The sequence below is a fragment of the Manacus candei genome, unplaced genomic scaffold (genome assembly GCF_025592945.1).
Source record: "Manacus candei isolate 608988 ecotype Guabito, Panama unplaced genomic scaffold, ASM2559294v1 h1tg000057l, whole genome shotgun sequence".
In the NCBI taxonomy this organism is placed as follows: domain Eukaryota; kingdom Metazoa; phylum Chordata; class Aves; order Passeriformes; family Pipridae; genus Manacus; species Manacus candei.
In genome coordinates, this window is record NW_026138105.1 from 1,342,314 (window position 1) to 1,470,806 (window position 128,493).

At 52.3% G+C, this 128,493-nt stretch overlaps 2 protein-coding genes across 11 annotated transcripts; both read right to left on the minus strand.

Annotated features, from left to right (window-relative positions):
- Positions 1-697: 697 nt before the first annotated feature.
- On the minus strand, positions 698-23,873 carry RBL1 (RB transcriptional corepressor like 1). Of its 6 annotated transcripts, none has more exons than XM_051803245.1 (22): positions 23,697-23,871; positions 23,483-23,616; positions 22,383-22,583; positions 21,054-21,118; positions 20,833-20,961; positions 20,560-20,720; positions 19,789-19,838; positions 17,924-18,107; positions 16,317-16,483; positions 14,291-14,403; positions 13,647-13,750; positions 13,007-13,144; positions 11,395-11,559; positions 11,101-11,236; positions 9,229-9,495; positions 8,121-8,248; positions 6,145-6,321; positions 4,652-4,723; positions 4,397-4,478; positions 2,573-2,739; positions 1,985-2,149; positions 698-1,726 (listed from the first exon to the last, which is right to left on the minus strand). In XM_051803245.1, the coding sequence occupies exons 1-22, from the start codon at positions 23,826-23,828 to the stop codon at positions 1,556-1,558; spliced, it is 3,108 nt and encodes a 1,035-aa protein (XP_051659205.1). In that variant the 5' UTR covers positions 23,829-23,871; the 3' UTR covers positions 698-1,555. The 6 variants fall into 6 exon arrangements, with proteins under 6 accessions (XP_051659205.1, XP_051659204.1, XP_051659206.1 ...); XM_051803244.1 differs by having other exon boundaries at positions 8,121-8,302; XM_051803246.1 differs by lacking the exon at positions 20,833-20,961 and having other exon boundaries at positions 8,121-8,302.
- A 3,618-nt stretch (positions 23,874-27,491) lies between these two features.
- CHD6 (chromodomain helicase DNA binding protein 6) lies at positions 27,492-116,222 on the minus strand. 5 transcript variants are annotated; one of them, XM_051803212.1, is made up of 40 exons: positions 96,944-99,448; positions 96,240-96,336; positions 83,689-83,744; positions 83,032-83,126; positions 72,216-72,715; positions 68,381-68,519; positions 67,702-67,851; positions 64,847-64,912; positions 64,310-64,368; positions 63,852-63,969; positions 62,617-62,703; positions 62,253-62,402; positions 61,836-61,957; positions 60,960-61,203; positions 60,350-60,526; positions 59,362-59,505; positions 58,352-58,607; positions 57,650-57,860; positions 56,944-57,139; positions 56,235-56,399; positions 55,655-55,834; positions 54,352-54,462; positions 52,320-52,522; positions 51,716-51,915; positions 47,975-48,134; positions 47,295-47,384; positions 46,232-46,335; positions 45,481-45,610; positions 45,159-45,219; positions 44,474-44,531; positions 43,614-43,833; positions 41,379-41,587; positions 38,744-40,279; positions 38,014-38,162; positions 37,525-37,731; positions 36,427-36,873; positions 35,558-35,746; positions 33,608-33,727; positions 32,464-32,568; positions 27,492-30,458 (listed from the first exon to the last, which is right to left on the minus strand). In XM_051803212.1, exons 1-40 carry the CDS (start codon positions 96,963-96,965, stop codon positions 29,571-29,573), a joined length of 8,421 nt encoding a protein of 2,806 aa, XP_051659172.1. In that variant the 5' UTR covers positions 96,966-99,448; the 3' UTR covers positions 27,492-29,570. The 5 variants fall into 5 exon arrangements, with proteins under 5 accessions (XP_051659172.1, XP_051659174.1, XP_051659175.1 ...); XM_051803214.1 differs by lacking the exons at positions 83,032-83,126; positions 96,240-96,336; positions 96,944-99,448 and adding an exon at positions 116,133-116,214; XM_051803215.1 differs by lacking the exons at positions 83,032-83,126; positions 96,240-96,336; positions 96,944-99,448 and adding an exon at positions 109,309-109,316.
- Between the last annotated feature and the right edge of the window lie 12,271 nt (positions 116,223-128,493).

Genomic DNA, 128,493 nt, shown 5'->3' on the forward strand with positions numbered 1-128,493 from the left:
CAAAAATATTTTTTCTATCACCTAAAAAGGTGAAAAATTCTGAACTGCAGAAACACTACACTTAAAGACAACTACTAAGGATTTTGACACCATCAGTTTCCTGGTTTCAGAGAAGGCAGTGACAGTGTGGGGACCAGACACATGAGGAGATGTGCACGTCATGTCAAACTTAAACCAAATCAACTAAACTCTCGTCATACAATACTGTGAAAAGACTGATCCTGTTATGTCTGACCATACATTTCCCACCCAGAAAGGCTAGAATCCTCCACTTTTTATCTGAAGACAAACATTAAAACTTGAATAAAATTAAAGAAACTGAAGAATCGACATGGAAGTTAGTCCACTGCATGGCCATTTCCTCACACTGCAGCTCTCCATGGCCAAGCACCAAGCACCTTTTTTTGAAAGTAAAAAAAAAAAAACAAAACCAAAAAAACAAAACCAAAAAACCAAAATTCAAGTAGTTCAGAATTCAAAACCAAGTTTGTAAACTTTCTACTCCTTGCTGAGTAGTGTCCCTCACTCTTAGGAATCACTCACACTTAGGAATCAATTTCTCCTCTCTCACTCCTGGCCAGATTCATTGGCTGAGACTGCCCAAAATCATCACAGTGCTTTTACTAACACTTCCATACTAACCCAACCCAGCCAACGAAGTGAGCAGAGCTCCTCAAACAAGTCCTATGTGTAATTGTTCCTTTTTTTTTTTTCAGTTCAGTTACACAGAAACTGAAAATTACAGTGCTGAGAAGTTTCTCTATGGCTCTAATCTTGCCCCAGCTGCTGATTTTAACTGTAACCCGCTTGTAATTCTTCAGGGTGAGCTGCCATCCCTATGAAAAGCTTCCAGGGCTGGCTGCTCTGTAACTTCCAATGTGGCAGCACCCCCTGGCTCAAAAGAAAGGGAATTCACTGAACCGTATCTCAGTGCTTTACCAGAGTCCAATTTAAGTCACTGCTATTTGTATTTTTTGATTATTGCCCCATTACTGCAAAGCTGTCAGATCCATGTCACAACCTACACTTTAACTGAAGTTCTGACAGTTCAAAACTGCTCAGCTCTTCCTGAGGCTAAATGATCCATTTTTATTCTCTCCAGTTACTCCACAGAAAATAATGCATAAAATTTCACATTCTTTTAAAATAAGGCACTTTGAAAATTTTTTCTCTAAATATAAAAAGCTTGAGGAAACTTAAACTGAGTTCACTCATTTCTTTACTAATCTGATTCCAAAAATAAAACCAATGTTACTAGAAGCTGAGTTACACTCAGAACTCACAATGCTCCCAGTTAGGCCTGAGAACATCCAATATGGCTTTCTACAAAACACTCTTGCTAAAACAGCTCAAAGTTATAGCACAGCATGGCCTTTGGGAATGAAGATCACTGGCATTTCCTACTTAACTATTGCTTTTTGCATCCTGTGGAAGTCAGGTAAAAGTTCAGTGTTAAAGAAACTTGGCAGTTGTCTGTATACAAAGCCAGGAAATAAACAGCACAACAGCTGTAACCAGCTCCATAGTTTTCAGATCCCACAGGAAACAGGCAGTTTTAATGATTTGCTCTTTCACTGACAACATCCTGGAGACGTTTTAGAAGAACATCATCATTTTCCTGGCAGAGTCGCTTTGTGGGGGATTCAGTGTCACTATCAATTGTTATTGCTCGCTTCTTGCTCCTCTGTTCACCTTGTTTTATCATATTGTTGATGTCCTTCAAACTCTGTGATTAAGATAAAAAAAATCATGAGTTACTCTGTCTCCATTTCAAACTTGCTCTGGTTTTCAAATATCTGAGAGCAAAAGGTTATTCTGAACCTCTGAGAGTGATGGATTCTACATACATAATTCTACCCTTCAGTGCAAAATGAGAGACTAGATGCATTATAGCACACTAGAACTGCATGATACCACATCCTAATTAGGAGATTAATTAACTCACTCTCAAACTGATGCCTTTCAACCTTTTTTTGCTGTGTACCTTGGAAGGGCTCCCACTGAACTTGTAGAGCAGTGCAGTTCGGGGCGTCAGGCAGGCGCCGTTCTTGTGAGGCGACACGTAGACAGAGTGTTGCTGGGAGATGCGCCGGGGGGACACTGGCTGCTGCCGGATGCTGGGGAATGGGGACAAGGGAGGGGCTTCCATCTGCAAGGGAGGACACAGCTGCGTGGGAGCTCAATCACAAGGTGTTTAAGAGCAGTAACTGCACAGAAGGAAAGATTAATACACCTCCAGGTCTTCTTTAGAAGATTTTATCTTGAGAGAGGTAAACAACAGATCAAATATCAATCAAATAACAGAACTAATTGTCTAGATGTGTTACAGAGATGGTCCACAGGCATTTGAGCAAATGGGTGTTGCATCGAGGTAAAGAAGCTGAAACCAGGTTTGCAAACTGAACAGCATCCGCGTCAGTTCTCTCGAAAGGCTGTTAAAGCAAGTTTTCATACCATTACCTACAACTATCTGACTTCACCCACAGCAGGTGAGTGACAGGACAAAATTACTGGCATACGTTTAACTGTCAGGAAAAACGACTGAGTATTCATTCCAAAGTACTTTACTTACCACATGATCCTGGTTTGTGATATCGTACTTCAGTGCAAATGCCTTTACTCGTCCTACATAGACCGCATTGTAAAATTTAATCAGATCTCCTCTCTCCTCTGTTTCCGACTCACTGGAGTTCTCTGCTGCGGATCGTCCAGAGGAACTGGCAGCTTTCACAGCTGAGTCTAACAATGAGAGAGCTTCAGATGTCAAAAACTGGGCGCTTCAGAGTCAAACTTACCCTGTCCAGCTAGCAAGAACTTGTCCATAAATTGACTAGTTAATGAGAGGAATTAAAGAAACATGCCTGAGGCAGGAGCAGGGGCTGCTGCAGTTGGTTATGAACATTAGGAGAAGCTACCAATCGCTGTGAGCAGGCTAGTGGGTTATGGCTAAAAAGACCAACACCAGCCTTCATTCCAAACTTGGAAATAGCTGTAGCAAGAAACTGTAGCACGACTGAACCCTTCTCCCATGCTTATTCTGGGGAGTGGTACAAAGCCATTAGATGCTCTTAAAACTATGTTTTAAGCAGTCTGACACCTCTCAGCTTCTGGCTTCTGTTAAAGTTTCTATTGATCAGCTCAACTCACATATGCTGCACAGAAGCTATGACACCATTTGTTCGGGTGTGTTACGTTCAGTGGGAAAAGCTGCAGCCACACAGCAAGTGTATTTCTGTTAATGTTCTTTCTCCCCTAATTAAGCTGAAGTGCTACTGAATACAACCTTCTATGTCTCCTCCTCCATTCTGCTCACTGCCAAGTAAAACAGGGCAGCGCAGAATAAAGTCTCTGGCCATCACTGCACAGAGACAAACATCAAAAGCTCCAGCTGACACCTGTAACTCCATCTGTCTGCCTTCTGTCACAACACAGGCACGTGCTCCTGTAAGCTGGTGTCAAAAGAGCAGGGGTTACTAAACAAAGGAGACACAAGTCTATAAACTGAAGAAAAAGTCTGGCAGGAAAAGCCAATGAAGAACTTTGTAACCAAGTACATTTGTCTAACAAAACACTGGAGCCCAGTGTCACTTCAAGATACTCCAAGACATCCAAGAAGTGTGGATTTGTCGGACAGGATGCTGAACTACAGGAGATTAGCACTTTCCTGGACCCTGATGGAATCCTCACCAGGCCTTTAAAAAACAGCTTTAATACTCCTTCAGGCAGTTGAATCCCAGCCACAGTGGGAATGTACCACAAAGAAAAAACTCCTAAATTCCACGTGTGTCCTGGCTGCAGATCTGCTCTGCTCGTGGGTTCATACATGGGCTCAAGATCTCTCACTGTCCTGACATGTCACTCAAAATGGGCACAGCACAGTTCTCATGCTTTTCTCTAATACTGCTCTTACCCTTTTCTCCTCTAACCTAGAGCAAAGAAAATTTCATCTATTTAAAAGAAACCTGAATATAAGAAAATGGTGGTCTTAATAAGTCAGCATTTTTATTTTCTGTTAAATCTTCAGAACAGGTGATATTAAGAAAAAAAAATCATAATATTCCAGGTACTGTTCATCTTCATCTTTCTTTCTTAACCAGTGTTGCTGTCCAAGAAGAACTATAATATCATTGACAAACTAAGAAGATACTTCAACCCTGAGCAACCAAACTTATGGAAAGAAAAATCAAACATTCTTTCCAACTAGGAAGCGTAATTTCCACTTCTATCACACAGGAGGGCTACTGACAAGAGGGTTTCTTTTTCAACATTACATTTGTTCTTCTCTAACATATTTAAAACTGTAAAATTTGCTCCACTTCTTATCACTTGACAGTTCAGTTCTGTAAAAGCCCACAAGTACATTACTGAAAAGAGCAGATTCCTTTGCTGTACCCACCTTCTGTCATCTCCGTATCTGGGTCTGCATTTTTGCCCGAGACATCAGCAGAAATATTTCTCAACAAGACACTCCTATAAACCTACAAGACAACAGGGAAAAACACTCTTGTCAAGGAAAACAAGGAAGTTGAGAGACCAGATGAAATCCATTTGAATGGGAATGAATATTATACTGCACAGGACTTATGAGCACAAACACTTGAAAAGCCACCTCTGAGATCTGCAGAGAGGAAAGGCAATGCTATTGACTCACATGGCTGTTTGCTTGTGGCTGATTCCTGTAACTTTTCATTATGTCCTGAAAAGTTCTTTCCTCTTTGGTTACCTGGAACAGAAAAGGGTATTGAAGACCAAGTACAAGCATGAAGGCTGGGCTGCTCAGGTCCAGCATGCAGCTTTTTAGTGAGTATTACTATCAGTACATAATTTTAAAATTTAATCCTGGTGATGAGAATAAGAAAACACCAAGGATTTTTCTTGTTCAGGAATTCCTTGTTTCTCAGCCACCAAAGTCTTTTTATTATGATGCTTAGGCATTTTTCTTTTTTGGCTTTTCTTCTAGTGACACTTAAAATTAAAGAAGGGAAATATTATAAAGTCAAAAACGCATTTTGTAAATTTGGAAACCGGACCCCTTAACTTTTCTAAACAGAAAGTAGACAGGTATGTACACTCATGCAATTTCATCTTGCTTTTGTACTTCAAAATAGCTCACTTGCTAAAGCAGTTTTTCAGCCATACATTTGCAATTTTAACAGCAGATAAGGAACAATTTTTGTAGTAGGGGCCAGGAGAGAATGTATCACAGTCTCTGGCTAAGTTGTCAGGTCTCACACTGCACTGGAGTCAGCACTTGAAAGCCTGTATTATGAAAAAACCCCAAACAACTGGCAAATTACGTGACGCAGACCACTGATACAGAGCACTGACTATTCAGTGGTTTTGCTTTCCTGTAGCTATCAATATTGATGTCAGGTGAGCCTCAGCCACACTGCAGTTAAGAGCACAGGTAGTCACAATTTAAACATCAGTTTCCCTCCACATATGGCACTCCTCTTTATTTGTTTGTCTCAAGAAAAGGTAATTCGGCCCCAGTGGAAGGAGCCTGGGCTTAGTTTCACCTCCTGAATTTTGTGTCTGAATTAGACTTGATGGACACCATCAAGCTCAAGTTTGAGTCAAACTAATATTCCAGTTTCATAATCCTATTTAACAACACCTTAAATCAAAGCTGGCAAATGAAATAAGAAATGAAGAAGTACGAGTAGCAGATAACCACCTCAATTCCTCGGCCTGGATCTTCAAAACCTAAGAGGATTTTTGGGGAATAGAAACCTTTCCTACATACATTTGCTCCTGCAAACTTCTGCACCCACCTAATTCTGTAACTGCAATGGATTTTTTGGTTCAGATTATACAGATCGTGAAGATGACAAACAGGATAGAAAACAAACATGGGGCAATAAGATCACACAGTGCTTTGTCTGCATCAACCAGCGCTCACCTTGAATGTGCTCAGGAAGAGAAGAAAAACCCTCTCAACACACTGTCTGGTTGGTGGGAACTTTTAAGATAGGCAAAACAAGGAAAAACACGTACTAGGACTTCGTGCACTTTTTGGAAGGACTTTTTCCTTCCCTCCAGTAATATGACAAGAATGAAGCAATTAAATTGTAAACTCTGAACACACCTGACATTGTCAATTGAATGTAAAATTCCCTGAATTTCTTAAAAACTACACATTACCTTCGCCATGATATAAAAGGCACAGAGGAGGAGCTGGTCCAAATGTCTGTCCTTCATTAGATCAGCACAGTGAACCAACGTGAATTCAAAGCACGTCCATATCTTCCTGCGCAAGTCGTTGGAAACATCCAACTTCAAGCACAGGTCACGCAAGCGCACACTGGCCAGGTGATAAACCTGGAAGAGAAAGACACACAGGAAAGAGTGAAGCCAAACAACCTTATCCCACCCTGCAAAAATGAAATGGCTCAAAGCAGAGCTGTTCTAGAAGGACCATGAAGATGACTAGAGGGAGGGAACACTTCTCCTGTGAGGACAGCCTGAGAGGGTTGGGGTTGTTCAGCCTGGAGAAAGACACTGGACAAGGGCCTGGAGTGACAGGACAAGGGGGAATGGCTTCCCACTGCCAGAGGGAAGGGGTTAGATGGGATATTGGGAATAAGTTGTTCCCTGTGAGGGTGGTGAGGCCCTGGCACAAGTTGGCCAGAGAAGCTGTCGCTGCCCCATCCCTGGAAGTGTTGGTGTAGTGGAAGGTGTCCCTGGCTATGGCAGGGGGTTGGAATGAGATAATCTTTTAGGTCCCTTCCAATCCAAACCATTCTGGGATTCTATGATTCAAAGACTAAGTTGTCCACTTTTCAGCTGTTGAATCTCTAATGCTTATAGAAAATCTGCCTAAAAACATTATGCCTACGGCTTCTACACCATATCCCTCACTAATTAGGCCCATTCTTTATGCTAGAAAGCAGAAGGAGGTCATTTTATTTTCACTTGTTCTACTGAACAGGAGCAAGAAAGGAGAGGAAGGAAAAACTATCATTGTGAATAGCATGATCAATGTAAATGAAAGGTCAAAATTTAAAGACAAATTTAAGTTCAAGATTTTAGTTCTCCTTCATAACTAAGAAGAATATATTGCCTATTATTGGTCAAATACATGGCTACAGCTGAAGGTACTCCCTGGCTGAGAGTAAACGTTCCAAAGTGCAATGTTCCCACCTGGCAGCTGGCTACTCAATTCTTAATCTGTTCTCAGAGAGGCAGACTGTCACTAGCAAAATTAAAGAACCAATAGTTCAGACACAGGATGTGGCTTACAAGTGTTTCCAGAAATTACTTTCTGTATTAAAACGTACCTTAAAGATCGTTCATTGCAGAATTTTCTAGGTTGTATTTTAACACAGATACCGCCAAAGGGGACACCCTCTAAAAATAACTTCTCTAGTAAGAAAATAGCAGTAAAAAACCAATCTTCTAATATTTTTGGGACACCCTCTAAAAATAACTTCTCTAGTAAGAAAACAGCAGCAAAAAACCAATCTTCTAATATTTTTGAGAGATTAATTTAGGCATATATTCTTTGTAGTCATTTAGACCAAGTTACCCTGCCTCTTCCAAAGACCCCTCATACACTCCACACTGGAAATGAAGGTAACTAGAAGTAAGTCATCTGAAATTTCTCTGAAGCACTGTCAGTTCTTAACTTGCCCCTTAAATCCTGCATTGTTTCAAAAAGTTCCTTCTTTCTAGGAACCCCTAGCTAGTGTGCCATTCATCACTGCTTTCTGAGCTCCCAGCCCAGCACGATCAGCACTACCAGGCAGGCCTCAAAGTGGCAAATGAGAATCTCCAGGTGCTGGATCCACAGACACGGGAGAATCATCTCATCTTGGATATGTCTAATCTACAAATGTGGGAAGCAGTCAAAATAGACAAGAGAAGTAAAATCTACCAATGTGTCTTTGATAGTTATTTACAGAAGGTCTTAATTAAAAAGTAAAAAAATCTCATGAATGGGAAGGGGAAAACTGGATTCTCTGCAACACTCAACATCTTTCTCCTTCAAGGTATATAAGAACTGCAGGTACCAAAGGAAAGGTACATGAAGACTGAAAGTAATGGAAGCTGCACAAGGAGGCAGGTTCCAGCATGGCCACTAGCAGAAGTACAGCACAACTCCCAATAAGGACACTTACCTTCCTGTAGAACAGTGCCAAGGACCCCGTTCTCTTTGGTTTGCTCGCTGCTGACACCTGCACTTCCTGTGCTTGGTTCCCTGGGGGGTGGCAGGAGGGAGCCAGAGCCTCCACTTTACACGGCTGGCCTAAATTAATTGAAATGGGGATCAAGGTGATCCCACCCATTTCATTTGCAATACCTGGAGAGGATACACACACCCAGAAACAAACCAGTTGCTCTCCTCATGCTGCAGAGCTAAACTGCAAACCAAACTCATTTACAAACATTTCATACTAAAAGCATCTCATCTTCTGTACTAGATGCTAGAAAGACTCTATCCCTCTGAGTCTTTAGAAATTATTAAAAATTACATTTCTGGTAAGGTTAAAGGAAGACTATGAATGTGAATGATCATTTCTAAAATTGTCCGAAAGGACAAAGTTTAGAAGAAATCACAGTTTCTGTACTTGGTGTTCCACTCTTTTGGGGGAGGTGGGCACTCCCTTTTTTTACTATTCTGCAAACCCGACAGCATATCCGATACAGTCCACATTAGTTTCCTCAGTAGTCAAATTCTCTTGCTGAAAATCTTCCTAAACATGAAAAATGGAGATTTTTTTCTTCTTGTCTTTAACTGTAGACCAAATTTTTAAATTAAAAATGGCTATAAAACTCATTGCTCATGTATCATTTTCAGAAATATTCAAGCATCACCCAACTTTAACAAAATAAAAGTCTCCCAGTATTTTCCTATTGTTAACATGTAACCCTTATCTAGAAATTCCAGAGCCTTTTAAGATTATAACAGACTGAAGTTAAGATAAATTGCAGTAAATGATTGTTGGAACTGAGAACCAAAGCATCACTTAACCTGTGTAAGGTATAACTGGAAGAAGCACGAACTCCACAACTTTGTTCATGATTCTGAATCCTCAGGACGTTTGCCAGGGATCAGATGTCTCCAAGGAGAAGATGTCAGTATGAACTTAAGCTTTTTTTTTTTTTTGGACAAAGTCAGCATTCTTTAAAAGAGAACAAGCAATACATGCTCCAAGTGCATGATTGGTCTAAGCAGATCTTAAAAGCAAGGAAAACACCTATTAGAAAAGCAGGAAGAATTCGTACCGTGCAGTGGGATCGTGACCTTCTGTCCCACTTTCCCCGGCCCTGTAGTGGTTGTCATGGTCAGCACTGTCTGCCCAGGAGACACTGACACGTTTTCAGCACCAATGCTCGATGCTGGAGCAATTGTCAACTTAGTTCCTTTGGGTAAGATTTTTTCCATCTGTGTTTCTCGGGGGCTGTCATCTCCAAAGAGCCTTCTCTTAGCACTTCCAGCTGCAGGAGAACTGTAGCGCTCATGAACTGAGATTGGAGACAAGGGCTGCATGTCTGGTATGCCAAGGACAAAAAGATAAAATCAACAAAACCTTATGAGCAGCAGCTTAATGGGAATATTTCTCCAGAGAAGGGGAAAGGCTGCCTTCCAACTACACCAGAGTACCAGAGATCTCTTCTAGTTCAGACCTGCTCTCAGAGTTCACTGTTCCCTGGTGATGTGAACGAGATCTACAGTCTGACTCCTTTTATTTTGCAGTCATCACAGACAGCACATCAGGTACCACATGGAAGTCGAGTAACCAAACAAATTTGCAGAGACTGAGGAACACACAGGTCACAGATACTCCAGTCTGCTTAGCAATTAGTAATATTTGCAAGTGCTATTCCTGTGAACACAGTTACCTACAGGAACACTGACCATATTCCCTGGATATGCAGTCTTCTCTATGTTCTGGCTTTCAAGCTCTCTCTACACTGACCTGAGTCCGGTGCCTCCACCCTCACCCACCCCTGGTTCCTCTCAGGCTTTTCTGTTGCTTTCAAATACTTCCTCCAGCAGTAAGGCCAAAGTACACAGCACTAATGTACAGGCTTCAGTTCACAGGCTTTTTGCATTTCTGCTGCAGTCTGCGAAGATACCAGTGACAGGAGTTTCCCATTTCCCAGAAAACAGAAACTTTCTGGATAATTGGTCAGGTAAGACTGATTGGAGACCACATTCCCAACTCTGCCAAGATGGTTCTCTTGATACCAGGGGCAAATAAGCATTTCAAATCCCCACCATACTCCAACTGAAGTTAGGAGGAGCCTCTGGTACCAGATTCTCATATACAAGGTCACGTCTCACACAGCCCTACCCATATATGACACCATCTCCAACAACAAACCACAACACCTACAGCAACTGCTTGTACATCTCTTTCCTAAGGAGTATTAAAAAAAAAAAATCAGTCTTGTCCTGCAGTTTGCCAGATAAACACCAAGGGGGACATCACACAACCAGTAAGTCCATGGTGCACCTGCAAGAACATATGGAATAGTATCTGGGATACAACAAAAGCAGCAATTCCTAACTAGGGGAGTATGCAAAGGAAACAGCAGTGCTGGCACTGCCTCTGCACCCTCACTGTCAGGAGATAATTCTATGTCAGATCCAGAAATCTGCAAAGAACTGTTCTTCAGAGCAGAGAATACTGCAGGCACAGTATTGCCCTCCCTTCCTGCACCAAAACAGTTTCAAAACAGGAAGCAGGAATAAATGCACCAGTCATTAAAAAAAAAAAGTCACCTAAAATCCAATCAAACTCACTGATAACGAACAAATAAAAAGCAAAAAAAACCTAAAAAAATCAGAACATCAATGGACAATAAGCCATTACATGACAACCCACCTGAGAGTAAGGTCACTCTGGCATCAAACCAGCAGCAAAACCTGCTCCAGTTCAGCAGGGAAGCACCATCACCACTGTCTGCTGCCAGTGAGACACAGCACTGGTTTGACTGGGTGAATCCAGACCTCCCCTTGATCAAATAAGAGGCTTCACAATTCTGAATGCTTAATTCACATTCAAGATTGCTTTTTGCAATTACAAAGAAGCTTAAAACCCCTCCCCCCAAATTCACACATTCAAACCGTATCAGAAACCTTGAACATACCCCGTCTTAAACTCCCACCAAGATCTGTTCGAACCTCTTTTACTCGAGGATGAATTATGGGAGATAATGGCATCATAGGCAAATGCCCAAGCCCACTTCCTCCATTGCTGGCTTCAAAATTACTGGGAAATATTACCTGAGAAATAAGAAATGTCAGTGTGAGATAACAAATGAATTTCCCTTCTTTGTGCCAATCTATTAATAGAAGATTTTCTGCAGCAATTGTCTCATTTGAACAATTTTCTGTATAAAGCAACAGTGAATTTCCTATTTAAAGGAAAACAGATCACCTACTTCTTCACAGGTTGGGACTTTGTTGTCTGATGCCTCGAGTGCATTCCAGAGTGCCGAGTTCCGAGTCCAGGCAAGACTCTCCAGAATCTGTTCCTCAATGCTGTTGAGGTGCTTCACCATGTCTCTGGAAAGTCCTTCCTCAGACCGAATCAGCACTTCAATGACCTGATGGCAATCACACACACCCTCCAAAGTCAGGTGGCTCATGTTTAACGTTATCAGACTGTTCTTTATTTCACGACCCCGTTTGAAACTTCAACAAAGAGTGCTCCAGCCTTCTCCTTGTATCTTCATCTTCCTCAGCCCTCTTCTGATCCCCCTTTTTTTAACCCCCTTTCCCAAAGGCAACCCAGGAGTCAGAAGTGGACAGCAGATGTGCCATCAATGCAGACCAACCCACTCCAGGGGTTTTTAGGCCCTCTCTTCCCATTGCTAAGCATGCACAGAAAGAAACACTGAGCACACCCAGAGCTCACCATGCAGCACGTGCAGCAGACCTGGGGAGATGGGAACGGGTACAGCCGCTCAGCAGGGCATGTGGCAACCCCATCATTCCAGCTTTCCTGCCCTTCAAACCAGCAGCCCATTACATGAAGGGTTGAAAACCACTGCTCCAAAGTTTTAAGAAATGCTCAGACCCCTTAACGTGGACAAGTGGGGGTTGAACAGATCCCCTGCAGCATCGTACTCCACCCCCATGCTCCAACACAAAATCCACTTTATTTATTTTACTCCTGTCTGAAGAGCATTCAGATTGTTTTTCCAAAGGTCCAGAAATGGAAATGCCATAAGACTTCCCTGGAGGACTTATTGATATTTTTAGTTATTCCTGCTACAGAAATGAAGCATCTGGAGAACAAAGTTACAAATGTCACAAGTCTCCGTGGTGTGAAGCCTTTGTGATGGCAATTTTTTTCACGTAAGAGCGCTGCAATACACTGAATAGCAAAAAAAATTCAAATCAAACATAAATCTGTTCCACAAAGTTGGGTCTGCACCAGTGCATTTCATTTTGAAGGAGGCTACCAAAAGCCACAGCAATATTGACAGATTTGTTTCAGCTTCAGTACTGCCCTAAGCTGATGAGCGAAGGAAAGAGGGAGAAGAGAATATAAACAAGCTTTTCCAAAGGGTTCCATTTTTTGGTTGCTGTCACCTAAACAGAACTATTTGATTTATTCATGGTAAGCTGTGAGGTGTCCAGCAAAAACTAGAGGCATATGGATAGGTGATAAAAGGACTGAAGTAGTCAAAAAACAAATTACATTGGAGGTGGGGTGAATGTGCTAAAAAAAATGACCAGAAACAGAGTATCAACAAAATATATGCTTGAATGCTTTAGTCTACTAACAGTGTATACAGATTAAGAACTAAAAGTTGATTGACAGCATGTTACAGTTCAGTACCATTTACAAAATGGATTTTTTTGCTTTATATTTCAGCTTCAGCTCTGGCATTACATATTCCAGGTAATATTATTTCAGGACAGCCAGTGCACAATAACATCAGTCCTTCTCTTACCTGATTCCCTAGGGAGGAAGAGCATCACCCTTTCAATCCAGTAACATGCCATTTTTAATACAGATACTGTCCTGAGTCAGAGGCTATTTACCTTATAGAAATAGAAGGGCCTGAGGTCAAGCACTTCAATGATCCAGGGGAAGGTACGAGGGGAGCTGTAGGCGAAGAGCACGATCTCCAGGCAGCACGCCATGAGGGAGCGGTGGAACAGATCCTGCTCCAGGAGAGCCTGAGGACACACAAAATGGCAGTGGTCTCATGCTGGGGAAGTGGAAGTCGGAATTTTGTGAAAGAACCTGCTTTTTTCCACTGTTCACAACCTCCTCTTTTTTACAGGGGAATTTAGAAGACTAGATGTAGAGTAACGGCACCAAACCCACCCCATTTTGCATACTATGGACAAATCAACTGGCCTCCTTATTGTGCACCACAAAGCAGAGCAAATGCAGTGCTACCTAACATGAAGTATTGATCTTGTTCATTGGATCAAGAAGAGAATAAAAGTCAAAAGCTGTGATTCTAGAAGGCACCACAAATTCAGATGGCTAGTTATGCCAGTTATACTGGTTTTAACACTAGAAAAAAACACATTTAGGCACCTCCCATGTATTTCCCCTTTTAAATATTAACAATATACACAGAGTGCTTTACAGTGCTCTGTCCTGAAACTGCCTGAAGACAAACTCTGAGAAAGTTACAAAAAGTGGTCTACTCTTCAGTTCTTTACTTACAGTCAGATCCTTCCCATGCAGTCTCCGTGTTTCTTGCACCATTATAGTCTCCAGGATTTTATAGTACAAGATCTCTGCCAGTTTTAATCTGTTTACAGCAAAATCTGAAATTTAAAAGCAACAGAGATGAAGTCCAATGCCACTGGTAAAAATGGTCTTAAGACTAAGCTGAGCAACCTCTCCTGATCCAAGAAAATACCGTGTGTATGTATGTACACACTTTGCAAACCCAAAAAGTATGTTCAGAAATCCGCTAGGCCCAAGCACAGCATGAAATTTGATAAATGTTTTAAAGGATTGCTTAATATTTCTTCTGGTGTAGTTTCGCAGTGTTGCAATAACTTTTCTATTTGTATTCAGTTCCCTTTAGATTCTAAAGCCAAGAAGAATGCAAGTTTACAGTTGTTAAGAGCTGTTTTTCCATTATCTCTTGGCTATCCTAGTTCAAACTGCAGCTTTGTGTTTACTCTGTCATAAATTTTTATTTTTTACCATGTTCTGTTTGACAGCAACAGTTTTCCACTTGAGTATGTTCTGGGATAAAAACAGCTCCACTGCATTAAGTACTTAGACAAGAGTGTATGTATGCATTCTATTTGCCCTGGTTTAGTATTTTGAAACATCCCATGCCTTTCACTCCATACCTATATGAGAGCCTGGCTGCTCATCTGTTGACTGAGTGTAGCTGCAGCAGAAGGTCTCACCAATCTCCTTCACTCTGCTCATGATGCTTTCCATGGGGCTGCGGGCACAGGACCTGAAACAGAAGGCAAAGAGAAAGCCTTGTTTGTATAAATTAATACCCAGTTTAAAAAAAAAAAAAACAAACTCAAGAACAACAACAACAAAAAACCATACCACCAAAATAAAAAGGGAAGCTAATTATACTGGACATTCCTCATCTGCAATAACCTGTATTACCCAGACAGAGGAAAACATAAACCCCACAAATATTGTGTCCTTTTTTCCTTTCCTAACAAGGTTAGGGAGGCTATGGAGATCTTGGAACAAATGCAGGAGAAAGGAAGAGCTACAGCAGCACACTCAGGAGAAAAAGAATCTGGTGAGAGCAAGGCAGTAGTGAGGATGCTGCAAAAGGCAACAACCAACCAAATGCATCCACGAGACCACACAAGCCAGGCTCAGTCTGAGGGAGTACAGAAAAGCTTAGAGTGAGGAGCCAACACCTTCCCATTTACTACCAAGACAGAGAGAAACTGGTGAACTTCAGACGTCACTGTCATAAAAATGGGCCAGAGAATCTCTGGCTAGAGATAGTCTCTCTGAAAGCTTTCAGATCTTCCCTCAACTGCTTTAGAGGACAGTGGTTTGTCACTGATGTCAACTTAAGACAATAAACTATTATGAAAAGCCAGAACTGAAAGCAACTAAGGTTTCTTTGAACAAAGCCTTCTAATTAACTTCGAAGCCGTCTCCGTGGAATTTTAATTTGAAAAAGAAAATACTAAAAAGCACAGAATATTACACAGTCCAAACTACAGTTCCTCCCATTTCTCCCAGTCACACAGTACATATCCTAGTGCTTGCTGAACTCATGTCCAGTATGAGCAAAGTACTCACCACAACTCTTACAAGAGGTTTACTCAATTTTTTTCTCATTTTAATATTTACCTCTCTCCTGACAGACTAGTTTATTACTTGGAACAAACACATTTTTCATTAGAGATTGTAGACACTTTAATGTCTTAACTGTGTAATATAAATAATATCAGTCCTTAAAAAACAATCAAAGAAACATTCAAAACAAACGCATCCTGCTGAGCGGTTGTAAAATTTGAAGAACTAGTGCTACGAAAACTTTCAAAATATACATTAACTCCAAAGATGAGAACTGCAAGTAATATTTTTCACCTATTTATGATGGTTATTTTACAAAAATTACTTTCACACTTCAAATATTAAGTCCTAATACTAAATGTCCATTCTGATTAATAAAAACACATCTGGACACCTTACACCATAATACAGCAAGGCCTTAACTTGCAGATGTTAAGCCAACACCCATCTTTACAGGTATTTACTATTCAATTACTGATTTTTATGAGCTAGGCTCAGAGAGGAAGGCAGTGAGCTGAAGAGAGCTCAGGGAACAGCCACCAGAACAACCAACATGGAAAGCACAGCTGCTGCTACACAAGAGATCAGCTTTGACAGTAACCAGGGTCACTGCAAGGCTCATACAAGTGCTACAGGGTTAGATTAAGATATCCTGAAGTAGTAGGAAGGAGAAATGGGAAATCTGTACGCTGCTTTTAGTTTTATCTTCCCAAGTTGAAGGCCAACACTATAGCTTGTCGATTCTAACATTTCTGCCCTCCTCCAAAACCTCTGACAACACAGTTACCACATCTTTTATTAGAGCCATACTTGTTTAAAATCCAAATAAATAAACAAAAAAGGCATTTGGCTTTCAAGCAAACAGATAAATTAACACCATCAAAAGCTGAGTCTCCATTAACACAATGGTGGTGACAAGTCAGATGGGGTTGGTGGTGTTCAGCCATCCTTCTCCAGATGAGATCATCTAGAAAATAGATCTTTCAACAAGAAATACTACAGAAACACAGACCTAAGTACTCTGCACCGAACAAAAAAAGCCAGAAGGTCAGTTCCTGTGTGTATGAGAGCAGCTGAAGTGGACACACTCACTCAAAAATAGCTGTAAGTTGTTCACTGGGTGCATTTTTCAACCCAGTCACCATGTTCTGCAAGCGGCTCACGCTCTGCGTGGCTGAAGCCACAGGAGTGACGACACCTTCCTTTTCTCGCAGATATCGTCGGCCAGTCAGGGGAGTTGAAGGTGCAAATGATCTTTTCTGTCACACAGAGAAAGATAACAAGTAAAATCAGCCAACAAAACAGTTTCAATAACCTTTCAAATGAGCATCTCCTGCAAAATCCCTTCAAAGACTAAAATTACACCACCAGTACTCTACGTGAGGGTTCATCAAACCTGCCAGCTCAGAACTGACTGAAAATGAGCCAAAGTTTTCCCAGGACTCCATAAATACAAAATATAATAAATCTTCATGCAGATGAAAATTAACTCAAAGGGTTTTAAAAAATAAAATACAGTAAATCAAGACCTAAAATCTTAAAGCCTGTAATTTTTTAAGATCATCTGAACACTGCAAAATACAGGATAAGGAAGAGGAAGCACATGCTTCCACTCTCAGTCCCCGACTGCATTAGCTGTGTGACACAAGGAGTGGGTGGCAGAGCTGCCCAGGAGAGGTCCACAGGAAAATATTCCTTGGAAAATGCTGTCCAGGCAGACCTCGAGCCTTCCTTTATCCAAAGGATGATGCAGCACCGAGCAGATGGAGCTGTGTGGACTGCACTTACCTATCTGTATCCTACTCTCTGGAAGTGACACAGTTTTTGGATTTAATTATCAGAGCAGACAACATTCTGATGATACACAGCAAATAATGAGAAAAGGTTAAGCCTGCAGCCATTATGCATTAATAGCAATATTGTTATATTACAGAAACTGAAGCTCAGAATTGCTAAAACCCACTCCACATCCCTGTCTTTAATTTGCCTGAATACGAAATACGCTTATACTTGGCAGAAAAAGCTAAGCCACAGGATTCACTTATACCACCACCAGCATCTTGGAATAAGAATTCTTATTTTTTAATAGACAAGTAAATCAAACAGCATATGGTTCTTTCACACATCCAGCACTATTTTTCTCCTTATCCAAAAGTAATCAAGCATTTTCCTGCATGCCAACTTCATTAAATACATCGTACACTTTTAAATGCAGTGAAACATTTACTCTGTTCATTACTTTTTGTAATGAAGAGACAGTTTGGTGAGGTTTATGCTGTGAATGTTATTTTCTGCAGAAGAATAAAAAAGATGATCTTTCCTATCCTAAGAAAGGAAACACTGGGAAAACAAAATAAATGAATCCAGTGTCAAGGTTTTGTGGCATGATTATGAAGCTTGAACAAAGACCTATATATTTAGGTATTACCTACGTACAGGTTTTTCTTGGACAAAACCTGACTAACACATGAAAGTGCTCTCATCCAGTTTAAGGAATAATTATACAATAAATTCCACAGGAAAGACATCACCACCATTTCTCCTTAGCAAGACAGTACTGGAGCCTGCAAACGGCATTCACCACCTTCCTCTCAGGAAGAAGTTCAAGAAATTCCAAGTCTCCTCAGTAATTCAAAGTGTGTGTAAGGATGGGAAAACTCCGAGTCCTTCAAGTGAGACTGATGTGTTAAATGAATCACCTTTTCAAAATGCTGCTGCAGATGACACTCTGTGGGAGCTCGTGCTGCTGTTTTCTCTACTAGCACATCTGCAGGGAATTTTCGAGTGCCAATTTCTTCTTCAGCATCAGCTCCCAGGAAAACTCTCTCATCAAAATCACCCACGGTCAGAACATACTCTTCATACTCTTTATTCAGTGCTTTGCTGAAAGAGAAGCCCAGGTTTGACATCAAAGGTTTAACTGTTGAAGAAGCAAAGAAGGCGCCTCTGGAGCGCAAGTACAAACTCACACCAACACGGAGTCCAAGTGTTCCATGCTCTGGGCAGCAGTGCTGCTTCCACCTCCCCAAGCAACCTGCCTGGGGTCAGCCCTGCCTGCCTTCGGACTGAAAGTTCTCCAGGACCTGCTGCAGGGACTATTCTTCCTCCTAAGTGACCACCAACATTTGGCTCTTAGTAAGAAGAGGAAAAAAACTCCAACTCTGCTTCTACCCCAGTTGTGAATAAACCAGTGTGGAAGTGCTCAACTGATCAGAGGTTAAATCTGTGAACACACAGAGCACACCAATGGGAGCTGCATTCACCTCCACTGGATTTCTGGTTTTACCACTCCCGAGTCCATAATTTTTCTAATGGTGCAGCAGAAGGGACAGGGAGACCAAACAAATCCTCCACCCTCTTTATTCCAGCTAACCCAAATGGAAAACAGAAATGTTTAATCCCACCAAGGTTGCAAAGCTTTAAATTTACACTTAGGAAATGGAATGGAACTTTTGGATAAAAATCAGAAATGGCTCACATCAATAAATCCTGCCTGCAGCTTTTCCACGGGCCAGGAATGCAGTTCCAGCTACCACTGAAGCAGACATATTAGTGGAACATAATGTAATCATGACAAAAGCAACTCTGTGATCCCACAGGAAACCTGACTGTATCACAGGTTCACTTTCCCCATGTCTTTTAGGAAAAAAAAAGAAAGTGGAAAAGAAAAAAGAAAAAAACAACTATGGAAGGTTTGGACAAAAAAAACCCCAAACCCTAACAGGCTTCCACGCTTCTTTTAAATGTCAGGCTACTTTCAAAAGAACAGGGACTACTGTATGTAAGACTATTAATTTTTAAGTAGAAATACTAAGAAAAGTTGCATATTCAATGGATCCCAGTTTATACATGGGTTTATATCTAAATTGAAGTATTATCTACACTGTTAAAACAATCACGTCTTATCTCAAAATTCCCAAAAAACCAACAAGTTAAGAGCTAACCTAGCGAAAAAAAATTAATAGGTTTTTTTGCAAAAGGCAAAAAACCCCCCAAACCGTAAGGGATCCAGAACAAAGCAGCTGCTGTTCCTATTTTGCATTTAAATTAACCTTCAGAAGTGAATTCAAAAAGTTTCTGAAACAATTACACTCGCCTCCCACAGAAACACTACACCTCTTTTGTGGTTTTGCAATTGTTTCTTCTTTTTCTTTGAAGTCCTTCTGCTGCATCCACAGATTTATACACTCAATTAGAGACTGACAAATGAATTTAAACATTTCCCTACCTGGGCATAATACGTGTACAGAAATACATCCGTGCACGTCAGAGTCAAGGCTTTGATTTGTATTAGATTACTCAAAGGTTAGTCACCAGAAAATCAGAGCAAGCACCAAAAAACCTGACAGCAAGGAAGAACCTCTGCAGCTTGAACCCTTGACATTGGCCACATCTTGGAACGAGAAAGCATTTCAGCCAGAGAGAAGCTTTGGTGGTCAATAATCAAAAACCCATTAGATATGGTAAGATAAAGAAACAGGAAAACCTGAGATTTAGTACACAAAGGCCAGTGCTTTAGACATGAAACCGAGCCCCATGATTAAGAACAAAAGCTGCAACTTACCTATTTTCTGTAAAGTTGCAGAGATCCAACAGACAATCTCCTTTTAAGATCTAAGAATAAAAAGCAGAAATATCTTACGTAATAAAATCAAAACTGTTCCAATTGTGAGGACATGATGGTTTTAGTCAAAAAGGAAATGAGATTGAGGTGCGGAACTGGACTTTTTTGGGTTTTTTTTGCCCAGACCAAAGGGCTACAGGGCCATTATCAAGACAAAGCTCCAGATGAACTCACTCTTCAGACACAGCTCTACAGTGTAGTATCTGTTCACTGCCAGGTTAGGGACTGACCTTACAAACAACTACACAAAAACTTCCAGAGCTTGGAAAACATTTCCAGGATCAAAACTAGACGGAACAGTTCATACACCTGTGACCTCAACCTCTTCCTTCCAAAGCATTTTGCTCAACTTCAAGACAAGCAGCAGGACCCACACTACCATAACAGACATCCCATAAAACTATTTCGCAAGGAGATCACATTTTTTTGCCTGAAGAAAACACCACCTTTAATAATTCAGTTTCACAATGCCGAGAAAGGAAAGCAAAGGTTCTCCACTGACATAAAAAGCCAAAACAGAGACCTTACAGCACACAGCATTAAAAGCTGAGAGTGAATTCTGTTCCTGCTAAAATACAGACAAAGAAAACCTGAACCAGCCTGAGTTCCTTTGCTCATTTGCACTCTTCCCTGAGGAACCCACAGGACCTAAATGGTCTTGAGAGCCATCATGGGGCACCACCATGCACTCACAAAACTAGTGAGATGTACCTTCCTATCAAACAGCTTTGCAATGTATGGTTTAAAGTAGTGTTCCTTTATGCCTTTTGCTTCTACCAGGAGCCCATCGTGCAGCTCACACAGCGTGGCAATGATGCAGGGAGGGTCTTCAGAGGCTTTGATCTCCGGAGTGTGGAATTCCACTGGTAAGCCTGAGAACAAGGAGGGGGTGGGGGAAAGACAACCAACCTTCAACTTCATTTCAAATGAACCCAGAGAAAAAAAAAATCTCATTTGATTGTAAATAATCTTTCCCCACCATACCTTTAAATGATGGATTTAGCAAATCTCTTCTGTTTGGACACAGAAGGGCATTGGCAAAAATCAGGTCCAAGCAGCACAGAAGCAAATGATAGGAATTTACTAAATCATCTCCAATCATACGGAAATTACCTTGAAGAGACAGCACATCACGTCAAGCAACACAACAGAAGTTCACAGCTGGGAATGTATCCAAATCATGCAGCTAAAGCAAGCAAGCCTACCCTTAGTGTACACAAAGAGAGTCCAGCAGAAGTTGAAGAGATCTTTGACACTGCATGGTACCCGCCTGGCAACAAGGAAAAGTGGGGAGAAGTCACTCTTCAGTTCCAGAAAGCTGAACCTTGTTTTACAGTAGGAATTTCATGCCATTTCCCTTCTCAAAGTAACAGCTGGAGCTGTTGTCTTAATTTCACACTAAGGCTCAGTCAGCAGCCTCCCACCTGGCTCCACAGGGCATCCTGCACAGCATTCACAACCTCCTGACCCTGTTTCCAAGCCAGTGGCTGTCTCTGACCCCGCCACACTATTCTGCTGGTGTCACATCTCCCACAGAACCCTCCTGCAGCCACAGATGGTGAGATGATAAGGGCTATATATATGCCAGTGATGGTTTTTCCTAAATATTTTACTAAAGCATCAGTCATCCCTTCAGAACACACGATTACAGCTTGTACTACAGCTCAGCTGCTGAATCCCATTTGGGGTAGAGATTATCCAAACCCATGGAGCTGGAAGACCAGGGAAGGCATTACTCAGGACAGCCCTCAGAGGAGCCAAAGCCACGGTGATGCTGCCCAATGCTGCTCTGAGGGACACAAAGAAAGCACCCAATAAAACTTCTCCCACTACACTCTACCTGTAGTCATGGAGCTACACTAGAGCATTTTACCAGAACAATTATCCCCCCTCACATCCAGAGAACCCACATGAGCTGAAAAAACACCCTGCAGAGCCACAGCTTGGCTCCCTCATCCCCAGGGTTACACTCTCACTACAAAGATGTCACAGCAACAGCCACACACTCCACAAGGAACACAGACAATTAATTGCCTCCTTTAATTAAGGCAGAACTTCCATGTGTGTGTGGAAGATGACACCACCAAATTTGTCATAAAAATTAGCACATCAGCTGTAACTTCCTCCCTCATCTGGCAACCACAGCAAGGGCCCAGCAGGTCATGGGGGATGTATCACTGTAGCACAGAGGGGTCCTGTCACACCAGCTGCCTGCACTGTGCCGAGACAAAACACCCCTGGGCCGCTTTAGTTATTTCTACTAAACGTTTAGAGCATTGGTCTCACTGCGCCTTGAAGTTAACCCACCTCGTGGCACCTCTGCCCGACACACACAGACCTTCCCATGTGTGACAGGGAGCGGGATGCAAAGCCCTGGGGACACGAGCTGTGCCCCCCAGGGTCAGGGCTGGCTCTGCATGTGCTGGGTTTCAGGGTCAAAGAGGGCCCATCTCTTCAGAACTTCATTTTCACAAATCTGTACTGGGTATAACTCTTTCCAGGGAAAAGTCACATTAAATCTCAAAATCTCATACCTCTGTTTCCTGCTTCGCTGCGGCTTGGAAGTTTCTTCATAAGGGTTTTGAAATACATCAAAAAATATTGGTTCAAACTTCTTGAAAATCACAGTTGACACTTCGAAATTTCTCTCCAGCCGCTCCACTCGCTCTCGGAATTCCTGTGGTAGGTTTGACATGTCCATCCACTTCTTCATTTTGCTAAAAAACTGAATTAAACTTTAAAGAAAAAAGAAAGGTCTGCTTTGAGCTTTAACTATCTTCCAAAATGCAACATATTTACTCCTTAATGACTGATTAGATTACTATGTAGATTTACATTTTTTTTGACAGACTCCCAAACTGTACATATTGTAAGCTTTTTGTCTTTTATCACTCTGGGGTTTCTCCTTGACCCTCTTTAAGGCACAGGAATACTACTTTGATGCAGCGGCTGCCAGCATGGCTGTGTTGGGCAGGGGAGGAGGGGAAAATAAAAATCACATGCTGCTCTGCATGTGTGGAGGGGGAGGCAGGACAGGCAGCAAAACCACAAACAAGCAAGAGCTGTCAAAGTTACCTGCACAAAAACCTGTTAGTTCTGGGAGTAATTAATTGGCACTCCCCCTCCAGCAGCTCAGCCGGGAGCGGGTCTTTAAACCGAACGAGAAACATTCCGAGCTCTGTCGTTCCAGCTCTGTCTTTCCCGGTCAGAACCACAGGGGCAGGGGAGCTGCTGCCGGGGCCGTGCAGAGGGGGAATGCTGTGTTCCCAGATTGGGAGCCGCCAGCACTCCCTTGGGATTTGCCCGGAATCCTGAGTCAGACACGCGTGCTATCGAGATCGCTACGGCAACGCCGAGGTGTTTGCGGTCAAATTAACTACAGCGAGAAACAACTGGCGTGGGTGGAACTGCTGGTCCGACATGGGTGGTCTCCCAAAGGCTTGAAGTTGAAAATTACGTATTTACATCCAATTTCCATCTGTAACACCTGCGGATTTGTTGCTTTCCCAGCTCTGCCTCGGGCGCTGCGATTGGGAGCACCGGGAGCGGTCCCGGGCCAGCGGCTTTGGCAGCGCAGGGACTGACGGGCGCTGTGCAATCAGCCCCGGCGGTAATTAATTAGCCCGGCGCTCACCTGAGGCGCGCGGAGCGCAGGATGCGGGTCAGGGACACGCCGTTCCCCTCCATCGGGACGCTCCCCACCGTGGGCACCCGGCTCCGGCGGCAGGCGACGTACAGCGCGCAGGCCAACCAGTGCAGCGGCTCGCCCTGCGGGCACAGCGGGCGCGGCGCTCAGCCGGGGCTCGGCCGGGACCCCGGCCCGGCCCCGCCGCCCCCGCCCCGCTCACCTCCAGGCTGTAGGTGCCCCGCAGCGCCGTGAAGTCCCGCAGCGCCTCGGCCGCGCTCGCCGCGTCCAGGTTGAGGTCCCGGCAGAGCTGCTCGACGGCGGCCCCGGGCTCGGCGGGGCCAGGGCGGGCCATGGCGGGGCTGCCGCCCCAGAGCCGCGCGCCAAAACCGCCGGAAGGGCGGGGCCGCTTCCGCCGAGGGGGCGGGAAACGCGCGGAAACGAGCGGGGTCGGGACAGAGAGACACGGACACGGAGAGACACAGACAGACGGACACAGACAGACACGGGTATACAGACACACGGACAGACAGATAGATAGAGAGATAGAGACACAGGCAGACACGGCCAGACGGACACACAAACGCACACAGACAGACAGATCGCGCACAGTAACAGCACATGCAGAGCACACAGGCGCAGCAGAGAGCAAACACGGGCACAGCGCACACAAAGCAAACAGAGCGCACACGGACACGCGCGTGGGGCGGTGCTCGCTGTCGCTCGCTGTCACTCGCTGTCACGCGTGTCACTCGCTGTCGCTGTCACTCGCTGTCACTCGCTGTCACGCGTGTCACTCGCTGTCACGCCTGTCACTCGCTGTCGCTCGCTGTCACTCGCTGTCACGCGTGTCACTCGCTGTCACGCGTGTCACTCGCTGTCGCTGTCACTCGCTGTCACTCGCTGTCGCTGTCACTCGCTGTCACTCGCTGTCACGCGTGTCACAGCGGTGCTTGCGCGCGCGGCTCCGGGAGCCCGAGGCAGGAGCGGGTTTCGCCGCGGTCCCGCAGCGCCCCGTGACCCGCGTGGGGCCGTGGGGCGGGGGCAGGTGGGCTCCCCCTCGCCCCCGCAGCGCTCCCTTGTCCCGGGGCACAGCCCCGCTGCCATCCCGGCCGCGCACTGACCAGCGCCGATGGCCAGAGCCCTCCTGAGAGCACCAAGTGTCCCCGTGGGCAGCGGAGCAGCTCCCGCAGCCCTGAAGGGGCTCGGGTGACGCAGCGCTGGTTCGGGCACAGGGAACACGGCTCTGAACCCGCGTAACCTCGGAGGACACTTGAACCACCACGCTGTGGTGCTCCCCGAGCCAGCTGCTGCTGCTGGGAGGGCGTGGGACAGAGAACACACGGAGCAAGCCCGGAGCGAGCGCGGGTGCCCAGCGCGGGGCTGGACCCGCACCCTGCTCCCCGGACCTGCTGCTCAGAGGCGCGGCCCGGAGCGGCCGGAGGGACCCGGCCGCGGTGCCCCCCGCCCGCTCAGCAGCCCCTGCCGTGCCCCTGCCCCACACACACATCCCGGGGCTGGTTTTCTTGAAAATGTCCGTTTGCAAAGCACAGGGATCAATTCGTGGGATCCACAGGCCGGCGGAGGCAGTCAATCACCGAGAACCAGCTCAGCTCCGTGCTTTCCACGTTACTTTCCACGAAATGTTACTTCCCTTAATCCAACACCTAAATATATTTGCGAAAAGATTTGCTATAAGAGCACGGAAAACTGCCTGCTCTGAACAGCCAGGAAATGTGTTTAATTTGGGATAATGAGGCTCTGAGTCCCGCAGACTTATTTATTCCTTCAGGACCAGAGATTTGCCTTCCTTGGGGTGAACTGAGCTTTGCTTTTTGTGTATCCGTTCCTCTATCAGAAATTTTTGCCCTTTTCTGGGGAAAAAAGAAAAGTCACTGTGAAGTTTTCCTTTCAAATTTTCTTTCCAAATTATACAGACAATTCCTGCACAATGTCTTCCTGAACAATTGTGCTGGCAATACAGCACAGGCAGCTGAAAAACCCGACAGGAGCCCAGAGACAGGCTGGAGTATCTGCCACAGCTCCCACTCCCCTCAGCTGCTCCTGCAACAAGTCCAGGTCGCTGAAATTCCTTGAAACCCTCCAAGGGCATGTGCTTGCATTCAGCCAGGCTGGGACTGGGATTGAGTTCCAGGCTAAACCAGTAACATCCCATCCCACCCAGACTACTGGCAAGTGGAGCCAGGTAGTGGTGCTGTATGGAGTTGTTCCATGAATTAAAATCCCACTGGAGGGTGAACAAGGCAACACAGGGACTGCAAACGATTTTCTGCTGGGCTGGAGATCTTGCATTGTTTAAACCTTTTGGGGTGAAATCTGAATTCTACAGGAATTAGTTCCACCTTGGCACTGCACCTCCAGCCACCCCTGGGTGCACCATGAAACCACCAACACCCCAAAAAGCCACACGGGAGGGTGAGGAGGATGTTCCCAGGCCTGGTATACAAGTGTATAGGGCACGATGTGCCAATAGATGGGAAGGGGAATGAGAGAGAGGCCAGATTTCTCTTCCTCCAGTTCTCCAGAGCTGCTGCTCTGCAGGTGGCTGGGCTCCTTCCCTGGCAGTGCTGCCCATCTGTCCAGTGCCCATGGCCACGCACCGGCGCCGTGGGCAGCTCTGCACTGGCACACAGGTTCTGAGGCACTCGGGGACCACAAACGGTGCCTTTACCTGTGGTACAGTGCCCAATATTTCTTTGAGGTTGCAAAAATTGAGGAGAATTCATGGTCTTGTGACTCAGCCCATGCTCCAGAGCCCTGGGACCAAAGTGGCTTCCGAAGAGGCAGAAAACAGATATGCACTGAAAAGCTCAAGTTTTCTTCAATGCAAACCAAATGTCACTAGAGAAATTGCCCTCTGCTCACTGCTGGCTAAGCTTTCCAACCCCAAATCCTTTCTTGTAACTGTAAAGAGCCCAGTCTGCACTTGGGGCAGGTAAAGCTCCCCCATCCACAGGTCAGAGCTGAGGGAAATCCTTCCTCATTTTTTGTGACCATAAAGGGAATTGGAGATCCTGTCTAAATGTGTCATGAGACATCTCTGTGTCCCATCAGATAAAAACCAGACAGGAACTGCTTAGGGCAGGGGTGTGTGGGTGTGTGTGAGGACTGTGGAAGTCTCTGGGCTTCCACCTAGGCTCTGGACAGAGCAGGTCCCCTTTATATCCTCTGTGTTTAAACTGGCCCTGGAGCTCGATCTGGTCCTGGGATCTTGCAGGACAGCCAGGTAACTCCCACAGTACAGTCAGTTAACCCCCAGGGCACTGTGTGAGAGCTGGGGTGCAGCCCAGTAACCTCCTCCTGTGGCAGGAAAAGCTGATGTGCCCACTGCGAGCAGCCCTTCCCCGGAGTAACGCACAGGGCACGAAGAGCAACCCTGAAGCAGGGAGCAGGCCACTGGGTTTGACAGCTTCTCAACGGACTCATGCTGAGAAAAAGGCAAGTCACGTTTATCACTGAGTCAGGTGAATTAAACATTCACATATATTTGCTGAAAAAAATTATATACATCTGTAGCAAGGCTCTGCCAAGTCTGAAAGATAAGCATCATCTAGTCACTAAATTAAAAAAATAAAAATCTGACTTTTAAATCTTTTTCTTTTTATCCATGTTCAAGAGCACAGACAGTTTATTTTGTTAGCACATTTGGTGAAGGATGTATGTGTGTGAGTAGCCATGAAAACCGGTGAAAATTTGGCGTTCGTTTGGGATATGATGGAAAAGAAGAAGCAGCCACTTACGCCTTACAGTCTAAATAATCCACAGAGTATACCGGGTTGCAAAAGGGTCACAAAGTAGCAAAGAGAAGCCTAAACACCCAGAGACATAGCATACGTCTGCTAAGAAAGAACAAGGTATAGAGCATGCTGGCTAATTAAATAAATTTCACTTTAAACCCTGTTCCTTACGCGTGTAACCCTGGAAAAACCATCCCTTAACAAGAAATGAACTCGGAAGAGATTTCTATATCCATTCACAGTAAGGCTTTGAGGATATATGAAGTTTTATAGCATTTGTATTTTAAGGATTTAGGGCAAGTACATGTTCTTCCACTGAATAAAAACAAAGTTAGTACTTAAAAGGTTCAAAAATATATCAATCGTGACTTTTTTTTTACATAAATAAATTATATTGATTTTGGATTTAACAGCTGAAAAAACCCTTTCTGCTTCCACTGGAGGCAAAAACTGAACAAAATGTTAGTTAAATAGAGATAGCAGCATTTCTAAGAAATCTGTCAATAGTGATACAGTATCTATGCTACAAGACTGTTATTAAATAGAACACATTTAATTATCCAGAGGGGGTTGCATTATGATTGGTTACATACTTTAAAAAAAATCATCCAATCCAGTAAACTGGGAATAAATTCCATGAAAATATAAACCAACTGCTTTTTTTGACCATGGGTAACAGACTTCTTTGAGATGCTAATTTTAACATGTACATAATTTATAATCGCAAATGTATAAAAGACAATGACAAAAAGCATCATAAATAAATAATGCAAACTGAAATAGTTATGTCAAAACATTTGGACCATCTGATAAATTAGCAAAACTGCAACAGAAAAAAAAGTAAAAAATACAGTAAATTGTGACAACCAAGTGTGAAACCGATGAGTAGCACACACTCCAACTCCCTCCCAGCCTGCCCTTCGCTCACCGCTGCACCACTGCAGCTTTATTCAAGTCTCAGACCATGAGCTGCAAATAAACACAACCCCAAGTGAAAAGAAGAATTAAAGGAGGAGTGAGGGAAAGGAGAAATCAGAAGAGTTGCCTGTGGAGGAGTCTCAGTACCCAGAGCTGGGGGCGGGGGGGCTGGCGGCATTAAAACCCGTCTGTATGAAATGCAGACACTGAAATCCTTTGGGGGATTGGAAATACTGTTCAACAGCAAACGGAATGGGAAGAAGCCAAGTCATCTCTTCACAGTCCAACGCTAGAAAGGAAGAAACTCAAGCTCTAAAAGTCTCAAGGCTCCTTCTCAGAGGACTCCCCAAAGAGAGAAGCTGGCCTACAGCCTTCTCTGTGTTTGCTGAAAGGACATCACTTCTGGGGTAAGGAGTGAGGAATATAAAAACTCAAAAAGCCTCAGTGTTCATATAAGAGCATTAAAATTGGCGTGGCCTGTTCACGGCTGGAAAAAATACCTTTAGAGCACCTGTAATGCCATAGCTGAGAACTAACGCCAGAGAGGAGAACTGAAGACTAGCAGAATGACAAAGGAACTGGTAGCTACAGGTACAGTAACCCCAGAAAAGTCATGCAAGTGTGCAAAACCTTTCCAGCTCAAGCTGAAAAGTTCTTGTAACTAACAAAGAAAGGGCAACTAAACTCCACGTAACATAAAACCAAACTTTGGTTTTAAAAAATACAAAAGAATGTCTACATCGTCTTTTCACTCTCTGCGGTTTGTCTCCAAACCTTTGAGGTGGGGGTGATCAAGAAATTATATCACTACCAGTTATGCTTTTCCTTTCAAAGAAATGAATATATGCATTTTCAATCATTAGTTATATATTTCTGTCTATACTACTACTCTAGTAACCATGATAAAATAGGGAAATACTTTAAATCAAAAATACACATTAGCACTTACTATAGCTGTGCTTTTAGCCCAAATACAGGCTTTTCGTTCAGTGTTGCTGTAGACAGAAATACCCTTGTCTGCATGTAGACCAAGAGGTAAAGACTTTTCTTTTGCTCTTGTTTTTTTTGCTGCTTTTTCTTCTCAAAGGAGTGAGCAGTTTGGGGGGGGTGACGGAGTACTGGATTTGCTATCGTCGGCTGGGATGAACAACTGGAAAAACAGAACGAGAATTCGGTGCCTCCCATACTAGCTAGACAACACTGTTTATCTAATAAAGTGGCAAGACCCTGCAACTATTAACATGTAGTATGTCACCAGAGTTTTTTCTGACAGGAAATTAGGTAGATAATATTACTCATGGAAACACAGGTTTATGAAGGTGGAGCAGGGTGGGAGGGGAAGTAACAAAGAGTTTATGGGATAAGAAACTCACAAGCCACAATCTTTTTGTGTTTTTTTTTTTTCCAATGAAACAAAAGTTCTAATCAGTATGGTGAGCCGCCTGGCGCTCCTCCTCTGCTGGTCCATCCTGCTCCTTCTCTGCCGCCGGCGGGCTCTGCTCCACACAGTTTTGACTGTTTGCAGCTTCTTTTTCCGGCAGTGAGACAGTTTCTGGCTCTGGATTTGCCGATTCCCCTTTTGCTTTCTTCCTCTTTCGCTTCTGGCTCTCCAGGTTCGCCGCCTCCGAGTGCCTGGTTTGCTGGATGCCAGGCAGCGCCATGCCGATGCCGGGGGAGAGGAACATGGAGGGATAGATCAGTCCAGGAGACATCCCTGGGATAAGAAATGGGTTAAAAGCTACAGGACTACTGGTAGTTATTGCGGATTCTGTCTGATTAGAAAATGAACTAGGACCAGGCTTGTCTTCGGCGAGAGGTTCTTTTTTCCCATCCTGGCTGCCCTGTTTCTCCTCATTGGCTTTCTCGGCGCTGGCTGTGCCACCTTTCGTTGTGCTTGTTAACGAAGTCGGAGCAGTCGCAGTACAAGTCGTTGTCATGGGGGAATTGAGAAGTCCTCCAACGCCAAACATCTGGGGTACAGTAGCCATGCCCGGCAGCATCATGGGCAACATACTCAGGGTGCTCTTCACATCCTCCCCAGCGGGCACTGCTGCAAAGCCAGCAGGAAACCCGACCAGCCCGGTCAGAGGGATCCCCTGCATGTTTCTCATGTTCTGAAGTCCCACTAGATCCATCCCAGCAATGAGTCCGTTCATGAACAATGGTCCCATTCCAGAAGAAGAATCTGCTACAACACCGGGGCCTTTAAGGAGTTCGCTTCGGGGCCTCCTCCCTCTCCGGCGCGGCCCCGTGTCCCGGAGCACGGGCTCGGTGAGGACGCGATTGAATTTGTTTTCGGGTAAGTAGCCCTGGAAATGAAAGACACATAACAGAGAACACCCGACAGTTACTACTGCAGCAAAGGGGATCTGCCTTGTCTGTGCTTGCATCTGCGTCCCAGATGGTGTCGGCACAGAAATATTTGCCTACATGATATGGAATTTGAGAGGTACACACGACTTTTCCCCAATGGATGCTGCCAAATGCAAAACACCCTAGCAGGATCCTGCAGTGTCAAAATGCTCAGGGAGGGGAGGAGGAAGCATGTTTCTACCCCGTATTTCACCCCAGCCCTCAGCACCAGCTGTTCACAGCACGAGAAGCACCAGGGCAGTGTGGTGTCAGCTGCCTACTCAGCTCCCTGCCCAGCTCCAATTGTGCCTTCAGCAACAGGTGAAAAAGTCACATCTTTGAGAGGTGAAGGGCCAAATTTTCAATGCTCTGCAGAACAGCAAAGCTCATGGGATGACACACAGAGAGTGGACATGCTGTCTGAAGAGCTCCTGGTCAGAGCTTTACTGAGATGCTAGGAAGCATTCAGAAAGCTCTGAGCGTTCAGACATGGGACCAAAACCCAGCAGCCAGAACTGGGCAAGAGCGTGTAATTACACAGAGCAGTGGGGGGGGATCCACAGTCCAGCTCAGAACTCCCTTCTTCAGCATCCTCAACATAGACATTTAAACAGTTCCCTTCGTGGCTCCCTTGAGTTTCGATATCACCACTCTGAACCATTTCCAGTAATAGATTTAAGCAGGAAAAATATTTCCTGGTGACACCTGCAGTGCAGAAACATGAATCAGATGCCCCTGGCAATCTGCTCAGCACAGCTCCTGCCCAAGGAGGGAGAACCTTCTGGGATTATCTCCCACTGCCATGTGGGAGAGCCCGCATAGGGCCATGACTGCCCTGGGCTCTGCGGGGCAGCACCGCTGGCCGGAGCGCCTGGAGCAGCCGCCGTCCCTGCCCCGCTCCAGGACAGAGGTGCACTCGCCAAGAGCTCCGTGTGGATGGGGCTCAGGGTGGGAATGCTCTTGGGATGCAGCTGCCAGAGCAGGGCACATGAGAGGTGCCTGGGCAGTGCCAGGCACACGGCGGCTCCTGCAGCAAAGAGACTGTCCCCTCAAACCAAGGGAAGGAAGAGCTGTCAGCTCTCCCAGGACTGGCCACCCGGATGGGGCCCTGATGCCAGCCTGGATGTGGAGCCGTTTCCTGGGCGGTGGGACACACCATGCCAAATCTCCAGCACTAATTAAAAACCAATTTGAGAGCAGTAAAAACCTCTAAGCCAATTGATTCCCCCTCCAGCCCCCTGCAAGGGTGTCACACAAACCACTGCAGCCCCAAAAACAGGCAGCAGACAAGAGGGACTCCAGGGAGAAGTCTGGATCAGGTCATGGCAAGGTGATCTGACAGTGCCCGTGTGCCAGAGGGGAGAGCACTCCTGCACAGGCTCTGCCACGCTCCAGGGCAGGGACTGGTGTGATGAACAGGGAGGATGAATGTGGCATGGCGAGGCTCCGTCCTGCCCCTCTCCCTGCCTGTGCCTGACCCTCCAGGCCTGGTGACCTGCAGGGCCTTTGGCGGGCCCACAGCTGCGCAGGCAGAGTTTGCAGGAGCTGACAAAAAGCATCATCTAAAGGTACTTCTGAAAATTTGACCCATGAGAATGTGTTTTGTCCACACCCTGCGCCCAGCACCTGTGGTGGATTGCTGCTCCTAGGGCGTTCCTCTTGCCCCTGCTATTCCTAAGCATCCCGAGGCTTTCCAGACAGCCACCCTGAGCAGCCACCCTGGGCTGCTGAGCCCCTCTCCCAGGACACTGGCCCCCCTCTCTCCTTGCCCTGGCCACACACCCAACCTCCCTCTGTGCCCCGGTGCCCCCAGCCCTGCCGACCCTGCCGCTGTCCCCTCCCACACGCCCAGCCGAGGGCCTGCCTCGCAGCTCCCGGATCCTCACTGGAGAAAGGTTGTGGGGATGGGGAGGGGAAAGAAAAGATGACATGATACAGATTTCTCCAAAAGCTCTAACTTACTGAAAGCTTAACAATGTCAGCCCAGTCAGCTGCAACAGCATACTCCAAGTTTGCATCAAGCCACCTTGGCAATTCCTTCAATGCTGGTGCTGTGGCTCCCCCTAACTATAAAACACAGCAGAAGGATGACCTCTATTGCAGAGAGAGTTATGTAAAATAATACAAAAAATACGATTACACTTCCCCTAGCTCCTTGCTTTGGGCTGCGATTCAGCTGGGGCAGAGACTATTTCGTTGCTGCACATCTTTGTAGGGCTTGGTGTGTGCCTGCTGCCTCCAGACACACAGCCCAGGGAGAAAAGGCAGGTTCAGCCTCTGTGGCCTGGCCCATTGGCCTCTGATGGGGACAGAGCTGTAAAAGCCATGCTCAGAACTGACAAACCCCCCCAGCTCACTCAGGTCTCCAGTGGCCAGTGTGGAGGCCCAGAGGGGAACACGGATGTGGCTGAAACAGCCTCTTTCTGCCTCACTCTTTAGTTTTGGTTTTAGATGGGATTAATGCCAAGTCACCTTCTGACCTGTTGCAGTCCTGTATGTGTTTAAGAACTGAATTTGGGGGGAAAGTACTCCTGGACATACCTTCTCATTCAGAGAAGTGAACATCAGTGCCCCGGAGATTAAACTGCAGACAAATAAATCCAAGCTCCTTGCTCGAAGCAAGAAAAAGCCCTTCCAACCCTCCATTTCCCACATGTGCAGCAGTGGGATGGGTATTGGTGTGCTCTGGCCTGCACCTCGTAAGGAGGAACAAACCAAAGATATTTGCATGGCAGTATTACAGCTTGTGGCATATTGCAGTGAACTCAAGGAACAATCAAATCCAGGATGGGAAGCACCAGCCAGGGCTGTGTTAAGGGTGGCTTTAAAGCCAAAGGCTGTATCCCTTTGCCATTGAGGGGTCTGTGCCCCCTGGCAAGGGTCAACACTCCCACATTCCTTACTTCATCCAGTCACTTATGTCACAGGTCTGCATCCCCTTGGGCACAGGTGTCACAGGACAGTGTAGATCAGAGAAGTATTCCAGACCTTTGTCCCATCCATAAGCTTCCCTAGATTAAATCTCCACCACGCCCCTGGGTGAGCTCAGGGTCTGCCAAGCATTTGGGGACACTGAGGGCAGAGTGCAGAACAGGCCGTGGCTTACCCGCCGTCCGGTACCCTTATGTACCACCGGCACCCGCTCCTCTCCCGTCAGTGAGCTAATGTCCAATTTGCTGGGGTCCTTGCAGCGCTGCCTCCTCTGCTTGGGCTTGTCTGAAAAATTCTGGAGTGCAAACAAGACAACGTTAATGAGACTAGATGGCTTAATGAGCCTGGCTGGTTACAAGCCCTGCAGGAGAGAGGCATGGATGAACTCATGAGGGACAGAGGGGCCCTGCAGACTGGGGCAACAGCAGCGCCAGCAGCACAAACTGGTCCCTGCCACAGCACCAGCTCTCAAGTGAGCACAACTGATTTTTGTAGGTATAAAGGGGTCTCCAGTGCACCCCATTCAGACTGCTCCAGCCCTTTCTAGCTCCCCTCCACTCCTGAAGTTGCAGTCTGTTGCAGGTTCCTCTATGTGCTTCTGTAAATGGGACACTGCCTACAGCCAGGAAAGAGGGAACAGGTCTGTTTGTGCCATTCGTGTCGCTCTGATACAGTCACCTGCTTTTGCCAGCTCAGCTGTGCTGTGTTTCATTCCTGATTCAGCTGTTCCCACTACAGAGTTGCTGCACTGTGTTTCTTTGGGATCAGAGCCCTTTGTAACTGCAACCTACTGAGTTACAGCCGAGTCACTGGACACCCACTGCATGCACCGAGCCCTGCTGGCCATGTGCCTGCAGGGATGGAGCATTACAAGGAACTACTGCTGGCTCAGATTCCTGAGAGTCAGAGGAAAGACTCTGAGTGTGGTTTGTCCTTCAAGCTGAGCTGCTGCAGTACCCCAAAGCCTCTTTCAATCCATCCTACCTGGAGAGAGGACACCCACCCCGACAGGGTGATTCTGCACGGCTGGCCCGGGGCATGGGGGGCTTGCTGGGAGCAACAGCTTCACCAGCAGCACAGTCAGACTGGCCAAGCTCCAGTACCCCCCTGGAAGGCAAGGGTGTTGGGAAGGAGTGGGAAGGCACCCCGGCACTTGCTCCACCATCTGACTGCTCCTGAGGGTCTGCCCTGGGCACACAGCCAGATGTGTCTCTGGACTTTGAAACGCAAGGGCCATCCTGCCAAGAAAACGCTGGGCTCCTCACCTCTCATCTCTAACTCTCCAAAATGCTAATGTCTTGCCTGTAGTCCAAGCTCCAGGGAATCCTCGCCTCAGGCACACGATACTCCAGGACCAAGACGAAGAGTCTTTTCTGTATTACCACCACATTTCTTTCTACTCTGTTTCACAGCCTGTGCTCTGCCTGTCACATGGTCTAACAGGCTAAATAAGCTGAAACCTGGAGCAAACCAACCAAGAGGTGGAGGTTTATGAGACAGCAGGAAGAATGATAGAGACTGTATACCCTACTCTGTGCCACTCTGCTTTCTGACAGCACCCATGGCCACACAGCTGCAGCCTTTCAGCCTCCAACACAGCCACTTAGGTCTGGCTTTTCAAGCCAGGAGGTTTTCTCTTGCCTGAGAACCTTATTTAATACAACAGCACTGCCTAAAATAAGCCCTGGTGAAAAAGAGCAACACAGACAAGCCTTGAGCATCCCAAATCCCTTTTCTTATTTCTGTCCCCAACCCTGGCACTTCTGGAAGACATTGTGCATTGGGCACTGCAGCTGGAGAACCGACTGACCTTGGGCATCGGGATGCAGGTCTTGGAGGATGCCAGATAAGTCCAAGCCCAGGGAGCCCTGGAGGGCATTCACAGTCCCCAGTTTGTGTGTCCAGGGGGAAAGGAGTTCCCCAGCAGCAAGTGCCTTTTGCTGCTGTACAGGGAACTGTGCCCACCTCCCAAATGTGTGATGAACCTCCCAAACAGCTCTGATGAACACCACACGCCGTGTTACAGGAAAAGCCCTAACACAAAGGGCAACACACAAGGCAGACACACACACACGCACACACACACACACACACACGCACACGTGCCACTGGAGGCCACCCTTACTGTGCCAAAGCCAGGAACATCGAGTGTGTAGTCAGACTGCTGCCGGAGCCAGTCGAGGAGACTCTTATTGGGGACAGCCTTCTCTTGGCCGCCTGCAGCTGGGACTGGCTGTGGAGTCGAGGTAGCAGCAACTGGCCCATCAGGAAGAGGACTGTTCTGAGGGGGCTGCGGCTGGTCTTCCTGAACATCCTGCCGTGGAGGGAGGAGCAGGGAGAGCCATCAGCAGCATGTGGTGATGCATGCACACCCCAAGAAGCAGAGCTCCCAAATCAGGTCATCTGCTCCCATCACACAGATTAATCCACATGTTCCGAGTGACTGTTCCTTAAAATACCACACACGACCACATTACATTTCCAGTCCATCCCCAGCAGTGGTGGCAGGGAGGGCAGAGAGAGCTGGGAGATGCTTCTGAACTCACCTGGAAACACCCTAATCACCAGAAAGATCAACTTCCCCCCACATCACTCCTAAAACTGGTCTAGAGGGACTGACCTTGCTCTCAAAACTTCATTTTTCTTTGAGTGGATCCCAGGGTAGAAGAAGAAGAATAGGTGCAGTAGACTCTTGGCCACAGCTCTAACAAAGTCAAGGATCTTTCCTCATGTTCTCTAACCCTAAACACCCCCTGAGGTGGGACAGCAGCTTTTGATAATGCTTAGTAGGACTCAAACACTCCAGAGTGCTGCAAACCAGAGGGAAAACTTCCCTTGCTCCCTGGAGTAGTATCTGTGCCTGCACAAGCCAAGCTGTCCTGGAGGAGGTCCTGCAGTGTCACGGGCAGCAGAGCATGGAGAGGAGAGCTGGGTCATGAGACAAACCGTGCTGACCCCACTGGGTCCATGTGAAAGGGGGGAGCATCAACCCACCTGCAGCCTGTTTGGAAGAGGCCTCTCCTTCAAGAAGATGAGGTCCATCCCTTCGACATTTTTCCTCCTGCCCCGTCTCCTCCTCATGGCAGCATCATCTCTTCGCAGGCTGCCATTTACAATCTGTCCCGTGACAGGATGGATTAACCCTGCCTGTAGGATGCCAGACAAGTCCATGCCCAGGGAGCCCTGGAGGGCATTCACAGTCCCCAATTTGGGCATGTTTGTGTTCAGGGGGAAAGGAGAAGAGTTCCCTGGGGACCCGTCAGAGGTTCTGGACAAGTCCACCGCTGCCTCACGCCAGCCGTTCAGCACAATGGGTGAATGGACGTGGGCTGCTGCCAGCTGCTCCAGGCTCCTCTGTTTCGCATCTCTCTCCATCTCAAATTCATATGGTCTCCTGTGTTTCCGCTCATCTTTTGTGAAGGCAGGGCTCAGGAAACCTTCCTGTGTGTACCAAAGCCACAGAGAGGGTTATGGCTGCTCCCACCCCGCCCAGGGACCACAGCTCTTCACACCAGCACTGAGCTAATGGTCACGCTCTTCTGCCTCTCCACGGGAACATGACACCTCTTTCCCTGCGTGGGGATGGTGCAGGAGCACCCTGACATGCACTCTGATCTCCCAAGGTGCTACAACCCTGGCTCCTCCGCCAGCTGTGGGGTGGCCAGGCTGGTGGCCCAGACAGAGCTTCTGTCTCTGTCCAGTGTGACCACTGGGGACTGGGACAGTGGGACTTGGGAGCTGGGGACCTGATGGGGCAGTGCCTTCTCCTGCACCCTTTCCTTTGGGATACCAGGGCAGCGTCTGCTTTTCCCTCTGACCGTGTCGGGAGCTCCAGCGTTGACTCGGGAAGCTCTACGGCCGCAGAGGCTGCAGAACTGGCGAGAACAGCTGCCTTCCCAGGAGAGGAGCAGGGGGGCTGAAAGCACAGGGAGCTCACCAGGAGCACCCAGGAGAGGGGAGCAAGTGGCTTAAGCCACGTGTTATACACCGCAAGTGGCACCAAGAGGCCCCACTTGGGAAACTCCTGAGCAGTTCTGGGCAATGGCTCACACCAGAGTCCTGAGCCTGTCACTGCCCGAGGGGCCCCCTCACCTTTTGTACCTGTGAGAGTAACACCCCGTTATTGAAGCTGGGATCAGGGGCTTCTGACTCAGCAAAGCTGCTCCTGCTGCCAGCGTTGCTGGCCACGGCTGGGGCTGTCAGCAGGCTCTGTGCCTCAAACTGCTGGCTGGAGGAAGGCCACTTGCCCTTTAGGATGGCGTGGCAGATGTTGTCAATGCGGTTGATGATCACACGGTCCTGGAAACAGAATTGGACAGTGGCAAGCTGAGACTGGAATGACTGACCAATGTATGTCAGCTCAGGATTAAAGCCAAGTCCAGCCCAGGTGATCACAGCTCAGCAGGAAACTGCTTTGGTGGCAAGCATCTCCATGGCACCCGTGCTTGGGAAGAGCACCTCAGTCAGAGCATCCGTGGGGAGCCGTGTGCGGAGGAGCAGGAGGCAGAGCTGGGGCTGTGTGAGCCACCCCCGGTCAGGATTACACAGGACACTTTGATACAGTGTTCATTTTAACCTCACCTTAGGCCACTCAGAGAAGGAGTAAAGTGTCTTCTCCTGCAGCAGCTGGGCAATGGTCGGTGCTCGGGCATCCTGAAGGTCATCGATCTCCCCAGGCAGGACAGAAGCAGAACTCTTGTTCTCTTCCTCTAAGTACTTCTCTGGACCATCTAAGAAAACGAAGGAGAACAGAGCCCCTCACCATCCTGTCTTTCTCTCCTTCTTGAGGTGGGAGCATCTCCTCACGCCTTCCCACCCCAATACCCAGCTGGCTCCACTAAGGTTCCACTCCCCAAACAGTCACCAAGAGAAGCAGCGGGGTCAGGGCAGATGGCCCAAGCTGCTCAGGAAGGGACACGACTCTTCTGGGCTGAGTCTGGTGGGCTTGTACTGCAGTAGCCCCCATCCCTGACCATCCTCATACCCCAGTGGGCGAAGGGGAGGGCACATGCCCTCCCAAAAGGAGCTGCTCACCCTGGGGCAGGAAGGGAAAGGAGTCCTGCATTCCATGGCATGCTCATGGCAGAAGGGCTGCTGGGTGGAGAGTTCTGGCCAGCCCTGCTGGCAAATGCAACCCCCAACCCTTTTTTCCCCCCAGTTACAGCAGCTACAGGGACCCCAGCTCCTGCAGATGGGAGGCCACTCCAGGGGCTGGGCAGCCCCAAGGTTTGGCTCTGCAGAGAGGACAGCAGGTCCTTCCCACCCCAGCCAGATGTGACTTATCAACCTGAGGGAGCTCTCAGGACCGTACCTCGGCTCTGGCTGCTGCTGGCTTTCTCCCCTTCATCTCTGTTCTCACACTCTTCTTGCTTCACACGCTGGGGCTCGGTGTGTGGGACCTCTGTGCAGCCTGCCCCTCGGCCCCAGGCGTCCCCCCCGGCATGGGGGGGCTCTGTACCCGAGGTCCCCAGCAGAGGTGTGGGCAGGCTGAAGGGCTGGCTCTGAGCCTGGCCTGGTGAGTGCTGCCCAGTGCTCTCCTCATCCAAGCCACGGTCCTCCCTGCCTTCTGGCTCAGGCTCCCCCAGTCCCAGAGGCTCCTTCTCGCCACTCACATCTTCTGGGCAAGTGTCGTCGGGTGTGGGGAGGCCAGAGCTCTGCTCCTCACCCCCCAGTTCATTAGCCTCAGGGTCACAGTTGGCCCTGGTCCTGGGACCACTCAAGCCATCCACAGCATCTGCTGCTGCCTCAGAGTTATCATCATCCTCTTCTTCCTCCTCATCTTCCTCACTGTGGCTCTGACTTGGCCCCGACTTCGCCTCCATTCCTTTTTCCTGCAGCAGACTGATGAACCTCTGCTCAGGAGGAACCTTTAGTTCATAGTTATGGAGACTGGGACCGTAGAGCCCCATGCTCAGGACCCTTTCCACGGTGCCATGCTCAGGCAGCCCTGTCACCGGGCTGGTGAGGGCTCCCTTCTGCTCCAAGGCTTTGCCGAGCTCGGCCGGGACGCTCTGCGAACGGTTGCTCTCAGGGGTGGAAGGTGAAGGCTCAGCTTCCTCGTTCTGACTGTCCATTCGGTCAGAGCCCACCTGCAAACCCTTGAGGAAGGGAACCTCTCTCATGGTGTCTGCATCGCAGCTGGATGGATCCTCATCCCCCTCCAGCTTGCCCTCGGAGAGTTTGGCAACGCTGCTTCCGACCTCTGTGCAGCTTGGGCTGTCTCTGGCGAGGGAGCTCTGCTCGCTGTGACAGCCCTTCTCGTCGTACATCATGCACACCAACGACTCCGGCAGCGAGCTCTCATCGTAGTTACTGGAAATGATGTCCCGGACTTCAGACATGAACGTTTCACAGTTTGCATCTGGTGTGCTGCCTCCGGCCTGGGACATGGTGCTGTCCACAGCTTCCAGCTTGATCTGACTCTCAGCTTCATTCTCCAGGGTTTCGCAGGTCCGGTCCACCTGGCTGTACAGAGGGGAACTGTAGAGTTTGGAATTAGTCTGGTAAAGGCAGCACAGGGTTTCTGGGCCTGGGAGCCCTGTTCTTTTATGCTGGGCATAGTTCCTGTATGCATCTAAAAAAGACAGCTGGGGGTCATTCATGATGTAGTAGTCGGTGCGGTTCAGGCCGTGCTTGGCGGTGCCGATCAGCAGGTCCCGGTCGTGTTTGCCACACTCCCACCACACCGGCAGGTAGAGGCTCGGCCGGCACAGCTTGAGCCGCTCGTGGAGCTGGGGGCACTTGAGCACCTGCTCACGCACCTTCCGCAGCAGCTCGATGCGGTAGAGGGTCCTGGCAGCACGTTCCTCTGTGATGGGCTCCACGTAGATGTCGGGGTCCGGAGGACCTACAGCAGGGACACCAAAGCCAAGGCCACATTACACTGGTTGATGAGAGCTCCTCAGGGGCAGTGATGAGCAAGGTGAGTTTTAACTCTTGCTCAGACTGCAGGTGAGGTGCGGCCAGTGCTTGTAGCCACTGTCTTTTTCTAGTCTCACCACCTTCCTACTCACACATGGGAGTAAAACCCCATGACTTCAGCAGCTGGATCAAGAGTGATACCAGCTGCAGAGGATTTCAGAGTCTTGTCTGAGCTCTGCTCCATCAGCATCAGCAGTGCTGGAGCTGCCTGGACCTGCTGGTGGAGCAGCACCCAGGGGTCTGAGCCTCTGGCAGCCCTTTAGCCTGTTCTCAGGGAAGGGCAGCTCGTGCAGCTCTTCTGATGAGGAACACCTACCCAAGGCACTAACAGACACATGCAAGGAACTGCACCTGAGACCAGACCCCTTTACAGGTCTGAGGCAAAACGTTTTCTGCTGCTGCTGGAAGCAAATCACTTTGTATTTAAATAGCCCTGAAGCAGCTTTTCATCTGCCATGTCCTGCTCAGTGACAATGCAGGGTCTCTGCAGAGCACTCGAGGAAAATGGATGTGTGTTGGCCAGGCTGCAGTGGGTTCAGGCTCCCTTTACCCTGCAGCAGAGCTCCACAGGCAGCATGGGCATGGAGTGGACTTTGTCCAGTGCCAGTGGAGAGAGATGCTCAGAGGTAAAGCAGTAATGCAGCTCACCCAAATAACCCCCAGCTCTAGCATGGAGATGTGCTGCTGTGTGCGCTGCTTCTCTACTTGTCTCTCACATGCAGAGGTTGCTGTCTTGGATAGAATTGGTTGTGATTTTATTCAAGAGCTCCAAGAGATCTGTGAGAGCAGGGGCTGGAGCCCACAGGGCTGTTCTACCCTCCCACTGTGCTGGGGAGGCGGTATCTGGCAGGGACAAGGCAGCCAGAAATGCATGACTTGATGCAAGCCCATGGCCTGGCTGGCATCTCAGTGCTTCCAACTGTCCCTGAAACTCCTCTCTTGCTCTACTGCTCCACGAGAGCAGTGGGATCAGTTCTACATGGACCTACCATTAGCACTCCATAGGCTGTGCAATTTCCACTCACCATCCTCTTTCCACAGAGGGAGACCACAGACATTCTTGCACATGGCCACAAAGCTGTAGAAGTACTTCTCCAGGCTCTCATCCGTCTTCTTCTCCAGTCGAGAGATGGCTCGGAACTGGGACCAGTCAAAGATCTTTTTCTCCTGGTCATAGATAACCCCAAAGGAGGAGACAGTGCGGTAGAAATCTGCCTGCTCCCTCCTGGTCCACCTGTGGGGCAGGGAGGAGACAGGAACACCACTGAGACACGTTCTGGGCCCAGCACAGGCAAGGCACCAGGCAGAGGCTCAAAGGCACTATCTAGTTACCGACCACCAGTTTTGGGGGGAGCTGTCAGGGAGACCACCACAACCTGAGATCCTCTGCCCAATGGTGCACAGGGAAGAGGAGCAGAGGCCATGGGCCCTCTGGCTCTCGATTCACAGATGAAAAAAATCCTCTTGGTTGTTTCAATAAACCCGAGTGCAGCCCTGGGCTGTGCTGCCAACAGGGCACAGGCTCCAGCAGCTTCAGTGGAGGCACAAACCTATCCCACCTACTCGCTTCCTGCCACGTCAAGCTGTTTCATCACCTCCATGGAAAGGCCAATTCTCTGTTGCAGCCATTAGGAAGGATCTGCAGGCAGCTCTCATCCAGCCTCCTCCAGAGGCAAACTGGGACTGGGGCTTGCTGCTGTTAAGAGTTCCAGTAACAAACACCATCTGCCCTGCTGACTCCTGTGGACTCCTGGGTGCCAGGGGTGGGTCTCACCCCCTCCACACTGAAGGAAAGCAGCTGTAGTGATAGAGAGGGCTCAGTTACAGCACTGTTAGAGCACAACTGGTTTGGACCCTCTGAGCTTTCACCTTGTGGGGATCACTCTAAGGAACAATCCAGGACAGATAGTGAAGACTGTCCTGGGCAAATAAAGCCCTGGGCAAACAGAGCACAAAGAAAGAGCCACGGAGAACAGACCTGGGTGCACATGGCAGGGCAAGGGCAGAGAAAAGGGAGAGCTGAGGGCTGAAGAAAGCTTCAAGTCCAATCTCAGCTTCTCTGAATTGCAGCTCTGAGCCAGCGCCAGCGAGCAGGTAGGACATGTCAAGGGAGAGCAGACAGGGTGACAGCACTCACAGCTGCCCAAAATGTACCTGAACCAGGATTTCCACCCCTGTTCCCAGAGGCTGGGAGCCCTCTGCAGTCATGTTTCATTTCAAAAATGAGAATAACATGATTAAAGTTAATAAATACATTAATGATCCAAATCAAGGAGCCCAATGGTGAGTTTGTCGAAAGGCTTCAAATTAAAGACTGGTGGGAAACTCCTGTAAGAAGACCTCTCTTCTTGCAGGGAGGTCTTTACAAGAAGCCCAGAGAATTAAAGAGCAGGAGGTACCAGGCTGCTGTGGTGTCCACAGCACAACCATTGATGCCCCCACATCGAAATGGGGATGGTACGACTGGAAGAAGTCCAGAGACAGAGGAATGGGAACAGCTTCCATACAAGGAGGCCATGAACAGAGCACAGGGCAGCACGGATACCATGCAGTTATGTGGGGTCCTGCTGTGGGGACAGGTTCACAGGAGACAAAGCTATCGAGGGCTGGCGACCACAGAGAGCCCCAGTCCCAGGGCTACACTGCAGACCAGCAGCGATGGCAGCAGCACCACCCTGCGCACGCCCTGCAGTTTCTGCAGATCGGTCCCACCACAGTCCCACCACCCTTCCACTTACTGGGACACAAATGAAGTGGGAGCACAGCACAACCAGGACATGTCACCACAGGGCTCCTGAGGCCACGAGCAGGAGGCAAAGGCAGCGGCATGAGAGCCACAAGGGTCAGAAAGGCATCGCTCACAGGCTGTGACAGCGCTCATCTGTCACCCTCACCCTTGCTGTGTCCCAAGGGCACAACTCTGCTCAGCAGCACCTGCTCTGCTGGGGCTGACCCTGTCCCAGCAGACACTGGATTTGAACCTGAAGAGCTGTCCCCTCACTTCCTTTCAGTCTCACCATCTGCTACCTGCAAACTCTAGTTTGCACTGGAGGCTGCTCCAGGGCTGGGCTGGCTGCTGGAGCAGCAAGGCTCCTGCAGCTGGAAGCAGCATTCCCTGCCCAGCAAGGACCCAAGTGACTCCATTCCCTGGGCAGCCAGCTGCACAGACAGCTGTGACGACATTTACCTGGGTCAGTTCAGGGGGGCAAGGAATTCAAGAGGGATAAATCAGCTTTGGAAAGGCCTCTCTGTTGCATTACCTTTTCTGCATTTCTTTGTTCACCGAGTCCACCTCAGAGGCTCTCCGGAACATCTCGTCCTGCAGCCAGTAGCCATGGTTACCGGGCACCAGCATCTCGGCGCGGGGAGGCAGCTCCTTGCGGTTGCAGCGCTGGTAGACGGTGACGAGTCGCCGCAGTCTGGCCGTGAGAGCAGAGGAGACAGGCCAGCAGGATCTGTCTGAGTCAGAGCCATCCTGGGCTTCAAACATCAGCAAAGACATTAGTATTTAGTGCACATGCAAAGCCACGGGTTCCCACGTCCCTGCGACAAGCTCCAAGAGCTTCCTCCCACCTTCTCCCTCCCGTGGGGTGCATCAGGGATCACAGTCAGGAGTGGGGGACTATGGTGACTGTCCCCAGGCCTGCTGGCTCACAGCCTCACCATGTCTTAGCTTCCTTCACAGAGAGCTCAGAGGCAGAGACCAGGGTAGGAATGATGGCTCTGGGCCAGGCCATGCATGGGAGAGGACTGCAGCTCCCTGCTCAGCAGTGGGACCGGCCAGCTCGTGGCATGTGCCAGCACTGCCTACTGCAGAGACCTTGTACACTCATCTCATGCAGGCAACTGCATGGACAAGGGCAGGCTAATGGCTTCTAGTCACCTTGGGCAGCTTTGGCTGGAAACACTCGGCACCCCAGCTGCACTGCCACAGGGCCCACCTCGGGTCAGCTGTGACTCTGCACGAGAGGTAGCTCCAGGCTGAGCTAACACAGAGCAGTGCATCCCCTTCCCCCCAGCAGTGTGTCCTGCCCACCACCCAGTGCCTGGCGCAGTGCTCCAGCTCTGCCATGCCAAGCCCTGGGGAGCTGCGTGCTGCACTGCAGAGACATGGCCTCACCTGCCGCTGGCTCGTCCCGCTTCTCACCGGCTTCACCCACCCCAGCAGCCACGATGTCCTGCAGAAGGAAACCATCAGAGAGGGCTCAGTCCCACACAGAACGCCACACACCCACAGCCCACCCATCCTTAGCAGGGTACAGGTGGTGGAACAGGCAGGGTCGTGTGCCGTGTGCCCTGTGCCCTCGGGCTGCAGTCACTGGCTAGTTCAGTGCACGGGATCAGAGCAGCAGGGACAGGGGAGGTGACAGCTCAGAGGGGCAGTGCTGCCCATTTGGGTCCTGGTGAGGCGGTCCACCACAGTGACACCCTGCACCCTCTTTTGCTGCCTCATTCCCTGCTCTTCCTCTACCCAGGGCTATTTTAGGATGCCCCTGACTCCTCTGACAGGGCCCCACAGGGCTGCTGAAGCCGAGTGCGAGAGCCAGCACCCCTGGGCATCCCCAGCCCTCAATCACCCTCAGTTCCCCACGAGGTGGATGCTGCCCAGGTCCACAGGTAACACACAGAGGCACAGGGAGCAGAGGCAATGCAGACGGGATGGGGCACCGGCAGCGCAGAGCAGGGGCACGAGCCGTGCTGGCCTCCCAGTGCCCCGCAGTAGAGTCGATGGAGCCAAGCCTGTAGCACAGCAGGACACGCCTGGCAGCAGCAGATGTGTTTTCAACAATGGGAATCCCACTCACCTCCTGTTTTGGCAGCCCCTCCAGCTTTTCTCCATTGCTCTCTTCCTTTTCCATGCTGCCCCTGGGTGAGAGAGTGAATCAGTCCCTGGTAGCGGCAGCACAGCCCCCGTAGCTGTGCCAGTCCTCAGCAGCAGGAAGTGGAGAATTGGTGCTCATGCCATCCTTCCACCTGGTACTGGGGACCAGCTCCCCACTGGCCTCCCCTCTGTGCTCAGAGGCACAGCCTGCTCCTTCCCTCCTCCCTGCGCACAGCTCGTCCCGTTGCACTGCCCCCAGGAGTGAGCCAGACAGCCACAAGAGCTGGGCTCCATCCCCTGCCCACCTTTCAGCAGCATCCTGTGCCCCGTCGCTGACGCCCTGCTCGGCAGAGAGCAGCTTCTCGTCCGGCATGCCCACCTTCTCCAGGAAGCACAGCGCCGGGTCCGCCCGCATGGCGTTGTACCGCTCGTACCCTGCGACCGCCGCACGTCACAACATGGACAGACAGCACAGAGCAAGGCCTGAGCCTGGTTTGGGAAAACCTCTTCCAGGGACACAGCTCCCCACCTGGCTTTAACTCCCTCTATGCTGCTGTGAGAGCAATTCTCACCCCAGAAATTCTGAACACCTCCCCCAAAAGCTGCTAATGGCTCTTCTCTGGGCAGCAGAAAAGGGAAAGGTCAGCCTTCCCATCCCACCCGCTGCAGCAGCACAGCGCCCACAGAGCTGTGCACAGCACCCGTGTGGGGTGCAACTGGGGCAGACAGCCCTGTGGCTCCTCAAAGTGCAGGGGGACTCCATGACAAGGCCAGGAAAAGCTCTGTGCCTTCCTCCTCACCCTGAGGTGGCAACTGCATGCTGCTCATGGCAAACCAGAGTCTGCCATGAGGCCCGGCATGGCCACCCTGGGCAGCGTGGAGTGCCTGTCCATCCCCCCTGCCCAAAACATGCTGCTGGCACCTGGGGAGAGCTGTCTTGGCCCTGTGTGGCTGCAGCGCATGGCTCTGCCCCCTCGCACTGACATGATGTCCCCTCCAGGTACCGGAGGTACTCGTTCCCTCACACACCAACCCACCAGTCAGCTGGCTACACACCGTGTTTGAAGACACCGATGAGCAGGGATTTATCAGCTTCGGCGTTCCACCAGTCCACTGGGATCTCCACGTAGTCAATGTCTGGCAGCAGCACGTCCAGCTCCCTGTGGCAGACAAGATATGAACACCCCTCTCCCAGTCTCACCAGACACTGAGGGGCACTGGGCGCCACTCAGAAGGGACAGGGGGAAGCAGAAGCCATCGCTTGCTGGTTTGGGACAGCTAACGAATATTGGCCTGGGGCCCCAGCATGATGTGGGCACACATCTCCCTGGGGCCAGAGAGCTGGAGCCTTGGTCCCACCACAACCCATCGCCCTCCTGCTCCTCTCTCTCCAGTGACGGGGAGGCTGCCCAGCCCCTCTCCCATCCCACCCAAGTAACATCAGAGGACTGGAGATCCCATCTGACCTGAACAGCACCTCTGGGGGGAAATCTCTTCACACCTAACAGCCCCAAAAGAACAGTGTCTCACCGCATAAACTTGTGCTGATGGAGCTGTGCTGAGGAAGGCAGCAGCCCCCGCTCGCAGAAATTAGGATATAAGCTCAGCATATCACACTTCTCCGTGAAACACAGAGCGCTGAGTCTTTGCAGAAAAGTCAGGAGCTGGCAGGCTCCAGGCTCAGTGGTATTACAGAGCCTGTGGGTCCCACTGTCCCCAGTGCTGGGAAGGGACTGTAGTCACAGTGATGAGGCATGCCCTGCTCTGAGGCCTGGCCCTGAGACTGGGAGCAGTCTTTGTGGACTCCCACTTTGGATTAAGGGCCCATTTGTCAAGCAGCACACAGAGCCATTTTCCTGCAGGGTGTCCCTGAAAGTCCCCACCACCCCCGGGCTAGTGTTGCAGCCTCAAAGCTGCCTCAGTGGGGCTGCCATGGCCGCAGTCCCTGAGCAGGTAGAGTGGCTGTCTAAAGGTGAAGTTTTGCCAGAGCAAGACCTGGGTGGGGACTTGACCCCCAGGTCTAACTCGCCTGGAGCTGCAGTGAGCCCAGACGTGGCTGGGCTGGATGGCAGTGCTCGAGCCCGAGAAGCCTCGCGGGGGTTCACCGTGAGGTCCCTACCTGGCAGGGGTCCCCTCAAAGGCTTTATCCGCAGCCTCCCCCAGCACTTCAGCCTTCAGGTAGTAGAGCATTCGCACCCGCAGCAGAACCCTGTCCCGGGTGGCAGAGAGGTCAGCAAGGCCAGGGAAACCTGCTTGACACCATGTTTCCCCACGTGGAAGGACCCACTTCCTTAAAGCAGGATGGGCACCAGCCGTGCAGTGTCACACAGCAGTGCCCAGCCCCGTGACCTGGTGGGGCCCATTGGCCAGAGGGTCACTGCTCAGGACATGGCTCCCATGAGCTGGAGGAGAATCCAAGAGAGGTCCAGTAGTGGGAACATGGGGATCCTGTGTGGACTGTGAGCCCTTCCCAGCTCCCTCCCACCCTCCCAATGCTAAAGGCCCTCAGCCCACTGTCTCCATGAGCTGGTGTGGGCTCCCACAAGGGGGAATGGTTTTAAACTAAAAGAGGAGAGATTCAGACTAGATGCTAGGAAGAAATTCTTCCCTGTGAGGGTGGTGAGGCCCTGGCACAGGTTGGCCAGAGAAGCTGTGGCTGCTCCATCCCTGGAAGTGTTGGACGGGGCTTGGAGCAACCTGGGCTAGTGGAAGGTGTCCCTGCCCATGGCCAGGGGTGGGTGCAACAAGATGTTTTTTAACATCTTCCAACCCAAACTACTCTATGATTCTATGACTCACTTGTTGCAGTGCTGTTTGAGGTGCTTCTTGTAGCTGTCATCATGTAGGACCACCTCGGGGTTGCAGGTGGCGAGCCAGTCCGCGTTCTTTATCTCGGGAAGCAGCATCTGGTTCTTCGTCTTCTTCCCCTTCCTGCCTCTGGGCACTGGTGCTGACAAACCTGTAACAGCGAGTGGCAGCCAGTAAGCACCGCAGGCACCACGGGCACCGCAGGCACAGCCGGGCACTGCCACCAGGCACGGCCGGCACTGGCTGCGAGGCAGGGCGGCAGAGCCAGGAGCTGGAGGAGGCCATGCAGAGCTCTCAGCTGCAGCTTGGAAGGCCAAGGAGGTGGAAGTGCACGGGGCAAACATGGCCCCCTTGATGTATAAAAATATCCCACAGAAGCATGGAAGCGACCTTGGTCCTGGGCCCAGCTCTTGGAGCCTTCTCTAGATACTGCAGCCAGCTCTGAAGGTCACCCTACAGGGACAGTGATTTGGGACAAGAGTTCAAATAAGAAGTTCCCATATGATCAAATACCAGCAGACCTGTGGATCTGATCTGTAAGGGTTGTTTCTTATGCTGTGCATTAGGAGTAGGGCTGTGGGGGAACCAGATCAGTGCAGGGGGCTAAGGTACCAAAGGGAAAGGGAATGCGGTCCCATCTGGCTGACAATGATAAAATGAGATCCAGTGGCTGGAGCTGAAAATGAAACACATTTCAACCTTGAAATAAGATGTGAGTTCACAGCAGAATGTGGAAACAATTCCTGGTGGGGTGTGATGGTTTCACTCTAGGCCTTCCTGGAGACCAGCTTGTAACCAGGAAGGAACTAGGAAGGTGATCACGGAAGTATTCCATGCTATTCCTTTACGTAACTTGAGGTATAAATAAAACCAGCAGGAGGGACCTTCCTTTATGTAACTGGAGATACAAATAAAGCCAGCAGGAGGGACCTTCCTTTACGTAACTGGAGATACAAATAAAGCCAGCAGGAGGGACCTCGCTCTCTTCCTTCCCGGCGAGGTTCGAGAACGGTGGGTCCCTGTCTCGGTCTGGCTTTTCTGGAGCTGAGGCCCACAGTGACTGCTGTTATCTGCCACGCGTGAGGGGAGAGCGCTGGGCCGTGTCCAGCCATCCTGCTTGTTCAAAGGGAAGTGGTGAGATTTTGCTAATTTACCTTCAGTTGGCTGGTTGACTTGGTTGGTCTTTGTCCCTTTTTGTCCTTTTCCCTTCTCCCTCCCCCTCTTCCCTTTTGGAGAGCTGTTTGGGATTTCTGGAGTTGTGGTGTATAGTATTCTCATTGTATATATCTGTCTCATATGAAAAAAAAATATATATTTTTTGCTGTAGCTTTGGCTGCTTAGGTCGTTTTTTCTCTTCCCTCTCTGGGAAGCAGGTCCTTGTTGTTGGGTTTCGGGGACTTGGCGGGAAGCCAGCTCGAAACTTGCACATGGGGTCATTATTATTTGGAATCTTTGGAGAGGGATAAGCTGCCTCTCTGGGCAGCTGCTATTGAGGGAGGTCCTGCAGACATCCTCTCCTGCCCATGTGTGAAGGGGAAAGAGTGCCTGAGCAGTTCTGTCCCATCTGTCTGGTCCACTGAAGAAGAGAGAGAGCATCACCATGTCCTCAACTCCTGTATAAGGTCTGCAGCTCCGTGACAGGACAAGGGTTGCAGCCTGGGTGGCTGCTGGAGGTGGGGCACCAGATGGGCACCAGGGTTCCTATCTCCAACACAAAACTGGCCTTTGGGCAAATGCTGCTTCCTCAGCAGCTTGGCCTCTTCCAGGATGGAAGGAAGGATAGTGCTGGATCAGCAGAGCTCTGAGCTGGGCTGCCTGGGTGCTGTGCTCAGCCCCCATGGTCACATGGATAAGGGATTGAGAAGGAACAGCTCCAGGATGCACTAGCGAGGGTTGGAGGTTGCTGTTGCTTTCTGCACATCAGGGAGGCCCAGGGCATGTCTCGCCTGGTCAGCTCTCTGCAGACATGGTACCTGAGGCTCCCCAGGGAGGCTGCCGTGCACTGCAGGGTTCTGCTCTCCTCCAGCTCCTGATGTCAGGCTGGATGGTGTCATTCCTCTAGCCAAGACCATGTGGAGGTCTCACAGGTGGGAAAAGCCATTCTGAAGAGTTGATGCAGAAGTTCCTGGTCACCTCTCCGCTCAATATCCAATGTTAGTGCTGCTCTTGCACTACAAGCAATCCTGACTCTCCACTGAAACCATGGCTTGTTTGTTACTTGGCATTATCTAAATCAAGCCCACTCATACCAGCTGGTTTGGTTTTGACTCTTGTTCTGCTCTCTCAAGCAGTCCCAGCCAGACATTTCCAGGCAGAAGGAAATGGTGACGTTGGGTTTTAAGCACCAAGTACTGCGCAACTGGGGCTCAGCAGCAGCACCACTACAGAACAGCCTTCCCTGTGCTCCACCGCCTGAGTCCCAGGTTTCAGCCTGGCTCCCTGATGCCAAAAGCAGTCTGGAGAGCCCCAGCCCCCTCACTACTCACCTTGCACCACAGATCAGAAGGGCAGAACAAGCAGCACATGGCTTTTGGGCTCTGACTCCCCCAGGGACGCCGCAGCCTCCCCCAGCCCCACTCCTCTGTCCCAAGAGCCACAGGATGCAGGCACTGTGCAGCCAGAGCTCTCTGACACACAGCAGGCCCTGACCACGTGTCCCAGACCACAACCCCCCAAGCTGATCCAGGGAGCCAGCACCCACTCTGTGGTCACAGCATGAAAGATAAAGGCCCTGTTTGCAGGGGGGGGCTCTAGGGGAGCCCACAAAGAGCAGCCTCTGAGCTGCAGGCGGGGGGACCAATCTGCAGTGTCCACTAGGGAAGCAGAGCCAGAGCCAGCAGGAAAGCAGGGCTGGGAAGGCTCTGGGTGACCTGTCTGAAGCTGAGGATAACTGGGAACCTCCACCCTACAGAACACAGATGCAATTACAGATCTGACATCTGTAGTGTGACACATGGACCTCACACACACTGGAAAATAAGCAAGTGAGGTCTCTGAGCAGAGAGGGCACAGCCAGACCTGGGACAAGGGTCCTGCTAGACACAGTGAGAGAAGGCAGTATCACCTGGGGAAGACTCTGCAGGGGTCTTAGGACAAACCAACATTGCACCTCCACCCATCGGGTCAGGCACCGAAGATCAGTATGTCTGGGACAAGCACCATGGCAAGGGGAAACATAAGCTGGAGATGGAGTGAGACGGATGCTCAGCTGCACACTCAGCTTTCCCTGGCACAGCTGCCAGTGCTGCCCAGAGGCACAAGCAGAGTCCCTGAACAACATCCATGCTGTGTCCTGTGTGGCTCCAAGGAAAAGCCGGGCACATCAGGGTTCCGAGTGGAACATGTACCCTCATACCTATCACAGCCAAAGTGTTCATAGGGTCACCAGCACCCCATGAGCTCGCTGCCCAGTGTCTCACCGAACAGGGGAACCCTGACAGCACTCACAGGCCAGAGAAAACTTAGAAGCACCTCTGCTCCCACCACAAGGCTCTCTCTGCACCAGCCATGGCAGAGAGACAGGAAACAGCCTCCCCCACTCAGCCAGCCCCTGCTGCTGGCTCTGAGGGTCAGTGTGGAAGTCAGGTCCATGGAAGTCTGTGAGAGAATCACAGTGCTCAAGCACAACCACTTGCAGACTGTTTCCATCAGCTTTGAATTTTGCAGCCTTGGTCCCACAGGCTAGGACAGGGTGACAAGTACAGATGCAATGGCAGAGAGAACACGCAATACCTGAGTGATTCTGCAGAGCCTGGTTCTGGCCATCCTTCGTCGGCGTGATGAGATCCCAGATAAAACTCTTAATCTTCTCATCCCCCTTGTAGTGTTTGACACAATACACCAGCAAAGCCCGACAAATCATCTCCATGTCCTTCTCATTCAGGTGCCACTTGAACCGCCCATGGGTTAGGATATCTTTCCAGCGTCCCCAGCTGAAACAGCAAGAACACAGAGTAAACACTCCAGTGCAAAGAGAGATCTTGCTGGCACCTCTCTCCAGGAGCTCTCCGAGGGGCATGGCCCTGCTAGCCCCTGGACAGGGGTGTTTTTCCCACACATAACAGGAGCAGAGAGGGAGAGAGGTCTGCCAGACAGAACAGGGCAGAGGCAGGAGCAGACTCTGGAAGTGCCAACTGTCAGCTCATGCTTTGTCCCTCTAACTCTCCTTCCATCCCAAACATTTGCTCATAGCCCAGGACCCACCCGGGAGGTCACTGCTGGAAGGAGGGGACTCTGCAAGCAGGATGGACAAAAAGTGGCTGGGGTAGCCAATGGCCCACAGATACTGGGCCAGCTGGAGGCTGCGGCCATGGTCTCTGGGAGGGGTGAGACTCACCCAAATATGAGCAGGTTCTTCTCCACGCGGAAGCACTCAGCCCGCAGGTACCGCCGCGTCTTCTCGTTAAAGCGCCGCGAGCGCGTCGGTCGCTCGTCCGAGTCACTGTCCAGCTCAGAGAACTCCATCAGCTCGTCCTCTTCGAAGGAGTTGTAGTGTTTGGTTTGCTTCCGTACCCGGGGTCTGTCGATGACCAGGCTCTCCTGGGAGGGACAGAGCAGAGAACGTGCTCAGGTACAGGCAGAAAAACTTGTATACGTTCTTCTCCCCGCTGCCACTGGTTCTGCTCACACCTCTGGCTCCTGGCTTGCCAGTCCCACGGCTAACCATCCCACTGGGATACCTGCTCCAAATCACCTGCTCCAAATCACCTGCAGCTCTGCCTGCACACATGAGACAACTCCTGGCCAGGACAAAATTCAGCCTGAATGATGACGGGCTGAAAATCAGCCCCTCTGGGTCCAAACTGCTGACAGCCAGCAGCTGACTCAGCTCTGAGTCACTCCTGGCCCTCCCAGCACCGCCTGTGCCAAGTGCTGTGCTGAAGGAGGTGTAATCTTTGTGTCAGGGGACAGGTGGGCTGGAAGAGGAAAGGCAGATTGCAAGAAGGTGCAGGAGGGAGCAATCTGAAATTAAATAGCATGTACCTGCCTCCTTACCCCCGCCCTGTCGAACGAATCCATGCCACTTAAGTCTGCCTGGATTTCAGGCACATGGGACACACACACAGACACACACAGAGTTGTCTCATTCCATTGCTTCTGCTTGAGCAGGGAGCTCTGCAGAGCTGCAGGGCCTCCCTCCTGCTGTGTAACACCACCTCTATGGCATTGCTGCCTTAGCTGGAATCATGGTAGGGCCCCGGGGCTGCACTGGAGCCAGCTGCAGAGGCCTGAGCTGCAGCTTAGCACACCAGCTCAGCAGGGCCAGCAGAGAGGTGGGACCCCCTCTGTCCCCTCCTGCCTCCCAACAGGCAGCAGCACCAGCCCACCCTCGCTTCCTCACGAGGGGAAGAAGAGGGGAAGGCCCCAATCTCTGCTCTCTGGTGACACGATAGCAAATGGCATGGAGTTGTGTCAGGAGAGGTTTAGGCTGGATATTAGGAAAATTTTCTGCCCCCAGAGGGTGGTTGGGCACTAGAACAGGTTCCCCAGGGCAGTGGTCATGGCCCTAAGCTGTCCAGAGCTCAAGAAGTGTTTGGACAATGCTCTCAAGCCATCGAGATGTGGGTGGTGGGAACCTGGGAGCTGCAGTGGAACAATGTGCTCAGCACTGTGAGCTCCAGGGCTGGAGCACACAAACTCAAGTCAGCTCTCCAGGCCTCCTCCAGAGTTGAGAGGCCAAATGCTATCCTCTGCCCAGGGTACAAGGGCTCACAAGGACTTGGGCTGGTCTGGGGAACAGTTACACAGCATCCCCCAAAGTGGAAAGAGCCTCGCTCACCCCACCAATCCCCAGCCACAGCAAGAGCTGCCACTTGGAAGCCCTTTGCACTAATGAAGGTCTCTGGCCTTGCAGAGACAGTCGGAGAACTGGGAGATCAGAGCTGGCACCTGGTGGGCAGCATGGGACTGTCCTGGTACTGCTCTGTACTGGAGCCCCACCCCAGCTGCCTGGGCTGCCTGCACCCCTGTGGCTGGCAGCAGGCAGCACTCATGCCTGTCTGTGCTGTGGGGAACTCTGCACAGCCCCATGACAGGCAGTCACACCAGCCTGCTGGGCTCACAGGTGGGCACTGGTTCCTTCATCCTCTCCTCCCCTCTCATGCTGCCCCAGCTGCTGCCTCTTAGCCAGGCTTGGGAGTAGCTGGGAGCACAGACTGAGCAGCCTGAATATCAGGGAGACACAGACCAACATGTGGCTACATAAATTGGGTCTTTAACTCGTGAGTCAGTCTTCCCTTGCAGTAATTCTTGATGCCCAACACCAATCCCTTCAGGAGCCCAGCAGAAGCACACAGCTCCTGCCTGGAGACCACACCATGTGGTGTCAGATCAGTTGTAGGGCACACAGACTGCAAACTGGATCCTACCTTTTCGTTCTTGGCGTCTGTATCGAGTTCTGCTATCTTGGCCCACTTCTGCCAGAAGTTGGGGTCGTCTAAGGAAATGTCAGTTCTGTTTCCTGATGCTACAAAGCTGGCCTGGGAGAGAAAGAAGAGTGAACGGAGTGCAACCCACCATCGAGATGTGCCTTCTCTCACACAGAGATCTCCCCCCACGCCTGTCTGAGCACACGGTCTCACTGCCGTGGGGTGTTGCACTCCAAGCTGATATGTGCTAGAGGGTTCTTTGTTCGCCTAAGGGAGCTGGAACCGCTCTGATCTACAGTCCTGCCTGAGCCATTGTAAACAGAGTCTGAGCTATGCAAAATGAGGAGGGATAAATGGCCCTTAGAGCCCCCAGCAGACACTAGCCACGAGCACAGTAGAGAGCTGGCTCCTTGGGCTCTCTCAGGGGGGTACATCAGACCCCGCACACAGCTTCCCATGGCACAGCAGCACCTGGCTTTGGGCATCGTGCAGCCCAGGAGCTGGACCCTGCCACCATTCTGGGGGTCTTCCTGCAGAGCCAGGCCTCATGGCAGCAGAAGAGAGAGGCTGGAGACAGAGATTGGTTGTGCTGAAGGTACCATAGCTCCTTTCCGCACCACTGGCGGCTCAGGTTTCCACTCACATTTCTGCTTGTCAAAGCACCACACTGAGGCTGCACCAGTCTGGCCGGGTGACAGACTCGGATCAAATAAGCTCAGTCCATGAGTAAGATCAGCCCAGCTCAGGTCTGGATCTCATCTAGGCTTTGAACTCATCCATCCTCCCTGACGAGAGGCCTGACCCTGCCCACACAGCCCTGGGCAGAGTCTAGCTCTGGGCATGGTCTGCTGCCACGGCAAGGAGCTCTCAGCCCATGAGAGGAGCAAGACCTCCACCTTGCTGGGACATGACAGCAGCTCTGCATCTATCCACAACTCCAGCCTGGGGACAGAGCACACCTGGACACTGCCTGGCACCTGAAGCACAGGCCCTGCTCTGCCTCTCACTAGCCTGAGCCAGCTTCAAAGGGAGTGCTGAACCCTCCTAGGCAGCCAGGCTGGTGGCCCCCTCCTCAACACTGTGCTGACCACCAGAGAGACAGGAGACCACACCTGCTGTGGAGTCCCAGCAAGGTCTCACTCCTGGGCACAGCGGGACAGGAGAGCTTGGCCTCCATGCAGACATGTCTCTGCACACAGGCAGGAGATCAGCCCACTGCTACTGCCCTGCATGCTCCCAGTGTGTCCTCCTCCCCCACCCCTCGAGGGGAATCCCCCTTCCCTCCTGATGGAGCACAGCATACCTTGGCAAAGGTGGAGCCCTTGCCCTCAGACTGGATTGTGATGGTCTGTGTCCTGCGCTGGAGGATCTGATCAATGTCTTCCTCACAGAACTTTGACCCTTCGTCCTCCTCGTCCATGAGTGCGCCATAGGCACCCTTCCGCAGCAGGTCCTCCACCTCCATCTTGGAGAGCTGCTGAACCTGCCCAAAACACGGGGGCATCACCAACCTGGCCAGCAACCCTGACACTGCACAGCAGGAGAAGGCTCTTCCCTCTGCTCCAGGAGGAGGACGGAGACGCCTCAAGCAAACCCAGACCTGCTGCTGCTACAGCAAAGAGGTCACTTCAAAATGCTGCCTGAGGGACTGTCAGGAATTTCAGTCCATGCCACTTCAGACACAGCATCACGTGTCCCCCAACCCTGTGGCAGTGCAGGGATAGCCTGTCAGGCTATCAGCAGCAGTGTGAGTGTGTGGGACTGGGTTCTCCCTCCCCAAAGCCTGCCCAGTCTCTGCTCCAACCTGGCAGTGACTTGCACTTGGAGGAGGAGAGCTCTCCTGCAGCAGCTCTCGCCTGACCCCACTCAGGCAGCCAACCTACCCCGTTGGTGCTGCCCTTGCGGTTGATGTCCTGCAGCACAGCCTTATCCAGGCCCAGCTTCAGGCTGGCCTTGTCAAACATCTCCCGCTCGTAGGAGTTCCTGGTGATGAGGCGATAGACCTTCACCGCCTTGCTCTGCCCGATCCGGTGGCAGCGAGCTTGAGCCTGGGAGAGCAGAGGGTACAGTGTCAGCACAGGGAGCCCAGCAGGATGGGGACCATGTGGCTTGTGGCACCCGCACCAGCACCTACAGTCACCCATCCAAGCCACAGCCAGCTCCTACCCACCACAGCATCTTCGTTCCATGCCTGTGGCTGACCTGGCAGGGCTCTGGCTCTGGCACAGCCTGCGTGGCTGTGGAGCAGAAATGGGTGATCCCAGCACCCTCAGGGCAAGGACACAGGCCTCAGGCTGGAGCCATGGCTCTCTGCAGATGCAGGCACACAACACTGCACCCACTCCAACACCAGCTATGGACACAGTGTTGCCTGCTCTGTGGTTCATCTGTACTTTCAGAGCCACACTGTGACCTCCCTCGTGTCCTGTCCCCACTGCCTGCAGTCCTGCCGGCTCTCCCAGCGTGGTACCCTGTGCCCAGCGTGGTACTCTGTGCCCAGCACAGCCGCTGCCCCGCCCCGCCCTCCTGGCACCAGCGACAGGAGCTGTGCCACAGGACTGCCCAGCAGCCTGGCCCAGCCCGGCCCGTTACCTGCAGGTCGTTCTGTGGGTTCCAGTCTGAGTCGAAGATGATGCAGGTGTCAGCAGCCGTCAGGTTGATGCCCAGCCCCCCTGCCCGCGTGCACAGCAGAAACACGAAGCGATCCGAGTCGGGCTTGCAGAAGCGGTCAATGGCAGCCTGGCGCAGGTTCCCGCGCACCCGCCCGTCGATGCGCTCGTAGGTGTACCTGCTCGAGAGGGGGACAGGGGAGAGCAGCGTCACGGCAGGGCCTGAACTGGCTGTGGCTTTTAAATTCCTTCTTGCTCCTTCCTCTGGGCTGAGTGTGGGCACACAGGCAGCTGAGACTAACTGGCAGAACCTGTGCCCAGGTGGAGGCTCAGGCCTCATCAGCCTGTGTGCACTCTGGCTGTTCCTGAAAGTTGTGCCTCTTATGATGGCAAAATCATCACAACTCCATGCATGGTGCATGGACATGGGGCTCATGGGAACCAGGACCGAGGGTCCTACCTACTTCCACCTGGTCTCTCCGAGGACTGGCCCTGGGCTACGCAGAATGGACAGGTCTGAGCTGCTCAGCTCTGGGGTCTCTGCACCCACCAGCAGTAGCCAGTAACTCCAATCCATTGGTACATGGCCATGGAATGGCCAAATCCCCACCCTGCATTGCTGCCACTCTATGTACAGTGCATGTAGGTGACGTGGAGGAGCTGGGGTGAATGCTGGAGCCTGTACTAACCGCCTCTGGATGAGATAGTCTTCCAGGATGTCGAGGCAGCGCACCATCTGTGAGAAGATGAGCACCTTGTGCCCACCAGCGATCAGCTTGGGAAGCAACTTATCAATGAGCACCAGCTTCCCGGCTGCCTGGATCATTGCCTGCAGCTGGAAGTCTGGTGCCTCTGGGCTGTGTGTTTTACGGAAGTCTTCCAGGATCTTCTCCTCTGCCCCTGCCAGGTGAAAAGGGATGTGAGCTCCTGGTGAGGCTGGCAGTGCAGCTCCCCCAGCCTCCCACCCAGGGCAGCAGCAAAGGAGCACCCAAGGAACAGAACCCATGCAGTGAGAGCTAGGGAGGTTGCCCAGAGACCTCCAGTAGACCCTCCATTCCTGTGACTGAACTTCAGGGCTTGCATCAGCTCTTGGCAGAACAAGTCAGGCTGGGATGCTGAAGAGGGTCCTGTGTCAGAACACCCCCAAACACAGTGAGCCTCACAAGACCCTGAGATGCCCATCAGCAAGCAGCTCTTGCAGGGAGCTGGGCTGCTTGGGAGGGCAACAGGGCAGATCACTGTACCCTGTGCTGGGCTCACAGCCACACCATCAGCAGATGGCACAAAGGCCTGAGCTGGCCCCCAAGATGGGCAAGTTCTGCAGGTAGTGAGCAGTAAATGTTGCAGTGATACCAGTGTGTCCCCTCACACCTCATGTGCACAGCCCTCACCATTGATGAGGTAGGGGTGATTGCAGCACTTGCGCAGCTCCATCATGGTGTTGATGAGGTTGGGCATATTGTGCTGGTTGGCACCCTTGGAGAGGAAGGAGAAGTTCTTCTCCAGGATGGCCCGGTAGTATTTCTTCTGGATATTGGTCAGCTCCACCTCAATGATGGTCTCCTGTTTGGGTGCCAGATTCTTCTCTACATCATCCTTCAGCCGTCGCAGCATCATGGGCTTCAGGATGGACTGCAGCTTCTTCACCTGCAGAGCAAGCAAAGAGACTCACTGCCCTCCCCACATGGCAAACACGTGGGGACAGTGGAGGCAACGTTGGAGCCCCTCCAGGCTGCGAACCCACTACAAGAGACCCTGGAGCAGCTGCTCAGCAGCCAGCCAGGAAGACTTCAAGGGCTGGCATCCTCGGGGCAGGCGTGTGAGTGACCAGTCCTGTACCATGAACTGCACATGCTTCTGCTGCTGGCAGCCTTGGGCGTCTGATGCAGGAGGAGAGCTGAGAGTCTGGACAGCAGGTGGTGGTTGCTTCATATGCCTGTGCCTGCTCTCCCAGAATGACAATCTTTGTGCAATTCCCACATTCAAATGGCAGCAGGGACAGCCCAAGGGACTGAGCAGCTTCCCATGACCCACACTCAAGAGGAACTCTGGAGGAAGACTCTCCATGGGAACCTGACAAGGACAACTGACTTACTAACCTCCTCATTCCCCCTACACTCCTGCTGGTTTCAGGGACAGACCAGGTGGGAGAGGCAGGTGAGCTATGCTGCCCAAGGGTGCAAAGGCAGCAGGGAGAGAGGTGGGAGCAGACTACTGCCTTGGCACAGGCTGGTCTCCTCTCTCCAAAGCAGCATTGGGAGCTCTGTCACAACTTTGCTTCTCCCACCATGAGGAGCCCTATCCACTTCCATGAAGCACATGCCTCAGAGTATGCCTGGTTTGGTCATCAGGTGTCCCAGTGGCCTGCGCCAACATTCACCAGCATGACTCTTCTAGGTACCTGCTCCTCTGTCTTCAGGTCTCCAAACTCCTCCAGGAAGGCTGTCTCTGAGGGAAACTGCTGTGGCTCCAGGAAATTTAGGAGGCTGAAGAGTTCCTCCACCGAGTTCTGCAGGGGAGTCCCTGTCAGCAGAACCTTGTGCTCCTGGGGACACACAGGAAAGAGGTTGAGGGCTCAGACCCATTGGCTGGGTCCAAGGTGTCCTAAGAGTGCAACGCTCTTTGTCTTCCAGCCTCAGAAGCACTCTAGGTCACCTGGGAGCACACACAGGCTGAAAGGCTCCCCTGGGCATGGTGACAGCCCTAATCAAGCCACAGCCACACCACACTGTCTTGTGGCTCCCAGGATGCTTCCCTGGACATGTCCCAGTCCAGCTCTGTGCAGCAACAACAGCCAAAACCTCGATCTCACACTGCCAACAGGTGTCAGTCCTGGCACAAGACCTTCAGGCGGGGCTGTGCTGGCGCCAGATGGGGACACTGACAGAGCCCGAGTCCCCGTGCAGCTGGGGGCAGAATGTCCCTCCTCAGGGCTCAGGAAGAACAAGAAGCAACATGGCCCAGAGCCATGCCATACCAAGGGGCAGGAGGGACCTGCTGCCAGGGCCAGCCTGAGCAGGGGCAGGTATGACTGTGCACTGGGAACGAGCGGGAGCTTTCATTAGAGGTTCATCATGTAGGTACATGTGCAACGAAAGAGATGGGGTCGAGACAACCCCAAGACCTGGGGACGTGAGGACTGGGTGATCCCTCAAGGAGAACGCTCTCCCTCCCAGGTCTGCTGTGGGTTAATATTCCACTTCAGTAAGAAGGAGTTTGTGATAGCTGCAGGGCACCAGTGCCCTTCACTGGTACTGCTTTAGTGACCTGGATGTTTTTCCCCCAGCCTGGCATGGGGCCTGAGCCAGTGACAGTGGCATCTGAATGCTCAGCATGGTCATCTCCAGCCCACCCTGCTCCCAGGTGAACCCCAGGCAGGACATGCTCACCAGGGCCATGAGCTTCAGCCCCTCCAGGAGTTTGCAGTTCCTGTTCTTCAGGCGATGTGCCTCGTCAATGACCACACAGCGCCACTGGATCTTCTTCAGCTCCGGGCAGTCAGCAAGGATCATCTCAAAGGTGGTGATAACCACTTGGAACTTGAAGATCCCAGGGAGAGGGTTACCCTAGAGAGACAGAAACCAGAGCTTGACTCCTGCAGGGCAGCAGGACACTGTCAGACCCTCTGTCTGACAGTATCAGTATCTGGCTCTGAGCTGGGATTTCCCCAGAATAATTTCTCTCGAGCACTGGGCAGGTTCCTGCAAGCCTCCTTGCTTGCCACAGGCTGTTTTGTCTCCAAACTAGACACTGCTCCAGAGCAGACACACAGGCCTGGACAAGAACCGTGGCTGGGGCTCTGCTGCACCTTCCCCCTTCTGCATGAGTTGGGGCTGTTCACTCACATACTGCACCCTGAGGCCACGTCAGCAAAGAGTTCTTAAAAGGTCACCTTTCCCTCTCCAGGGGACAACAAGTTTCTCAGGCAGCTCAATGCTTCCCAAGTAAAGGGAGCCAGGGCTGGGGATGCATCCTGGGAATGCTGTGTGTACCACTCACCTGTGTGTCCCTGTACACCATCTCGTACTGCTGGATCATCTGGCGGCTGATCTGGCTGCCGTGGTACACGATGGCGTTCATCTCCGTCCACGTGCGGAACTCCCGCTCCCAGTTCGTGATGGTGGAGAGAGGAGCGATGATGAGGAAGGGGCCATGAATGCCCATCAGGAATATCTCTGAGAGGAACGTGATTGACTGGATTGTCTTCCCCAGCCCCATCTCATCAGCCAGGATGCAGTTCTTCCTGCAGAGACGGACAGGGTCAGGTGAACGTGGCTCTGGAGAGCCGCCCTGCTGCCAACTCCTCGATGGGATGTCAGGCACATCCCTTCTACTCACACCTCTCTGACCCTGCAGCGTGGAGGGTGCGGTATATTGGCCACTATTGGTATAGTGGCCCAAACCTGTCTGGGTAAGCCTGACCATCCAACTTCTTGCAAGATCATGGATTCAAAGTCAGCATGAAAGATGCTGTTCTTCAGGTACGCAAGAGCCAGAGAAAGATGCATCTGATGGCCTGCTGCAGCTGAGAACATTCACATTCCTGCCCTCCTGCCACACAGTGGGTCACCAGTAGCCTGGCTAACACCAATCATCAGGTGTATCTTAGACCCATAGCTAAGCCCTACTACCTCCAAGACTCATCAGCATTTTCTAGGGAGAAACATTCTTAAAGACTCAGTTCCAAAGCTAAAGTAAACCCAATTTTTCTGGCAGCTGCCTGCCAGCTCCAGCACTTGAAGGACTCAGTGGCTGCTCTGTCAGGCCCATTTGTCCACTCTGCTCCCCAGCTCTGCTGTTCCCATGACAGCACACACCAAGGCCTGCTGCTAGCAGGACTGCTCCCGGGAACACAGGCCTCCAGCCCCTCCTCACCTGTTATACCAGTTAAAGAGCAGCCAGTTCATTCCCTCCAGTTGATACTCCCGCAGCTGGTTGCTGTTCTTGTACTCTCGGGACTTCTCCAGTTTCTGCCAGGACTCAGATGCTGGGCGCTCCTGAGAGGGGAGAGCAGGAGCAAGATCCATGGGAGAGGCCAATGCCCAGCAAGGCCAGATCCTGCTGCTGGGGCTGTGCATCAGGACAACACTTCAGAGCAGTCCCTGACAGCTGAGTCACAGCAAGGTCCTGGCCTCCAGAGCCCACCCTCAGACCCTGACAACTAACCCACTCGGAAGGGAGAATACAGGGCTTGCACTGCAGCACCAGGGACAAGGTCAGCACTGCTGGACCATGGCACAACACAGCCAGTCCCCGTGCCCAGGGCAGAGAGCTGCCAACTGGGTACGTTACCTCTGGGTACGTTACCATGTGCTTGATTTCAGGAGGGATCTGGAGGGCTTCAAACTCTTTAATCTTCCCTGGGTCAACATCCTCCTCCAGCTCCCAGGTACTCTCCTCGTAGGGCAGCGAGCACCACTTCACCAGGTAGTGAGTCACCTCCTGCAGCACAGAGAGTCAGGCTCAGAGACAGGGAGAGTCAGAAGCCCTCCATCTACCCTGTGTCAAGGGTCCTCAGGAATTCAGGCTTCACAAGGAAAGGCTGGGAAGGCTCAGCATGCTCTGAGATGACCCACAATGCACACTGTGGGGCTGGGCCTCCTGCCAAGTCTCCCTCCCTCCCTCCGAGGGGCAAGAAAGTGATACAGCCACCCACCTCCCCAGTGTCTGGGTCCTTCGTGTGAGCCACCTCCAGAATTCGATCTACCTCCACGTAGTCCGGGTTGAACAAATCCTCATCAGGCTGTGACAGCAAATAGTAAAAAGGGAGAGTAAGTTCAAGGTGATTTCAGGGTGAACCAGATGGTGGGCAGGAGTAAACAGCTGCAGGGCATCTGTCCCCAGGATGCTGCTAGCTGTGTGCAGCACACCAAGTGCCCTGGATGCAGGTACAGACATCTGTCTCTGGACAGGGAGGACACAGGAAGGCAAAGCTCTTCCTTTAGAGCAGTCACAGGCTTTATGCTGCCCTTGCTGTTAGGCAGGAATGTCCTCTCCAGCCTATCTGGCCCCAAGGTAGAAGCCCTGAGCTGCCTTCTCCAGCTGATGTGCAGCATCCAGAGCTGTGATTGCCACAGCACAGAGCCATACACAGAACCCCACTCCTGCAAGGGGTGACCCCTTGGTTTCTGACTCTGCCTCCCTCTTGCCCCACCTAGCAGTAGTCCTCGGAGAGACACATGGCCTACCACTTGGGAAGGAGAAAAAACAGGCTTCTATGCTCACAACTCCCCAAGCCCAGTTAGTCACAGGAAAAGAGCATGTGCTCCTTGATGAATTGTCAGTGGTACAGTGCATTCCAACACATGCTTTTTCTTTGCATCTTGAGAAAGACCACAAACAGACTTGAGAGTGAGAAATCTGACACACGCCCCCAGCTTTCCAGCTACAATGGAGAAATTTTCATAGCCTACTGGCCTGATTTACACTTGTAAGGGGCAGTTTGAGGAGATTCAACAACTATCTCTGGAGCACCAAGATAAATTATAGAACACCTTTCATACTAAGCAAGATTAATCTGCTTATAGAGTAGGGCAGGCAGGAGCTGCTCTAAGCTGAGATATTTATAGCTCCCTCTCTCCCACAGCATCTCTGTTCCACCACAGAAGCACCCCCAGACCCACATGGTGCCCTCCCTCCCATTGAGCAACGCTTCCATAGTTGGCAATGCCTGGCAAGTGTCACTTGTCACCCTGCTCGTAATTCCAGCAGTGACACCACAGGTGTCCAGGCACTGTCACACACCCTCAGCCTTAGCCCTGGTGCCTTTGGCCCAGGAACTGGTCTGGCCTTGGCAGGGAGGTGTCAGGGGCAGCACTCAGCTCCTGGCCTGCTCAGCCCCCACCCTGGGCTCAGGGTCGTGCACTGCTGCTCCCCGTGCTCTGCTCTCACCTCTGTAAAAATATGTTTCATCTGAGCCTGCTTGTTCCGGAAGCGCTTTATCTTCTGGGAGATCCTGGGGTCCTTCTCCAGCTCCTCCAGAGTTGCCCACTTACAGTGGAGATAGGAGCTGTAGGGGAGGAAAAAAAGTCACCAAATGTGACCAAAAGGCCTTTGGTCCCAATCCCATCCACCACACAGAGCAGCAGGGATCTGCTGGTGATCCAGAGAAGGCCCAACCCTATGGCACCCTAAACTGGGGAAAGCTGTGGCACAGGATCAGGCCAAGACCAAGCACTGAAGATGCTGCAGCTTCCCTGTTTCCCACCACTATGGCTGGCTCAGGAGGACAGAGTCTGGAAAACAGGGATGCTGGGCCTGCAGCTAGGGATGGGATGGAGGTGGGAGCGCAGTCCTTGCTCCTGCATGCACAGGGCCCATGGCAAAAAGCATCACAATACCACACGTACAAGTTCCTGTACTTGACGTAGAACTCCTCCGTCTCAAATGCCAGGCCTCCAGGATGAGCCTGAAACCAAGGAGAGGCAGCAACAGTCAGAGCCTGTGCAGAAACTGGGGAGGTGTGCTTTGCGACCTGGGTGCAGGCAGCCATCCCCTCCCTGGCCACAGGCCCCAGGGACTGAGCCCCAGGGATGGTGAGGACAGCCAGGCACTTGTTGTGCTGCTGCCCCGGAGGCGTAGTAGCCCTTGAGAACATGGTGTGAGACCATCCTTGACCATGGGGGACTCAAACACCTCCTGGGCATAAGCCCAGGCCTGACTCCTCTCCAGAGGCTTTTTGGTACTCAGGATAGGAGAGGCACCACATTGATCCACGGCCCAGAAAGGTGGGCACACCCCAGCACTCCACCGTGAGAGCAAGAGCAAGGAAGAGCACGGCAGCACCAACTGCTGCTACATCTCATGTCCCTGCTGCATAGGGCAGCCAGGTCCCGTCTCTCCTATGCCCACGGACCTCCAGCCCCACTGACATCTTTGCCACTCACCTCCTTCTGCACCATCCTGGAGGCAAGGATCTTTTCAATGATATTGGCATCATCCTCAGGAGGCTCCTGGGGACAGGAGAGGAGAACTGTTTTCCCAGCTCATCACATGCCCTGGCACCTCCCATCACAGAGCAGCTACTTGCCCCTCTCCCAGTCCACCAGCTGGGCAGACAGAGCTGGCACTGGGAGCTGGGAGAGCTGTGCCTGGGGAGCCCTTGCTGGGTGTGAGGGTGTAAGTGCTGCCTGCCCAGCTACACTCACCCTCTGTCCATCCTCCCTGGATAAGTCAGGCCACAGCATTGTTGGGTTTGCTGTATTGGTCCTTCCAGCTACACCAGGGCAGCTGGAGAGGGTGGCAACTCTCCCAGAAAAGAGGAGGGAACTTGGGCACTTCTGCCCTGAGACCCAAGGAAGGAAAAACATGCGCGTTTCTGCTCCCAGGCACTCTCCATGCCAGATCTTGGACATGCCTTGGCCTTTATACAGCTCCGTAGTGCTGTATGGCCCCAAGGACCCCAGGAAAGCAGGGCTCTTGAGCCCTGCCACATGCACCCTCTGTTGCTGCCACCTGCCTAAAGCCTCAGGACACAGGCAACAGCATCTCACCCTACCAGTGTCCATGCAGCTCTTCCTGGCAGGCTCAAAGTGCTGCCTCCTTCCCTCTGCAGGCTTCAACTCTCCCCTGAGGGAATCACCCCTTGAGGCTGCAGATCCCCTCTGCGGGCACCCCAGGCTCCCAGCACAGCTCCTCTCGCTTCGCTGGAGGTGCCCTAACACTGCCCTGCTGCCAGCCCTGAGAGCAGGGAGGGGGAGGCTCTCCTGGCTGCATCTGTGCCAGGACCAGCCCCACCAAATGCCAAGGGACAAGAGAGCTGGGCTTGTGCCGTCTGTGCTGCAGAGGAGAGGCACGGGAAGACTCATGGGAGAGGACACACACCAAAAACATGGAGCTTGCTTGAGCATTAGAAATATCAGTTCTGCCCTGTCTGGAAGATGGTACAGCAGCAGGAGGAGCAAAGCACAGAGTAGAAAAGAGAAGGACTTTGTTCATCCCCTTCAAATGGAGGCAGAACCTGGTCCAAGGCAAAGCAGTCCTGAGGTGTAGCTTTGCAGACTAGAAAGACTCTCAAAAAATGGCTCAGGGCATGCTAGGGAGGGACGGACACATGGGGCATCCCACACCACTCACCTGAAAGTGTCTGGGAAAGCCAAGACCATGCCCGGGGCCACAGCAACCCTTCCATCCTCAGCCCTCGGCTGACTGCTGCCTTGGCACTACCCTTGTGTGCAGGGCAGGATGCTGGACCCAGCACCACAACACAGTAAGCAGGGGATCAGCAGGTCTGTCTGGGCCCTTAGCAGCCATTTGAGGCCCAGAGTGGGATTTCTGCCCTATTTGAGGAGCTCTGACCCACGCCAGGGTAACATGGCTGAGGGGAGCGTGCAGAGGTGTTCCCACTGCAGACACTGTGCAGTGCCCCTTCCCCCGTGCCCAGGCATCTACCCTGGCACTGCTGGGCTCTGCTTGACCCTGGCCTGGCACAAAGGGTTTGTGTGAATATGGTCAGGGGCACACCACAGCCACTTTCAGTGTCTTGGAGCTTGGAGCTCCCACACTGCCCCACAGCCCCTACAATGGTCCATGGCTCATTGCTCGCTGTCTGAAGGCTGCTGGAGGAACCCTGCACTGCCCCACAGAGATTCTGAGGACTGTGGCCAGGACCCAAGGGGAAAGGTGCAAGCCCAGGCCATGGAGAGAGCAGCATCACAGTCGCAGCACTCACATCCTGCCCTGCCAGGTCAGTTCTGACCCTGGGAGCAGCCATGGGCAGGCCCAGCTGTGCAGGCTGGTCAGGCCCCACAGCAGCCACCTAGCCTGGCTGTTACTGGACAACAGCCTTAATAACTCACCTGGAGCAGGACAAACCGAGGTGGAAGTTCAGAACTGAGAGGAGAACAGAGTGGCAGCTCATACCTATCTGCTGCTTTGCAAATCTCACTTGGAAAGATGAGTGCCAGAAGCCCAGCTGGGACACAGCCCCAGGCAGAGCTGAAGCAGCACCGCAGCACGTCCTGTGGGTCCAGGCCAGGCATGGACCATCAGGCCAGAGCTTATCTAATGGCTGAACAACAGAGCTGACTAATACCCACCAAAGCTTTGGGAAGAGGGGACTACAGAGGGTTACAAGAACACTGTGAAAACAACTAGTGACCGTTATTAATATCTGGCAGATTTGTTAATGATCAGAAATGGAATGAGCTGCAGAATCCAACACACAGTCACAGGCAGGCAGGAAAGGGCTGCCAGCACCCACCACGAGCCAGCACTGAACTAGTGGGTATAGGCAGCAGGACAGCAAGGCCCAAACTGCAGTGGCACCCGCTGGTCCCCGCCACATTGCCCAGCAGATCAGCTCAGCTGGCAAGTGTCAGGCTGGCATTGCTTTGTTCCAAGGCACTGATGGAGAGCAGCCAGGGCTGAAAATGATGACCTGGCACCTACAAAGTCTCAGCTGGCAGAGACAAAATAATAGACTAATCATAGACAGGATCTACACAGACCGGAGCCAAAGGTGGGCATGGGCAATGGTTGGGTCACTTCTTCAGGGACGTGTCCAGTTATGTGACATGTTCCAGACGTCCTCTTCTCCCAGCAAGAGGGCAGCAGTCAGACCTGCACACCTCTCTTGCCCATCTCACAGTTCCTGCAAAGCCAGCCTGCACTCTTCCAGACAGACACACTCTCACCCCATCCTTAAACTGGGAGCCCCTACTTTCCTGACCATCATCACTGACACCCCGGGACACGCCGCATGAGGCAGATCCCACACCCCCCATCCCACACCCAGCACTACCTCCGCCTGCCATGCCAGAGTAGAGGCAGAGAGCGCGGAGGTTCGCCCAGCTCCCAGCACAGCGATTGTCTCGCCGTCATCATCCACAACCTTGAAATCCAGGTCCTCATTGTACTTCCTCCTCTTCACCTGCCGTCCGGAGCGTCGTTTCTGTACACGGGATGAAAAAGGCAGTGCCAGGGGACACAGGCAGACCAAGTATCTCCTCCTTGCTTGAGAGGTAGAAAGAAAGCCCCAGGGCTGCTGGATGTCCAGGCTACCCCCTGCCCTAGCAGGACGGAGATGGTGAGGAGAACTGGCTCTCCTTGTAGATAACCCCCCACCGTGGTGCCGAGGTCTTCATCCTGACCCACACAGCCCCATCAGTCCCCAGGGTGTGAGGCAGAGGAGCCCTGCAGAGACACAGAGCATACAGCTCCCCAGACTGCAGGGCCAACCTGCCTCCTTGTGCTGTGCCACGAAAGGGGAGCTGCCCAGAGTCATGATAGAGAAGAACACTCAAGGCTGAGGGACGTGCACCTAACCCTGGGCCATCAGCTGACTTCAGGCTGACAGAAGCTGGCCTTGGAGCCACACTGCTGAACATGCTCTCTGACCACTGCACCCAGGGGCCCAATTCTTCTCCCACTCAAAGGCAGCTGGGATTTCCCCCACTGGCAGCAGAGGGCTTTGAACATACCTGGCTGTCAGCTGACTCCGCAGACTCCTCTGGGCTCTGTACGGATGGGCTCAGCAGATCCTGATCCAAATCCAAACTGTTCGCTGGTACCTCATTTTTCCTCTTCCCTTTCTTCTTCTTCTCCACAGGGGTGTCCTTGCTGCCAAGGCAGACTGATAGTTAGATCCTGTCCTAGGAATCCAAGGGGAGAGCCAGCAGGCACAGGGCTCTGCTCCCAATGGATCACCTAGAGGCACCTCAAGGCTCCTGGGGCCTCCCCCAGCACTGGGGACCCCTAGTTTGTGATGCTCATTGATCACCACCAAGTGTTTCTCCATCCAGTTCCAGTACTGGGATGAAAGGGTCCACCTGCCCTGCCTGGGAGCTCCCACCAGCCAGGGGAACAGCCCTACAGGGGCTGTAGGAGTTGGGGTTCAGTGCAGGCACAAAAAGGATGTCCCCACCACAGACTCCAGCAGGCCAGGGCAGCAAGGTGTCTGCTCTGATCACAGCATTCCCAACACTGGCCACACTGCTGGCCAACTCCTGCGTGTGTCAGAGAGCCCTGCCAGCAAATCAGTTTACCCCAGTAAACCTTTACACCAGTGCTGAGGCACAAGCTGCCCCAGATCATGGTTTGTCTTCCTGAGCCATAGCACTGAGTCCCCTCCTGAGACAGCAGCTGACAGACACTGGACTGTGCCTCCAGCCAGGGGAAGTGAGCCCTGTGATGGCCACGAACGCTGCAGGTCTCACTCCCAAAGGTGCAACGGCCCATCACAGCAGATGGTTACAGAGGGGATTTGGGCTCTGCTCCTGTGAATCCCACCACCTCCCTGAAAAACAAGTGAAGACGAGCCCAGCCCCACGGCACACTCTCAGGGTAAGGGCCACCTGCAGCCCCTGTCACCCAGCACAACCTTCCTGTGCGAGGGAATGGGACCAGGACACACCAGAGTAAGAAACAACAGCTCCCAACGTGCCTGTCCATCCTTATCCTCTGCAAGGAACACAGTTAAGGGAAAGACTCCAAAGTGCTGGTGCCTGTCCTGGGGCTGAGCAATACTCCCTTCCTCACTCCCAGCCCCGCCATCCATTCCCTCCACATCCCAGACTTGCACAGTGTCAGAGGAACAGTTAGTTTCAAAGCCATGTCAAGGTTTTAGGTCCATTTAACAGGAAAAATCATTGCTTGCCTGGGACTGTCAAAAAGTAAGGGTAAAAATCTGCTGTTCAGGCCAAAAATGCCCTGGCCATGCATCCACACTTGAATTAGAGGCCCTGAAAATGCTCTGTGAGCACTGCTTCCACTGAGCAATAACTCCCAAGATATTGATTTGTAAGTCACAATTAACAACTGTTTCATTCATGAACCAGTCATTTACTATGATTAGAAATAATTTAGAAGAAATTATGCTACCATTATCTGCCACTTAAAAGACTCCCAGCAATCATTCCATCTGCACGCAGTACTGACCCTGCCTGCTGCTCTCCCCTCCCCTCCCTGCACTGCCAGGGGCCCCCAGACACCTCCCCAGCTCCGTCCTGGGCAGGAGGCACAGGGGGACACACAGCTCTGCTCCCTGCACAGCTTCCACTCCCACAGGTGGGTTTGCTGGGGGCTGACCCAGAGGGTGAAGCAAGTCTGAGATGAGGCTCGAAGAGAGGTTGTGGAGGCAGAGAAGCTGCAAGGAGGACGCATGAGCTAGGCTTTCCAAGCAGCAGGATTGGTACTAGGTCTTCCTGGAAGGTGTAGGTGAGCAGGAGGAAGCACAACAGGCTCAGGCTCCACTGGGACAGAGCATTAGGAATGTGCAGAGCCTTGTGGAACTCCCAGACTCCCACACACAGTTTCTTCTGGCTGCATGATGTGTTACAGAGTTATATTAAATGGTCTGTTTTGCACGAAGTGGCCTCTTCACCAGGGCTCTGCTGGTGCCCAGCACAGCAAGTGGATCATCCTTCAGCCCCTCCTGGTACACGCAGCCCCTGCCGTGCCCGGGCAGGAGGGCCAGGGTTTCCAGCTCTGCAGCTGGGCTTACCCTGCCACGAGCCCCATCTCTAGCAAGGTGTCCTGTCCATGGCAGGTCACAAGATCATGGGCTGCCCTGTGACCCTCGATGCCCTGTGAAGGTACTGCTGGCAGCCACAGGACCTGCCAGGGTGGTAACAAGCTCCTACGAGAGCCATGAATACCTTAAACGAGCACAAGCCTCCATAGTCTCCTCTTTCCCAGGTTTCCCCAGCTTTGGTCGGGTCCCACAGTTCCTGCTGCATGGGCAGACCTCTGTGAACTGCCTGTATGGCAGGTTCTTACTGGTGGAGCAGAAGTGTTAGTAGGAAAAGCTGCTAGCTGCATCCCTGATCCCAGGACCCTCCTTGGGAACCAATGCTGCATTTACATGGGCTTCATCCTTCCCTTTCCTGCCCCTCTCCTTCCCTCTCCACCTCCATCTCCCTGCTGCAGCCCTCATTGGGGCCTGGAGGAGCCCTTTCCTCACCCTCCTGGCACTGTCCATTTGACCCATCCATCCCCTATCTTCTCTGGCTCACCAGCCCAGGACAACGAACATGTGCAGAGCTCCAGGCTCGAGGAAGACCAGAACTGACAGCCCTGCATGGCTCAGGGAGCTGCTGGGGACGTGGCACCTGACTCACCCTGGTGAGCTCCCCAGACCTCCTCCTGCCCACAACCAGCCCACACCAATGGCACTAAAGGCCCCCCTGGTGCTGGCTCTGCAGCCCTGGCCTCTCCAGGATCTGGCTGTCAGTGAGCTGACAGTAGGGCTGTGGAAGACCCAGGGCTCAGTCCTCGCCCTGCACACATGCCCTGGGCAGCCATGGTGGTAGGAAGGTGGGCAGATCCCACTGACCGGGAAAGTCCATTCCAGAGACCATTTCCAGGGAAGTGTCCTCAAGAAGATCTACCAAATTGATGTTTTGTAACAAAGAAGGATTTTGCTGAAAAATTCCCAGCTGGCTCCTGTAGTAATTGCATTTACAGTGCAAATATATTCAGCTCATGGATTATTTACAGTACATGAGGAGGGCTCAGTTCCAGCTGATGGGCCTGCTTTGTACAGGACTCTCCAAAACCACTTATTCTCGCCAGTCCACAACAGTAAACCAAATGACAGCGGTGCTGTTGAGACCTGCTCTGCTATGTGCACACATCCCCAATTAAAAAGAGATCAGAGCTTCTGTCCAATCAGCCTGTTAATTAAAAGGATGAGGAATTAGCGGAGGCGGCAGCGCTGGGCTGTGCAGTACCAGGGAGTCCTCAGGCCTCCCCCCACCGCTGGCCAAAGCTGCCAGCACAGCTCCGCAGCTGCAAGGAGGGACAGCTCCTGCCACCTGGGAGAGGGAGCCGGAATGGGATGTGCTCCACCATCCTCCCAAACCTGAGCTGAGGGAAGGCACACTGCCAGCCCCTGGGTGTGCGGGGAGCCTCACTTGCACAGAGTCCAGGGTCATGTTTCCTCACTCACATACACTCTGCCCCAGCCCCAAAACAGGCATGACAGGTCCTCTGCCACACAGCACTTTGCTGTCCTGGTGGGACACCACCCTAAGGTCCCTTTTGCCCCAGGACACTTGGCATAACGGCCACACCAAGGAGAGGCCAAGATTCTTTGGTCCTCTTATGAATCTGGGGTCTCACAGGGCCTCATCCCCAAAAGGGCACCTGTCTGTCCTGCCTGTACATGAGCAGAGCTCACCCTGGCCTCCCAACTGGCACGTCCAGCCTGCAGCACAAGCAGCCTGCACATCCAGTGCCACTCTCCGGGCTGCAGCTCCTGCAAGCCCACAGCCCTGTCCACACCAGGCACACAGACATGGCCACACCACCACCCACCTGCTCTTCTTGGGTCTTGCTCTGGGGGCAGGCTCAGCGCTGCTCTTCTTGTCTTTAGGCTCCTTTGGGGCTTTGGGTTCCCGAGGTTTGCGAGGCTTCTTGGCCACCTCCCTCTGTTTGGGCTCCTTCGGCTTCTTGGACTCCTTCGCCTTTTTAGGCTCTTTTGGTTCTTTAGGCTCTCTCCTCCTCTTTGGTTTCACCTCCACAGCTGCTTTATCTCCCCCTTCCTGCTCTCCCAGATCCTTTTTCTTCCGTTTCTTCTTCACCCCTGTGCCCCCGCCCCCACTGTCCTGCATCCCATTCTGGGTGCTCGTCCGCTTCTGGGGAGCCCCACCGGGCTCCTCCTTTGGGCACTGGCACTGGCTGCCCGTGTTCGTGCCCGTCACTGTCACCTGGTGGGGCACCTCGTCCTGCTCCTCGCTGCTGGCAAAGGTGTCCTGTGTCTTGCACTCCCAGGCAGACGACATTGGGGAGAGGCTCAGCGTTTTTAAGGTCAGCGGCTGCAGAGAGAACAGAAAGGCAGTGAGTGAAGCAAATGGCACAGTTGGAAACAGCAGGTGCTGCGGGTGGAACTGCAGCCCCACGAGGCTCCAATCCCCCAGTGCAGCACAGCAGTGTCCCTCAGCACATGGGGACTATGGCTCATGGCCACCACGGGCAGACACAGCTCAACAGGGAGGACGTCCCTTCCCTGCCCAATGGAAGTGACAGAGAGAGGCCTTTTGGCCTCCCCACCAGCCCACACAGGTCCCAAGCTGGCCCCAGTGCGTGCCCCAAACACAGCCCTGCCTTCGATCGGACACTTCAGACCTCACTCTGCTGAGGCCAGAGAGACCCTTGTGCCCAGGCCACCTCCTGCCTGTTGCCCAGAGATAAGGATTGTCCCGACAGGGCAAGGAGAGGAAATTAAGGATGCCTTGCAGCCTGCAACAAGTGGGCACCAGCTCCATATGGGGCAGACCTTGGGGCAAAAGAGGGTTAGACTGGCACCTCTCCCGGGAGCTGCTGAGTGCTGGGGCTCCCTCCAGCCCAGGAGAGCAGAGCTGCCCTTCCTGCTACAGCTTCACTTCCAGAGAACTTTCCAGCACTGAACATTGAAAGGAATTCAGCTGCCTCCCTGGCATGCTTGGCTGCAGCAGGCACGACCAGACAGCAGCATTCAGGGGCCCAGCTCTGCTCGAGTAGCCTGGTAAAGGCCCAGGCTCATGAGCAGCAACCTTGACTCCTTGAGAGCAGCCCAGGCCAGGGAGACAGCCCAAGGAAGGGAGCTGTGGGTGACAATTCACAGTCAGAACAAGAAACATCTCTTACAGCAGCTGCCAAAGCAGGAGAGAGCAAGGGTTGCACAAAGGACTGGGCAGAAGTGCAGTTGTGTGCAGTAAGGACGGGGAGAGGAAAAGGTCGTTCTCAGCTTCAGCTGCTCAACCGGTCAGTTCCCATCCCCAGTGCCCTGGCACAGGCAGCACCCCGGTCAGCCCACTGCATGCTCTCCTCCCTGCCTGTGACCAGAGGCCACTGGAGAGCAGCTAAGGCCACGTCCAGCACCGATCCCGTGTGGCACTGCTGGGATACCTCCAGGTGCCCAGGCAGGTCTCTGCCCACTGCCCTGGCAGCAAGAGCAGTCTGAGCTGCTCCTCTGACCACACAGTGGCAGAGCAAACCCCACAGCTCTCACAGGAGATGGCAAACTTCTCACCCACAACCACCTGATTAGCTCCTCTTTTAATGCACAGCTCAGCCACGAGCAGAGGGAAGCAGCAGCCACTGCTGGGCTGGCTCATTGAGGGGCTGGCAAAGCAGCACCAGACCAAGCCCAGCAGCATGACCAGTGCTGGAAAGCTGGTCCTGTGGTGGCTGGTGGCTGTGTCATGAGATAAGATATGGGCCCATCCTGCCAGCCTGGAGGTGGTACCTCCTCGTAGGGAGGCTGTGGGGCAGCAGGTGAGTGGCCCAGGAGGCGCCGGGCAGCACTGTGCCTGTGGGGACAGGGGCAGTGCTCGCCCTGGCACCCCACACCCACAGCTGCCCCAGGCCAGGGGTGCTGGTTCCTTCACAAGCCACTTCCCTGGTGCTGAGGTGCCAGTGATTCTGGCAGCAATGCCTGGCCCTGCAGAACCCCAGCACCATCCAGTTCCTCAGGTACTTCAGAGCTGTGGGAGAGAATGTAAATCTTTACATCTTACAGGCTGAGGGCTGGAGCCCATCCAGGGTGGTCTAGACACAGGGTGCTTTGTACACTTGGATTTCTGATTTGGATTAGATAAAAGCAGTAAATGAAACAGACTGCAAGGGGGCAATGCCCCTGCAGCCACCCACGAGTGGGGCTGCAGGCTTGGCTGGCATTGGTCAGCACCCCTGCCCTGCCTGCAGTGCTCTGCCCTGGCCCTTGCTGCTGTCTTGGGATGGGGGAGAGCAAACATACCACCACATGGACCAGCCATCAAAGGGCACCCAAGCAATTGACGGGAATATATTCTGGGCCAGGAGAAAATCAGCACTATAGATGCTGCCTCCGAGCCCACTGGCTGTGCAACAAGATCAGTCTCAGCCTTGCATTCCTCAGATCTCACAAGCTGAGGGTCAGCTGGAACAATTTGGAATCATAGAATCACAGAATGGCCTGGGTTGGAAAGGACCTTACAGATCATCTAGTTCCACCCCCTGCCATGTTGCTCAGAGCCCAATCCAACCTGGACTTGAACACTCCCAGGAGTGGAGCAGCCACAACTTCTCTGGGCAACCTGTTCCAGTGTCTCACCACTCTCACAGCAAAGAATGTCCTCCTAATATCTAATCTAAACCTACTCTCTCTTAGTTTGAATCCATTTCTCCTTGTCCTGTCACTACATGCTCTTGTAAAAAGCCCCTCTCCATCTTTCTTGTAAGCCCTGTTTAGGTACTGGAAGGCTGCAATTATGTCAACCTGAAGCCTCCTCTTTTCCGGGCTGAACAAACTGAATTCTCTCAGCCTTTCCTCATAAGAGAGGTGCTCCATCCCTTTAATCAACCTGGTGGCCTCCTCTGAACTTGCTCCAACAGGTTCATGTCTTTCCTGTGCTGAGGATCCCAGACCTGGAGGCAGCACTGTAGGTGGGGTCTCACCAGAGCACAACAGAAGGGCAGAATCACCTCCCTCATGCTGCTTTTGATGGAGCCCAGGACATGGCTGTTTTCTGGGCTGCTAGTGCACACAGATGGGGAATGTCCAGCCTCTCATGCACCAGCCCTCCCAAATCCTCCTCAGCAGGGCTGCTTTTGATCTGTTCATCTCCCAGCCTGGATTGATACTGGGGGTTGCCCCGACCCAGGCTTCCTTAAAGATCCAGCTCTGTTCCACTCCGTTGTCCCAGAGGGCAGTCTCCCAGGGGATCCCACTGACAATCTCCCTGAAGAGCGTGCAGTCTGCTTTCCTAATGCTCAGTGTCAGTGCCTTGCCCTGGGATCCCTGTTGGCATCAGGCCTGCTGTGTCCCAGGAGCAGTGCTGGTCCCAGTCAGCAGCACTTGCCTCCAGCTGGAGCAGCCAGAAGCCTCTGGCACAGGCTCTGCCATGAACAGGCCATCAAATGCCAGCCTGTGGGACCAGGCTCTTGGCCCGGGCTCGCACGGGCAGCAGACACACAGAGGGCAGGGAGACCAGGCTGCTTCCCACCAAGCGCAGGCAAGTTGCTGCCAGCCCAGAAATCCTACTGCTCCCAAGGCTTCCTGGTTTGTCTTGAAAGGAAAATGCTCCATGTCATGCTTCTGAAGTCCACAGCAAGCTCTGGCCATCCACACAGGACTGTGTTGCCAAGTACAGTTTGCCATGAGAGCCTGGCTCACTGCCACGAGCCAGGGAATGGGCTTTTTCTACTTCCCCTTGATGAGGTTCAGTTTATCCTGGCCTCTTGTCAACAGGAAAAGACTAAGAAAGCAGTGCCAGCCTTATCTGTGCTCCTGCATGGCTCCAGAGCACCCTTACCACTTGCCTGCAGCAGCCTGGCTGGTTCTTTGTGCCAGGCAGGAGCTTACTGTGCCCGTGCTGCTGCCCCAGGGAACATCATCCCTACTTCCAAAGGATGAGAGGCTGAAGGGCTGGTGTCACACTGATGGGGACACAGCACTGCAGGGAGGCTCTGCTGCAGCAGCAACCTCGGCCTGAGTGGCCTGAGACACGTCTCCATGAGCCACCAGGCTCATGGTGGGAATGGGCTACAGGGCATCTTGTCTGCAGCAGTGGCCAACAGCGACATGGGGAAGGAACACACGCAGCTGCAGGAGCCTAAACCTGGCAAACCGTACCCCTGGGACGCTCCTACAGCAGGTGGGCAAGACAGGCTGCTCTGCGCTGCTCTGCACCAGCTGGGGATGCTCTAGGCCTGTGCTCTGACCCTGAGGGGGCAGGAGTGGGGCAGGGCAGGCAGCACCTCTGTGCCCCATCTGCCCAGGCTGGCCCAGCTCAGGATGTCCAGCGACAGGCTGCACCCAAACAATGACAAACCCACCTGTAACCCCGGGTGTCAAAGCACCCAGGGGCATTCAGTACTACAGACTCATAAGGGATGGGGGAAACCCAAGAATTTTGTTTAAATCCTGCTGCCCTCCTAAGTGGCTTCTACTTCTCAGGGTATGAGAGGGTCTCCATGTCACCCACTCCGTACAATTCAGTTTTGCCGTCCTCTCCCTGCAGAGCTCTCCTGGCCCAGCTAAGGTACAGGTGACACGTCACCCTCTCCTCACAGGCGGAGTGGCCAGCTCTCAGACCACCTGCCTTATCTTGTTCTGCACCTCTTCCAACCCCATGGGCTATGGGGTGGCAATAGGAAGCACGTAGCATCAGAGGTACCACAGCACAGCAGGAGGGTTTCTGCTCTGCTCCTTCTCCCTTTACAAACCACTGAATACACCTCTGGAACAACCTGTAGGCAGACACCAAACTCTCTGCCAGCATTTTACAGTCTCCTCCATGAATAGGGACAGCCTCCAGTGACGACATGTGCATGGCTGGTTCCCCCAAGGCTTTACTGGGCACACTCTGAAACTTTTCTCAACTTTTCAGTCTCCATTTCCATTTCGGCATCTCAGATGACTGCAGGAATCAGCCAGCACCTTTCTTCCCCAGTCCACACTGTGAAAGCTGCAACACCTTCCCTGTATTTTGCTTCCTTGCCTTTAACCAGTCACTAATTTACAGAAAGAGCTTTTGTCAGGACAATGCTTCTTTAAGAGCATTCAGTGAGAAACTTCCTCAACAGCTGGTTGGAAGCCCATGAGCCCTGCACCAGCCCAGCCCGACTTCAGTCCTGTGATCCAGTTATCTTTAAAACCCCTGGCAGATTGGAAGGACTAACTCTGCTTTGCAAAAGCCATGCTGACTATTTATCAGTGTAGTATTTTCAGAAATAAAGTGTTTATTATAATTCCTAACTATTTACTCAATACCCAAGTGAACCTATTGGCCTCTAGTTTCACATTTACTCCCCCCTTCCCTTCCTGATGGGCAATGCCCCAAACATTATGAGCAATTCCCAAATATCATCAGGCTCCTTTACAATTCTGGAGTAAACACCATCAAAGCAGGTGGCTTGCGTTACTTTGCTCAAAAATGTCTTTATCAAACCCTTTAATTTAAGGGTAACTCTTTGATGCCTCTGGCATCAGGGATGGCTCTGGGTAGGGAGCCTTCCTGACTGAGCTGTTCTGCCAGTGCTGCGTTTCCACAAGCCCTCATTCAACGCCTTATTTACCCTGTGACTCCTCTTAAAGGCTTTTTAGTCCTGAGATGGTTGGAAAAAGATTTGCTATTAGATTCTGTGTCTTTAGTGGTTCCTAAAAATATATGTAGTCCTGCCTTGCTACAGGTTTACTTTTAAATTCACAGAGTTTGTCTCCTTTTTCTTACTACTTTTTTTTAACTGAAGAGAAACATCATTTTCCATTCAACTGCCCCTTCTACATGTCTTTGTACATGCCTACCTAAGCACACAGCTTTTTTGCTTCTGGGGTATTTTGCAGTGGGGGAGAAGTAAAGGTCATGATTCCAGGTTTTGGCAGGTGATGCCCATCTCTAAACGTCTGGCAGCCAATACAAGCAGCCTCCGCTTCCTCAGAACACTTTTTATCCTTAGAACCCTGCCTTTGCACTGTCTCTCAAGTGGCATTTTTTTGGTGATGATTGTAATGATTTCACGTTTCCATAGTACACTTTAATGTAATGTTTGTAAGTTTTTTTATTCACAGAGGAATCTTCTATAAATTACATTTCATACAGTCCCTCAGCATCCGCTGCAGCACCAAGTCTTGTCCCATGTGTCTAACTAGTGTCAAAGAGAAGATCAGAGCAAAAATGTTTGAAACTTCCCCCGAGAGCCGTGGAGGCTAACAGAGAGCACTTATAATTGCACAACCCATTTTAGGGCAAAGCCAGGGTCAGGGTGGGCCTTAACAGTGTGCTTTCTTTAACTTGAAATTCGTTTCATTTATAGTCTCAATTTGATTCCTGAGTTTTTATTCAGGGGTGGGGGGAAAACACCACTAGGAGATGGGAGACAAAGCTGCTCCTACCTCAGGTCCTCGAAGGGCTCCCTCCTCTCTCCCAAACTGCTGAGCCTGCGAGACGCACCAGCCACCCCAGCCCATGAGGGTCACACAGCACCCCTGACCCTCTCCGAGCCCTCCAGCAAAGTTGGGCTCACAGGGATGTAAAGGGACTGTTTACAAACTCTACTTGGCACATGTGCAGGAGCTCAGGAGCAGTGAAGCTCAGCATACCTGCTCAGGGCAAGGACCAGCTCAGGCCAGTGGGACTGCCTGTGGTCTGAGCCAAGTATGAAACCCTCGCCTTCTCCCTCACCTGCCTGCGCCACATACCTGCAAAGGGAAGAGCAGAGAAGAGGAAACTGCAAAGAGAAGGGGGGTGGGGAAGAAGGAGGGAACTGGGGGTAGGACAGTGCAGTTAGGGACAGGGGGCCAGGATGACACTAGTCCTAAGAAGCAAGTGAGACTGGAGAGCAGCAGGCAGCTTTGGGTGAAGACAAGAGAAAACTGGGCCCAAGCACCTGGGAGAGGTACAGCGGGAGAGGTACAGCAGAAGAGGTCAGGCTTGGCTGGATGGGGCAAAAGATTCTGCACCTTTTGCCCAGCCAGGGGGGAATCATCACACATCCAGAGCCCTGTTCCCTCCATGGCCTGTGAGACCCTGACTCGAGGCCACAGCTGAGAACTTCTCATGGTTATAGCCAAGAACAGATCCAGCTGCCCTGGCTACTAGGCTCAAGACAACATCCACACAACACACTCTTGCTGGGCAGTGTGACCACAGCCAGCAGCAGTGGCCATGCCACATGCCACCTTGCATCCAAATGCCAGGACCATTCAAACCCCATTTGCTGCAGGCTTGGCCAGGCTTTTCTACAGTCCACCAGGAGAGCCCCAAAGAAGCCCTGCATTTGGGTCTAGGGCATGGCTTAAACCCCAAAGAGATTTGTTCTGTACATGGAGTGTCCACAGGGACCCTGACTGCAGAGGCCATCAAAGGTTTCCATGCTCTTTAGGCAGAGGTTGATGCCCAGGTGTGGCCCAGCACCCTTGCTGCTTGGCTTCCCCCCACAGCACTGACCAAAGCCACCGTCCAGGCTGCCACTGCACCCACAGCCCAGGATGGGCACCGTGACACAGCTCTGCCTCCCTGAGATGGTCACACTGCCTGCCCCCAGCCCAGTTTCTCTGCACAGCTGGCTGCAGAGCCCGACGGGAGCAGAACAGGCAGCTTCTTTCACAGAGGGTTCTGGCAGAGCCAACCTCTGCACCCGCTGCCATCCCCGCCAGTGGCATGCACAGCATGGGCTGTTGTGTTCTCGTTGCTGGATGTCCGCACCCCTTGTTTCCAGCTCTTAATGCAATGCAGCAGAAGCTAAAAATACACAAGTGCCACCTTCCATCATGTCTCTGAGCAGGCTCTGCAGTCACCATGGGATGTGCATGACGGAGGTGGGGCCTGGCTCTGTTCCCGAGTCACTCCTCCATGATGCAGCCTTCAACAACTACGGCCAGAAAGCTCCGTCTTGTGACCAGGACAGCCCCGGCAGTAGGACATGTTTCCACTGCACTGGAACACGGCACAGGTGGGGCAGAGGACAACACTGCTGCCCTGGGCTGTCCAGGCTGTCCTCCCTGCTCAGTCCTCTCTGTCAGAGTGGGAAGGAAGTCAAGGAAAGAGCATGGGAAGAAAGCCTGTGCAGCCTTTGGACCATGGGGGAGGACCAGGTCCAATGTTCCTGGGTGCAAGAAAAGAGCATCCTGGCAGCTCACTGCTCCCCCTGCCCTTTATCCTTACAGAGCAGGTGCCCAAAACTCTTCCATGCACCCAGCTCCAAAGGTCATCGCACCTGACAGTCTCATTGTGACAAAAAGAAGCCCAGTATGGACCAGCAGCCCACGGACACACCTGGGACAGATTCACAAGTGCCCTTGGGCTCGGATGGCTCCTGTCTCCTTGCACTGCCTCTCACTGCTCAGGACCCTGCTCCTGCCCCAAGGAGCTCCAGTAACAACCCTCAGCAGCATTTGCAGCAAGCAAAGCTCACCTTTTGCTTAAACAGACCCATAAAATTTAGGAAAATCCTTCATTTTATGCAGTGAGTGCTTGAAGCAAAGGCAAGCAGAGTTCTCATAGATCCTCCCACAGGCCTCCCTGCTGGAAGGGCTGCCCAGCAGCCACACAGTGCCTGCAGCCCTGGGCTGTTCCCCACTGCATTCCCACACTGCCGGCCGCAGACCGCAGGGGATTCCCAACCACCTCCAAGCCCAGGCTGAAGAGCCAGAAGAGCCCTCCAGAAGAAGGTAGGAGCTAAGGGGTCACAGGGCTTTCAATCTCTCCATTTCCAAGAGGCAAGCTATGCTGTTCAGCTCTCACAGTCCATGCAGGATGGGAGCATTTCCATGAATGTAGAATAAGGAGATTTACAGGCACTGTGGGATAACTGCATTTATTTTAGTTCCATATTTCTCAGGTTATTCAGCAAGTCAGAGCTTGACAGAAATAAGGAATACAAGACCTTTCAGTGCCCAGGGACAACCAGGACACAGACAGGAGAGGCAGCCCAGGGAACGATGGTTTTGCTGAGCCCTCTGAGGAATCCATCGCTTGTCACTGCTCTTGGGGGTAACCAGGCACCCCTGTCTCACCTCTGCCAGCAGACAAGGCACACTGCCACGAAAACTCCTAAGTCATGAGGCAAGTGACAGGTTTCACAAGTTAGTCACAGCTTGGTGACAAATCCACCAGATTTACATGCCTGCTAAGGAAGAAGAGTCACGCAAACACAGACCCCGCCTGTGCTAACAACAGCCCCTCAGACGGTGCACCAGCTGGCAGTGCCCAGGAACTCTGTGCAGGCAGAGTGGCACTGCTGCGGGGGGCACCAAGGGGGCACAGAGAGGGGCTTCCTTCCCAGACAGCCCAACTCTCCAGCCCAGGTTTCCCAATCCACTGGCAGTGGACATGGCATGACAAGGCATTGGCCCAGGGCAGCCAACAGCTTGGCAAAGCAAGAGAGGACATGCATTACTTGTTCCCAAAGGCAGCTGGCAGCTCTCCTGCCATCCCTCAGCAATATGATGGGTGCCAGCATTTTGCCAGCCTTTTCACCCATGGGCTTGAACCTACACCTACATGACAACCAACATGGAGCTTCCGCCGGTGAGAGGCTGGCAGGGAGACACACATGGAAACGCATGACCCTTGAGAGCCCTGGGAACCACACAAGCATCTCATTTTCTCCAGAGACTGCTGAATGGAAGGCAACAGCCTCCTTGGTGCCATGAGAAGTCTGTTTACAAGGTGTGGGAGCTCCTGGGCTCAGGTGTGCAGAGTGATGTGGAATGGCACCTCCTGCTAGTTCTGCCCTCAATGCCACTCTGCTGAGCGTGACAGGGAGCCCTTCACCACTGCAACCAGAAACCTGCAGTGCCCCCAGGAGCCCTGCTTGGCCAGGCTTTCTTCCAAACGCCAAACTTGGGAACACTGCAGCCCACCCCGCGACATGCTGCAAGGATTGTCCTACACTGCTGCTGTCTTCAAGAGCTCAAGAGATGAGCAGCTGGACTTCTGCCCCTCCCTGCTCACACTGGCATGTCTTTATCTCCCTCACAGATTTTATCTTCAGGGGCAGTTACACAAAACAATTCAGCAGTTGAGCCCTCTAGAATCTCCAAATGCTGGTGGAAGGTGGTTCTGCTGTGCTTAAAACCCACATCATCTCAGCAATCACATTTCCATAGCAGTCAAACCTGCTATTATTTGCCCAATGAGTGGTGTGGACTTCTTACCTGGGCTTCACTACCAGAGCAGGGAGATCACAGACCCATCCCCTAAAGCACCTCACTCTCCTCCAGGCCTTGCCCTGCCCCATCAGGAGCGATCCAGCCGTGCTGGTATGCAAGACCTGCCACGCTCCCCTTCTCCTCCTCACATTGAAGCTGGCTCTGCTTTTTCACAGCATCTTTAGGACACACTGATAAGCTCACTACTTCCCACAGTACTGGTGGTCTGTCCACACACACCTTCCAATATCCACAGCAGTTGCTTTGCTGCAAACCCAGAACAGCACACTCACCTCTTCCAAACCCTTCCCTCCCTTCCTCCTCCCATCACCCTGCCATGGTGGTGTGATCTGGAGTGCCCTGAGCAGCACACGCTGCTTTCAGAGCTGGTTAGAAATGGTACCGGCTCATGCTCTCAAAGAGATTTATTCCTTAGCTCTGTGTTCAATTTAATGGTTTCCCATTAAAAGCAGCACAGACACAAATTAGCTCTGGGCAGACCAGTTTGTTTTATACCTCCAGCAATATTTCAGCCCTGCAGGCAGAGCAAGGCTCCACACATGTAACAGGTCCTTTCCCCTCAGCAGAGCGCCGACGGTCAGGATCTTCCCCTGCAGATGGTTAATACAGAGACCACTGGCTCATAAATCTCCTCTGGGAGCAGCAGGTTGTTAAGATCTGATGCAGCAATTCAGAAATGGCAGCTTGGTGGGATGGAATTTTTTCTGAGTAAAGGAAGAAGATTCCCTGGCCAAGCTCACACAGCTCCCAGGCATGATCTTCCCCAACCTCCCAGCTGGTGTTAGTCCTTTGGTATCATGTTAGTAACTGTAATCACAGCAAATGTGTGGTTTTGTAATAAGATACCACCAAGAACCAATACTATGGGCTTCGAGGCAAAAGAAGGGCTGCTCCTTCACTGGGGACAGCACCAAATCAAGAACACTTCCACTACTGAAGACAAAACCCACCTTGATCAATGGCCCGCTCTGGGTTGCAGCTCAGATGAAATCTCAAGGTGCTGAGTTGCAACCTTGTCTGGAAATGCAAGAACCTTTCCCCACCCTGGCCTCCTTCCCACCACCCATCAACTGCAACAATTCCCACAAAGCACACAGGACATGGTCCCCAGCCTTGCCAGCTAAGTTGGGAGAAGGAGAGAGGGTCACAAACCTGCTTTTCTTTTTTCTGTATTTTCATTATCATCAAATCTGGGATGAATGTTATTTCTGCAAGACACAACACAAAAAAAAATTCACAATGACGAGACTGGTGAACCTGAGGCACTCCATCCTTCCACTCACCCCTCCAGGAGGCCAAGCCAACCCCAGTGCTGCCCAGAGCAACAAAGCTGACAGAGCAAAACACTCTCAGGGACAGCTCTGGGGACATCTGCTCTGCTGAGCCACGGCAAGGAGCCCAACCACAGACCTCCCCACAGCTCGGTGCTACCTGAAACCCACTGGGCAAGACCAACCTGGCAGTCACAGTCTCAGCAAGAAGTGGTGCACCCAGGGCCAGCAGAGAACACATTCCAACTCCCCAGAGCCCCAGATACATCCCAGGCCCCACTGAGAGACTTATTGGATGCCAAAAGCTCTGCAGCAAGCAGGGGGACACAGTAAATAAACAAAGCACTCTGCCAAGCAGCAATAACAGCAGAAGGAGACACAGAGAGGATGCAGGAGCTTGAGGCAGGCTGCAAGCCCTGTGACCACGACCAGGGGAGAGCTGCTATGGGGATAAGGATGGGGCAAGCAAGGAGGGGAAGAGAAATGCTGGCAGACAGCATCTCCCCACGAGCTGCAGCAGCCCTAGCGCAGCACTGGGGCTGGCTGTGTCCTCAGGCCTGTGCCCCTGCAGCACTGGAGGATGCTGTGTGAGCGCCCACCTCACAGCCCACAGGAGCAGATGGGCTGCAGGCAGGGGTGATTCCCAAACAACTCCCCCATAACAGGCCTGGCCAGAGGGGATGCAGTTTCAAGCCCAGCTCTCAGCAGCACCTTAGTGCCAGAGGCCTGTATGACCAGGTCCCCACACTGTCCCCCTCTGGAGGAGGGGACCGATGAGGGGTCTGTGGCAATGCAGCACACCAACAGCTCTCTGGGACAAAAAGACTGTTCCCTAAGGGCTCCTGCAACTGGTGGCTGTGGTCCAGCTTGGCCAGCAGCACGTTTTAGCTCATCTCTCCACGATGGCTACAGCTTCCTGCAGGCATGGTTGGAGCAGCTCTGCCCAAACGCAGAGACACAGCACCCAGCACACCCTCCACGGGCTGCCACTCACACTGAGGACCAGGCTGGCTGGTGAGCAGACACTCACCTGCCCAGGCCTGAGTCCTCTGGGGACTGGGCATAGGTTGGACACTGCCAGAGTCACAAGAAAGCTGGGCTCTCTGCCTTCCTCCTGACGGTGCCGTGGCAGTAGGGAGGCCAGGAGCAGCCCCAGAGAGGGCACACGCAGGGCCAGCATTGGAAACAGCACCAATTCCGGATGGATGGGACTACAGCTCCCCAGGATGAACATGCTGTGACAGTCAAAGGGGCAGGCTGAGGTCACAGTCCCATGCCCGTCCCACAGCAGCCTCAGCCACAGCACACACAACAGAGCTGTCAGCAGTAGATGCTTTTTGGGCAGCCGACCCTCAGCAGTTGTCTGCCCCACAGTGCCAGCAACGGGTGCCAAAGAGCTCTGAAGTATTTGACAAGTGTTTTAGACACAAATCTCACAAACACCTGCCTCTCCTTTCCCTCCTGTACCATGTAAACCCCACTCCACAAGCCATGAGCTGTCAGACTCACTGGGCACGAGGGCACAGCTCCCACCACCTCCAGCCCACAGGCCGGCCCCAGAGACTCCCCATCATGTCTCCCCTCCCCAGCAGGAGCACCCTGCTAGGCCCAAACCTTACCAAAACCCAACAGGCCCTACAGCTGGGCAGTGCTTAGGCCAGCATGAGGGGACTGATTCTGCGTGCAGATGCTGGTCCATGGCACACACCCACCACACCAAGGAGAAGAGGCAAAGGGTTCTAACTCTGATCCTGGCTACATGGTATGGGCCAGGCCAGCATGGCTCATTTCTAAGTCAGGCTTGGTGGGAGCAAGGCAAAGCACCCAGTGCCACCACCTGAGCAGGGAGGAGTTTGATGGTATCTGTGGACAGGATGAACAGGACTTCTTTCTCATGACTAAGCCTGTCATGCTGTACTGCTCCAAATGTGCCCCAGAAGGGCCCAGAGGACACAGGGCTGGAAGACATGCAGCTGCAGCAGAGGCGCCCTCCAGAAAGGACCAGGCAGAGATTTCAGTGGCCACAGCAGCTCAGAACAATCCTGCTGGGATCCAGCAGAGAGCAGTCCCATCCCAAGGGTGTGCCTGCAGCCAGAAGTGTTGGAGACCTGGGTTTGGTTTGTCTTTCACGGTGGCTTCTGTGCTGCAGGAGGCTCCAAGGCGCTCAGCTTACCCCTCCCTGCCAGCAGCACTCAAGTGCACTGGTCTTACCCCATCAGCCCCTGCTGGCACCCAGTAGGGCCTGCCAGGGCCCACCCAGTCCCTCCCACCTCCCAGGACAGGAGTTGCTCTTGCCCTGGTTCTGCTTCCCAGCCCTTCACTCACAGATTTTAGAATTACAGAATATGCTGAGTTGGAAGGGACCCATCAGGATCATCGAGTCCAACTCCTGGCCCTGTGCAGGACACCCCGAGAACAATACCATGTGCCTGAGAGTGTTGTCCAAATGTTTCTTGAACTCAGACAAACTTGGTGCCATGACCACTTCCCTGGGGAGCCTGTTCCAGAGCTCAATCAATTTTCTTCTGTTCTTTCCATCATCAAAAGGCTGTGAGGTCCCTTAGAGCCCTGTAAAGGCATGGTATCCTTTCTGTGCTCAGGGAGCTCTCCCCACTACTTCCCTGCCCCAAAGATTCGCTCCCTGACACTTTTGACTAAGTGCCTGGATCACCCCTTGGCAGACACCGAGGGCTTCTGCAGGCCAGCCCCAGGACAGAGCTCACACCATCCAGTCAACCTCCAGGCTGCAGGCTGAGCCCTGGCACCTGCCATTATGATGCCTGTGCATGTCTCCAGCTGACACAGCTGTGGGGATAGCACCAGGATGGGATCCAGCAGCACAGGATTCTCCCAAGACAGTAGAGCAGGACATTGGTACATCCAACCACACCCCTCCACCAACTGCTGCATCTCACCAGTGCAGCTCTGTCCACCTCCGATGCCCGGGGCAAGGCCAAAGTGAGCCCAGAGAGGGCACTTGTGGCCCTCTGATCCCATCCCAGAAGAGTGAGGGTTCCACATGGAGCACACCAGAGGTTTCATCGAGACCCATGAAACACCAGGGAAGGAGAAAGGCTCATACATTGTCTGTATGGCAGCAAAACTTCCAGCAAGCTAAACTCAAGATAAATACCTTGCTACAAGTTCCTCAGCATGGGGCTAGCCCAGGCTGGAAGTCTCTTGTTGTGTGGCCTACAAGAGGCCTATCACTCAGCTCTGGGGTTTCAGGACTTTTATTTTTAAACAAAAAAGTCAAATAAAAAATCATATATTGTGGATCACACGCATTCAGTGGCCCAGGTCCCTCCTGTACAGTGTTAGCACAGGCAGCTGCAGCTGCCCAAAGAGGGCTGAAGGATACCAAGACACTTGGTGCTGCAGTGAGCAAGTGGCCCAACTCTGTTACCTCCAGAGCCCAGCAAGAGCTGCAGGGCCCTGCTGCCATCAGCCCTGGTGGCTGTCCTGCAGTCCTGGCCTCAGCTGCTGTTCTGGAACCACCCCACCCGTTCCCAGGGCCCCAGTGCTCCAGCTAGGGCAGGATCTCAAGCAGGGGACACTGGGCCAGCAGGATAATGGCTGCAGGCAGGGAAGGGCAGTCAGCACTGCGAGCCAGCTGCTCAAGGGACCGAGCTTTAGCCTTGCTTCATGAGCCTTGTCACCTGCAGCAGGAGGCCAGGCACAGGTTCTGCACCGGGACAGCAAGCAGGCAGCTGGGTGATGCTGCAGGTCCAGTGCTCCCAGGATCGGCTGTGTGGGGCAGGGATGTTCCTGGGCTCTTCCTGGCCCAGGAAGCAGAGCTGGGACCCCACTGCCAAAGCAGCCCTCTGCCTGCAGCCTGCCGTTCTCCTTCCCAGGGCACCTCTGGACCAGGCTGGGGCAGGGTAACCTACCCGCCCATTCCTAGTATCTGTTTTCCCCTAGGAGTGCAACACAACTCATGAACAACTTTTCCCAGGTTAAAGTCAGTATCAGGGAAAGCCTTTGGCAGTTCCCTGAGTGCAGCAGGCTGCAGACCACCCCTGGCTTTAGGGGTTTACAAGAGGCAGGGCAGAAGCCCAGGCACGTGCGAGCCAAGCACGGCTGGCAGCACTGGCACAAGCAAGAGAGAAGGAGCTCTTGGCCAGCCCTCTGGCACGCTCTGAATGAGCATCCGGACCAGAGGGGACAAGGGCACGGGTTCAAGAAAGGACATGGGAGAACAGAGCACAGGAGGAGGTTTTTTCATGACAGAAGCAGAATGGTCACTTCTCAGCACACACCTTTGTTTCTACTCAGGTTCACACCCAGGAATGAGCTGTGGGAGACACAAGTGAACCCAGAAGGTGCCCTGCACAGTGCCTGCTCTGACACCAGCAGGAGGCAGCTACTAGGCTATGTGCCTCCTCCTCTCAGCAGCAAGGGCTGCTCACAGCCACAAAAAGAACCACTCTGGCCCTTGGAAGTGAAGTGTCAAGCAGTCCTCACCACTGGCCACAGCCCAGGACAGACTGTGCCTCGAAAGTGCTTGGCTCAGGCCACAGTCGGCATTAGATAGACAGAAACAGAGCAGACAGACTTCCCTCTCTCTCAAAGAGCCAGGAGGAAACATCTATACATCTTTCTTCTTCTGTCTGTTCCCACGTACATCACCTTGAACATACCATGCTCTACCCAGGTATTATAGGCAGTCACGTCCCATCGCTGTCAGAGCTCAGCTGCTTGGCACAGCAAGCCAGGACAGGGCCAGGCCAGCCCATGGCAGGGCAGTCCCATGCTCAGCAGCAGTCCCAAGGCAGCAGACAGGTCTTCTGCATGCTCCACCCTCTCATTACACGTACACAATAGAATCACACTCACCCTGCAACTGTGTCTTTCCGTAGCACTGAAGCCAGCGTGTGCATGTCTTGATAAAACAAGGCTGGGATCCAGAGAAGATCCAGTTAGATCCAGAGAAGACAGTTTAACCTCAAGATGTGCTTGATCTGCTTGAGGGTAGGAAGGCTCTACAGAGTGACCTGGACACACTCCATCAGTGGGCTAAGGACAGCTGTGTGAGGTTCAGTAAGGCAAGTGCCAGGTCACAGCAACCCCACACAGTGCTACAGGCTGGGGGAGGAGTGCTTGAGAACTGTTGGGCAGAAAGGGACTTGGGGATGCTGGTTGACAGCCAGCTCAATATGAGCCAGCAGTATGCCCAGGTGGCCAAGAAGGTCAATGGCATCTTGGTCTGTATTAATAACAGCACAGCCAGCAGGACCAGGGAAGTGATCATCCCCCTGTACTTGGTTGGCACTGGTGAGGCTGCACCTCGAGTACTGTGTTCAGTTGTGGACCCCTCACTTTAAAAAGGACGTTGAGGTGCTGGAGTGTGTCCAGCACAGGGCAAGAAGGCTCGTGAAGGACCTAGAGAACATGTCTTATGAGGAATGGTGGAGGGAGCTGGGTTTATTTAGTCTCGAGAAGAGCAAGCTCAGGGGGACCTCACTGGTCTCTGTAACTCTCTGACAAGAGGTTGTATGAGGTGGGGGCCGGTCTCTCCTACAGTGCCGGCAGTGAGAGGACCAGAGGGAATGGCCATAGGCTGAGACAGGGGAGATTCAGATTAGATATTAGAAAAAGATTTTTCACTGTATGGATGGTCAGGCATTGGAACAGGTTGCCCAAGGAGGTGGTGGACTCACCATCCCTGGAGGTGTTTAAGAGGTGTCTGGATCTGGCGCTGGGTGATGTGGTTTAGTGGTTACAGTGGTAGTGCTGGGTGGACAGTTGATCTCAAAGGTCTCTTCCAACCCTAGTGATTCAATGATTCTAACTGAGATACCCACTCCAACCACGTGCAAAGTCATTCGAGTCCAAGGAGAGGCCCTGTAAAGTCCCCGTAAGTGTCAGGAGAGAGCCCCTGGTCTCCACACTCAGAGCTGGCTGCAGACAGGGTGCCATGAGAGGATGGCAGCACCCCAGGGCCTCGCGGGGCCCTGCTCCAGCTCCCAGGATGACATGCCATTCTGGCCTGTGGAAGGCTCCGTTAAGCTCTGTGCTGGCAGGGGCCAGAGTTACTGTGGCCAGCTGTGACTCCAGACACCAGGGAACCTGGGGCATTTAACACATTGTACTGTTCATAATCCTGTGGAGCAAACAGCTCTTGCCACCATCTCTTAGGGAACAAGCTGGACAGGAGGAAAGGGACACATTCATGTCTGCCCAGTGCTGTGGTCTGCTTTTGCCTGCTGTATCCAGATCATTCTGCCTGGTCTGAGAGCCAGGAACTTGTCCAGCATCCTGAAGAGAAGCACACTACCTGCTAGGGTGTACCACCACACTGGAATGTGGCTTTATGTGCACTGAGAACCCACTTAACTAGCCATTTCCACGCTAATTAAGTATTTGCAGATTATAAGAGAAACTCTAATCTCAAATGAGACAGCCCAATTTTCTAAATAAGCTTATGGTTTTCATATGGAGATCAACATGTTCTCACTAGCACATCATGCAAGCGCTCCAGGCTGCTAGATTCAGCTTTATTGCCACTGTTACAAGTGGGGAGTTTTCATTCTCCATGCTCAAATTTTTATGCCTTTTTATGCTTTTTAATTGACACACGTCCCACCCCTGCGCTGCCAGCCTGCAACATCCCTGCACCAGGCAGGTACCAGCGCTGTCAGCAGCCAAGGGCAAGTCCTCCTTCATGAGGTGGTGGTACGGCCTCCTCGGCAAGCCCCCGGTGCTGGGCACTGCTCATATGTCATGAGCACACCACCATGCTGGCAGGCTGACCATGCACTGGGAGCTGGATTGTTGCATTTCAATAGACAAGCAGAGCAGTGCTGAACGCTGTGTTTTGTCCCTCTCCATGAGCAGCCCAACTTCCTATGGCACGGTCTCTGCACAGCATCTGCTGCTAGCAATGACATTTAGGGTTACACAATCTGAGGCACATCAGGTCACTATCCTACTCCCTTGGATTTATTTTTATTGTTCTGAAAGCAGAAGCCATCCCTATACCAGACTGAGTCCACATCATGCCAGTATTTCCTGTCACTCCAGCCTGGGCTCCTCCAGGAGTTGCAGCATCTCTGCAGAAGCCAAAAACATTATCAGAAATTCCACAACTGAGCAAACACCAACCCAAGACCAAGCAGTGATCATGTGTTCTCCTTCTTCTACCATCATTCCCACAAGAGTGGCTCTTCTGATTCTCCTAGTTCAGAGGCTGAGGCTTGCTAACATGTGGGTCATGTGCTCCCAGTATCCTGCGGACACACACAGTGCTCCTGCCACGCAGTCCCAACATCCGTCCTCGAGCATCTGTGACAGCAACCACAGCTCACTGTGAGGAGCGACCCTTGATCTCATTTGTGCATGCAGCTCCGTCAGGACACGTCCTGCAGAGTGGTTCACCTCCATTTTCCCTCAGAAATGGGAGATCTTCTCAATATGATCTTCAGGTGGAGGAGAAAAAGAGGTGCTGAAAATGAGCTGAGAGCAAGGGCACGGAAAAGTCACAGTGGCTCTGACTAATCAGCCTGTAAAGAGAAAGATCTCCAGGGTTCGAGGAGAACTTTGAACAGGCATTGCAGAAACACACTTGCCTAGTCTGTGGGAGGAGGTCAACAAATGAAGGAAAAGGAATAAAGTCCTGAAGTGGTAACAGGGATATACCCAAAGGCATGTGTGAGCTAGTCCTCTTGGCCTGGCTTAGCCACAGTGGCATCTGAGCTGGAGTCTCAGGAGCGCAGAGCCTTGGATGGTGTGTGCCACCCAGCACCCATGTACCACATTAACTCATCCATGTGAGCAGGGACACAGGAACACAACATTTTGGGCCCACAGCACTCGGGAGTTAGCACTGCCTTTCAGAACAGCCATGAGCAGCCCCAGGGACTGCCCAGGACAAAGACATCACAGATGGGCCCCCACTGAGGATGCTTTTCAAGATCATACCTGATGGAAAGACAGACTGCCTTTGCCTACGTCCTGTTGCATGTCAGAAGGAGAGGTGGATGCTGGCACAAAAGCCAAAGTGCCTTTCCAGACTTTCCACCATGCAACATGTCTCTACCCCAAAGCATCCAATTTCTTGCTTGCTCGACACCATCTGCTGAAAATCTAGCTCTGAGCAAACAAAATGCACACTTGTGCACTCACCCTCAAGTACAACCCATGACTGATGCATGTGCTGGGCATCATAAACAGAGCACCAAGGACTCCATTTGTACGTGCAGTGCTACACCACCATCAGACTCCGGCACCTGGCCCGCAGAGAGCCACCCAGGAGAACGTGAGCACTCACATGAAGCTGAGCTAGAAGATGTTCTGGAGCAGCTGGTATACCCTTCTGCACATGGTAGGATCAGGTACCAAGCATCCAGCACCCAAGTACTGGGTAGCTAGATTCAACTCCAAGCACAACAGCACATCCCAAGCGCAGGATCTTGGCAGGACTCATGCTTTGTAGGACTTGCTTGCTCAAGAGAGGTAGCCCCACCAGCTCAGGGTCCCACTCTGCCCTTCTGCCTGCAGCACCTTCCTATCACTGTCCTGGCTGTGCCACAGATCCTTCCAGCACCCCACAGCTGAGTGCACTTCTGCAAACAAAATGGTGAGTCTCCCGAACAGAGTCTCACACATGCCAGGCAAGGATTTTGCAGCTACACAAGCAACATATCCTTCCTGGCTCATAAAAAGCTCTGAAGCATGGAAATGAAGCAGTAGGTGCTCAGACAATACCCTGACAGGCAAGTCCGCATGGGCTGCAGTTCTCCTTGCACCTTCCTTCATTGTTCTAAACCACCATGTTCCCTTGAAATTCGCTGCCCAGCTGACATTCCAGCCTGAGTGCACATTCCCTCTGCCCAGACATCTTCCAAAAGCCAAGCTATGGCATTATTCAACACCAAAGCTCCTGTTGGGGCTGTTCATATGTCACACAGCACGTCCCTGCTCCTCTGTGCTTCGGAGACCCTCCTCTCGCAGCTCTGTCCCAAGCTCCCGTGAGGGCCAGTGCTGGAACAGGAAGCCTGCTTTTCTGCACCTACCCTGCTTCTGTCTTCCTATTATTTTAGATTATACCTATATTTATATCCTATATAGGGGGCTAAAAAGATCAGAGAGGCAGCCCGGGGTGCAAAAGCAGGAGGAATGCCTCACATGCTGGACCCCAGCTCCACTGCTGCTCTGCATGCCAGGGGCTGCACTTCAGGGAAGGCCAGCCTGAGGTCAGAGAGGACTGAAGCTGGAGGTAACATGGCACTCTCCTTTCTGCACTCAACCCCCAGGAAAATCCAAGACAGAACTCTGCTTGTAGTGATCAGCAGTTCAACAGCACACCCAATGCTTCCAAGGGCTGGCATGACTGAGCAAATGGGGCAAATTCAGGAGGCTGGGGAAGGCTCAGAGGAGTCTGTGCCAGTCCCTAAGGAAAAGCTCCTCCCCAGATCTCAGATGTTTGTCCAGGATGGGGAATGCTGGGATCCACCATACCTCACTTCAGAGTACACTGCCCAGAGGAGGTCCCCAGTCCCATCAAGAACAGCTTCCAGCCTTTTTTCTCCCCTGTGCTGAGCTGTCTCTCAAGTGAGAAAGTATCCCTGACTTTTTACCAAGCCTCTGGAAGCGCATCCCTGGCCACGTTGCCTGCCCAGAGCAAGGGCCAGACCGGGAAACATTTCACAGCCCCTCTGGGAGTCTGACTACCCAGCATCAGGCTGACCAGCAGACTTTTTTTCTCAAGCCCACATTCACCCGAAGAGCTGAACACATCTGAAATATCACTGTTACCACCAGACGTGAGAAGCCCTTGGGCCATGGCAGGCTGGGTGACACCCTCTGAGCACACCCTCGTGTCTCCACAGGCCCCCACCTGCAGTGTCTGCCACACCTGCAGTGGCACGTGAGGCCCACAGAGAGACCCCGCAACACCCCTGTGAGCACAAGGCTCTAACAGGCATCGTAACTCACAGTGCTAGAAACAGGTAATCTCTAAGACAACCTGCCACAGGACACCAAAGAATTTTTAGTATATGGTTTGCAAAAGTAGTTACACTGCTAGTGTGCCTGCAGCTTGTGCAAGGGGTGAAAACAGCAGCTCTTCAAGGTCCCCCTTGGCCCACCAAACAGATCTCAGATAACCTCAGACATATCCCACAGCACTCTCAAAGCCCCTGATTTAATGAGATATGTATATTTTTGGCCAGGTTTTGAAACTAAAGACAAAAACGTTTCAAACAATATTCTCTAACATTAATTAAATTAACATAGGGCATAGCTAGTGGTCTGTAATGACAGCAAGCAGCATTCATTGTTTTGCTGCTTCAGTCTGACTGGGCAGATGCTTGCTGCAACACACACCTCCTCACCTGCAGGCTAAGAGCTTCTAGAAGGAAATCCTGATGAATCTACTCCAGCTGCACAAAGCTCCCAGAGAGACACTAACACTGCATCCAAAACTGTCAGTATTTAAAACTACTGCAGAAGAACAAATAATTCTAATACTCATCTCATCACCTTGTGTGACAATGACAGTGAGCTCTGTGTGCAGTTCGCTCACAGATGCAATTCAGTTGGGAACTGCAGCACAGGTGATTCTGCACAGGAGGGGACGTGGGCTGCAGGAGTGGACCCCCCCACGGGCAGCCCTGCACTGAGGGCTCCTAACAGGACCACAACCCCGCTCACCAGAGAGGGCTACAGAACCCAGCCTGGGTTCTGGGGGTGCACAGCCCCCAACCCAGGAGCCTGCCCGGGACAGCTGTTAGCTCTGAGAATAGCTCAGATCAGCTGCAGAGGATCAAATAATTGCCCCAGGGATGGGAAGTACCAACTATTTTCAGCTTTTTGGGAGCACTGTTGGGTCAGGGGAGGCAGGGTGCTAGAAACCCAGCCCAGTGGGAGGAAGGGCTCACAGTTTGTTACCCTCTTTCAAGATGCTGCTTATCCCAAAAAAGGAAAAGGTTTCTAAGAGAGTTTAAACCTCAGACTTGCTTTTTTGAAACAATTTTCCAGATTCAGAGGCTGCAGTTTTACCCTAGGACAATATAAAAGATGCAGACTTTTCACCAGAGGCCCAGTCCTGACATCTCCCACCCTCCTCACAGAGCAGCAGGGAGCGCGTGCAGACCAGCCCCAGTGCAAGGGGCACATGGCACTGCTGCCCACACTCCAAGGGGCAGCCTGGATCGGAGCTCATACCCCTTGTCACAGGCACTGAGCAACTTGCTGTTGGCTCCTTTTCCCTCAAATCTGTGCAAGTTACCTTTAAGAGCCACACGAGCCCCAAAACTGTTTTACAGGCTGAAAAACTGATTCTGCCCATAAAGAAGTCCTTTACAGCAGCTCCAGGGCAGTAGTGCCTCCACACCTGGGCAGCAGCAGGAGCATCTGCTGCCCACCTCTCAGAGCAGCACCTCTCCCCCTCTCCTGGAGCCTGAGGTCTGAGCTGCTCACGGTCTTGGCTGCATTTCAACCATACCACCTCACAACTCAAGAGGATATTTAAAGGAAACACTTGAAAACCTGAAAATGCTTCAGTGAAGGTTGCACAAGCACTACTAACTGAACTTCTGTGGGCAGCTATTCCACAAGAAAAATAATGCCCACCAAGGTTGCATGCTAGCAGCAACACCAGACTCCAAATCCAAAGCCTGGATGCAAAACTGGGAAAGGAGCAGCCTGTGTGTGCTAGCATCCATATCCTTCATCAGCTCGGTATTCCCAGAGAGCAAACGAGAAGGAAGGGGAAAAGGGAAACAAGTTCATATTGCACAGTCCCTGTCTGTTTGACTTTGAAACAGCAGGTTTCTGACTTTAAAAAAAAACCAAAACAGAAATTTGCACATAACATTTTAAGGAACCCCAGCTAACCACAACTCTGTTCTGCGTCATGGGCAAGCCTGGGGAATGGGCCCTCCAGAGGCACAGGACAGCCAGGGGAGTGGGGCTGGAACTGCACTGCCGGAGCACAGTGGGAACTGCCACAACACCTGGCTTGGGAGAAGCCTCGTGGCTGAGCTTCAGATGTGAAATTAAGACTAGGGTGAAGGAAAGCCAAAACCCATAGCTTGAGAGGGGCCAGAAAGGGCTCACAAGAAGAAAGTGGGGGGTGCTAAAAGACCTGGGCTTGCAGACACATTCCTCGAGAATGACCTTGGCCGTGAGATAAGGGTTGGGATAGTGCTGAGACAAATAAAGTCCAGAGCAGCAGCTGGAGCAGGGCTACATCATCATGGCCGGGCTTTGCGAACGAAGATTTGGGAAGGGCTCTACTCACACCTGCTACAAGCACGCCGGTGGCTAAAAAGGCCAATATGAGATAGACAAGTCTGGTTGCAAAAGGCACAGTAGAAGGACTCCTTAGGTGGTATCGGCAAGACATGATTCTTTCTGTGTTGTCTTTTCTCCTCAAGAGTGATCCTGTGTGCGTTCTCAAGCAGGGTTGCAAAGGGGATGCAAAAGTACCTGGCAGCTTCCAAGAGTGCCGGGCTGGGGGAAAACACTGGTCCAGGTAACTGGTAGGAGACTCCTCTATGGCTTCTCAGGAAAATCATGGCTATGGCTAAGAAAAAGAAAACCCAAAGGTGCAGAGGTAGCATGGCAAGGCAGGGCTCACCCAAGCAAAGCAAGGGCTGCACAAGGCCTCACCTGGGAGAAAGCTTTCATCAGGAAAAAGGCTGGGGGACTTGGCTAAGGCTCAGATGGAAAACCAGGGTCAGAAAAAGCCTAGAGCTCATATGGGGCTGAAAAGAGACTGCCAAAAGGTAAAGGGGCTGGGGTGGGAAATGGCTCAGAGGCTTCTCCTAGAGCTCAGCTGGAAAACAGCTCCCAAGGTCAGGGTCTAGACTGAAAGGAAAGGCTACACCACACCTGGGGAGAGGGGCTGCCAAGAGACCCATGTGGGAGACACCTTTAGCCAAGAAATGGCTGGGGGCCCTTCCTTACATCCCTTCTTTACAGCCCACAGGCAAACGAGGGGTCAGGTTCAGAAGCAGAATGCCTGACCCATCTGCTGGAGCAAAACTGGAAAAGGACTGCCAAAGGTAAGTGAGAACAGCTCAGAGTCCTGGGCTGAGCGAAAGCTTTGGTGTGAGCCATGGTTTAGGGGTCGGGTCTTCCCTCTAGTTCTTCACAAAAAATAAAAGGGTTGAGTGAAAGACAGAACTTACAGCTGAGCTGGGACTTCAACATCCAAACAGGGGCTGGCAGGACAGCTGGGCTGGGTCAGTTTTCATCCAATGGCTGTGGGGCCTTTCCAATTGTTCTGTGGAATATGAGAGCTAGAGCCAGGGTTAGGGTAGAGAGAGGGACAAAGCCTAGAGCTGCACTTTGACTGTCAAAAGGTTCAGCTACAAAATTAGGGTCAGGGTGACAGTGATGGACAGAGGAAGTCTTGAAATAAAACTGGAACGTGGATGGCTATGGGCTGCCAAGGCAAAGTGGGGGCCTCTACAGAAGCTGGGGCTTAGAGAAACCTTTGGTCTGGAAAATGGCTCAGTAGCCTTCCCTAGAGCTTCCCCAAAAAGAGAGAGCTAGGGTTAAGAACAGCCTGGAGCTGCAGGCAGAGCAGAGCTGGAAAGGGGCTGCCAGAAGGAAACACCTGGAGACCCATGCTAGGAGAAGTCTCAGGTCTGCCCCATGGCTTCAGGGCCATGTCCACCCCTTCCCAAGAAATGGCAGGCTAGGGACGGGACAGGACTGAAGGATAAGAGCTGCCATGGGAGTGGGGCTGGAAGGTAGCTGCCAAGACACTTGGGATGGGAGAAATTTTTACCTGTGCAATGCCTGTGCAATACCTGGGGTTCTGTGTCTCAGGCTCAAGCAGGAGAATGAGGACGAGGTTTCAGAGAAAGACACTTCTCCATTTAAGGCAAGACAAAGCCTGCAATGGCGTCAGGCTCCTGCCCTCCTTCACAGAGGTGCAAAGGGAATAGAGCACAGCGACAAACAGAACTTTTAAAAATCAAATGTTTGTTTTCAGAGGCTGATGCTGTGCTGAGGCTCACTGAATTTTTACAAGGACAGGTAAAAGATCAGATTTTGCCTTCTTCTGTAACCTCTTTCTTAAAAACAACACCCGTTCTTGTTGAAAGCTTAAAAAGAGCCAGCCTGAGGCACTGCACAGATTTGCACTGCAAAACAGTGAGAGCTAGACAAGGATTATTCCAGCTGCACAAAGGAGCTTCATCACAGAGAGGACCAACACCACCTAAGATTGAATTACATTAAAACATATCTTGTGGGAATGAGCTGTAATTAGACTGGCCCACAAAACCAACGGTCTCCACAGCCAGAGAGCTGAAAGCATAGCATGCGTTAACAAGCAGAAAAGGACTGTGCCCACAGGTTATGTATTCCAAGAGCAAGCGATAAGATGCATCTGCACCATCCAAGTTGCTCTCAGCTGATGTCCCACTCATCTTTTAGGAGACTCTGCTGGTGGGCTCTCACATCTCAAATTCCCATTGGTTCTTTGCATCCCCAAAATGGGCTGGGCTAATGTAAGTTCCTTGATCACCAAAATACCCAACAAAAAGGTGTCCTCCCTTTAACATAACACATACACACAGGTGAGGATCAGTCAAACAGGACCAGTTCTCAGGGTCCCAACAGGACGAGCACTTTGGGAGGAACAATGCAGGGGGATGGAGCTTTGGTTCAGTGCTGGGACCCTCATGACAAGGAAGTGACCCTCATGAGACTGAAGGACTGGAGCATGTCCAGAGAAGGGAACGCAGCTGGGGAAGGGTCTGGAGCACAAGTTTGGTGAGAAGCATCTGAGGGAGCTGGAGGGGCCCAGCCTGGAGAAAAGGAGGCTCAGGGAGGACCTTCTTGCTTTGTACAACTCCCTGACAGAAGGGTGGAGCCAGGTGGGCTCTTCTACCTGGTAGCAAGAAATGGCCTCAAGCTGCACCAGGGGAGGTTTTGGTTGGACATCAGGGAAAATTTCTCTACCAAAAGGGTTGTCCAGCCCTGGCACAGCTGCCCAGGGCAGTGGTGGAGTCACTATCCCTGGAGGGATTTAAAAGATGTGTGAGTGTGCCACTTAGGGACATGGCTGAGTGGTGACTTCAGCAGTGCTATGTTTACAATTGGGCTTAATGATCTTAAAGGCCTTTTCCAAACTACTATGATTCTATGGTTCACAACAACCTGGGGAACAGCCTCCAAAACCAGTAATGCATATAGCAGAGTCAGGCTACCCCATCTTTCCCATGGGGACACATCCAGACTTCTCTCAGCCCTTCCCTCTCCTTATGTGCTCCTGCATGTGCTCCCAAGATATCCTCAAAACCACCACCAAGGACCAGGCCCACAGATGACTTCAGACATATGAAGTTCAATCTCTGAGCACAATATCTGGCATTGTCCCATTAAAGACTTCCACCAACACCCCTTCAAGAATTCTATGTCTCAACAGGAACAGATGCTCCAACAGCTCCTCAGTCACGGACACAACAAGGCACTTCAGAAAGAAAGTTTTATTCATAGCCTTTATCCAAAGAGCAACTTTCATTTCCTGACAGGAAATCTCATCTGCAGCATGGTGAGGAAGGTGGGAGTCAGCAGCTCTGAACGCAGTCCTGTATTCCAGGCTCTGCATTATCTTCAAGCCCTGTCCTCCTCTCTCTTCTCTGACAGCTCAGATGTCCCCAGGCCCCCTAACCCCTCTGTACCTGCCTTAGCTGCAGCTGAGAAGCTCTCCTGAGGCCAACTCAGCCCCAGGGCAGGCATGAGCACAGCCCTGTCTGTTGCCCCAGGTCACGTCCATAGGCTTGTCACCAACAGTCAACAGGGCCACAAACCCAGACAAAGCAGAGGCCTCAGCATCTGCAGAAACTAATGGCATTTGCCCAAGAACACTCCTTATGCAGTGCAGCAGCAAATTTTTTTACTTTATTAGAGCACATCCCTGCAGTACAGTTCCATGTTCAGCTGCCTGTGTGAGGCAGGTGGCTGCCTTCTTCAAAGGGGAAAAAGCTCAGATTTTATCTGTAGAAATAAACTGCAGCCAGGAAACAATGACTGCAGTTAAAACAAAAATCAACACCCCACCACCAGGTCCTTAGTGATGCTCTTCAGAAGGATAAACAAAAGGGGCATGTGGCTTTCTCCAAGTGCAAGAGGAGATGGGATTCAAGGAACAAGCAATGCTCACAAACCACCTCATGAAGGAAAGAGGCACCCACAGGTCCTTGTGGGCACGTCCACTTATGTGTCAGAAACACTGGCGATAACTCATTTGGAAAACCTGCACTCTTTCTTTTCCCTTTCTAAATAGGAATTCTGCACCAAAGTCCCTCCAAAGCTGCTGCAGCAAAGAGCAGAAGCTTGAAGCAGCCTTGGGCATTGTAAACTTGTAAGTTGATGTGTGCCACCACACAGTCCCAGAATTGCTGGAATTCGAAGCGACCTCTTGAGATCATCTCACCCAAGCCCCCTGTTAAAGCAGGTTTACCTCAAGCAGGTTGTACAGGATCATGTCCAGGCAGGTTTTGAGTATCTCCAGAGGAGACTGCACACGATACATTTCAATTCTGATTTTCAGCCCACACGCATGGCAAACGTTCACTTACACAACCAAGCCACTCGGCACCCTGCACATACATGCCACATCTCAGTGAAGGCATAAAAATCCAGCAAAGGGAACATATTTGCTTCTCAGCAGGTCTCTCGGATACTCAAGTCCCAGGCCAGAAGTGAGAGCCCCTGACTTGCTGAAGCACAGTAACTGTTGGTCCCTTCTAACCCATTCCATTCTATGATTCTTGGATTTAGTGATCAGCTGCTTTTCCTACCAGGCAGACTGGAAGATGAACTCTTCTGGTGGTTCATCAAAGACATTCAAGGGGAACAGGAGCCCCATACTTCAGGCTAGGGGCCCCTCTGCTTATTACAAACCAGAAAAGTGCTCTAGTACAATATACCTGGCTGACTCATCTTCCAGCTCCCTGCAGCCTGAGGGTCCCCTTCCCAGACACAGGAGCAGCACCTGGCACAGCACAGCAGGCTCAGGGTCCGGGGAGGTGCCAAGGACAAGGTCTCACAGCAAGCAGCAAGAAGTGTCCAACCTCCATATGTCAGCAGACTTCTGGTGACGCTTCCTTCCTTGTTCACCTCCTCAAAATCATGTGGCCCTTCTCTCCTCCCCCACCGTGGTTTTGATTACAAGAAGGATTCTTTGAAAATACAGATCCCAAACAGGCACAGCACTTCACATGCAGCCCCAAAGGCCAAGCAGGAAGGCAGGGAGATAAAGAAGAGACAAGAATTGCACAGCCATGCCATGAAATCACTCGTTTTCAGACAAGCAGGTCTGCTCTGCTGAAGCACCTCAGGAAGTGCTCCATCTCCCCAGAGCTCGGGCACAGCTTGAAGGAAAAGAGATCAGTCAGGAGTGCCAGGTCCAAAGGCGCTGCTCAGGCCTGCAGGCCAGCAGCAAGCCAGGCTCATGGACAGCAGGTGGCTCAGCACAGCCTTGCTGTTCTGGTACCTGAGGATGTGATAAGCTGCCCTGAGAAACACTGGTAGAGGTCACAGTAGAGACTGATGAGCAGTCTCAGAAATAACTGCAGGCAGCTCCCACAGCCACAGCACAAGGGCCCTGCTCAGCCCTGCCAGACACAAGGCAGCAACAAAGGGCACCAGCTAATGGGGCAACTTGAGAGCTTCCAGAAGCCTGTCTCACAAGCAAAGGGTCCTGGTCTTTCACCCCACACACCAACCCCAATGCCAGTGTCAGCAGCTGTCCTTGTGTATACACACCACTCTGGGGTGGTGGGGACACCCCACTGCCTCACATAAGCTGCAGAGTAGCTCACTGAGGGGAAGAGGTGCTGGTCCAGCCCTGGCTGTCCAAGAGCTGCTCTGCCCTCCATTACCTGCCATCATCATGGCAGCAGCCCTTGGCTCAACCACAGAACAGTGTCTCATGCCTGACAACAAACCTTACAAGTCTTGAGGAGAGAAGCCAGAAGCCATTCCCTATCATACAGGGATAACACCAAAACATGTAATTTCTGTAATAGGGTCAGGCATCACGTCAGGCCTTTGCAGAGCTGAGGCATCAGTACTACTGCTCCAGCAGGAACTCATGGAGTCCTGGCTTGAGGTCAGACGCACAGGAACAGCATCAGTATCTCATGCTGTGCCCCATCCCACAGCCTGGGGAGCCTCACACCAGCTCACTGTCCAAAGCGAGGCCAAATGGGATCACTGCGATGGGAGTAAGAGACCAGCCTCGACAAGCAAACAAATTGTTCCCAAAGCAGCAAGGGTGCCTGCATCTGCCTGAAGACAGCTGAGAGAAATAAGTATTGGCCATTGCTTGTCAAGAGGTTTGCTGCCTTACACTGCTACTCCTGCCCCAGTCACTAGGAGAGCTACTGAGTAGCAGATGACAGGTTAGGACTGATGGGCTCTGGCAGGCTTTCCCAGACAAGCTGGAGCAGAGGGCCCCAGGCCCTGGCAGCACCTGCCCATTAGAGGAGCCTCCAGAACACTCTCCACCCTCAACAGCTTTGCTGCTGGCAAGGAAGACGGCAAACCTGAGGACAAACAAGCATGGCCCAGGCATCAGCCACCCTCCCTACCTGATGCATCCACACTGCAGGTGAGCAGCAGTCAAGGACCCACAGGTCTGGCTGAGACAGACCAAGACGAGAACTTGGAGCCTGCATTCTTCTGTATCTGCTTGGCTCAACCTACACGGTTTCTCTGAGAGAAACAGCAGAGAGAGACATATCTGCAGTCCTCTGGTGCTGTTTAAGTCTTGCTACCTTATCAATCCCTGTTCCCAGCCAGGGCTGCACAGACACGTCTCAGCAGCAGAGCTGCCAGAGCTTGAAGCTTGAGTGTCTGGTGCAATCCAGAGGGACTGAGGGAACTACACTCCTGTGGGCTGCATGGATAAGGGACTCTGCAGAAACATCTCCCTGCCACTGGATTTACAAAGGTGCTCCTGCTCACTCGGGGAGATCCAGACAGGGGAGACAAGCACTGGCAGCACAACTGCCTGCAAAACACTGTAGAGGCAGAGCTAGGGGAGGGGGAAAGAAAAACACGGCAGAAGAGTGACACTTCTCTCCCTGGCTCCTCCCCACCAGCTCTCTGCAAGCTGAATTAGGGCTGCGTGGTCCAGCAAAGCCTCCTCTGTTGGGCAAAACAGCAACCTGGCTGGCTGCTCCTCCACAGCACACTCCATCACCCGGGAGCATCTCTGCGGGATGCTCTTTGAAGGAGGTACCCAGCCCCCGTCAGCAGCTACCCGTCTGCAGGCTGTCACGCAAGCGAGCCTGGCAGGCAGAGCCCGGCTCTCTCCCCACAGCCTGCTGCAGCGGGATTTGTTTATGTGTCTGCAGCTGCTCCGTGCCTTCGCCATGGGAATCCAGGCTGCAACTGCAGCCGCGCCGAGGAGGAGCGGCCTCCCCGCCCGGCTGCGCGGCGGGGCTGGGGCACGGCCTGGAGCCCGGGCACGGCCTGGAGCCCGGGCACGGCCTGGAGCCCGGGCACGGCCTGGAGCCCGGGCACGGCCTGGAGCCCGGGCACGGCCGGCCCAGGCCGAGCGGCCAGCCGCATTCCCAGCCCTCCGCAGTGCCTCCCCCACATCCTGCCTCCAGCCCTCCGCTGGGGGTAGAGAATGCCAATCTCGGGTTGTAATTTTTCCAAGTTAAAAATAACCCAGTAGTTTAGTAAGAGAAGCAGCAGCAGCAGCGACGCGGGGGGCTGGGGAGCCTGCGAGCTTGCTGCAAGGCAGCACTGTGTACATTTTCCTTCCCAAGCCGAGGCTATGGAGAAGCAGCTTCCCAGCTCTGCTCACACAGCTACGGAAAGTGAGATTCCCTCAGCATCCCATCAGCAGAGGCTTCGCTGAGCAGCCAAGTGGTCTTTATTCAGAGCTGCCCTAACACTCCCTCACTGCTCCCTGGTGCCGGTGGGAAGGGGGCACAGGGCCCACAGCCCTCAGCAGGACACACGGCAGCAGAAGGGAAGCAAGGAGAGGTCCACAGAGGTCCAAATATCCCAAAGTAAGGGAGCAAACATGCCTCGGGTGGGTGCACGTGTCCAGGACAGGCAGAGCATCACACCAACAGCCACTCCCAAGGAAGCCACAGCTATGTTCCAAGCAATTTTCTGTTCTTAAAATATTTTAATCTTTAAAAAAAAGAAGGAGGGGGAGGAAGAACTGTGTTCTCTTTGGGGCCAGGGAAGCCAAGAGATCTACTAATAAGGCCACCCAATGCACACGGCAATCCTGCAGCACCTTCCCAGGACACCAAACTCCACCACCCCACAGGAGAAAAGGTAACAAGACTTTGACGGGCAGGCAATAATTCACCATAACCTCCTCGCTGCTTGCTTCCTGGGATTAGGAATAGTGATGCTGCACAGCGTTCCCCTCCAAAAAGCCTGCTCAGCACCAACACTCTGCTCCCAAGCTCTCAGCTCTACAGTGACAGCCACGTCAGAGACCCTGGGGAGACACTTGGGCCTGTGCCACTGCCTGTGCACAGAGGATGCTCTGTTGGCACCCAACAAGCAAGAGAGCACACGCAGGCTGGATACAGCCCCCGGTAATGCAGCTTCAGTCAGCTGCACTTCATGACTCTCATGACAAGCTCACGTGGCAAAACCAGCAATAGCTCCTTTCTGAAGGGTTTTCAAATGCAGCTCCTAACCCAAGACCATAACCACAATGACCTTCAGCAGCTATTTCAAAGCTGCACGGTGCCAGAGGGCTGAGAACCAAGGGCTTGCTCAGACTCCAGCAAGCACAGCAACAAGCAAAGACCAACAGCACAAGGGAAGAGAAAGCAGCAGAATGGCTGAAACCCCTTTAGTTTTGTTCAACAAAGGCACGTCATGAATGCAAAGCCATGCCTGGCCAGTCAGCATGCACAAAGAAATGCACTCCAGCTTGCTGCTAAAGAGAGGGAAACCAGGTCTGAGCTCACCCTAAAATGTATTTTCCTCATCACCTTCATGGACAGCCTAAAACAAGGGGACACACCACTCCCAAGTGGCACTGGGAATTGAGAGGTAGCCACCTGCAGAGTGGGGATGCACCCAGCATCACTGCAGCCCCTTCCCTGCCATGGGGATGCACCCAGCATCAGCTGTATGCCCTTTCCCACATCATCCCCCTGCTACCCTGGTGTGCAGGAGCTGCCAGGAGCAAGAGGTTTCTCAAGTCTAGTACGTCTGTTGCCTTTTTGATTTGCAGGCCAAGAGTCTCACTCCAAACAGTTGCTCATAAGCCCCAAGCACTGGATTTTAATCCTCAACATCAGCAAGGCAAAAAACAGAGGAAAGACAAACCAAACCTCTACAATTCAGTACCTATGCAGCCAAGGAAGAGAGAACGAAGGCAAGCCAAGCCTGCCAAGGCTCATAGCTGGCACCTAGCAGGTTGGCTCCCACAGGGGCAGGCACATGACCACCTGCAGCAGTGCTGAGCGCCACGATTTCATGGGTGCATTGGTGTGCACAAACAGCTACAGCACTCCTGTACATGCAGGGGGTCTGCAGCAGCTCCCTGCAGGGCAGCATCCCACCAGCACAATTTGCATGCTCTGTCAAGAGCAACCCCAGCTCCTGCCACGAGCAACCCCAGCTCCTGCCACATCAGTAAAGCCCGTCGCACATCACTGATGTGGCACTTCCAGACCTCTGCTCCCCATTAAACACAAACACCCTCTGGTGTGGCATTCAACCCAGGCCACCACACAGGCCAAATTAACTGCCCCATCTGCCAAATCTTAAAAAGCCATTTCTCCATTACCAGTGCCAAATCTTCCTTCCATTTATTCACTAGCCCCAGCATGTTGGTCAGCAAGCCAACAAGAAGGACATGAATGGAGTGTCCAGGGAACAGACTGTGCCAGTGGCCATAAAGCCTTCTCACTTCTCCCATCACACTCCAAGCACTTCATTTCCTACTTTAAAATAAGGGAAAACACAGTATCTGTATCCACATGCTACAGCAGAGTCCCAGGCTGTGCAAGCCAGTAAAGCCTACAGCCAACTGCCACCTCGGCAGTGTCCTGCACAGCTCTCCAGCCCCTCTGGTACCCTCCTGCAGACAGAGGCAGCCAGCTCACAGCCTCTCTCCTTCTATGGGGGAGCCAGGAGCACACTGCTAATGGCAGCTCAACACAGCAGCAGGACCAGCTTGCTGGCAACCAAAAAGATGCCTGGTGGGCAACTTCTGTTCCCCAGCCTGGGACAGTACACGCAGTCTGCTCCTCCACAAGGCAGGGAGCCTCAAGTGCCAAGGCAGATGCGCCTGGGCTGCCAAGGAGGCTGTGGAAAGCCTCAGGTCAGAGTGACAACACAACCCCAGCTACATTTTAGATGGAAATGGGCGAAGAAGCTCTGAGGACACACTCTTGGTGCTGGAAGCAGGCTTTCTTCCCTGAAGTGCCTGCCTGTTACGCCTGGGCAATGAGAGGATCACGGGCTCAGCTCCTGCTGGCTTCCCGGACCAGTGAGGAACCAGACTTCCCAGCAGTGTAAGAAAAGTCTGTGATGAATTACTGACCTCACAGGAGCACAGGGGTTATTATCAGCTGCTTCAGAGGCTTCTTGCATCAGAGCAAATCATCCAGCTGCTCTCCAGCTACCAGGAGGGATACAGAGGTTTCAGCAGAAACCAGCACCCTGCGCACTCTGCACATTTTCCTGCTGCCTTTTATTCCTCGAGCACAAGCACTCAGAGCTTCACTTAGCTGTCCAAGTCCATCCTCAAGGTCACTGTCCCTGTAAAGATGCCACCAGGCACATAATTTAGCCAATAGCACCTTTATTAGCAAGAAAGGTGTACAAAAGCCAGCTCAACCAGCAGACCTTGACAGCTGGCCAACTCAAAGACCCTTTTATAAGGTTACTGCTTGACAGCTATACACCGAATGACACCAAACTCATGCTATCCCAAGGCAGATGGCCAAAAAATGAGATGGCATTCCTGAAAGCACAGATCTTCCCCTCTTACTGTTGTTAATGTCCTGGACAGCAAACTCAAGCTGTCAGAAAACAGCTTTGCCACACTGCAAACAGCTCCTCAAAGGCAATCAAGCCCTTTGTGCCTCTACTTTCCAATGGTGGAATAGGGACCAAAAAAAAAAAAAATTAAAAAGAAAAATCAACCTTCACAGCAGGGCTACTGAGAGAGTGAACAAATGCTTGCAGCGCACCTCAAGGCTTGGCTGTAGACACACATGAAGAGCAGATTTCCTGCTGAGAAGGCACAGCAATTCTGGCCACAGCTCCATATGGTAATGGACACCCCACTGCAGAGTCCAGTCCTGAAAAATCATTCCTTTGGGCATTTTTGTCAGTCTTCTGCAGTTGAAACTCCCTGCCTCCTGACAGACCTTCATGGTGGATCACTCTTATCCCTGTCAGTCATCCACCTGATGTCCCCCAATTGCTCCTGTTACCTGCTGTCCTCCTACTAAAACTACAGTAAAGGAAAAGGGTGAAAGAAAAAGTTGGTGTCCTCCTGCCAGCCTCCTGCTTCATCTAGTGAATAGCCCACTGGACTGTGCCCCAAGAAACACATCCAAGCCAGGAGCTGAATGAAACGTGGCCAAGTCACCAGCAGCTGGGCCACAGGAACAAAGTGAGCATTTTAAGCACTTCCAGGGCCTTGCAGGCAGGCTTGGATACCACTGCTTTGCCAAACACCTTGTCCGTGCACAGGCAGCAAAGAGGGGAGGGGTGTTCGGTGCGTGAAGTGAGCTCAGGGCCAGCCTTGTTGGTGCTTTGCCCACCGTGGCCACGCCTCACACCACAGCTTGTAAGCATGGGCACTGAAGGCTGATCCCAAGGTAGTCTCAGCTTGTGATGAGTGAGCAGCTCTTCTTTGGGCCAGGCAGCCCTGCATCCTGGTCCTACGGGTCTCAGAAGCCAGGTGATAAAGGAAGCTCAGCTTGGTCTGTGCTCTCACCCACAGTGCAGGCTGGAGCGGGCATAGAAGGGACCTCTAGGAGCAAAAGGACACTTTGCTACACCGCTCACTCTCTAAGCGCAGGACAGCTTCAATAGCAGCTTACAGAGGCCACCTGATGGATGCTGCCCTGCTGGAGAGGAGCTCCTGCACATGCACAGGCTGCACCTGCCCTGCCAGTGCTGCAAACTCGGGTCACCCTCTCTAGGACAGGGCAGAAAGGTTGGCTGGCAAGACCCCTGCCTGCAGCAGGGCCAGGTACTAGGGGAGCCAAGTTGCTCCTCATCACCCAGAAAGACAGCATCCCAGATAACCACAATCTGAGAGTATACTGTATGCTATGGGGAGGTCCCACAGCTCATGGCATCTGTTCTGCCTGTACACCCTAACAGAATCTAGCAAACCTCGCTCCAAAATAGCAACAAAGTCTGCTGCAAACTGAAGCATCAGACCTGTTTCCCAAGCATCTAAAAAACAGGGAGAGAAAGCAAATTTTAGTGAACTTTCCTGATGCAGCACAGAGCAGGAGCACTCCTCACAAGCAGTATCACTAACCCCCAGTCCCCAGGTTCACATCCTTACATACACCTTCACTTCGGTTGCCCAGCAAGGAATGACATTCACCTCCAAGGGCTTGCAGATTGCTTTGAATTTAACCCTCTGAGATACAAGTTCTACACAATCTCAGCTGAAGTTACTTTGGAGAACAGTCTCCAGAGTTCAGATGTAACAAGACCTTCCTCTCAATCATCTCAATGCTTCCTTACATTTGTATCTTTTACACAGTCCCAAGAACGACTAAAGTATGGAAGGCAGAGAGCAGTGCCAAAGAGAAATTCCTCAATTCCTCATACGCAAATGCTTGGGGTTCAATGATGCCAGCTCCTCAGCTATGGGCAATGCTTTCATACACTTGGGTAGCCTTTTCAAACAGCAAGCACCCAAGGCCCTGCCTGGACATGCTGCAAGTAAAATGCTACTGAAAGCACATATGGAGAGGTAGCCCCTTCTTGCCCCAGCTCATGATCCTGTGGTCAGAGTTAGCTCAGGGGGCAGTGGAGAGAGCATCAGCCTTGCCAGACTGGAGAGCCAGAGCTGAGCACACCCCTCATGCCAGAGCACACCAAGCCACCATCACTAACACAGGCTGCAGAGCCCCAGCGTTGAGAGTCCCTTTTTCCAAACAGAGTTGGAACCCCAGAGCACACCAAGCCTCTTCCAACAGCACACAGGCAGAGCTGCTGTGGGTCTCTCCTGGACTCAAGCTGCATTCCTTCAGGACACAGACAGATGATGTCCAGGACACTCCTGGCCAACCAGCACCATCATCATGGGGTCACCCAGACAGCAGGCAAGCACACAGCACCAGCTGAGCCAAGCCACTAAGAGACTCTTGTCCCTGCTTGCCTGGCAGGTCTATAAACATCAGTCTTCTTTGACATGTAGGAATGTGGAGGCCAGGTGAGCAAACCCTGGACACAGCAGGAAAGCACAGTTCCCACAGACCGATGTCCTAGCCCATCTCACTGCACATATCTGTTGGAAGTCCATGCCAACACAGCTTCCGCATCTCCTCTCCCTCTGTACCTGGATAAGCCACTCATTTTCTGAGCTCTTCCTTCAGCGGGCGTCTGTGGAGTAACAATCATGCAACAAGGTCTGGAAATCCACTTCTCTGTCAGACGTCTCCCTCTTCCAGCTCAGAGTGACAAAAAGAGCAGGAGGTAGAGCTGGATCCAGGAAAGGGTTTAAGAGCACTGCCCTCAGCCCTAGTGCCATGTTCCATTCAGTACAGCAGCCAGTGGAGAGCCTGTCTAGAAACCAGAGAGCAGCATCTGCAGATAATCATATCTCCACACCCAACAACACTGTGCCCTGTCAGATGCAGGCACAGCTGTACCTATTCAAACACACGGGGCCTGCAAGCTGCAAAGTCATACCTCACTACAAGGCCCCTGGAGAGGGCACTCTCCTTGAAATTACAACTACTAAAGCTTCAAAGAGCCTGTGCCCACAGTGACTCAACTCCTTCCTTTGCCTTCTGGATTCAGGACACTGGTCCTCACACTCAAAGCAGAGTGTAGGACTGGCTCAACTCCAAACCAGCGACATTATTCTCAGACAAAAACTCTCACCCTCCAGAACAAGAAGGTGGAGCAGCCACTATGACTGGCCCACAAATCTGCAACCACCTCTCTGAAGAAATCAGGGTAACCACAAACCTCAGCACCTTCACAAGTAAGCACAAGCCTTGCTTCAGCCAGCCTCCCCACAACATCACCATGCAAACAAATCGAGCACAGTCTCTTGTCAGCAGTGGAGGAGAGAAACCTGCTTTTATGTATGCACCAAAGTGCATGCTGGGAAAGGCTCAGATACTCTGGTGAGGGGCACCCTACGGGGACTGAGAAAGATCACTGAGAAACAGGGCTTTGCTTGCCCTAAAGCAACAAGCAGAGAAGCATACAAATAAGAGCAATGGGCTGTGCATTTCCACACCCCACCACGCTCCTTCTCAGGCTAAGCAAGCACAGGGTACAGCAAGGATACACCAGGCACTTAGGGGAGTCCTCAAGAGAGAATGGCTCTTCTCTGATCCTCAATTAACAGACACTGAACACTTAAACTTCATTTTATCTAAAGTATATTTTAAGTTCAGCCAAAGCAGATGAAAGAAAGAGGGTTAAAAGTGCTCCATGCACAAGACCTAGAGACTCAAGGCAGTAGCTCACACAAAAATAGCAGCTTTCACAGCACGTATATAGCAAAGCACTAATATTTATTCTTGTATCTAGGACTAACTTTAATTCTGCCTCGATGCACATATATAACAAGACATTAATGTTTCTTAAAGAACCAATACTTCACCTACCTCTATGTCAGAGGTGGAAGTCCCCCATAACTCTGCAGCACCCTCGTTCCTGCATGTAGCTAATTGCTAACGCTGGAATTCACCTTCCAAGGCAGCCATAGAGTATAAAGCTGAAGTGTAAAATGAAACTATGTCCATAAAACAAATTCCATAAAACAAATACCTATTTCCAGTGCAATACAGAAGGAGCACAACTCTTAGCAGTGGCTGCTAACAGGGAGAGTCTGGTAGCTGAAGTCCCTCAATTGGCTGAAGTCCTGCTTCTGCCTTCAAGGCAGTGCAAATGAGGTACCTCCTGGGCTGGGGGCCCCTCCCAGGGGGCTTTAGCACTACGGGCAGTAAGTGCTTTCTCTCCCAAAGCATTCTGCCAGCCAGAGGCTGCTCTTCCCCCACAAGGCCTTCCCACAGGCTGCTGGCCTGGGGTCCCACACACACACTCATGCCCTTCCACCTATGTTCCTGTGCCAGAGCTACCACGATGTAATTCAAACACATGCTTTAGGACCGCATCAGGTAGTGAATGAGACAACCTTGCCTACCTGTCCCTCCCTTGCAATAATGGGCATGTTAGCAGGGACGTGCAGCCAGTTCACGGGGCTGGGGCAACACCAGCCTGACCCCACATACTGCCTCTTTCTACTCTACTGCAAAGCAGAGTTCCACAGATCCCATGCTTTCATGGAAACACGTAGAAAACAAATACTCTGCAAATTGATTATCATAACTTTTCCCTGCTTTTGGCACAGTCACCCCAAAAGGAAGCAATGAGTTACCTGCATTTCAACCCAGACTTCCCGTAACAACTGAGCCAAATGGCAGAGAGAGCCAGATAAGCATCAGAAAGCTTCACCAGAAGAGATCTAAACTTGATCTCATCAGGAAAAACACAAAACAGAAGAACTCCAAAACAGCCCAGTAAAACCAACCATCCCAAACCAACCAACCAGATAACAGTACCTATCCTAGTGCAACAGAAGGGCCGCACAGTGAGGGAAAAGGCAGGCCTGCAGAAGGCACGATATACCTCTGAGGACAGACATTCATAATATCACAGAACAGCAGTCCTCGTAGGGAAACCAGAGATGGAAAATGTGATGGGCACCCCCTAGCCAAGCCAAAATCTCACCATCACAGAAACACCCACACTCCTTGAACAATACCCAATGCACCTCTGCAAGCACATTTCCATCACCCACATGAAAAACAAAGAGGAACTGGGACTCAGTTCCCACGCTTCTCCTTTTCTGAACTGAAAGGAGTGTTTTGCTCCTGTTAGAGCAGGATTTATAGTCTCTACAGGCTGGGAATGCCTTGGAGACAACAGGCTGCAGCACAGAAGCAGCGTGCACCCCTTAACCTCAAGGCAGCATTTCCTCTGCAGGGAGGAGGTTCCCATACAAAGGATGGGTGAAGAGCTGCCCTGCCTCACCCCCGTGCCAACAGAACGCAGGCCCCCAGCACCTCTCTGAGCACTGGGCCCCAGTGTGGCGCAGGGCAGGAGCTGCAGGGTAGGAGCCCAACGTCCAGGCACAAACTCTCCCAGCTTTTAGCTGACTTCCCGAAGAGCCGAGTGCGCTCAGGCATTCCCTAGGGCACAGCCATAAGCTTTCCCCAGGTATCTGCCAGGGATCTGCCTCAAACATTAAAGACTAGCCACAGTGTCCCAGGTGGGACATCCTAATTCTTAGGATGACTTGACACATCCAACACAACAATGCTAAAAATTATTAGCCACATATTGGCGGATTGCTAGGCTGCATCCCAGATTTTCCCATATAAGGGAAAGTTGAAGGCATTGTCCTATCACAAGGAAAACATATTGCACCAGCCTGAGATATTAGAAAGCAAAATCAGAGTCTCCTCATGTCACAAGCTGACACCCACAGCACCACAGTTTTTCCCATTTGCTGCCAGTTTGGTCAGCTTTCTCAGCGCTGTTATTCCAGCAGGCTGTGCCTGATGATGGCTGGAGGCTGGCTGGGACAGGTGCTGCCCAGAACAGCACTTACAGCTCACTGCTCTGCAGGGCCCTGCACTTCCCTACAGGATTTTGGTCCTACCACCACCACGCTTGGCAATGCAGGCACTGACACTGACACTAATCCCGCGGTGAAGGGCAACTCTGCTTTCACAGGGTTTTAGGGTGCTGAGAACCCACTGCACAAACCCTGCCCGCACTGGCACCAACACCGTGCCCACAGCAAACACTGCTGCTTGACTGCATTTAGACCACTCACCCTGATTATCTTCTCAACCTTTGACAGCACTTGTTGGCCCCCAACAACCACTCTGCCTCTGCCTGGCTGGAATCACAAACACCAGAGGTTGATTCCACTGTCCCAAGCAGGAAATTGGGGGTGAAAGAGGAGAAATGCACTCACTGCTGCTTGTAGGAGCAATGAAAGAAGCCCTCTTGGCTCCCCCAAAGTCTTACCCAGTGAGACATCCAACCACTGAGGTTGCCAATGCCTCTTTAAGACAATCTCAGAGCAGCCTCCCCACATGCCTGCTCTCCAGACCCAACACAGGAGTCCACGTTCCCGCACCAAGGGCTCGCTCTCAGCACAAGGCTGAGCAGCTCTCCGCTCTTTGCGAGGGCAAGCTTCTCCTGCACGCTGACGAGCGCCACACCAGCTCTTATCTCTGCAAAGCCCAGACAGGCCAGGACACCACAGCAAAACACAAAGGCCTGCTCTGGCAACCAAGCCATCTCACAAAAACAAGTTCACATGCTTGTGCAAAGCCCTCTTGAAATAACACAATCCATTACAGTGACCTTCATATTAGCCACCTGTAAAAGTTTGTCTTTGGAGAAACTGGTGAGAAAATATTACAGATCGCTCAAGAAAACTAAATCTTAAAAATTATTAAGATTACATTTGGCAAGGGGCAGAGATTTGTTTCCTGTTGAAGAAATACAGTAAAAAGCAGTCAGGAAAACGAGATATTCCTCTGAGAGCCTTCTCCACCAAGCCACTAGAAATCAACAGACCCCAGAAACACCCACAGCACTGAACACTGTGTCTAGCACCGGTAAACCTAGGGCCAGCTGTTTAAAGACTAGCAGCGTAGACAGAGCCACTGTCCCCCAAGGCCACCACGCAGGGCAATGGAGGGAGAGGTAAACTGAAGCCTTTAAACAAATGTACATTACCAAATCAGACAGCAGCGCTCAGAACAAGGTAATGAGGGCCCCTGTGATAGCATCTTGTGCAAGAGATGCCCATTATTCACAGCTGCGAGCATGAGAAACAGTACAAAGCTGCCTTAGTCTCAGGTTCAAACAGGGTACCCACACCAGCCCACAGCAAGGGGCTGCAACTGCCTCCTCAGGGACAGGGCAGCTGATGTTTCTGCTGGGAGGAATGGCACAACAGGCAGGAATAAACACCCATGGGTGCAGGATGGGCTTCAAACTTCACGGAAGTGTAAACGGACCAACATCAGTTTTTCTCCAAGTCCTCTCCTTGACTTTGTTTTTTGTTTGAAGAATAACAACACATATTTTCAGTTCTGTGCACGAGGCACATGTAGACACTTTGACAGGATCCAGCTCTCCTAGTTATCACGCTTTACAGCTTGAAGCACTTGAGGGGCAACATTCAGTCAGCTTCACCCCACTGCTGCCATGCTGCCCATCTCCGCAGCAAAGCCAACGCAGCAGTGTGTCCAGTGCTCCTGAAGGACCTGCAAGTTCACACAGCTGTACCAATTTGGAAACATGGGCTGAATTAGTGTTCCCAAAGGCAAACAGACAGCAACATTACACTTTGCAGTGGAAGATGAATCAATTTTCGGGAAAGGAACCCAGGGACAGTCCTAAACCAAAACCAACCCAGCTGGAGGCCAAAAACCTTGAGAGAAACAATCTATTTACTCCAGGAAGAATTTACTCTCAGAGCAAAATATGCTGTTATTGCTTCATACTTCAACAGCTGGACCAAAACAACAATTTCTCTGCAAAGCAGCACAGCAAAGCTACTGCGTAGACAAGGTAAACAAAGGGCAAGTGGGGGTAAGACAGCATCTATTCCTGTGCTATCATCTGAATGGGGCCCAAAAGCAACAGCAACACTTCACGGCGAGGAAAATACTCAGAGCTCAGTGTTTCCTCTCCTGCAGCAACATCCATATCCAACTGACCCCGTATCAGTTAAAGAGATACCCTGCGACCGAAGGGACAAACATCTAACGACTGCAACGCATCCGTCTGCCCCCTGGGAGCCCTCTGCCACGGAGGCTGGGGCTGCCTGACAGAGGGCTGGGGCTGCCTGACGGGTGCTGGAGGCTTCTGCCCAGACCCACAGGACACTGCACAACCACAGCGAACCATCTCCACCCCTCTCATTCTCCAACCCCAACAGCATTTGCTGCATTTCTCGAGCAGGAGGTAAACAACAAAAAAGCTTGAGCTTTTGGCTAAAAGCATCCCAACTCACTGAAGAAACAAACCAAGCACCTTTCATAGCAAAACTGCAGAAGAACTACCACATCCAAGGCCAGCACCAGAGCAGGCAGCACCAGCTCTGTGTGTTGCGGGGCCACCGGCCTGGCCCCCGCGGTCCCCGACTCCACCGCGAGTTCAGTGCAGTTGGCAGGAGGCGAATCGATAAACAGAGGGGCCGCTGCTCCCAGGCGGGTGTTGCACCCCCGCAGCAGCAACCAAGCTGAGGATTTCGCTTCCTTTTCCCGTATTGCTTGTGTGCGTCTTTCACAGCGTTCACCCTACAGACCTCAACGATCAAGGCTAAAATCCACCTCCATCGCCAGCGAACGCCACTGGCGGGCACAGGGGAACCCCCCGGCGCGGGCACCGACACGCAGCGGGCGCGATGACTGCGGCGAGACGCGGCTGCGATGTGTGCCGTGACATGGCTGCGGTGTCACCACACACAGCCCGCGGCTGCTCCGCGCAGCGGGACCGGCCCGCGTTATCCGCGGGGGGAGCGGCCCCTCCCCCGCAGCCCCCCGCGCCGCCCCCGCGCCTCCAGCCCGCACAGGGCCCCGCTGCCCCCGCCCGCCAAGTTTAAAGCCGCAGTTATGGATTTTCTGGAGCTCCGCGGCCGGGATGCCGGCGGGGAGCTGCGCCCCGCGGGGGGGCTCCGGCACCCGCACCCCGCGCCGGGGGGCTCGCTCCCCCCTCCGGGCCGGGAGGAGCCTCCGCGCAGCGCCGCGGGGAGCCCGCCCCGCCCCCGGCCCCGCACGCCCCGGGAGCGCCGCCGCTGCCGGCCCGGAGCCGGCAGTGCCCGCGCCCCGCAGGACCGGCGGGACGGGCCGCGGCCCCCCCGCGGCGCCGCGGCCCGGGGGGCGGGGGAGGGCGGCGCGGAGGGCCCGGGGACGCCGCCGCCGCCCCTCCCCGCGGCCGGAGCCATGACAGGGCCGGCGGCCGCCCCGGCCCCCGCCCGCCCCGCGGCCCGCGCCGCCGCCGCCGAGTTCATTCATAGCGCCGCCCCGGCGAGGGCCCGCCGCCGCCCCGGCCCCGCCGCCCCGGGCCCGGCCCCGCCGGGCGAGGGAACCTAAAGTTCGGAGCAGAACTTACCCAAAATGGCTCCGCGGCCGCCCCAACACAAACAGCTTTTATTTGGTGAAGTTTAGCCCAGCACCCTGCAAGGACACCCTAACCTCGCCCGGGCCCGCCCCCGCGCCGAGCCCATTGGCTGCCCGGGGCCGAGCGCCGCCGCCCATTGGCGGGCCGGCCCGTCAGGCGCGCGGCGCTCGCGCCAAGCTTGTCTGCGGCGCGCCCGCCGCCCGCTCCATTGTGCTCCTGTTTGCGCCGCCGGCGGCGCCGCTCATTGGCCGCGCCGCCGCCCCCGCGCGCGCCGCCCCGCCCGCGCGCTCCACGTCCGCACGGGGCCCGGATGTGGACAGGGCCTGGTCCGCACAGACCGCACAGCCCGGGGACCCCGCACGGCCCCGCACTGCACAGGGACACCGCACAGCACGGGGACCCCGCACGGCCCGGGGACCCCGCACGGCCCCGCACTGCACAGGGACACCGCACAGCACGGGGACCCCGCACGGCACGAGGACCCCGCACAGCCCGGGGACACCGCGTAGCCCCGCACTGCACAGGGACACCGCACAGCACGGGGACACTGCACAGCACAGGGACACCGCACAACTCCGCACAGCCCCGCCCCGCCCAGACCGCCCAGCACAGCCCCACCCCGCACAGCACAGGGACACCGCCCGGCACAGCCCCGCGCCGCCCGGCCTTGCCGCGGGGGTTGTCCCCGTCCCGGCCCCGCAGGCGCTGCCGCCCGTCGAGCTGCGAACGTCGGAGCGAAGTGCGGGAGCAGCGCTGGGAGGCCGCTGGCCCGGGAGGAGGGAATGTCGCTGCCCGGTGGGATGCTCCAGAGAATGCAGCGCCAGGGAATGTCGCTCTCGGAGGGGTGTTCCCGGAGAGGCGCTGGGAGCAGGCTTAGGACACGGGCTGGGTGAGCCACCTGTCCAGGGCGAAACTTGGCAGGGAGCAACCGGCAAGATTTGGGTCCAGCACTGGCTAACAGTGAGCCAAGCCAGCCGAGGTGGGCTTTCCACTGGAATTTCTCACAACCAGACCCCGTTGGAATGCCTGTTCCCACTCACCCAACGCTGAGGGCTTTGCTCAGCACCCACAGCCAGACCAGCAGCACCCAGGGCCGCTGGGGAAGAGGAGCGGGGCTGGCAGTGTGCAGTCACTCCATCCTCCCAACTGATGCAGGGATGCTCCAGCACCAAAAGAAACTCTGTTGGAGCTAATTAGCTCTACTGAGACTCAGGCTGATTAACCGAGGGTAGGGCAGTCGTCGTGCAGCCATCCCGCCTCCCAGGCCCCACAGGAAGCTGGCACAGCCCTGCACTGCACCCACTGAAGTCCTGGCCTGTCCAGCAGCAGCTGGCACTGATGTTCTGTGCTGTCTAGCTGGCACATTCCCTTTAGGCCTCCTGGATTTCCCCAGATGCTCTCCCCTGAGCTATACAGCTCTTCCACCAGTCATGGGGGTCTGCTGGACAGCCCCACTGGGCAGTGCTGGTGTCCTCTGCAGGTACCTGTCACTGCACGCTTGTAGATTAACTGCAGAGGACACAGCCAAGGGACACAGATCCATCATGCCCCATTCCATGCCTCCTCCAAGTCTCCCACGCAGACCAGTATCACCACTTTGCTCTTCCCAGCGAAGCAGGACTTCCTTCTCTGCAGCATTCCCCTTTATCATTTCTCACCTGCTCCAACCCACAACTCCACCTACCACCCCTTCTCCTCCCTCCAGTTTGGCTCCTTGCCCGTGGATGGCACTTGTGGACACTGCTGAAATCTCACATGTATGTTTTCTCTCTCCTGTCCCCAGCTTCAGATTCTTTATCTGCTAATAGAAGACCAGCATGCGTGCAGTATTCCTTACCAGTGCCCTTCCCTTTCCCTAGTCCTGCCTGCTCTTTCTCTAGCCCCAAGCCGTGCCTGTACCTGCTCTGTTCATCCTGCACTGGGCAACTTTTGGCTAACCAAACACCATCCTGTGCTGTATTTTCCCTCTGTCTCCAGAGCAGCACCTTGGCCACAGTGTGAAGAATGTCTGTAAATGTGGAATTAATTAGTACTTTGTGACCAGGAACCCAAAACACCTTATTTGCAGATTAACCGCTTTTGCTCAAGTGGTCTCAAAAGAAGTGACTCATTGTTGTACAGGTAAAATTGTCCAGTCAGTGATTAGGGAACAATAAAACGAAGACAAATAAGGCTGTGTAAGGGATTTCCAGAGGTCCCTTCCCAACACCACCTTGGTGATCTACACAAGATGAGATCAGCCATGGTTCTGCCTACCTGGGCCATAGCACCCATTCCCCCACCCTTCTGGTGACCTGGCAAGGCTGCACCATTCCAACATCTCACCTTGACCTTTCAGGACTTATTTTGTGGTTACTGCTGCCAAGAAGGATTTGAGTCCATCATCCTTTAAACTGCCTTTCCAGTACTGCTGTTGGATCAGCTCCTGGTACCTTTTCACCAGGAGAAACCAGCCCAGCTCTTCCCCCTGTATTCAAGGGCCCTGTGCTTGCCTTAGTCATCCATCACTGATGCCTCTCTGGGCTTCTCAATTTTCTAGGCCCCAATACTAGACACAACAAAGAACGTATGATTTTATAACATAAACCATTGTTGTGCACAGTCTTTGTGATCACTGTCTTCTGATCTGATTTTAAATACTACTACTACTACTAATAATAATAATAATAATAAAATTATGTTAGTTTGGCATTTATAAATAGGCAGTCCTCCCTGGAAAACTCCTCTGGGTTCAGAACACCCTCAGACTTCACTGCCTACATGGGACCTGCCTCCTCCCTGGGGGGCACGGCCAGCTCTGCTCTAGGATGCATCCTTACCTGCATCCTTACCTGCAATGTGCTATGTGGAGGCTACTGCCCACCACATGCACAAACATCCCCTGTGGCCTTGATCTACAGGTATCCCTCATCCTGAAAGGGAAACACATTACTGTTACATACTTCCCTTGAAACCAATGTCACCTGGAATCATGAAAAGCAAAATGCAAATGAAGGTGGGAAGCATCAGCCAGGCAACAGCAAGAAGTGCAAAGAAAGCAGTTAAAGGCAATAATACACTTTGTTGGCTTTCACAGACCATCAGTGGCAAAGGCAGAGGAAGACCTTCAGCCTGCTCTCCTCCTGGGACATCAGTTCTTGGGGTGCCTGTACCTCTCTCCCAGCCAGTGTCCCTGAAGCAGGAGGAAGCAGCACCATTTGGGGCCTGGTGGCACCCAGGATGTGCTCCTCCTTGTAGAGAGGTCCTGAGGACTCCCAGGGTCTGCAGCGAGTTGGGCACAAGGTCCTAGGCTGTGAGCCCACGTGGGTGGTTGTGCCCTGCATCGTGTTCCCTGTGTGACTGGGGCAGTGGTTCTGCTCTAGCAGCCCTTGCATGCAGCTCTGTGCCAGGCGTGAAGAGCAGCAAGGGCTGAGCTGCCACCAGGGATGGGGGAACCTCCAACATCACATGCCACTCACAAATGTCGCTGATTTATCCAAGACCAGATTTTGCAGCAGAAGGCGCAGCCTCCCTGTGCCGGAGCGCCGGGCTGAGTGGCACGGCAGCACTGTGCCATGCCTGCAGGATACTGCCAATGGCACTGCACCTCCTGGCCAGGAGCCCCAGAGACTTCCAGTGCCTGCTTAAGATGCAGCAGCAGTACGGATTACCCAGGCACACTCCAGGGCTGCAGCGCTTTGTCCGGACGGGTGCTTGTGCCCATCTGGCACATGGCAGGTCTGGGCAACCCTCAGGCATCCACAGGCACAGGGCTGGGCATGCTGCCACTGCAGGGACGGGCCCTAGCGGCCGCAGGGACAGCTCTGACAGAAGAAAGGACAATCCCTCGAGGCTGAAGAAATGCCAAGTGTTTCCAGGCTAATCTTGTCCTCTTACAGAGAGGGATGCTCCAGAGCTGCCTGCAAGAAATGTGCTGGGTTTCTGCAGGGGCAGGCAGAGCAAGTGGGGTTCCCTCGGACTGATCTCTCACTCCACCACACAAGCCCAGAGACACAAAGATTTTTCTCTGGTGGCAGTCCTCACCTGGGAACTGGGCAGCCATTCCACAGGTTTTGGAAGCAGGCTGAAGAGACCATTAAAGGAGCAATTAGTTGATGTTAGCCTTGGAGATCTTCGGGGAAAGGGATGCAGGACTTTGTTCACCTCAGTAAATTAGTCTCAGCTGCTGAGGTAGCAGCCCCTGCCTTGTTGTGGCCTTTTGTATGTTTGCACTGTTCAGAGGGTCCTTCACTTGCCTGGTTCTGGGGAGGTTGGTGTGGTTACCTGTGGCATCCTCACAAGCCGGTGGCTTTGTTGGGGCTCTGGAGCTTTTACACACAGAATAGTCTTCCTGGGCTGTCCCATTCGTCCCAGCACAAGGTGAGTGAAGGATCCCTCAGCTCCTTTCTACCAGGCATCCTCCCATGCCAATGACTTGGCCACACAGCACCAGGCCCAGGCTGGAGGGGAAGCTTGGCTCTCACTGCCAAGTTGCTCTGTCTGACCTCCATTCTGGCTCCCTGAATGGAGGTTGGCAGGAACTGAGGACCAGGAGCCTCAGTTCTCCCATCCCACTTTGACAATCCATTTGCAAAGCAAGGCAGAGGGGTGCATTTGTCCAGAAGCTGTCCAGAAGCTGTCCTGTGGATTTTATAGTGGACAAGACAGTTTCCAAGTCTGGACCATAAACTGAGCTACACAAAGATGCACACCAGTAGACAGTGCTGGTTTACTGCATCCTTCTTGTCTAGACACAAATTTCAAGACAGATTCCTCATGCTGATACAACCCTGGGCAAAACAACTGGGGTTATTGTGCCAAAGTCATCAGCATGAACAGACCATGTCCTGGCCACAGAGCGGGGTCACAGCCAGCCTGGGTGTGCTGCACCTGGCAGTCAGGTCAGCTCAAGCATCCTCCCCCCACTCAGGGCACAGGCTTGACCTGAAAGCACTGGTCTGTCACTTCAGGCTGGAGTTTGAGTCTGACAGGGCTGTTGGGCTGCTCAGCCTCTGCTCTTCTGCTGCCTCCACAGTACAGATGCTAACAAAGGCTCAGTGCTGGCCAGGGGTTTGTGCACATACAGGAGTCCTGTGTCTGGGAACCAGACACTGTGCAGAACCATCTCCAGGGTCTGGAGACACACATGGCCTGGGGCTCAAAGGGGAGGGTGAGGAGTAATTACCAGAATTCACATAAAATTATGTCTTTTAGAGCAAAACCTAATGTGTTTGGCTTTCTCCTAGAACAAACCCTCTTAAGCTGATTGAGAAATATCCCATTTTCTTGGGAGCACTTGATGGTGGGCAGTGACCCCCAAGCTGCCTGAGCAAGGGGGACATGCAGGTCCAGTCGCCAGGTCCCACTGGGGACAGGGGTGCCAGCCCAACCCCTGCCATGCTGCAAAGTGGGAGAGAAGCAGAGCTCAACAGCTGAGTGCCTCTGATGAGGCACAAGCCAGAAAGGGGATGGCAAGCTGCTGAGTGTGGGCAGGCTCTCGGGCAGGGTATCCCTTTTCCACTGGATGTGGCCACGGTCCCAGCCAGATCCAGTGCAGCAGGAAGGAGAGGGAATTCCTCTGATGCCATAGCACATGCCCCTTTGCTTCTTGGCAGTTGGAACACACCTATACCCCTGTGAAGCATGGAGCCTGCAGGCAGCCAGAGGGGAGGGAGCAGATTTTAAAGTCCCTGCAAAGCTCGTGAGCAGCCATGAGTAAATAACCGTGTCATCAAGGCAGAATTCAGCATCTTATAGACTGGTGTGCCAGAGCAGATTAAGGCAGACTGACTTCTGGTGCAAGGTCTGAAGAGCAGCTCTGTACCCAGGTGAGATACTTGGACATATCTGGGGCACCACAGGACTCCCCAGCTCCAGGGGTCACCATGGGCTGACCTGTGTGGAAACTTCCACACGTCAGGTGCCCTTCACTGGAGCCAACAGCAAGGAGGTGGTGGCTCCTCCGTGGGCAGCTGAAGAGGTGGCTGAACTGTGTGTGGGATTGGAGATGCCCAGCCCAGATACCTCTCAGCCTTGGCTTTGCTTGTTGCCTGCAGGGTTACCCTGCCTGCGCTGCCCTGCTGCAGCAGAAGCAGTCAACCTCTGGCCTATGCAGGAGATCCCAGGGATCCAACAGACTAGTGTTTCCTTGGCCTTGGTCTAGGAAGTCTGCAAGGTAGGCTTCGGCTGGAAAGTCCCCAGTGAAGGACTGTTTCCTTGGATGTGGTTATTTGAGGAAATTCCTCTGCCCTCAGGAGCTTCTATCAAATAAATTATATGATTGCTGTTGTAAATTTTCCTGTGGGATGATTTGGGATTATTAAGTGGTTTCCTTGGCTTTGCTGCTGCAAGTTGATGTCAGGGTAGATGGGGTGCTGTGCACAGGGCCATCACTCACCTTGCCCCTGCCTGAGCCCTCTGCTTTGTCAGTGCTGCAGACCTGGGGGCTGCCCAAAACTGGACCCTGCTCATGGCTCAGGTGTAAGCTTGTTATGGATGATGCAGCGAGGACTTGGGAGCTTCCTTCCCCACTGGCCCCCATCTGCCCATGGGAGGCTGTCCCAGAAATCTGTCCCTGGGACACATATCAGAGCCCACCTTATCCTGCGGGCACATATGGAGCGCAAATTACACATGAAAATTCACGTCTATGGGGAACTTATATTTAATCTTCTTTTACTGCTGCTCTTCTGTGGCTGAGGAGAAGAGTTGAGCAGCCAGCTGTGGTGCTCTGCATCCCCCTGCTCTGTGCTGCACCAGCACCCACGCCCCTTGCCCTACGGACCCCATGTAGTGCTGCCATGGTCAGCTGTGGTGGCAGGAGCTGCCACCTTCGGCTGGTCAGACCTAACTCCGGGGTCACCTTGTGGGCAGCAGCTTTACCTGGGGGGAGAAAGATTCACAGTTTCCCAGGGCTCTCGGTGACATCCCTGGCACGCACTTTTTGCTCAAGTTTTGTGGCTCCTGTTGCTTTGGAGCTGCCAGCTCACAGGTGCTCCTCAGCACTCCTCCCATTAACAAGAGTGAAGGGTGCTTAACATGCTGCTTATCATTAGCCAGGCCCCGAACATCCATCACCGGCCTCCCACGTGAGCTCTGCTCATCCCACATGTGCAACCAAAGCACAGCCACTGGATATCACTGCCCCTGAGACTGAGACCGGAAATTATTTCACAAATTCAAATTACACAGCCCTCAGCTCTGTAAACACTGTTTCTCTCCTGGCACATTTTCCTGTTGCTGTCTCCAATTGACCTTGACTCCAGCCAGGTTTCCTCACCAGGGTCCTCTTTCCCCAGGCTCTCATTGAGCACCCAGCGTGACAGGGGATCTGCTACCCACTTGAGCTTCATCTGCTTTGTTTTACCCTAAAAGTTCCTTCCTGTGACTTCTCCATCTGTAATTTCCTGGGGAAGCTGGTTTGATATCCCCAGCACTTCCCTGTGTGACTCTCTGTGATTGTGACAATGGTGTCCCATGGTCCATACAGACCCTTTCATCCCTGTAGGTCTCTGGGGGTTATTTCCAGGCCTTGCCCAGTTCTACCTTTCCTTATTGACAGGCCATAAAGCCAGACAGGCCCATGCTATAATAGTTTTCCATATACTTGTGCCCAGAAATGGTAAAATCCTGGAAATGAGGGAAGCTTTGGGACCAGCTAATGCTAATACCGTTGAACACCATGTTGTTGGGGACCTGGCTCTCTCAGAATCACAGAATCATAGAATCAACCAAGTTGGAAAGACCACCGAGATCATCAAGTCCAGCCCTTGATCCAACCCTGCCGTATTTACCAGCCCATGGCACTGATGCCACATCCAGTCTCACCTTAAACACCTCCAGGGATGGTGACTCCACCCCCTCCCTGGGCAGCCCATTCCAGTATCTGATCACTCTCTCTGTAAAAATTTTTTTCCTAATATTCAACCTAAACCTCCCCTGACACAGCTTAAGACCATGCCCTCTTGTCCTAAGAAACCTCAGCAATGGAGGCTCCAGTCCCTCCCTCTCATCACTGGGAAGATTATTAACCTGGCTTGATTTGCCCTGTCATGATCTGAGCTAACCTCTATTTGTGTTATCTGGCACGGGCAGATTCCTCGTTGCAGGAATCATTTACGTTCCTGCAGATGCTGCCACAGACCCTTCCGCTCCCTCCTACCATTAAGCAGTCCCACATTTGCTGGTTTTTCTTGCTGGTCATGTTTTCCAGGTCTCTGACATCCTTCTCTGGATCCTCTCCAACCAGCCCAAAGGGCAATGTCCAGACATAGCTGCCTTCTCCAGCCCCACTCCCTGCCACCGTGGGGAATGGCAAGAACTGCCTCCAGCACCTCTGAAGCCCTCTCAGGGTTACACCCCCCAGCATTGTGTTTGCCCCTTTTTTTGCTGTTAGCCCCTTGCTCTGCAGTTATTTATTAGCATGTCAAGTCCTTCCCCCAAAAATTGCTTCTTGCAAGGGAGTAATTTCTTTGTTTATACAATTCTTTGTTTATACAGCACGCTGGTTGTGCTGGGATGCTGCCAGCCTGGGGCTGTGCTCTGTGATGTCCTGCTCCCCAAGCCTGTTTTCCTAATTTCTCAGTGAGAGTGGCATGGAGGGGGAGCTTGGGATAAGGATCTGTCTTCCAACGTAATTCCCACACTTCCTGTCTTCGTGTTGTACCTGCAGTTCTGTATTCCATGATCTCACCTGCTGACAGTGGCAGGCTGGAGATGGTTATCTGAGCTGGGACCAGCACTCACTTCACACCAAGGATGGATATGATCTGCAGCTTGCTGCTGAGATGTTTTTATGGACCGGAGTCAAAACCTTATGGACATCAAGCTGTACACACTGTGTTTGGTGTTGGTGACTGCTCTCCCGTGTGCTGCCCTGCAGGGTCTTGGGCTGCTTTGCTGCTTGTCCTCGTGTTTCTCAGGGGTCTGAAGCAGCAATGAGCACTCAGTTTTCTCTCCTTTTTAAAGATCCACACAGCATTGCCCTTCTGCTGACCCAGCCCCCCAATTTTGGCTGCACTCTTCCTGCTCCAGGCTCTCCCACTGCCCGCTCTGCCTGCATTCACAAAGGGCTGCCAGACCTGGCCTGCCTACACTGCTCTGTCTCTCCAAGTTCCCCAGCCCAGTTCCTGGCAGGGTTGTTGTCTCTCACTGCACAGGGTGACTGCACACCCTGGCTGGTCCAGGCTGAGGCACCGAGGCAGTGAATGCCCCTGGCATGGCAGTATCCATCCAGGGCTTCCCCTTTCCACCCTGCAGCATCAACCCTGGATTTACCTGTCCCCCCATGTACACTCACTGCCTTGTCACAGAATCCTTTTTCTTTTCCCTTTGGTCTTCTCAATATTTCATTCCAAATGGATGCATTTACATCCAAACCTGCCGGCCTGTTTCCCGGTTGCTCTGGGAGTTTGGAGACAGCGTGGGATGTTCCCCATGCTGACACTGCCCTTGGCATGGCTGTTGCTGTGGTCTTCCACAACCTCTTTCCAACCAGGCTGGTGAGCTGTGAACAGCAGACATGGCCAATAACAGGGAATAGGAGGTGCTTGGAGTGCACAGGGGCAGGACAGCACTCTGGACTCAGGGAAGCTGCTCTAAGGACAAGACTTTCACCGGGAAGGTGGCCTGGGCTCACAGAGCTTTGGGCTGGACATTTGTGGAGCTATTTGAACTGTAACTGAACAAAACCCTGAGCACCCTGCTCCCTATTCTTGGTCCCAAGCTCTAGCTCTTTTTCTCTGCAAGGCAAGGGGCTCTTTCATGTCTGGGTAGCATTCATCCCACTGATTTCCCCCCACACTCCACATCCATGCCCTGGAGGTAGATCCTTTCTCTTCCACTTGCCTCTTCCCCCAAAAAAATCACCTTTAAAGCCTTATGAGTGTTTGCTGGACAATCTGTCCTCCCTGTTCTAGAACCACACCAGCTGCTCGGGTAGGCACGTTCTCCATCACCCCAATGTCCTGGGTTTTGTTGAGCCTGCCAATTGCTCATGGAAAGCCCCTCAGCTCAGCAGGATGGTAGCCAGGTTCTCCCTGGGTAGCAAACCAAATGTATCTTGCCTTCCTATATGAAACAGTACATTTCCCCTTAATCCCCTGCCTGTCTTTCCAGAACAAGCTTCATCTTTCCATATTAATATTCCAGTCGTGCCAGAGCCCACCAAGCCTTTGTTATGCCAATTAAATCATAATCTTGATCGCAGGTTTAGACTTCCAGCTCCTTTTGTTTATCCCTCCAGAGTGCCCCAGCGGGGTGGGCATGCAGTGGGCTGAGCCCTGCTCTCCTCTATACCCAAGGGCTGCACTGGAAATGCCACCTCCCTGTTGGGTCACCTGCGGCTCCTGCAAGTTACAGGCTGCACATCCCTCCGTGTGCTGGGGCTGGCAGGGCTGGCACCCCTTCTGCTTCCACCCTGGTGCCAGGAGGTGAGTGAGGGTGGCCAAGGAGGAAAGAGGATAAGAGGGAGCTGGGCTCTGAACAGCATGTGGCTCTGTGCAGCATTCCCCAGCACTGCTGGAGGCAGCTTTGGGCAGGGGTGGCATTGTCTGGGCATGGCCTGTTCCCACCACAAGCATGAAGGCAAAGGGCTGGTGGCAGATGCAGGACTTCTGGGCCCTTCTGTGCTGGCTGGAGAGTCACTGAGGGTGCAAGAAAAGGCTCGGTGTGTCTGTGTGCCTGTGTGTTCACTGCGGTCAGCAGCAGAGCATGGAGCCAGGAAAAGCCATGTTTGAGTTATTCCAGCTGCAAGGCCACACTTGGACATTTTCAGTGTCTGGTGTAAATACAAGATATGGACACACTTCCTCAGGGTGTGAACCCTCTCCTGAAATTTTGTGCTTTGTCATCAACACTGGCTTGGATAAACACGCCCACTCAGTGCTGCCTGGAGCAGCCTCAAGCAGCAGGATGCTCCCTGCCCATGCCACTCCAGCACATCCTGTGCATTTAAGGCAGAGCCCTGCTCAGAGGTGCCACATCCTTGTTTCCCAGAGGCAAACCAACTTGCAGCAGAGCCGAAGGGAAATCAACAGTGTGAAGGAAAAATAGCTCATTAAACAGCCATCAGCTCAATGCGAGGAGCCTCCTGTCCTCCTGCTGCATCTGCAGGTCTTGGCTGGATGTGGCCAAGCCCATCCCCTGGGGTGGCAGCAGGAGGACAACGTTGCTGGGCTGCCTGTGCGGGTGCTGGACACCCCTGGCCTGGCGAGGGTGAGAGGGGCAGTTTTGGGGAGCTGCTTATCTAGAGCAGCCCAGGGTGAGGGATGGGGCTGAATTCCAGGTGTGGGAGGTGCCCCTGGCCCTGCCAGCACCCCCAGGCCTGGCCACAGGGGACCAGGAGCACCCAGGGCTGCAGGAGTGGAGGCAGAGCCAGGTTCTTTGCTCTGGAGTGGGGGAACAAGGGACAAGGGGCAGATATAGGGACAAGCAAAGCTCAGGCTGGGGCTGAAGACTTCCAGCATCCCATGAGTCACCCTGCCAGCCACTGAGCCAAGGTCTCCACTGAAGATGAACACGGAAGAAAATAAGGGAACCTTTTAAGATCTATGCAGCAGTTGAATGCCATGGGATAGGGAAGTTTCCTTTCTGAAAGCAAAACTCATTTTCATTTTCCTTGATGCAATGAACTAATTTATTCCCTTTGGAAATCTCACAGCAATTCTTAGGGAACTAGAGCATTTTGATTCCTTATTGTCTTGTTACAAACCCTGGTGAACCAGGACAATTATTTAGCAGGAATTAAGGGTGCTGAATATTTCCAGTTCCCTACGTGGGCAGAGGGGTGGATTGTAGATCCCCTCTGTGTGTCCCTCACCAGCCTCCAACCGCCCATCAGGTGGCTGTCACCTGCCTGTCCCCACCACAGGTGAGTGCCTGCTTTGGTGCCTGCAGCCACCAGTGCCCAGTCTGGTGTGGGACCTCATGGGTCCCACCACATACAGCACCCCAGGACTCCTTGGGCACCCCCCAGCTCCCTGGCACCCTGCAGCCCTGGCAGGTGTGTGACATGCCCCGGGGCATCACTGGTGGGGACACTGAGTCAGGCAGCAGCTGGGCCTTCACCAGACGGTGACGACTGCGCTGCTGTTCCTGAAACACTGATGGGAAAGCAGTGCAAACCAGGGCCACCAGGGTGTCAAGTCAGTTCATGGGCTGCCATGGAGGAAGGGCCCACTCATCCTGATTTGTCCCTGTTGGGGGAACTTCTCACAGGGTGCAGTGATGCCGTGCCAGGGCGGGAGGACAGGATTTAATCAGGCCCAAAGCAGGTAAGTTGTGGGGGAGGAAGAAAACAGGGACAGAGCAAAGTAGAAGCAAACAAAAAATACTTCAGGCACATTTTTTGGGGGGCAAAAATGAGGGTTTCCTG

Bases quoted from the DNA above. Each gene is read 5' to 3' on its own strand.
- RBL1 (XM_051803244.1), bottom strand. From the start codon at position 23,828: ATGGCCCGCCCTGGCCCCGCCGAGCCCGGGGCCGCCGTCGAGCAGCTC. The intron at 20,721-20,832 runs GTATGGTGGGGA...CCTTGTTCTCAG, and splicing joins GCTAAATCCATCATTTAAAG to GCTTACCAGTGGAATTCCAC. The intron at 18,108-19,788 runs GTAAGTTGCAGC...CTTCTCTTTCAG, and splicing joins TGCAACTTTACAGAAAATAG to CAAAGCACTGAATAAAGAGT.
- CHD6 (XM_051803212.1), bottom strand. From the start codon at position 96,965: ATGTTGAAGTCCCAGCTCAGCT. The intron at 72,716-83,031 runs GTATAAAACAAA...TTCTCTCTGCAG, and splicing joins GGGCTGAAATATTGCTGGAG to CCGCTGACCTTAAAAACGCT. The intron at 38,163-38,743 runs GTACGGTCCTGA...TCGTTTTCTTAG, and splicing joins CAGCAGCAGCCAGAGCCGAG to ATGGTCCAGAGAAGTACTTA.